The 144,179-nt window shown below is 39.3% G+C and overlaps 8 protein-coding genes and 4 pseudogenes across 8 annotated transcripts; 10 read left to right on the top strand and 2 right to left on the bottom strand.

Annotated features, from left to right (window-relative positions):
- Positions 1–4,218: 4,218 nt before the first annotated feature.
- LOC148840242 (trace amine-associated receptor 13c-like) lies at positions 4,219–5,253 on the bottom strand. The gene has a single exon (XM_088936862.1). The coding sequence runs from the start codon at positions 5,251–5,253 to the stop codon at positions 4,219–4,221; it is 1,035 nt and encodes a 344-aa protein (XP_088792988.1).
- Positions 5,254–20,864: 15,611 nt separating this feature from the next.
- LOC148840241 (trace amine-associated receptor 13c-like) lies at positions 20,865–21,884 on the bottom strand. Its single transcript, XM_088936851.1, has one exon. The coding sequence runs from the start codon at positions 21,882–21,884 to the stop codon at positions 20,865–20,867; it is 1,020 nt and encodes a 339-aa protein (XP_088792977.1).
- A 24,742-nt stretch (positions 21,885–46,626) lies between these two features.
- Positions 46,627–47,718, top strand: LOC148840240 (trace amine-associated receptor 13c-like). The gene has a single exon (XM_088936839.1). It carries the CDS (start codon positions 46,636–46,638, stop codon positions 47,716–47,718), a length of 1,083 nt encoding a protein of 360 aa, XP_088792965.1. The 5' UTR covers positions 46,627–46,635.
- Positions 47,719–53,149: 5,431 nt separating this feature from the next.
- Positions 53,150–54,178, top strand: LOC148840239 (trace amine-associated receptor 13c-like). Its single transcript, XM_088936829.1, has one exon. The coding sequence runs from the start codon at positions 53,150–53,152 to the stop codon at positions 54,176–54,178; it is 1,029 nt and encodes a 342-aa protein (XP_088792955.1).
- Positions 54,179–66,283: 12,105 nt separating this feature from the next.
- LOC148840238 (uncharacterized) lies at positions 66,284–67,630 on the top strand (annotated as a pseudogene).
- Positions 67,631–71,082: 3,452 nt separating this feature from the next.
- Positions 71,083–71,819, top strand: LOC148840237 (general transcription factor II-I repeat domain-containing protein 2A-like; annotated as a pseudogene).
- A 5,040-nt stretch (positions 71,820–76,859) lies between these two features.
- On the top strand, positions 76,860–78,353 carry LOC148840236 (trace amine-associated receptor 1-like). Its single transcript, XM_088936791.1, has 2 exons — positions 76,860–77,141; positions 78,138–78,353. The coding sequence occupies exons 1-2, from the start codon at positions 76,860–76,862 to the stop codon at positions 78,351–78,353; spliced, it is 498 nt and encodes a 165-aa protein (XP_088792917.1).
- Positions 78,354–85,219: 6,866 nt separating this feature from the next.
- LOC148840235 (trace amine-associated receptor 13c-like) lies at positions 85,220–86,242 on the top strand. The gene has a single exon (XM_088936779.1). It carries the CDS (start codon positions 85,220–85,222, stop codon positions 86,240–86,242), a length of 1,023 nt encoding a protein of 340 aa, XP_088792905.1.
- A 775-nt stretch (positions 86,243–87,017) lies between these two features.
- LOC148840234 (trace amine-associated receptor 13c-like) lies at positions 87,018–87,891 on the top strand (annotated as a pseudogene).
- A 16,898-nt stretch (positions 87,892–104,789) lies between these two features.
- Positions 104,790–105,824, top strand: LOC148840233 (trace amine-associated receptor 13c-like). The gene has a single exon (XM_088936758.1). It carries the CDS (start codon positions 104,790–104,792, stop codon positions 105,822–105,824), a length of 1,035 nt encoding a protein of 344 aa, XP_088792884.1.
- Positions 105,825–114,803: 8,979 nt separating this feature from the next.
- On the top strand, positions 114,804–115,829 carry LOC148840232 (trace amine-associated receptor 13c-like; annotated as a pseudogene).
- Positions 115,830–142,316: 26,487 nt separating this feature from the next.
- Positions 142,317–143,345, top strand: LOC148840231 (trace amine-associated receptor 13c-like). The gene has a single exon (XM_088936738.1). The coding sequence runs from the start codon at positions 142,326–142,328 to the stop codon at positions 143,343–143,345; it is 1,020 nt and encodes a 339-aa protein (XP_088792864.1). The 5' UTR covers positions 142,317–142,325.
- Positions 143,346–144,179: the final 834 nt, after the last annotated feature.

Raw genomic sequence — 144,179 nt, 5'->3', positions numbered from 1 at the left:
ATTTTACAACTAAAGGGAAATTTTCATTTTCGGCATTATTTTCAGTAGGCACTATTTTTTTCACATGAAAGCAAAGTTAGATGTTCACTTATTTCAGTCAGTTACAGATGGGGAATATCTAAAAGAGGATTTTTTTAGTTGTTCAGATGTATTTCTTAATTCGTTTGTCCAACAAAGACACAATCATCGCTGGAATCTAAGACCTACAGATGCAGCCATTCAAAGTGCGTGGTACAAACACGTACCACAGGCATTTTTCTACGTCATAACGTATCATACTGCATCATGCACATTGGTGGTGGTTGAGGGGAGTCCCCATTACCTGTAAAGAACTTTGAGTGGAGTGTCCAGAAAAGTGCTATATAAGTGTAAGCAATTATTATTATTACTAATAGTTTATGCTAACACCTAGCTTTCTTAACTCGAGAAGTACTACTGTAAGCAAAAAAAGGGGTTTTGGAGGGGGGCAGTATTTCTTGCGTTGTGAAAGTGTGTACACAGCAGTCTCCCCGGGTTCCAGTTAGTGCGTAATTATGCATCAATGAAAAACCGGAGGTTTAAAAAAAGGTAATTAGATCACTGATTTATTATTTATTTATTTTATGTAGAGGCTGTGAACATTTTCACAAGTCGTGGTCTTTAAAATGCATTTGGTTTGAAGGCTTTCTGTGTTTCCCTTCCAAAGATATGGACAGAAGAACATTTAAGCGTGGTCAAAAAGCGTGGTTTTTATGGTCTGTAGCTCAAATCCTGCTTAATTAAAAATTAGACACAAGAAGAGTATTATTGGACAATGTTGTGATGCTAAAGAAATCAATAACGATATTAATTCAAAGATCTAAATATATTTAACGCTTACGCCTGACATTAGAGGTGCTCACCTGCGCGGAGACCACTTGACAGCCGGCTGGCTGTGCCGAAAAATAAAAAACAACTCATAAGCATACTTAAGCATACTGTAATTTTTGTTAACACAAGTTTATCAGTTGAAAAGACCACGGGCATTCTCAGAGTAGAATAGGCGTACCTTCCAATCAAAGACAGTCCCCCTTCCCCCCACGGAAAGACAGACAAATGTTTTCACTGCCTATTTAGTAGCTATTCAGAGGGAAATGCAGTGACGTCACGTTTGCAGTTTATTCCTGCTGCCATCCACTCCTGCCCTCAGACTTAAAGAAGACTATTTTACATTTCTTTATGCGGTTCATAGTGCAATTAACCTTTGCTAGTATCTTTGCAGTCTTTTGAAAGCCTATCTTTGCAGTCCTTTGAAAGCAAGATGATTTCTGCTTCTTTGGCAAAACAAGGCTCGTCAGAGAATGTGAAAAAGATATATTTTTTACTTCACTTGCTGTCTTCCAATCACATTACATCAACATCCAAAAACATGATTTCTTCTCTTAACATGTCAGGCACAAAAAAACTTAATTGCACATTCTTTAATTCTTTAAGCTCGGTGACTTTGAGACCACTTATTATCTTAAGTTATTTGAATCACTATTTGAATTTGAATCATTTAAATTCAAATAGAGAAAAAAGAGCTGACTGACAAGATTTAAGATGTGGCTCCATAAAAAATGAATTAAAGAATGTGAAATTAAGTTTTTTTGTGCCTGAAAGATTTTCATCATCACCATTTCACTGATTCCCAGTTTTAGGTGCTCTGGGATATTGTGTTCACACACAATCAAGTTAGTATGTGCCAGAAACCCAAAACTATTCTCTGAAGACATGTTGGCAGTGCACAAAATGTTGTAGCTAAAAATCATTTCTAGCACTCACGAGCCGAGAAGTATAACATGAAATAGGCGAGTATTTAGATCTGCATTTGTTCTTAAAGTTAATGCTAATTGGCATTAAATAAAATGTATTCCTTTGCATTTTTAGAAGCATTTTCAGGCACATTTAGTACGGCCTCAGAAAAAAAATAAAATTAAACTGTCTGAGTAAGGCCTTGATATAACTCAAGATACAAATGTTGTTACACCTTGCCACATACCCCCAGGTTGTAACAATATTTTAGGGCTAACATGGCAGTCCCACGTACAGTCGCAAGCTTCACACAATGTTTGTTTAACCAATAAAGTAATATATATATATATCTTACCCACAGAACAATAAGTTTTACACTTTAAAATGCTTAAAACATTTTGAATGCTTCCTCACTGGCATACCGAAATTTCTATTGAATTTAACTGAGTTATAGTTCTCACTTCTCCATCTTTTCTACAGTGCAGAAAGCTTCTGGTATAGGATGTATGCCAGACATCACTTAAGTGAATGTAACTGCAGCATTTCTAGACATCAACTTCTCCATTAACTACCTCCAACTCTCTACTTCGGTCTATTACAAACCCACTGATTCACACAACTATCTCCTGTATAGCTCATTTCTCCACAAACACACTAACAACTCTCTCCATTTTTCACAGTTCCTTAGGCTACCTCATTGGGCACTCTGTCTGTCCCCTGCTCCACCTCTCTCCCAGCTTTTGTTCTCCTGCTACATTACCTTTGCTTACTGCCCTGTCTTTCTCACACCTGAAGACAGATCCACAGCCGAAATGTTTTTTCTTTCTTGTCTTTTCAGGATTGAACAGACTTATTACTTGTTCCTTTGCAGCCTACGCATAGTCCACTTGAACTTATTAATTAATTCTATAACTGTTATTGATAATTATTAATAAGTGAACAACTACTACACTCAGTGATTAATTGTTCACTTTAATGAATTAATTATGACGTGATTAATCATACGTAATAACTTAATTACACAGAATTATAGAAATAATGTGAGCTATGTGCCCCCCTTTGCTATATAAATTTAGGTACTGTAGGTGTTGTGAATCCATGGCCAGTCTTCCTTTGATTGGACACACTTGCCATGACTGATTTGCTTCCTGTGGAATGGAAAAAGGGATCATGTAATATGGATAACTGAACACTCCTCAGGAGCAGAAGTGAGAGTATATCCTGCACTCAGTGGAAAGGCTTGAAGTTGTGTCTAAGCTCCTGTAGTTCAAGGAGGGAGTTTGTAATATTAACTAATATTAACTGGCAATACTAACACCGATTAAAATTTGAAGAGTTTGAAAAACAGTTAATAAAAACATGCAAGGATTTCATTATGCATTGGATTTAGATGGACATCAGGCGAATTAAGCAATTTTAATACGTTATCCTGGATTTTTCATTCTCCAGAGTCTCTGTAGAGTGGTAAATAAGTGCCATTTATAGTTGGAATCTGGGTACCAGTGGTTAAGCTGGGTAAGTGTCATGGATAAGTGACCCCTAAATTCAGGAACTACTTTTGCGTTGTGCTGACTACACCACCTAGCCATTTATGAACGGTATTAAGACCCTGCTTCCCTTGCCACACGTTACCTTAACTTTATCTTCCAGAGCCACGAGTACAACCACAGACCCGACAAGACAATAAGTACTGATTAATAGCCCCTTTATTCTCTGGCAATTACAGCCCCTCCATCCAAAAATCATGATACAAAACTCTCTCTGGTGGCACACATTCCAAATCAGCCCCATGGATCCCCAGATACAAGAACAAATGTCCCAAAAGAATGCTGTCCAGCAGTTCCGTCCTCTGTGTGGTTCCTTTGGTAGTTTAGGTATCTTCTTCATTCCTGGGCATCCTGAGCAATGTGTCCCTGATGTTCACCGCTCGATTCTGTTTGTCTCCGATTCCAGTTAATTGCCTCCTGCCCCACTGTCTGCATTGGAAGAATTTGATTTTCAGGGATGAAACAAAAAAACAGGAGAAGGACAAACACACCGATACTAACATACCCACTGGCCACTACCTGCAAACTCAGTAAATCACAGCCCATTAGCCTTTTCCCTTCTTCAGTGTTGGCACTCTTTGACATAATGTAAGGTGCTCTGGTAGGTCTCAGAGGAAACAGGGAATGTGTATCCTCAGTGAAGGGAGCCCAGTTCAGTGTGCCAGGTGCTCCAGAGAATGAAAATGAAGAGTTAGTATTTAATGGAGAGAAAAAAGATTAAGAGAAGTTCACTCATTTAGGCCCTCCTGATGATTTAATTGAAGACTGAAATGTTGTTCTGCTGGAGATGAAGAGTATTTGAATGAACAGTGCTATAAATATCTCTGTGTGATTAACTGTTTTTTGTGACTGAGCAGGCTTCTAAGAAAGCAGACGACTGATACACCATTGGTGCCTGGCAGAGTTCTTATTATGGTTTTTAATGGTTTTCTGGAAACAGATTAATCAGAGTGGATGCTGGATCACATATCCTAAATGTAAATATTTCTCTCACTGACTTCTGAAACCAGGGATAAAACAAGGCATAGATAATTGGATTCAGGGTACAGTTCAAATATGCTAGAACAATCAGATAATTAATAACTGCTGGTGAAGAAGAAAAACTTAAGTTTCCTGCAACAATATTGGCTATATAATATGGCATCCAGCACAGGAGGAATACAGCCATTACAATCCCTAACGTTTTGGCTGCTTTTCTTTCAGACCTTTTGGAAATGTTACTGTTTTTTTCATCTCTATAAGTCAGCTGTTCAGTAACAGAAGTGATCACTTGTGCATGCCTTTTGGCAACGATAAATATTTTTATATAAAGAAATATCATAATAGAGCAAGGTAAAATGAAAGAAATGAAAATATCAAGTATCACCCAGGATGCACTCATTTCAATCAAACATTCTCCAAGGCAGGTATTTATGCCTTCAGTGCTTTTAAAATTAATATTGCAAACAACGATCATCAATGAATAAAGTATGGCAAATGACCAGCTAAGTATTATACATAAGCTTATAACATTAACTGTTATTTTATTGGAATATTGTAAAGGATCGCACACAGCAAAATAGCGATCGATACTTATGAATACAACATTAATAAGAGAAGTAACAGAAAGAATAGCAAAAACTGAGGTAAAAATATAACAGAACGTCATTCCAAAATACCAACAAGTTTCTATATACATTATCATCAAGAAAGGCATCATAATCAGCCCGCTCAGAAAGTCTGCCACAGCCAGAGAGAGCAGGAGGAGGTTGGTTGGTGTGTGGAGCTGCTTGAAGTGAGAGATAGAAATGATCACCATCAGGTTTCCACACACTGTCAGTATCGCCACAGATATAAAGAAAATATATAAGATGACATAAACAGCTGTGGATCGAGTTTCTTTTAGGCAAGATGCATTGTCAGATGAAAAACAATACTCCACTATTTCATGTGCTCCCATTTCATTTACTTCCATTACCTGAGAATAAATGAAAATGTCCATTTAAAAAATGGCAGCAAGGAATTCAGACCCCTTTCTTCTCTTTTGCCACAAAATAGTCCTACTGGTCTTTGCTGCTGCTCAGTTTATAAAGAATTTCTAGTAGCTCCTCCTGCTTATGCTGTGTGGGACTGTTTATGTGCAGGGAGGAGTTGCTGATGCTGGGAAGAGCTTAGAGATCTCAATCGAGGATAGTGGCTACTGTATATCCCTGTTACTAAAACTTCAATGTTAAAATGACCTGATATAAAAACAACTCTAAACTCTAAAGCTCATTAAAAATCTTAGTAGCATAATTTTAATATAGTTGACTTAAGGTAAGAGAGTCATACTATGCAATTGATATTGTCAGCACCCCTAAAATAAAATAAAATAAGTCAGAAGGTTACACAGGTAATGGCACTGGGTTTGGCAGAGGTGTGGTAGAATAATGCTGGAAGAAATGTTTGATGATCTGTATTTGTATGTGTCTAAATAATGACTGCTTGTTCATTTATTTAAGCAATGAGTCGGTATATTGCCCTTTTTGCAAATAATTGAAGTTGAGTTGTACTTTTATTGCATTTGATTATGGAAACATTTATTAGAACTAAACTATAGCACTATGTGTATGGCATGATTCTATGGCCATAGTTCCCAGTGACTTCTACTGGTCCGAATAATGGCCTGTGCCTCAGAATTTCAGATTAGTAAATCATGATGGAATATTTTGAGAGACTAACAAGATACCAAATGTCACATATTAACATAGCACCTGTTCCAACAGCTAATAAAAAATTGCACTAAAAATAAGTTTCTAACTGGAGAGTTTGGTCATTCTCCAACAAATCTAGTCTGGGAGTTCTACTTAATCCAAACTGAACAATTTTAGATCTCAATGACCACAGATTAGGAGCAACCTAGCCTCTTTAGAAAGGGGGCTGGTTTTTGTGGAGGGGTGAAAACCAGAAGTCAGAGGTCAAAGGTCAGAAGCCAGAGGACAGAGGTAGTTGACACCTGCCACCAAAGAGGAACTAAAATAAAACAGGGTTACAGTTCAGTTAGAAAGGTGGGAAATATCTACAGTAACCCTTACTCCGTAAAAAGACTTTTTACTTTTTTTGTAAAGTAAGTAGCTTCCTTATTATGGATATGCAGTTCAATGGACACCATCTGAAAGATGATCAACAAAGAGGGATAGTGTTTTTTCACAACAAAATCCATGGGAAGATGTCTTACCAAGTTCCTGAGACAAGCGACAACGCTCTGGGCGGAATGTGCATTGGTTGTGTTGCCTTTTTTAAGGATCTCTTTTTTTGTTGTTCGAACCCAGAAAAGGAGAAAGTTAAAGAAACAGGCGTAACATGTATTTGCTTCATGGAACACGTGTTTTATTATTTTAATGAGTGAAATTGTTATATAGTATATATCTTTTTGTTGTGGAGCAAAGTATTGAAATACATCATTTTATTTAAAAATAGAACTTGAACAAATACAGATCCAGCCATTCAAAATGCTCAAAGTACATTGCGCTAAAACGCGGTAGTCGTAGCGCACCATACCGCATGTAAATTAGATTATGATAATAGTATCCGGAAGCACCTTGTAAAACCTTGTAAAACCGCCAGGTGGAGCTAATAAAGCTTAACGTCTCATGTACAGCATTTGAGCTGTCACCAGAAAACACTGCTGAGGGACAATCTTTTTCCAATTAAGAATTTAAGTTTTATACTCTTTAGAGTTTTAATAATTTTAAACTGTGTGTTACAGCATGTTAATCATTAAACATTAAAAAGTCGGTATATTTTATATAACCAGGTGGTTATGGAGGGGGTATTTGAAATCTGACACTGAAATTGATAGCTGTCGCTTTAAGACATGCATGCATGAGTGACGTCAGCATGCCAGTAATTGTTTGAGTGGACATAGTAAAGTTGAGCGTGGTGTGTGGCTACGTGTGATGTGAATGCAGAGGTAAATGTTCAGAATTCAGTTGATTGTGTGGCTATCGAAAATGAAGTTTTGTAATCCTTGAAAGACACATATATTGCTGATATATGAGTGGAGGGTGACATATTAGTTAGACAAAATTGGTGGATGTTTAGGGATGAAGTGATCCCAACTGCCATGAGGTTCCAGTGCTGTGTGGGTGAGTTTGCGGGAATAATGTCCACAATGTTGAATGGTCATACATTTTTGTTAGATGTTTGCGTTTCTTTAACCATTGTTTGTGGAGGAAATTATTTGTTTTGTTCTTTGAGAATGACCTTATTCTGTTTAATGTGTTCAGAGCATGTTAAAGGAAGACTGTGATATTCTGTGTGTCTTGGATTAGGTGAGATCAAAAAGTGAGTAGTTTTTTTTATATTTCTGTGATGTAATGGGATCAATGAAAAATGTGGCATCAGACTAATGTGGAGTATTTTTCCTTAGGGAAATTGCCACAACCGTATTTTTTTCTTTGTCTTTGTTATTTTAGTAGCACTTTGTGCATCCTGGTGTGTGTATATCTCCATGTGTATCTATGTGAAGCTTTTGGGTTAAAGGTTATATTGCATCCAATCTAAGTTCTGTAACAGAAAATAATACAACCACTCATTTTTATGATTTCATGCAGATCCAGAATAAAAAATCCCCATTTAAATTAATTGTAGTAACGTGTGTTCTTTGCCGGGCTACATTTATAAAAGCAAGATTGCTCAGTTGGACAAAAGTACACAACCTTCCACCTTCATCATTAATCATTACTTGGTAAGTTGGTGGGTTCTGGTTTTAACATGCTTGTTCTAATATTTTTAAGCTTGTATATTCTGTACTTCATAAAAAGTTATAACATTTTATCCTTTTCTAAGAATACATAGTAAAAACACCACTTGCTGTTATTGTAAAAAGATAAATGTAGTGATTTAACATCACTTGATAGTTATATTAATATGGAATCGTGTAACTAAGCAGCTAACAAGTGTAACAAGTGGACATTTCAGAAACCTTTTGACATTTGTTTCTTTTTAAAAAACTTTTATTGTCCTTGTAGTGGTAATGGACAAAGCACTGCACCCAATGGTTCAAAGCACGATCACAGTATTACTTTTGGCTTGTTTCTTATATAGTGAATACATAAAAATAGTCCACTATTATAGCTTGTTGTTGGCTCTGGCGTGAATTTGTGTATCTCGATGAATTAAGTGATGGTATTGTGATTAAAGATTTCTTTGTGAAATTCTTTAAGTTAAACAAAGGAGGTAAGAAGGGTTATTTCTACAATTGGCACTCTGAGATTATGACTGATTTTATGAAAATGCATTCAGTGTGAGGACACTGAATGCATTCTCATTCAATAACCTCTTTTATCAAGAGGTGAGTGGAGTTGCCATGGGCACCAGAATGGGACCCACCTATGCCAATATTTTTGTCGGCTGGGTAGAAGAACGCTTCTTCGCTTCCTACACTGACTATGTCCATGACTTCTACAAGCGATACATTGACGACTACGTCGGTGCCGCCACATGCTCCAACAACCAGCTTGAGTGCTTTGTGCATCATTTCACCAACTTCCACCCGTCCCTTGAATATACGGTTAACATACCTTCCACTATTCTTCCATTTCTAGACATCAACGTCTCCATCAACTACCCCCGACTCTTCACTTCGGTTTATTACAAACCCACAGATTCACACAGCTATCTCCTGTATAGCTCATTTAACCCCAAACACACTAAAAATTCTCTTCCTTTTTCACAGTTCCTTCGGCTACGACGATTATGCAGCGCCGACATCGGTTTCCAGAACCAAGCCCTCAAAATGTACTTCTTTTTCATCAACAGATGATACCCCCAGCAGTGTTATTGACAGGGCCCTTGCCTGAGCGAAAAATACCCCTCGGACCATCAACTCAATCAGGAATTCCCACCATAACAACTGCATTCCTTTGGTGCTTCCCTACCACCCCAACACACTTCCTATCCCCAGGACTATTAACGATAAGTTTTCCATTCCTAAAGGATGATCCCTCCATTGGGGCCCTCTTTTCTGACCATCCCGTCAGCTCATATCGCCGACCACCTAATTTGCATAATCTTCTTGTTCACAGCTCCCTTGACCACCCTCAGCAACCATCCACACCAGGCACTTTCCCTTGCAACAGAGCTCGCTGTATCACCTGCAAGCACACATCTAACACCACACTCATTCAAGGCCCCTCAGGACAATTCTGGATCACCCAGATGGCATCTTGTACCTCCAGCAACCTTATTTACTGTACTGTATCTCTTTCAGTAAATGCCCAGCCATCTACATTGGAGAAACAGGAAGGAGACTCGGAGACCGCTTCAGAGAACACGGTAGGGCTGTGAAGATTAAAGATCTCTCCAAGCCCAATGTTTCTCCTTTGACGGCCATGACCACTCTAATCTCTCCGTCTGTGTTCTCAAAGACGGTTTTCCTTACTCATACATCAGAAAGACTACAGAAATTAAAATTATCCTGCAGCTAGAATCACACCTTCCCTCTTCTCTTAACAACAGACTTCTTTTCTTCTAAATTCTCCATTCATTGTAGGTTTCATTTCACACCTCTCTTCACACCTCTTGATTGGCCACTCTTTCTGTCCCCTGCTCCCACCTCTCGCTCCTCCTCTCTCCCAGCTTTTGTTCTCCCGCTACATTACCTTTGCTTACTGCCTTGTCTTTTCACACCTGAAGAAGGCTCCACGGCCGAAACGTTGTTTTCTTTCTTCTCTTTTCAGCATGGAATAAAGCTATTACTTGTTCTTTTGCAGCATACGCATGCTGACGCAGTTACCCAAATGATAAGATAATATTTTAATGTTCCCTAAGGGAAATTTTTGTGGACACCAAGCAGTCCTGTACATTTAAATAGAATGCAAACAAAAAAAAGAAAAGAAAAACATTGCACATCACTCTATTGCACATGTACAGTATAACACATAACAACATGTAACATTTATAACACATCACAAAACATATTACACTCAAGTGGGTTGTAAGAGTCAAAATTGTGTTTATCCTTGACATTTGCATTGACAGCTCTAATGGATAGTGGAACAAAGGAATGTTTGCATCTGTTTGACTTACATTTGGGAATCCTAAAACGTTTGCCAGAAGGAAGAAGTTGATATCCAGAGTTGAGGATGTGGAAAGGATTTGATATAAATTTTCCTGCCTGTTTGATTAGGGATTTTTCAAAGATTGTCTGCAGGGAGGGGTGCTGTTTCACTCCCATGACTTTCAAAGCTGTCTGGATGAGGCGGGTAATTTGTGATTTTAAATGAACTGATAGATTATCAAACCACACTGTAATACCATATCTGATAATGCTCTCAAATACAGCATGGTAAAAGAGTATTATTACTTCCTGCCGAACCCCAAACACTCTTAGTCTTTGCAGGAAATATAAGCGCTGCTGAACTCCAGAGTAAACACTCTCAATATGAGTAGGAACAAGTAATAGGTTTATTCCATGCTGAAAAAAAGAAGAAAGAGAACACAGCGTTTCGGCCGTGGAGCCTTCTTCAGTTGTGAGAGAGACAGGGCAGTAGGCAAAGGTAAAGTAGCGGGAGAACAAAGGTTGGGAGGGAGGAGGAGTGAGAGGCGGGAGTAGGGGACAGAAAGAGAGGCCAATCAAGAGGTGTGAAGTCAGAAAGGGTGCAAAGAGGTGTGAAATGAAACTTCCAATGAATGGAGAAAATTTAAAAGAACAGTAGTCTGTCGTTAAGGGAAGGGAGAATGTGTGATCCTAGCTGCAGAATAATTTTAGTTTCGGTGGTCTTTCTGATGTATGAGTTCGGAAAACCGTCTTTGAGAACACAGACGGAGAGATTAGAGTGGTCGTGGCCATCAGAGGTGAAATGAGAAACAATGGGCTTTGAGAGATCTTTAATCTTCACAGCCCTGACGTGTTCTCTGAAGCGGTCTCCGAGTCTCCTTCCTGTTTCTCCATTGTAGATGGCTGGGCATTTACTGCAAGAGATACAGTAAATAAGGTTGCTGGAGGTACAAGATGCTGTCTGGGTGATCTGGAATTGTCCTGAGGGGCCTTGAATGAGTGTGGTGGTGGCTGTGTACTTGCAGGTGATACAGCGAGCTCTGTTGCAAGGGAAAGTGCCTGGTGTGGATGGTTGCTGAGGGTGGTCAAGGGAGCTGTGAACAAGAAGATTACGCAGATTAGGTGGTCGGCGATATGAGATGATAGGGCGATCAGAAAAGAGGGCCCCAATGGAGGGATCATCCTGTAGGATGGAAAAGTTGTGGTTAATGGTCCTGGGGATAGGAAGTGTGTTAGGGTGGTAAGGAAGCACCAAAGGAATGCGGTTGTTACGGCGGGAGTTCCTGATCGGGTTGATGGTCCGGGGGGTGTTTTTGGCTCGGGCAAGGGCCCTGTCAATCACACTGCTGGGGTATCCTCTGTTGATGAAAAATGAGTACATTTCGAGGGCTTGGTTCTCGAAGTCGATGTCGTCGCTGCATAATCGTCGTAACCTAAGGAACTGTGAAAAAGGAAGAGAGTTTTTAGTGTGGTTGGGGTGAAATGAGCTGTACAGGAGGTAGCTGTGTGAATCCGTGGGTTTGTAATAAACTGAAGTGGACAGTTGGGGGTAGTTGATAGAGAAGTTGATGTCTAGAAACGGAAGAGTAGTGGAAGATATGTTAACCGTATATTTGAGGGACGGGTGGAAGTTGGTGAAATGGTGCAGGAAGAATGGTGCCTTGCAGAATTGGTCCTCACACTGAACGCATTCTCTTTCAATAATCTTTTTTACCAACAGGTCAGTGGAGTTGCCATGGGCACCAGAATGGGACCCAGCTATGCCAATATTTTTGTCGGCTGGGTAGAAGAATGCTTCTTCGCTTCCTACACTGGCTATGTCCCTGACCTCTACAAACGATTTATTGATGACTGCGTCGGTGCCGCCACATGCTCCAATGATCAGCTTGAGTTCTTCCTGCACCATTTCACCAACTTCCACCCGTCCCTCAAATATACGGTTAACATATCTTCCACTACTCTTCCGTTTCTAGACATCAACTTCTCTATCAACTACCCCCGACTGTCCACTTCAGTTTATTACAAACCCACGGATTCACACAGCTACCTCCTGTACAGCTCATTTCACCCCAACCACACTAAAAACTCTCTTCCTTTTTCACAGTTCCTTAGGTTACGACGATTATGAAGCGACGACATCGACTTCAAGAACCAAGCCCTCGAAATGTACTCATTTTTCATCAACAGAGGATACCCCAGCAGTGTGATTGACAGGGCCCTTGCCCGAGCCAAAAACACCCCCCGGACCATCAACCCGATCAGGAACTCCCGCCGTAACAACCGCATTCCTTTGGTGCTTCCTTACCACCCTAACACACTTCCTATCCCCAGGACCATTAACCACAACTTTTCCATCCTACAGGATGATCCCTCCATTGGGGCCCTCTTTTCTGATCGCCCTATCATCTCATATCGCCGACCACCTAATCTGCGTAACCTCCTTGTTCACAGCTCCCTTGACCGGCCTCAACAACCATCCACACCTGGCACTTTTCCTTGCAACAGAACTCGCTGTATCACCTGCAAGTACACAGCCACCACCACACTCATTCAAGGCCCCTCAGGACAATTCCGGATCACCCAGACAGCATCTTGTACCTCCAGCAACCTTATTTACTGTATCTCTTGCAGTAAATGCCCAGCCATCTACAATGGAGAAACAGGAAGGAGACTCGGAGACCGCTTCAGAGAACACGTCAGGGCTGTGAAGATTAAAGATCTCTCAAAGCCCATTGTTTCTCATTTCACCTCTGACGGCCACGACCACTCTAATCTCTCCGTCTGTGTTCTCAAAGACGGTTTTCCGAACTCATACATCAGAAAGACCACCGAAACTAAAATTATTCTGCAGCTAGGATCACACATTCTCCTTTCCCTTAACGACAGACTACTGTTCTTTTAAATTTTCTCCATTCATTGGAAGTTTCATTTCACACCTCTTTGCACCCTTTCTGACTTCACACCTCTTGATTGGCCTCTCTTTCTGTCCCCTACTCCCACCTCTCACGCCTCCTCCCTCCCAACCTTTGTTCTCCCGCTACTTTACCTTTGCCTACTGCCCTGTCTCTCTCACACCTGAAGAAGGCTCCACGGCCGAAACGTTGTGTTCTCTTTCTTCTTTTTTTCAGCATGGAATAAACCTATTACTTGTTCCTTTGCAGCCTACGCATGCTGACGCAGCTACCCACCTGAACTACTCAATATGAGTAGTCCAGCACAGGTTACTGTCTATTGGTACACCTAAGTACTTATATGAATCGACTTGAGTGATAAACTCATTGTGAATTACTATATGTGCGTGATCACCAACTGCTCTGGGATTAAAAGAGTCAACAGACTTCTGAAAGATGGGGCACCATGCTGGTGTTAATTCCTCTGTGCAATTGTTTAAAAGACAGGTAGTGATGCCATGTGGGCCTTGATACAGTTTGTCAAGATGCTCTTGATGGTACCTCTATAGAATGTGGATAGTATGGGGTGGGGGGGAAGGTTTACCCTTCTCAGTCACTGCAGGAAGTGAAGACGTTGTTGTGCTTTTTTAGGTAGGGAGGTGGTGTTGATGGTCCAAGTGAGGTGATCACCAAAAACTCAGTACTTCTAGCTGTCTCCACGGGGGAGCAATTGATGTGCAGTGTGGAGTGATCAGCGTGGGCCCTGATCAAGTCAAGTATCATCTCTTTTGTCCTATCGACATTCAGAGACAGATTGTTGTTGAAGCATCAGTCCGCTACTTGCTCCACCTCCTCTCTGTATGGTGCCTCATCGTTGTTGCTAATGAGGCCCACCACTGGTGTCATCAGCAAACTTGATGATGTAGTTTGCACTGTGTTTAGCAGTGCAGTCATGAGTCATCAGCGTGAACAGGAGCAGGCTGAGTACACAGCCCTGGGGGGTTCCGGTGTTCAGTATGGTGGTACTAGAGACGTTGTTTCCAATCCAGACTACCTGAGGTCTCTCGGTCAGAAAGAAGAGTAGTGTTGCAAACAGGAACTGGAAGGCTGTGAATGGGAAAACTGTAAAGTAACTCCTGGAAAACCTGAAGCACTGAACAAACACACACTCTTGTTAGCCAACTCATGTCAGAGCACAGAGGAATGGGTCCTCAGGGTTTAAATAGTGTGCAAGGTTCTTAACGATGTTGATAAGCCCAGCATGATCTCGTTAGAGATGGCCCTGATGAGCTCCTTGCATGTGTGGAATGTATCGTGGTGATTGAGGCTGCTGATGCAGGAGCACTGGAGCTCGTCAGGGTATCACAGTCTCTTTCTGAAGTTAAAAAATAAAATAATTAATGAATACTTGACATGAATTAATTAATCTCAAATGATGTGTGTATTACAACAAAACTCCCAACTGACTATATTCTAGATACTGTAAGTTTATGCAATCTTTATTACATTTATTAAAAAAAAGAATTTCTTCATCATTTGTATGTAGCATGTAAGCAGAAATAGTGCAGTGCAGGGTGGTGCTTGGGTGCTGTCTAGGTTGAAGGTGTGCAGTGGCAACATGATTGTGAATGTTGATTTTGATGCTGATGTATGTGAAGTCAACAAGGTCTGCACGTGAGGAAATTTTGTCCAGAAGCTGTGATTTGTTAGATGTGTCTGATGACAGCAAGGGTGGGGGGGCACAAGAGAGAGATGCAGTGGAGGCTGTGAGACAGCAGCGAAGCTCAGAGAGCAGGAAGGCAATAGAGGGGTTCTTGTTCTGTACAGCAGGTGCAGAATAATGGCGGGCCTCTGGCAAACTGTGAGTCTGGGCAGTCTGTGTTGAGTTGTGTGTTGGAAGTGTGAGTTGTGATTAAAGGCAGTAGTAGTTGGGAATGAGAGAGAGATGTGACAGCAGTTGCAAATGTACAACCTGGAATGCAAGGCTGAGGCACTGAAGTTTGTAAGTAATGTGAGTCTGTGGTATGAGGTTGAGACACTAGAGACGCTGAGTTGCGTGTTGAGAGTGTGAGACGTAGCAGAATGGCGTAGAGTGGAGACGTCAGTGGCTAGAGACCATGGCTGAATACCAAGTGCTGACTGGCAGAGACTGAGAGCGCCAGTAGTTGTGAGTGAGTTACGTGCACACGTGTACAGCAGGGAGCTAGAGTCTCCATGTAAGAGCAAGGGCAGGACAGTAGGCTCATTGTGAAAGTGATGCAGCACTCAGATAGCTCATCAAATCTCATTGCTGCAGCAAAATGACTTTGCTATGCTGCGTTACACTGCCCAAAGAATTTTCAATTAATTGAACTGCACCGAAGATCAATAGATGGGACTTTGGTCTTGTGGTGTGTTAGATGTTAGTGAAAACATTAATTTAATCTGGTGTCCTAGTTCTTTAGATCCACTTAATATGGAATATTAATAGGGAATAATGTAAAGGAAGGGAACTTAGAACTTAGGTATAGATGAAAATAAAAATACTTTTTTGAATTGTAATGCTGCAGAAAGTTGAGAATATGGCTATGCAGCAGGAAATATAAGCGAAGCCCAAGAGCAGGACTTGAAGTACTTTCAGAGGTTATTTAACTGATCAGGGAATGAAAAGTGATCAATAGTAGGCTTCTAAATAAGGTTGGACTGATTTAAAAGGGCTAGTGGAAAGCAAAGGAAAACAAAATTAAAAGGTACGCCTGTCTCCCAGACAAAATAAAGAAAAGAGAGGCTGGCGAGTCGATGCAAAAAAAAAAGGAAAAAATTAAAATGGAGAAAATGTTTCAGGAATGAAGAATAAGGAGAAAGATAAGAGAATAACTAAGTACTGAACTTCACTACACAAGGAATGCAATCACTAGGTTTGCAAGGTTTACCTCTAATGATGGAGCGAAGATTCAATGTTCTGAACAGACTTAAATAGGTAGCCAATTAGTGTGATTGGGAACGAATCAGGAGCCTGACTGAAAGGTTGAAGGTTTAATTAAAAGACGTCCCAACCTAGTTTGAATGACAGGTTAAGTGCTCATGGGAATATTGCTGTTGGCAGGAGCAGCAGGATGCAAGTCGGTCCCAGCTCAACTTTATTAATTTAATTATATTAATTTATTAATTTAAATATATTTAGGTAGTTGGTAGTGGAAGTGTATTCCACTCCAATGACTGAAGAAGAGAGACCCCCAGCTGGGCCACCAAGTCAGATGTGAGAACAGTGGGGAGGCACAGAGGGGGATGGTTCTGGGACACCAGAACCACTGCTGTGCCTTCTGCAGAGGTTGTGGAGGTCATCAGCGACATACTGATGATGGAAGGTGCCCACCTGGAAACTGCAAATGTCATGGAGCCTCCAAGCCCCCACCTCAAAGCTCAACATTGTGACAATTAAAGTGCTCACTAGCTCTGAAGGATTGTATTATCATGTGACATTTGCAGTGTTTATTGGAAATACACTTGGGAATTTACAGTTTACCTTTAATTTCTTCAAACAATGATTATTGTTTTATAAAAAAGGAACAAAGAAGTAAAACTTGGAAATTAAAAATTTTGGAAAAATTTTCTTACAGAGAACTGGTTAATTAAATATTAATTTCAGATGCTGTAAGACCCCAGGTGTGGTATGATGATGGCAGAGTGTCTCATTTAGAGACTGCACTTTTAAAGGCCTGCAGCTGCCAGTAGTTCATGATTTGGAAGCATTAGCTGTTGATGGTCCTTCAAGCAGCATTACAAGTAGGATTAACATGCCAGTATCCAGAGAGTGAGATAGACATGGTCAGGACAGAAAGATCGAGTGCTCACCTACAGTGCTATGCTGCAGGCCATGATTTAGTTTTAGACAGCCAGTTATTCAGCAAGGCTGGCTGCTGTGTGCAAGTGTTTTAAGTAGCCAGGTAATCAGCTAGGCTAGGTTTGTGTATGACAAGGGAAGCCAGCAGATGAAATAGTTTTTAATTAATCTTTAGGTTTCCCGCAAGGGACCGGAGTTAAAGCCACAATTCCATGGGGAATTGGGAGTTTAAAAGCTTAGCCTGTTCCAGGAACAGTGCTGGGAAGACTGCTGTTGAGATGTGTGCCTGCCTGTGGGATTACTAGATCAAGTTGTAGATTGCAGATCAGTGGCACTGGGGGGCAATGGAGCCAATACTCCAAGGTATTTGCTATGTGTTTGTGTGATGCTGGGTTGGAGTGCCAGTGGTTGCAACACAACACAAAGTTGGAGGACAGTGTGGCAAAAAAACAGGCATGCATGTGGCTGCTAAGGCAGTCTAGTTACATCATGGAGTTATGGCACCAAATAGAATCAAATAACTACACCAGGTGGCCCAAATTAACATATCACAGAGCCAAGGACACTTATTAAAGGCACTGCTGAGACGGCAGAATATATTGCAGAGCTAAGACAGAAGCACACATCCAGTGCCATAACTCTGAAATCTCAGGCAACTGAGAGCTTCCTATTCTTGTAGTAGACACAGTCATTGCCTTGTCAGGCCACTGGTAAGGTAAGGAAGGAAATAGAGATCAGACAAGATAAGATAAGATCACTTTATTAGCCATATACAATTTCTTTCATTAGGAATTTGTCTTTTCATATACCCCAGCTTGCTCTCCATGAGACACACAGGCACACAGATGGGGAGAGAGAAGCTTGGGGTCAGAGTGCAGGGTCAGCCATTTATACAGCACCCCTAGAGCAGTTAGTTTTAAGGGGTCTTGCTCAGGGTCCCAACAGAGTAGGATTCCTCTGCCAGCCACAGGATTTGAACTGGTAACCTTCTAGCCACAGGCGCAAATCTTTAATAACAGTGCCCCCGCTCCACCCCTCAGAGGTTTTGGTTTTCTAGCTGCATTCCTAGGTTCATGATGGCCAAACCAGAACAAGAGAGAAATGGAGTTCCACTGCTACTACCCATGTGGGACACAGCGGTCCATAACCCAATACCCTGAGTCTGTGAGTGAAGGACCAGATGTACGACATCAAAAAGAGTTAGTATACCTCTGTGCCAACCTCAAATATAATCCCAGAGGTGGTAAAAAATAATGCAGAGGCTTTAAAACAAGTATGGCCTGCCACTGAGGCTATGAGGGCTTACCAGCAGCCATATCACCCTGCAACTCACAACTGGCAACCCACTGAAGCTAAGCAGGTGTGAGCTTGGTCAGTACCTGGATGGAAGACCTCCAGGGAAAAACTAAGGTTGCTGCTGGAAGAGGTGTTAGTGGGGCCAGCAGGGGGCACTCAACCTGCGGTCCATGTGGGTCCTAATGCCCCAGTATAGTGACGGGGACACTATACTGTAAACAGGCGCCGTCCTTCGGATGAGATGTAAAACCGAGATCCTGACTCTCTGTGGTCATTAAAAATCCCAGGGCGTTTCTCGAAAAGAGTAGGGGTGTAACCCTGGTGTCCTGGCCAAATCTCCCATTGCCCTTTACCAATCATGGCCTCCTAATAATCCCCATCTATGAATTGACTTCATTACTCTGCTCTCCTCCCCACTGATAGCTGATATGTGGTGAGTGTTCTGGTGCACTATGGCTGCCGTCGCATCATCCAGGTGGATGCTGCGCATTGGTGGTGGTGGAAGGGGACTCCCCATTACCTGTAAAGTGCTTTGAGTGGAGTGTCCAGAAAAGCACTATATAATTGTAAGCAATTATTATTAAATTAATATTATTGTGTAGCTGACAAGTTTCTGGGCCTGGATAAAAACAAGTGAAGGACTGGGAGATCTTCAATCCAGCTATCACTCATAAGGAGCCTGACAGAAAAAAGCAGAGGCAGCCAGGTAAATAAGCGACCAGTTGCATCAAATCTAGAATATGGCCCTGGAAGGGAGCCATCTACAACACTACACTTGGAGGAGATTATGTGAAGGGGCTCAAATATCAGAGCAGAAAGTTTGCCCAGTGTTCTGGCGTGGTGACACCACTGATCCACCTGGATCAACACCCCTAAGTGTATGCCCCCCTTCGAGGCATCACAATGCATTTCTGTTAATCACTTGAAGGCAATTAAAGTAACAACTATACTACTGATGTAACTATAAATTTACCAGCTATACTGGTAGAAAAATATGTCATTACCATGTAAATATATGTCTTCATGACATGTTTTTTAGACTCTCAAAAACATATGGGCATTAATTATACTACTCTATTTATGCTCTGAACAAGGGTTCAGATAATTGGGATTGGGATTCCTTACTGATAAACTGACTGTGTGCAAAGATTAGATGCATGTCAGAAAACATGGTTATAATCAGTGCATATTACTTTTTTCTTGCACATTAAATAGTAGATCACCATTATTTTTACATATTGTGGTTAATATGAGAAATAACGTGCAGTACATTATGGGCTAAACTTAAGGTTTATGTCTTTTCTCAATTTAATGTCCTGAGTAAAATGATCAACATAATGTATGCTTAAATGGAAACTTCCTGAAAGGGTACTGAAATGTTCAGGTCCCTTACTGCTCTAGAAAATCTGGTTCAGAAGATTTAAACAAATGTCCACAACTTTATGGGTCCTAGTAAATGTAATAGGTAATTTCAAACCTTAGGTATTAATAGGATGTTAAGGTGCTTAATTTAATATTTTATCCTATACAGTTGCCGAAGTGTTAACAATGATCTCTTTCAAACCTTGTTATAAAAGTTGTCATCATTGCTATGGTAAAATATCAAAAATTGTATTCTTATAGGTAAGAATTAAATAATATAGAAGAGATCTGGAAAATGTCAAGAAATTGAAGGTATTAACTTGGAAAAATGTATAAAAACTGCATGTTTCTATATGAAAACAGAAAGAGAATATAACAAGACTGCAGTATACTGGGAAGCATACCATACATTTAATGTTAGGATAGGTTCAAACAAACTTTTATGACTAGAAATTGAAATATCTACAAGTTGGGGTGACACAGTGATGCAGTGGTTCTCATTGCTGTCCTGGGGTCCCTGGGTTTAGTTTCAGATCTGTTGTGTTATTTCTGTTGAGTTTGTATGTTCTCCCAGTGTTTGTGTGGGTTTCCTCTTACAGTCCAAAGACATACTGGTACATATTGTCTTCTGGGAATGCTCTGTGACAGGCTCTAGGTCATGAATTGGACAAAGTAGTTAGAAAAGGGATGGGTGACTAAGGGGTAAATGTTATTAATCATTCACACAAATACACAGTGATTAAAGTTGTTTGAAGATTTTTTTTAATGTTAATCTTCTCAAAGTAATTAAGATAGAGACGATATAGACAATGAATTTACAATGCATTGACAGTTTTTATTTTCAAATATTCCAAAGGTCTTGAACATTTTTATTTTTCCTTTAGAGCCTTACTAAAATAATGTACAGTAATAATGTGAAAACTGTAATAAGACAAAACCTGCAATGAAGTAACGTACATACTGTAATTCTTTTTCTCTATCTTGTCAAATGAAATTCTCCCACTCATGACTTTTCTAAATGAAACACCACATGAAAATACGCTGTTGTGGTTGATACAAATAATTTAGCTTTTATTTACTTTAAATGCAGGCATGAAGATTTCATTAGAATAAAGACAAATGCACAGCATGTTTCCACCATGACCTGTACACTCAAACGAAATAAATAGAATTTACATGGTCAGACTAATCAAAGAGGAATCTGGGTTACATATTCTTAAAGTAATGATCAATTTAACTGATTTTTGAAACCAGGGATAAAACAAAGCATAAATGATTGGATTCATGGCAGAGTTCAAATATACTATAAACCCTAGAAAGTAAAGTACCCCAGAAGATGTATGAATTTCTTCTTCTATGAGGACACATAGGTAATATGGTACCCAACAAAAAAGAAAAACAAATACTACAATTCCTAATGTTTTTGCAGCCTTTTGTTCTGATTTTTTAGAGATTTTGTCTCTCCTTTTATCTGTTGATAATATTTGTTGTGTAATAGAACTGATTAGTCTTGCTTGTCTTGTGGCAACTATAAAGATGTTTACATACAGACCTATCATAATAGAGCAAGGCAAAATCAATGTAACTATCACATCAATAATTCTCCAGTTTGCAGACATTACAAAAAAACACTGTCCAAGGCAAATACTCAGAGTATCAGGGCCATCAAAATTTCCATTAAAGTAAAGCAGAGCCAGTCTGTAGAGCGGTAACAGTAGCCAGCTGCACAGAATAAATAAACGCATAATTTTAAAATTTATTTTAGTGGAGTAAAGCAATGGGTCACACACAGCAAAATAGCGGTCAATAGCTATAAATGCCAGATTACTCAGAGATACAGAAATGAGAACAGAATCAAGTAACTTCAGGACAGAACATAGTATGTCACCAAAATACCAACAGGTTTCTATGAAAAGAATAAAAACAAAAGGCATCACCATCGTACCTACTAAAAAGTCTGCAACAGCCAGGGAGAGTAAGAGGAGGTTTGTTGGTGTGTGAAGCTGCTTGAAGTGAGAGATAGAAATGATTACCACCAGGTTTCCACACACTGTTACACTGATTGCTACAACCAGCATTGCGTAGAGAATAGCATAGACTGCTGTAGATCGAATTTCTTTAAGACAAGATGCATTGTTCGATGGAAAGCAATACTCTATAGCATGACAACAATGCAAATCACTTAATTCCATTTCAAAGGAATAGAAAACTGAAATGAAGTTCACAATTAAAATAATGGTATAACAATCAGATATCTTAAAGAAAACCTACTTCATCACTTTTGCCATAAACCAGTACGTAGATCACACCAAATATCAAAGCTCACTCAGTCGCCTGTTGTTTCTCCTTTTGAGGTTTAAACAGTCATTTGTCACTCTTTATTATAGGATGGTTGTGCTTTGATGTCACTGATTATGTTTCTGATGAGATCATGTGAACTGCCTTAATGAACATCTCTCAGCATCAGATTCGTGTGAGCAGGAAAAGCAGCAGTAAGGAGGTTAATCAGATTACCAACACTTTGTGCTGAAACTGATTAAACTGGAATGAACTATAGGACGACAGGGACAATCTAAATGAATTATTGTTACCAAAGCATTAAATTATACTCTATTGAATATATCGAGAAAGCATATTTACCTTCTTAAAAAAATAAAATCGATATTTGTTCCGCAAAGCTTGGTAACACTGCACAAACCAGACAGCAAACCTAGACAGGACAAATATTTCAATACTTTCGACAAATATGTCACACATTACATTTTCTGATGATATAATTTTATATAATTGTACATACACATGAACAATTCTGTGAATATCGGAGTCCGTTCTTTTGCGTCCCACAGTTGTAAAGATGCAGCGAGGTGAAAAAATAGCCACATCTGACTTAGAGCTCACAGACTGAGAGCAGGTCTGACTGACTGTCTTCTTACATGTGCTGTACTGCATGAGTATGTGGGACTGATCACCCAAGTTCATTCAGACATGATAACGGTTCTCTAGAAAATGCAAAATTATACTTGAAATGTAGACACAAAACACCTTAAATGGGCAATAGGGGAATCTGCAGCCTATTAAACAAATATCTTACCCAGAATTAACTCCCTGTATAAAATGGATGTGAAATGAATAGAAACATTTTTCCCTATTCTGTAATAGTGTACAACAACAAATAGGGATTCAACATACTGTATAGGTATTTTCAACACTGTAAGAACACAGACACCATTTTTAAAAATGGCTAATTGTCTTTTATTGTGATGAGAATGGCTCTCTCTGTCCCTGCCTGGTTTCTTGTGGGCTCACTATGGATGGTGACCCCACACTGGATACTTTAGACTTTTCAGCTGACTACGCCACCTGGTAATTTTAAGGGTGATTGGACCCTATTTCCTGGAGTAGAGTTTACTGAGTGGAATGATGTATTCTCCGCCCTCAATGTCTTGTCTCGAACTATCCATTACATCATCTTGGAGGCTTGTGTCGACATACAGTAGGAGCATCAGGGAACGTCCTGGACATTCAAAGAGCCCAGAATCACGGCATCCCCCTGGTTCTGTGTGAGCCATGTTTGACAGTCCAGGCACTGGACGGAAGCCCTTTAGCCAGGAACGGATCACTCAGAAGACACAGCCGGTGACCCTGATAATTGTTCCACCGCAAATGTTTTCCCAACAGACTGACGGGCATGTCAGTCACTATGGACCCACCTAGATCACGCTCTTAAAGTGATGGCCACCCGGAGTAGTGTCACAGTATCAACCAGATTTTTTTTTCTCAAAAGACTATCAGGAATGATAGCTGGGTAACATATTAAAGCAGTAATTTCCGGGCTTCCAGTTGCGCCATGTTAGCAATGGCTGCTTAATTCTTTCGCTCTCTCGGTTGTTTAAAAAACAACCCTCAACAGTCAAACAGTCAAAATCGTAATTTAAATAATTTAAAACAAACACTTAGTGTTGGGTGACAATGGAAAAATGAGGAAGAGGACGTGGAAACACTCGAAACTACCCGACAAAGGATTATGAAGAGAAACAGGGAGACCGAAATAGTCCTCCCCCCCACCCAGCGGGGCGCAAGGAGCCAGTTCGAAGAATCTGGAGACTGCGAATCCCCTGTGAGCCGCGAAAAGATCTTTAACAAACTGAAAGATTTCAGAAGGGATATTAACAAAACGTTAATTCAGGACTTTCCTGAATAAATAAACAGAATGATTGAAAGGGTAAATGACATGGAGGAACAAATTGAGCAAACCAAGGCATGGGGTGAAAAAAATAGATGGCGTGCTTTTAGACCTGCTTCAGAAAAAGAAGCAGCTGGAGGCCAAAATAATGGATTTGGAGGGCAGGTTGAGGAGACAGAAACTGAGGATCTATGGAATTCCGGAGGACAGCGAAGGAGGGTCAATAACCAGTTCGTTGAAACGTTTATTAAAGAACAACTTTAATTCCCCCCTCACAGAGCTCTGGCCCCCAAACCAGTGAACCCCCAGTCCAGACGAAGATCTATTGTCATCACGTTTCTAAGATTTAGAACCAAGGAAGAGGTTCTAATGAAAGCCTGCAGTGGGAAATAAGCTGTTCTATGAAAACAAAAGGGTATAATTCAATCACGATTATGCATCAGATGTTCTGAAATGGCTGGAGTACAAAGAAAGAAAAAAGAACATAAAATTTAAAACATCTTTTCCAGCCAAACCAAAGTTTTTTTTTCCACTCCGGTGTCCAAACGTATAACTGTGCCGCGGAAGCTATGAAGGACTTAATACGCCAAGGTCTGATGCGACTGGAGCGGTGACTGCAGCGAGCGCCGCGGATGAGTGGGTTAGACAGGGGTCATGGCAGCAAGCACACAGCCGCAGGGGGAGACGCAAGGTGGAGACACTGGCAGAGGAGCAGCACAAGACACTCCAGGCTATCCTCCGCCGAACTTCCCCAGATGACAGAGACTGTGTTACTTGCCTCAGGACTAAAGTATCTGTTTATCTATTGGGTTAATGTCATAATTATCCATAAGGTTTCAACCCCTTTATTCTGTTCAGAAAGTACTAGTTTCAATTTAATTGTGTAGTAAAATCAAGAAACGTATGGAGCTATTCGAGTTTTGTAATATAAGTTTGGTTGATGTGGATAAATTACTTGATTTTGCAAATTAACATTTATTATAAGGTCAGTTTTTTATGATAAAAATGGCCTTGTTAAATAAGGTAGAATAGGTTAGAGACGAAGTGTAGCAATTAGAAACTGTAGTATTATATTTTATTTTATTTATTTAGGGCCCTCTTGGAAAAGAAGAGGTTTAATTTGTTTTTGTTCTCTAATTCTCTGAGCCTTTTACTGTAGTACAAAGAGTGGGGGTATAGTTTGGACCCCCCACATGAAGCCCTGAACTTTAAAACTTTTTTTATAGTATTTTGTTTTTGTAGTATACTGTAGTTCAAAATGCCAGCATGTTTGAGAGATTGGGAGGTTTCAATATCAGTAAGCAGAATTACCCATTTAAATGATGTCTTCACAGGTTATTAATCTTACATGCCTTTTTGCAACAATAAATATTTTCATGTACAGAGTTGTCATAGAACAGCAAGGTAAAACAAAAAAGAATATTACATCTGTTATTTTCCTAGATTCACTGATTACAAATGAACACTGTCCAAAACATGAATTTAATGTTTCAGCATCATGTGAATTTCCATTTCGGTAAAGGAAGGCCAACATGTAACATGGCGATAACAGCCAGCTAATAGCTAAATAGTATTAATAGCTTAATAGTATTAATAAATGCATCAAATTCACTGATATTTTAGTAGAGTAAAATAACGGGTCACAAATAGCGAAATAACGATCAGTTGCTATTAAGACCAGATTACTGAGAGAAACTGAAATGAGAACGGAGTCAAGTAACAGGTAAAGAGAGCAGAGCATGTCCCCGAAGTACCAGCAGGTTTCTATCAGTGCTGTCATGGTTAAAGGCAGCACAGTCACTCCTACTAGAAAATCTGCCACAGCCAGGGACAGCAGGATCAGGTTTGTAGGTGTGTGGAGCTGCTTGAAGTGAGAGATGGAAATGATCACCAGCAGGTTCCCACACACTGTGAGCACAACAGCCGCTCCCATTCCTGTGTATAGAGCAGCATAGGCTGGCGCAGATCTCAGTTCTTTATGACAAGATGCGTTGTTAGATGGAAAACAATATTGAACAGACTGAAGTACTTCTGAATCACTGGGTTCCATTGCCTTAAATTAAATCCACGAAAGACTGGAGGAAGAAATTCCTACAACTCAAATGTGCTGAAAGGAAATAAATGCTTTCCTCCCTTTTGATCCATAACACATGTACAGTATGCAATACATATGATGAAACCATGCTACAAAAATCATAACAATCATCATAGCATTTCTGGATGCTTCTCTTCATATGAAACTGTGTATAGGGAGTTTGCTCCTTATATTATATGCATATGGGTAAGTGACTACTGGATTGGTTTATATGACATGTTGCACTGGGATTTGGTTAGGAGCCTAGAGAATTGAAAAAGCTCACAGAATGATGTGAGTTTAAAAATACTAATCAAATGTTCTCTGAAATGATATTTAGCTTTGCATTAAAAATGATAAATTAAATGAACGTAGCACTTGCAGATTGTTTTCACATATTGCATTGATTTTAAAACTGAATATTTCAAAATTATTTCAAAATTCTGTATTGATAAAGCACCTAACTGTTGATAGTGTTTTATGAGCATGTGAAAGGCATGGAGAATCTGAGATTCTCAAGACTTAATTTGTATGATTGGAAACGAATGTGTGATCGGATCAACGAAAAGCTGTGGTGTTACTTTTTGTCAATGAAAAAATAAAGTATTTTCGTTTACTAAGACGATTACAAAGAATGTGGACCAGAATAATACTTTGAGTTTGCAGCTTGTCCAAGGTCATTCATTATTAATACTATTAGTAATATTTTCAATAAAGACTTTGATGCATAAACTATTTCAGCATAATTAAAATATTTATGATAAAGGTGGTAGGTTGTGTACTTTTGTCCAACTAATCAATCTTGCTTTCATAAAATATACCAACTTTTTAATGTTTAATGATTAAAATGCTCTAATACACAGTTTAAATTCAAAAGTCTAAAGAGTATACATCTTAAATTCTTAATTGAATAAAGATCGTCCCTCAGCAGTGATCAGGATTCAAAACCGGGTGTTTTCTGGTGACAGCTCAAATGCTGTACAGGAGAGGTTAAGCTTCATTTGATCCAACTGGAGGTTTTGCAAGGTGATTCAAGATACTATTAACTTAATCTAATTTACATACGGTAGAGCACGATAAGACATGAAATGACGTGATAGACGTGTTTTGATGCGACACGCCTACCGCAGCATACCCTGCTCGTTTTGAATGGCTTCAGCTGTACGCTGAAGCCATGGAGCTTCTGAAAGTGCACTTCGTCGCCCCCCCAGAGTGTCATCTTCCGCAGGACTCTCTTCAGACAGCACAAACAGCAGCCGGGTGAGTCTGTGCTTCAGTTTGTTGTGGACTTACGCGCCCTAGCCTTCCCTTGCCAATTCGGCGCGATGCAGGATGAGTTCATAAGGGATCAGCTAGCAGAGCAAAAAAACAACGCGAAAGAAAGATTGCTTGCCAACACAAGATGATCTCACGCTGCACAAGGCTATCCAAATAGCGTTTCAAACGGAGGCCGCAGCTGCCTTGTCCTCTACACTAGCGTGCTGCCCTGCTCATTCTCCCGCACTAACTGCCGGCCATGTGGAGCAGCCGCAGCAGCCGCAGCAGCCAGGCAGCATAGACTCGCTCACACAAGATGTAGATGTGCTGCACACGCAGCAGCTGCGGAGTCTCCTCCCAGGCACTGTGGGAATTGCGGTTCACCCTCTCACGCCACCAGGACTCAGAACTGCCCTGCCTGAGGGCATCATTGTGGACGATGCAGCAAATATAACCATTTTGCGATTGTCTGCTGTTCAGCGCCTGCCCGCCAGCGGCATTCAGCTTCAGCTTCGCCATCCTCTGCTCCAACACAGTGAACGCAGTGCCCAGAGCTTTCAGAACGTGCATTGTTGAGATGAACGGCGTGTGTATTCCCCTGCTGCTGGACACTGGGGATGCTGTCTCTATCCTCAATCTCTCAACAGTGGAGCAGTTTTTCTCTCACCTGCCTCTCTCAGCACCATCCACCACCCTGTGCAGTTATGGCAGTTCTAAAATTGATATAGTGGGCTCACTCAGCTTATCAGTGCGCTATGGCTCCAGGTCTCTCTTCCCTTTCCACGTGTCCCGCCACAGCACCAACCTCCTGGGACTGGACCTTTTTGCTCTCCTTGAGTTCTCTCTGCTTGACAACTTGACAACAGCGGCTCAGCCGTTCTCACAGTTAGCTCCCGGTTAGCTCTATTGGGCAGACCCAGTGGCCTGCAGTGTCCCATGGCCTCATCCGCATCACCATTTTTAACCACAAGCCCCTGATTAACATCACTGTGCGCCCAGATATCCAGCCACTGTGTCGCATCCCACTGGCCCTCCACGATGAGGTCACTCCTGCACGCTAGAGACTCCATCATTGAACCCGTCGACGCCTCCCAATGGGTGTCCAATCTGGTGGTTGCGAAGAAGAAGTCCAGGGGCTTGCAAGTCTGCGTGGACCTGAAGGCAGTGAACAAAGCTGTCATTCCAGATAAGTACCCCCTCCCAACAGTGGAGGAGCTCACCTCACAGTTCTCTGTTTCCACTGTGTTTACGAAATTGGATCTTCGTCAGGGCTACCTCCAGATTCCTTTCCACCCTGACAGCCAGAACTTGACAGCTGTCATCACTCACATCGGTGTCTTCTGCTACACAATGGTGCCCTTCGGATTGAGCTGTTTCCAAAAAGTGATGTCCTCTATCTTTGCCAGAATCCCTGGGGTGGTCGTCTACATCAATGACATTGTGGTTCATGGCCCAACCCTTGCCAGTCATGAGGAGCACCTCCACAGGGTGTTCAAGGTGCTCAACCACAACCACCTCACCCTCAACAGAGACAAATGTGTGTTTGCCACTGACACCATTGAGTTTGTGTGTTTTCGTCTTAGAGCTGCTGGCCTCACCCCTGCTGCAGTCCAACATTTAGGCCATTCAGCACATCCCAGAGCCTACCACACCAGCTCAGGTCGCCTCCTTCCTTGGGATGACTGCCTACTATCTCTGGTTTCTGCCACACTACTCAGCCACTACAGCCCCACTACGTCAACTGCTACAGAATGATGCCCCTAGGGTTTGGACTCCTGCCTGCTCTGAAGCCATCTGCCTCCTGAAGGCTCTGCTCATCTCACTGCCTGTCCTGGCACACTTCGACCTCTCCAGCCCCACCCTCGTCACCTGCGACACCTCCAGCACTGCTGTAGTGGCTGTACTGTCCCAGCTTCATAAAGGGATGGAGCGACCTATCACCTTTGCCTCCCGGGCTCTCAGCCCTATGGGACAGAAGTACTCTGTGGGGGAGCAGGAGGCCCTGGTCTGCATTTGGGCATGTGAGAGGTGGCACGTGTATTTGCATGGTCATGCATTCACGCTACAGACGGACCACCAGGCCCTGCTTGCCACTTCAGGGACAGTGCATCGACCACGCAGGCTTCACCGCTGGTCTGAGAGGCTCCAGCAATACAATTTTGCACTGCAGTTCACTCCAGGACGTGAGAATGTAGTTGCAGATCTACTGTCCCGCTCCTTTCCTAACCCGTCCGGAGGCCCTGATTCGGACATAGTTGAGCCCGACCTCATCCAAATGCTCTACACTTCAGGCCACAGTCTCTCTCCAGGACCTACAGAGGGCCTCAGAACAGGACCCAGTGCTCTCCCAGCTCCGCACCTTTAAACACTCGGGCTGGCCCTCCAAGGTCCCTGCCAAACTGGGCCCCTTCCTTCGTGTCAAAGATGAGCTCTCTCCTGTGTTGCCCGGGGGACTTGCACAGTTGTTCTAGCCAGTCTCCGAGCACGTGTTCTTCAGATGGCACCTGGGCATTGTTAAGGTCAAGCAACGGTGCTGGGATCTGGTGTGGTGGCCAGGAATCAACTTGGACATAGAAGCACTGGTCAGAAACTGCAATGTCTGCATCCTAGCGGGAAAACAGGGGGGCCTTCTCTGCCTCCTCTTTAGCCCCAAGACTGGCTGGCTAAGCCCTGGGATCACCTCCAGCAGGACATCTGTGGGGAGCTGCATGGTGTCCTGCCCCATCGGCACTTCCTCACAATGGCCTTTGACCTCCATTCAAAATGACCAGAAGTCGCCTCCATAGGGTCGGTCACTACTCATGCTGTCACAGCAGGGTGGCTGAAAGCCAGCGTCACGTGAAAAGGCGATATGGCAGGTCGCACAGGGTGAAGCCGCCTGGGATCACTATCCAGGATTAGGTCCGGATCCGAATGGCCCAGATGGGAGCTCAAGCTCCAGTCTTTACGGTCTTCTCTTTCACAGGTCACAGAGCAGCTACCTTCCGCCTCTCTGATGGGTCACGATGGCACGCCAGCCGCCTCCGCAGAGTGACAGCGCCCACACACCCTCACGTGGAGGCCGAGGCTGCCCCTGCTGGACACCAGGCAAGGTTGATGTCCCAGTGGAGCGGTCCGTTCCTGTAGCAGAGCAACCCAGAGCTCCTTCTCCACAGCCAGCCAGGGTCCAGTCTGTCTCCCTGAATCACCAGGGCACACACACACACCAGTACCGTTGAAGTGCTCTGCTTCATTTCTAAGGGCAACTCAACATTCACTCCTACCCTGAAAAAAGAAAAGACAGTGTCCGCAGCAGCAACAGCTCAAGTCTCTGCAAAGGAGCTAAGCTGCCCCCATCTCCTCTGCTCTGCGGCTCCTGCGGAGTGGAGTCCTGCCTGGAGCCGTGTCGCAGGCGGCGGCTCCCCTCGCTCTGTCTGTGCATCGTGTCCAAGGGCTCCTGGGAGGAAGAGAGAGCCCTCCCACTCGGGGGCTTTTCCACGGTCTGTGTGAGGAGGGGCAGGTGTGTCCAGTACCTTATCGAGCGGAAGCCTGGGGCGTCGGAGAGCTGTGATCGTGCAGACCTTGAGGTGTCACCTCTTTGTCTGCTTTCCTGCCCCCCTTCCACCCAAGGTCTGGTCCAAAGTGGCCTGGCAACCCCTCACACCTCCACGTGTCACAACCTAAGGTGTGGTCATGAGACACCCGTGGGGTGTTGTACTGTTCTTGCTAATTGTTTCCTGCCCGTCGCAGGCAGGAGTCCACGCGAGGAAGATGCGCTGGACAGAGCTCAGAAGGCACAGCTGGTTTGCTTTCCTTCTGAGTGACATTTCTGCAACATTCTCCCGCTCCTCTTGGTACACTCATGCCGCAACACAGGAAGGCTGGAGCAGGTGGCTGTGTACTGTGCGCACAGCCAAAATAGCTCAGTTGGGAGAGCATTAGGCGGAAGATCTAAAGGTCCCTGGTTCGATCCTGGGTTTTGGCATTTTGTTTCATTGCACCCTTTGTTCCTCTCTCCAGCGCCCCCTGCCTAAAGTGACACTTCCCTTTCTCAGCCCGAAACGCAAGCGAGACACCAGCAGCGGCACCTACAGGTTTCTGTAATATACCGGTTATACCAGGGGTCTTGAGCGACTGGTCATTTGTTCCCAATGTATTTCCAGTGCCTTCATGCACTCTTGTACCAAACGGACGTTCCTTCTGTACGCGGAGCCGATCATTTGCAATTTAGCTGTGCTGACAGACCAAGACGAGCTCTGTCAGCTCAAAAGCAGCGCAGGGCCTGCAAGAACAACAGAAAGATTAGAATCCAGCGGGGGCCTCTTTGTGAGCCCAAGATCTCATCAAGAATCGACTCCAGCAACAGGGCTGGGCGCATTGTTCCATACTCCGACCACTCTCGGTGTAAACAGGTCCCTCCTGGTATCTGCTTGAAATGCACTTTCCTGCGTTTGCTTTGGTGTAACTGGCTTCCCCTGCATGGGCGAATGTGAAGAAGATCCTTAGTAAGTCATTGAAGAAAACAGAGAAGAGGTCGGAGTGGCCTCTGTAGTTCATCAACGATCCAGTCAGGCAGTACTCCTCTGTAAAGCGCCGTTCGTTCACATCAATTGGCTTTTTTTTGCCTTCATTCATGCAAGTAGTAAAAGCAGACGCCCCTATTCTGCTGTGACCCGGCGGCCACAACACAAAGTACTGACCACTATACGAACATGGCAAGTTACCGAGACACACGCGGCGGGGTGGAAAAGGCTGTGCTCTCTTAGTGTGACAGAGTCGGAAAAGTCCTGACGTTGCATTTCAACTGAGCCCCAGTATACATCGACCCTTCGACACTCTGAGTGCCAACTCTCTTGTGTGTTTTCTCCACCAAGCAAGTCATGAAGACAGCAATTACGGTTTGCTTGCATGACTCACAGAACAGCATGGCCATTTGCTCCTATATGGTCTAGCGGTTAGGATTCCTGGTTTTCACCCAGGCGGCCCGCGTTCGACTCCCGGTATGGGAACATGTCAGTTTTGCCTCCTGCTTTCCGCCGCCTTCCCTGCTCCGTCCATGACAGGCGTGCTGGTCTCTGGTGAGAGAGCATGGTCAATTGGCGCACTCCAATAAAGGCACTGGACGCAGCTGAGTAGAACTGGCGAAGCTCAGCGCTGGACTACTGGGTGGTGTTTTAGTACTGTAGTGGTTATCATGTTCGCCTCACACGCGAAAGGTCCCCGGTTTGAAACCAGGCGGAAACACACTGGCTTCTTTTGTCGCCACGCACACTGTTTGGGGATTTGCCTAAAAGTCTATGACATAAGACTGATAGACTGATAATTTAATCTCCATTCACTGGTAAGCTTAAATCAATTACAACATGAAACTACCATGAAAACTACCATAAAATGCTCACCGTTAAATGTTCACTCATTAGACACCAAATCAGTTCTGGTTAATGATATGGTGCTTGACACCAACTGTGACCTGTGCCTACTAACAAAAACCTAGCTTAAACCCACTGACACTCTTCCTTACTTGAAGCCTCACCTATTGGCTATACTTTTTTACAGAAAGCCCGTTGCCCATGGTGTGGAGGTGGCCAAGCAGCCATCTTAAGCGAGTCTCCAAAATTTGAATTAAAAACTATAAATTACTTTCACACATTTGAGGCAATGCTTCTTAAAATAGCATCTGAATCACCCACATATATTCTTTTAGTATACAGACCCCCAGGAGCATATGTATCATTTCTAGCTGAATTTGGTGAACTGCTCTCTGACTTAGTTATTAATTTAGACAAAGTTGTAATATTAGTCAACTTTAACATACATATCGACATAGAGACAGATGTTTTCAGTAAAAATAACTTGTCTCTCCTTGACTCCGTAGGTTGTAGTCAGCATATAACAGGACCAACACACATGTACAATCATACGTTAGATTTAATTATGATTCAGAGCTGATATTCATCATATATTAGTCCATTCCATGGATAACTCTTTTTCTGACCACTTTTTAATTATTTTTGGGATTTGACTACCCTCTGTAGTTGCCAAGGAGAAGATTATTATGACACGGAACATCAGTAGGGGTACTTCTTTCAAATTTATGAATGCGATGAATAATGCTAACTTCATGTCCAGTACTAATGTTGACGAAATCACACACAACTATAATACAGTGGTCAGACAGCCCCTTGATGAAATAGCCCCATTAAAGACTAAGGTAGTCAAAACCACTAGACACTCTCCATGGTTTAATGATCACACATGACCTCTTAAACAGGAGTGCCGCAAACTAGAGCACAAATGGAGGTCTACTGGTTTCCAGTTGGCATGGACTGATAGCCTGCAACAATATAAGAAAGCCCTATATAGAGCTTGTTCAGCTTACTACTCTGAATGTATAGAAAGCAATAAAAATAACCCTCGCTACCTATTTAGGACAATAGCTAATCTAACATATAAGGCAGGTTCAACAGTACCAGTTAACTTTAGTAGTGACATTTTCATGGACTTCCTAAACAATAAAATTAACATCATCAGACTTCAAACACAATCAAACAAGCCGCAAAGAAGTCTGGTACAAAAAAAATGTGCGCACCTTTCCAGTGTTTTTCAATTAGTTAATGAACATGAACTAAAGGAATTAATTATTAAGACAAAATCAACCACCTGTCCGCTAGATCCCATCCCCACCCATCTAGTTAAAGATTCCCTTGAAGTACTGGCGGGACGTACAGTATAATTAGTATGATGAACATATCCCTTACATCAGGCGTTGTACCTGACCAATTTAAGGTAGCGGTTGTTAGACCGCTGCTAAGCAACCAAATTTGGATCCATAAGTTCTTAACAACTACAAGCCTATCTCAAATGTTCCATTTTTATTTAAATTTCTTGAGAGAATAGTTCTCAAGTCTTATCTGGATTCAAATAATATACTTGAGAAATTCCAATCTGGTTTCTGGCCACAGCACTGAAACTGCATTAACATGAGTTGTAAATGATATTCTGTTAGCAACTGACGCAGGGGATGCAACAGTTCTTGTGCTCCTAGATCTTAGTGTTACCTTCAACACTATTTTATTTTGTTACTATTAACAATTTTATTTTGTTACACAGGCTTGAGTCTGAGGTTGGCCTATGTGAAACCATCCTTAAGTGGTTTACCTTTAATTTAACTACAGATGCAGCCATTCAAAGTGCGCGTTACAGACACGTACCGCAGGTGACGTCGCTCAGTATGACGCAAGATGATGCGTGGCACCGCAGTAAGTGATTGGTTGACCGACAGGGGCACTCGTGGTCCGTTGGTCTGTCGTAGAAAGACAGTAAACGTCTTTGCTGTGCCCGTTGTAGGTATTGAATTTTACCACTGAAGGGAAATCTTAGTAGCTGAGCATAAAAAGAATAGGAGCATACTGTAACGCGTGTGAAGGCCATAAACGATATTAATTTTGGAACATAAACATACAGTGTATAGCTGGTCTTGGTACTTTAAAGAAAAAAATACACACCAGTATTCCATTTCTCCCTAAACATTTTAAGCTTCGAAGTCTTTAACTAACGCGATACCGGAGTCAACAAGCATACTTTTAGAATTTGATTAAAAGGGAATATAATATGGAATCGCGTATCTAAAGAATTTAATAACGGTATTCGTGTGCTGCGACAGGGCTGTGTAGGGCTGTTTCGCCTGCCTGTTCATGTGAGCTGTCTTGTAGACGTGACTACCAGCTGACAGGTTGTGTTTTCGAATCCAGCTGGTGCTGGACTTTTCTTTTAACAAACATTTCTTCGAAAAAATAGAATAGCGATATTATGGACAATCAATTGACTTTTATATTTCAAAATATCGCAACATGATCGATATTTGCGATATTTTGAACATATCTTCCCTTCTGACAGCGGTGCCTGCTTCTATTGTGTGTGTGTGTGCAACAGAGTAAATTTTTAATAGCGTTTTAAGCGAATAGGTAATTAGATTGCTCGTAAACCTAATCGCTTTTTCTACATAAACACAGCATGATTACTCTCTGAAAATGCTTTTCCTTTATTTTTAAAGTAGGCTCAGATTTCAACTATAGATCGTATTATTATAAACTTTCTTGGAAAAATGTATTTTATGTAAACCATGTTTGCTATTAATTCATTTAGGGCTAAAATACGTTCATTGTCTTCCAATCGAGTCGAGTTGACATTGGAAGCCTGCCACACCCGGACTGTTAAACCAACGCATTAGCACGTCAAAGCCCATTGAGGGTATTGAGCCAGTATTGGCTTTAGTATTCCCCCCCTCTCCCCTCAATTCAATTCAATTCAAGGTGTTTTATTTGCATGACAGATGGGTACAAGCAGTGTTGGGTATGTATATTGTAACGCTTACGGCAGACAGGCACTGTGTAACAGCCGGCGCACCAGAGCAGCGCACCGAGGGAGCGTCTGCATTTATAACTTGGTTTTTAAAATTAGTCAAGCAATATGAAGCATCTTCTTTTACTTTTGAGTCCCTTAAATACATTGAACACAGCTTTCTCACCACTTAAGATTGCTCTTGATACCATCCTTACACAAAGCAGAAGGGAGATTTTAGTGCCTGAGCATAAAAAGAATAGGAGCATACTGCAACGCGTGTGAAGTCCATAAACGATATTAATTTTGGAACTTAAACATTCAGCATATGGCTGGTCTCGGTACTTTAAAGAAAACATACACACCAGTATTCCATTTCTCCCTAAACATTTTAAGCATCGAAGTCTTTAACTAACGCGATACCGGAGTCAACAAGCATACTTTTAGAATTTGATTAAAAGGGAATATAATATGGAATCGCGTATCTCAAGAAATTAATATGCAATAACTGAGTCAAGGGACTCAGAGGATCCAAGGCTAGACTGAGTATAATAGGCTTCGGGCTTCTATTGTGACATCTACTGTAAATTACAGAAATGTTAAAAGTAAACAAAATAAAGTAACTAAAATGTGGTCTGAAGTCACCCCTTTAGACACCCCTTTTACTTCACTGGTGTCGGATATGAAAGGCAATAGTCTCCCGTTCTGTCTGCTGTGTGTTGCAGCAGAGGGACTCCCTGCAACTGAAAGGGGCAGAGTAACTTGCATGCCCTCTAGTACAGTTTACACATGCACGACTTTAAAAGCTAGCAAGACAGGTTTCGATTCACATTAGCTGGCTAGCCCTGTTAAAAAAACGAATGATAATGTAACATGCCACTGTTCATGAACAAAGTTATACTGAGATTTCCTAAGATACGCGATTAAAAAATAAATAAATAAAAATTTGAATCTCCTGCGGAACACATTCCATAAGAATCAGTGGTTTTACAGTATATATCGCCTTTAAAGGTGGCTTCTCAAAACGCTTTACGGGATAAAAACAACCAGAACAGCAGCAACAACAATATTGTATTTCGTTGCACTTTGAAAACCAAGTAATAACTTAACTATACAGTACGTGCAAACGTTTCGTATGTTGCTGTCGTGAATGCCTGCGTACCCATAAGTATCTTATTTGCCTTGAGTCTGTCTACAGTATCTCTGTCCCACTACCCCCATCTCTCCCTCAATTCAATTCAAGGTGTTTTATTTACATGACAGATGGGTACAATTCTTGTTGGGAATGTATACTTTGATATTTACACCCGGCGCGGCACCGAGGGAGCGTCTGCATTTATAACTTGGTTTTTAAAATTAGTCAAGCAATATGAAGCATCTTCTTTTACTTTTGAGTCCCTTAAATACATTGAACACAGCTTTCTCACCATCCTTACACAAAGCAGAAACTGTCCGATGACTCACAGTACAAGTGGAAAGATTACAGATTTTAATCGTCTTTAATTTTGTCTTTAATTTTGCCTGTGGAGTGTATCTTAATAAGCTCTAAATTGCATTTTGAGCGCGGTTTTTTACTTTTTTTTAATTGCATTTTGGGCGCGGACAGCACATACAAGGGTTAATGAACTGCGCCAAGAAATTTAAAATAGTATTCTTTAGGTGTGAGGGTAGGAGTGGACCGCAGCAGGCATAATCAGCAAACCAGGAAAACAAAGAACAGGACAGGTGAGATGTGTATCCAGAAAGCGAGTGATCAGAAAAAGGAAATGGAAAACACAGAAAAAGAAAACGCTTTACAGGATAAAAACAATAACAACAGTAGTGGCTGGGCAAACGATTTTTTTTTATCGAAATACAAATTGAGATACTGTACTGTATAATGATGTGCATGAACAAAGGTATACTGCAATTTTCCTTAGATACGCGATTAATGCTTCGTAGGAGGAGGCGGTCTTTTCCTCTTGTCTAACAGTCTGTCCACAAACAAAACATTCCTGTTAGACAAAAGGAATTGAAAAAAAACAATTTTGTCAATGAAAACCGGTGTGTGTGTCTCTCCCTGCTGGATGTTCCTCTCACAAACTGCTGAATGAATAAAATAATTTTATTGAAAATGCGTTTGCGATTGTCTGGTATTTAATTTGGTCCCTTTTAACTGTTTTTCGATCTACTGTATTGCTTTGAGATGCCACTTTTAAAGGCGATATGTAAAATAAAGGTTTTTTTTATTATTGTTATAGAGAAACATGATCAGATTTTCCCTGGTTCAGAAAAAAGATCTAAAGTGCTACACATAACTTTCTTAATTCGATGTATTTAAAGCAGTGAACTACTGTAGGTGTCACATAACATTCAGAAATACAATCACGTATTTGACAAATAAAAACGATTATAATCTAATCCTTCCACGTTTGATCCCAAAATCCCAAGAAATATAAATCTTGACGGGTAGAAAGCTATGCTGAAAGTTTATTAAGATGCTTAGAAGACAAAGATACTGTATCAATTTATGTTGCATTAGCCTGATTATGATTAAAAAACACATATAATTAAACACGCGTTTGCGATTTAAATCAGAACACGATTTAAATCAATATCGATTCCATATTATATTAGCAGAAAAGCTTAAAACTACCACTTTTTCACACGCTATTTCACATGCTAGTTAAATACTTCGATGCTTAAAATCGTTAGGGAGAAATGGAATACCGGTGTGTATTTTTCCTTTAAAGTGCCGATTCCTGGAATCTGACTGGCTGACACCCCTCTGAAGTGGTTCCATAAAATCTGGTATACGGAAAAGAAAGCGTTGATAAATACAAGTGTCTTTTAATACACTCTTTGCTGTGCTCTTGAGGATCCTTGTGATATTTTAAGCTCTAGCTGAATGATAAGTGTCGCATTTTAAATCATTTTCGTAGTTAGAAATTATGAAACACCCTGTTAAAAGCAAGGAAGTTTTTATGCCCGTTGAAGTAAAACAAAATGCCTGACAAAGTATGGCTTGGACAGATTCCAAGTGCTTGTACAAATGTGCTAAAGAAATTATACTTTGAGTATACAGCTTGTCTAAAGTCATCCATTATTAATACTATTAGTAATATCTTCAGTAAAGGCTTTGATGCATAAATATTTCTGATAAACGTAGGTTGTGTACTTTTGTCCAACTGAGCAATCTTGCTTTCATAAAATATACCAACATTTTAATGACTGATGATTAACATGCTGTAATACACAGTTCAAAATTAAAGGCTCAAATGCTGTACATGAGAGGTTAAGCTCCCCCTGGCGGTTTTACAAGGCGACGCCGGATAGTTAACCACGTGACACCACGTTAACTGCGTCATACCGCGTGATACTGTGACACGCCCACCGGGGTATGCCGCGAAATACCTCACGCATTTTGAATGGCTGCATCTGTAACTGCTGTCACTATGTTCAAACATCTAACATTTGTACTGCTTCGTCACTGTCACCAGTCAAATTTGGGGTACCACAGGGATCGGTGCTCGGACCAGTATTGATTATACAGAAGCATAATATTAACTTTCATTTAGAATATAATATGGAATCGCTTATCTATCTAAAGAAATTAATAACAATATTAATTTAAGGATCTAAATATATGTATTTATATAGCTGGCTGTATTATTGTAATCCACTTTCTTTGTAAACACGTTTTATTTTTAATTTGACTCATTCACGCATGGTTGTGAAAACAATGAGTGACAAATCACCCAGAACAAAATACAATTTTAAAATACAAACAGTTTGAAGTTATTCGTTGTTATTAATAAATCACTTAGCTTCGAACATGTTGTGATATTTAGAAATATAAAAAATGTCAATATAGTGTCCATAATATTTGCTATTTTAGTTTTTCAAAAAAATGTTTATTTGTTAAAAGAAAGCTCAGGGCAACAGCTGGGTTGGAACCCCTGTGTTGGTGTAGGTTTAGGCATCTGATTTGCATGTGGGAGGTTGGGGGGTTTGAACCCTGCTGTTGCATTTCAAAAACTAAAATAGTAAATATTATTGACACTATATTGCATTTGTTGGTATTTCTAAATATCACAACATGTTCAAAGGTAAGTGATTAACCTTTTCTATGAATTATTGCACTCGTTATATTATATATTATATTAGATCCTTAAATTAATAGTGTACGTATCTGTACATACGATGAACAAAAGTCAAAAGATAGTGATCAGTAAAAGCAACCAACGGTAGAAGACTGAAGCCTAAATAAACCTCAAAATGCTCCTTCTGCTCATTCATATAAATTACGGTACAGTAAGCCAGACAGTTCTTTAATTCTTTAAGCAATATAATCATTTTATATCATTTATAATCCATAATTATTTGGCTTCACCAAAGCTGTTAATGCACTTTCTCACTTGGCATCTATGTCCTTGAAGTGTGGGCAGTGGGGGTAGGGAAACTGTGTTTGGGATGCACTCTCCTAAAAAGCATTTAAAGAGAATGTCTTCCATATTGTATTTGAATTGGAAATTATTTACAATTATGCATCCACCAATCCTTTCATTTCTTAACCACTTTAAGCACAGTAACCACAAACATAAAGTAAAAAATTTGCATGAGATCTGGTTAAGAATAAATACGTTAATAAATGTCTTTCTTTTGTTTTCAAGTGCCTTAATCACAAAACCTTTACTTATAATAATTTATCTAATACATTGATGATTTTTATCAAAGTGAAAATATCATGTTGTTTTAACTTCAGGAAAAGAAGTAGGTCTGAGCATGAACAGCATTTCATCACAAAAGTCACAAATGTCATATTCCATGTGACTTTGGAGATTGATATGTAATTTTTTTACACGAAACACATTGGGTCATTACGGGTTTCTCTTTGAATGAGGGTGTTTGTAACAGGTAACTGACTGACTGACTACTGTGGTTTAAAATACATCAACTGGATCAACAACATTTGACTCCTCTGTAGTCCTCATTGCCAAGCGTGACAAGCTGTCTGCATTACCATGTAGTTTGGTCCCTTTGTATTCAATGTCATACTGGTGGACACCCAAAAAGAGTGACCATCACTGTAGCCATGCCAATAAAATCACTGAGACACCTTTCCTGGAGTTGAATATTGAGACCAGGGGCTGATGGTCTGTAAACATGGTGAACCTTTTTACTGTATAGGTAGTTATGGAATTTTTTAACACCCCATACAAGACTAAGGGCTTCTCGGTGTGTTTGCGCATAGTTGCGCTCGGCAGTCGTCAGTGATCTGGAGGCGAAAGCTATTGGCCTTTCTGAGCCACCTGGTAACGTGTGACAGCACATTTCTGCTTTTTTCCAGGTCTGACTGACATTTTATTTGTTGCACATTCTGTTGCTCTTTGTTGAAACCCGAATGCATCCTTTACTGCTGTCTCCATAGATATTGCGATATTCAGAGCATGCTCTAGTGTTCTTTCTCTGTTAGCAGTCTCTTCTGTATGCTCTCACTATGCATCCCACATACAAGTCTGTCCCTTAATGCATCTGCCAGTCCAACTCCAAACTGACAATGCTCTGAAAGTCTGCGCAGCTCCGCCATATATTCTGAAATACTTTCGCCTTTATATTGGTTCCGTTTGTGAAATCTGAACCTTTTGGCCATTACTAGAGGTTTTGGGCTTAAATGTTCTTGTAAAGTGTCAACTATTTCCTTAAATGTTTTGTCTGTGGGTTTGTTATGGGTTAACAAACTATGGGACAACCCGTATGTCTTTGCACCCATCACACCCAGCAAGACAGACACTCTCTTATCATTTGCTTCGCAGTACAGTTCCACTCTTTCAATGTAAGTTGCCCACTCCTCAATGTTACTATCAAACATCAACATTTTTGCTCGTTCTACGGTCAGTTTTCCTCACACTTTAATTAGCTCACGATAGCCACTATAAATTCACTATATGCACTTCAATTAACTCACACGTTTCCTCTTTGCTAGCAGTTTGCGTGTTTCATTTCACTTTCCTCTCCTCTCCTCTGTTTTTTTTTTCCCTAGTTGTCCTGTAATCCAGAGTTGGGAATCGTGTCGGGAGATGCAGATCCATCCTCGTCATCAATTTTGTCGTTTACTGTATGTGTGATAACACAGACTACTAAAAGAAATAAAAAAACCGGGAGGCCAGGACTGTGTTGCAGGCTGCTCTTCACATTGACTGGACTGAACAGAACTACTTTCCAATTACACGTTACATAGAACATAGCCGCTAAGGAGGTATACGTTCACCAAAGGAAACAGATCCAGCAAGCAAATCTCTGTACATTACATCTGAAAAAAGGACTGTTCAACGGTACCAGATTAATTGTGAAGACACTACATCTACATGTCATTGATGCTGAGATTTTAACTGGAAGCAACACAGGAGTAAGAGTTTTCATCCCGAGAATTAATTTAGCTCCCAGTGAAACTAACTTGCCGTTTAGGCTGAAGAGAAGACAATTTCCTATAATCTTAGCTTTTGTCATCACAATCTACAAATCTCAGGGTCAGACTTTCAACAAAGTTGGCGTTTCCTACTTGAACCAGTTTTTGCTCATGGATGATTTTACGTAGTAGTTTCCAGGTCCAGAGATGAAAACAAGTTGAAAATCTTCATACAGTAGCTAATGCAGACAGTCAAGGAAAACCTCTACAAGACAACCAAACTTTTACCAAAAATTTTGCACTTAAATCTGTTGCGATAATTTTTGCAATTTTTTGCAATAATTGTAATCTTTTAAAAGACAATGTAGTCTTACATGTAAAAAATTATAAAATTGCACTTTTAGTCATTTTTAAAAATATATTTTCCCACGGACACCTTAGCTAGAAGCGAAGGGAGCCGAGGGAGAGGTTTTTGTAATTACTTCAATATTAATCTTTACTTCTTCTGTGAAGCAGTTTTGGCTAAATATTCACCACAGGTACACTGGTAATATTAATAATAAACATGAATGCTTAAATGAGCTTTAAAATAAAATTGTATAAATATTTAATAATTATATTCTAAAATAAGAAAGTGGTGCTTATAACAGGAGCCGGTCTAGGCTCCCACGAACGTAGTTCAGGACCCTATGCAGACGGTATAATCCGGAAGTAAGTGGAAAGGACATCAGGGAAAACACGATGAGGATCAGGACGGGAGGACAGACAGGGGGGCATGACGACGGTGATCCAGTGCTTGGAAGGCGTGGCGAGGGCAAACAGATCCAGACAGTCCAAAAGAGGGAATCTTGGGCGCAGTCCAAAGTCCAAAACTGGAGGATCCATCCAAGATGAGACAAACACAGTTCAAATCAAGAGCAGGATTCGGAACAGGGACAGGGAATAAAACCAGGGTAACGAGGCCAGGCTCTGAGCCCCGGACTCCGCTGGTCAGGACACCGTGGTGAAACCTGTGCCATCGGGTCTTTCCAGGCGGGCTTCTGGGCGTCAGTCTCCCAGTGCTGAGCCAGGAATAGCGGGAGCGCCTGGCTTAAATAAGGAGACAAAACAGCAGCCAGGTGCACATAATGAAACTAAAATACGAAAGGGTCGGAAAGCCCTTAAGGGATTACGATCGCGACAGCACTGAAGTGTGCGAAAAGGTCTATGTTTATTCACAGCTAAAACACAAGTTATATTTTTAAAAAATTGCCCCTTGGAGTGTTCAGTGTTTTTATTTTTGTGTAGCATAATTGCAGTGGGGGGAGGGTGTGTGGGTAAAGGTTTAGGATGCAATTAATTGGCACTCTCTTCACACATGAAGAAGGCTCCACTGCTGAAACATTATGTTTATTCTCTTTTCAGCATGGAATAGATCTTTACTTGTTCCTTTGTAACCTACTCGAACTCTCTGTTCTTGTCTGAGAAGGCTTTGGAGCAGTTTACAACTATTTTTATTTTCTTTGTGATGCAACTTTGAAGTGCAATGGTAAATGAAATTGTAAATAAAATGACACCGTCAATTGTAAATATTATGACATTTATATTGACTTTTTTTTATTAATTTTATATATCACAGTATATTAAATATTCACTTGACATGATCATGATCTTTTAAGTATCCTCGTGGCTCCACCACCCCTCGGACAGACTGACAAAGCATTTTGGTGGGGTTAACGATCCAGCAATTGCAAAGGATGCAACTACAGCAGCCACAGATAAATAAAAACAAAGTTTTTTTTTCCTCCAGAGTAGGACACTAGAGAAATTATATTCATTAAACACCATTCAAGTTTCACTCTCTTGTGTAACAATCGTTACTTTGCCAAAATATGAAGCTTCTTAATTTTTGAAGTATTCACTGCCAATAAGTTTCTTAGGAGGCTCAGGTCCTTCAATGTGTGTAGTAAGATGCTACACATGTTCTATCAGTCGGTGGTAGCGAGTGCCATTTTCTACGCAGTGGTGTGCTGGGGCTCTGGGATTAGAGCAGTAGATTCCAAAAGGCTGAACAAGCTCATCAGGAGAGCAAGCTCTGTCATTGGGTTTGACCTGGACTCCTTGGAGGTAGTGGCTGAGAGGAGAATGATGTCCAAACTAGAGGCCATCATGGACAACTTCTCCCATCCCCTCTATGACAGGCTTGCAGGAATGAAGAGCACGTTCAGCAATAGACTGATTCATCCACGGTGCGACAGGGAGCGCTACAGGAGGTCATTCTTGCCGTCTGCCATAAGACTGTACAACGCATCCACCTTGCGTCTTGGCAGAGGCAACATCGACAGCGACCTGTTTCTGGACTAAACGCATCTACACATCTACTGCTACATCTGTTCTCTTTCTTTTTCTTTTCTTTTTCCCGTTTACAACCACTTTTTGTGCAATATATGCCAGGGACCTGTGCAATACATTTATATTTATATCTATAGTTACATCTATATTTATATTCATATGTGTGAAATAAGTGTGATACCATTTTCTGTGTACTGTTCTGTTCTAGTTTGTTCTTGTGCGTCCGGACTGTGAGTAACTCTTGTATGTATTGTACTATTATTATATAATTCGTTACACTGTGGCTGTGTTGTGTGTGTTAAGCTACTGTTGCACTGCAATTTCCCTCACGGGATCAATAAAGTATGTATCTATCTATCTAAAACCATCATCATCATGCTGTATTTACTGTATATATAGTAGATTTATATAGTATACCCTCGGTTGATTGCACACTATTGGTTGAGAATATCTGTGGATATAACTTCATGTGATTCGCACATGTGTAAGGACTCCAGGATAGGAGTAATGTGATCCTGGTCAGGATTCTGGCTATTGAATTTTAGACATATTTGAGTATGTTCAATGTGGATTTAGAAACCCCAGCAAGTAGAGAGTTAGTCGATTCGGGAGAAGACAAATGTGTTGATCAGCTTTTCAGCCACAGTAATGATAACAGGACTTAGCAGGAAGACATTCCTATTGTAACTATGGTAACCAGTGTAACTTAGCCACACCCATCAACCCGTTACATGCAAACTGCAAACTGCAAGCTGCAAACTGGTGGAAAATCAGTTCCACCTTTACATTTTTAACAATCATATACCTTATTAAGTATAGAATATTGAAGTCCATTCCACATGTGATGTCTTCAATCAGTCTTGGAGAATTCTGTCTCAGGTCTTAGTGATGTAAATCTTGCTTCCTTGTATCTTTCGATTGTTTCGCTTGTCTCAACCTCATCTCTCAGATATTCCTGTCTACTGTCTCCTCATTTCTTCCCAGTTACAAATTCTGCAATATTTTGGATTACTTGTCTGGATTGTAATTACTTTTACTGCATTGCAATTGTAATTTTGCTTTGTAACTCTGCTATCTGGTTTCGAGGTCTGTTACCATCTTTGACTTCTCCTTTGGACATTGATTGCTACCTTATTTTTTGGACATCGGCATCACCCTGCATTTGTATTTTTTCAAGTCTCCAATCACTGTTCACCTTCAGGTATGAGTAGTAACCTTACTGTCTGTTCAGCAGACAACATGGGTCTGCTGATGTCATTTTCTGCAAGCAGGGAGATGTCCATCTGTGTCAATACTCCTCTACCAACACTCCTCTAGCTGCCTGTGAGAAGTTATTTGATGTTATTGGGCTGTTATTTAGCCCAAAGAAAGCAACTATTTTTTTTAAAACAAACTGCCACTGGTGTTAAATTATATGATTGGTTTTGGAACAATAATAAATGTAATGCAATATAAACCATAAAAATGTAAACAATTTGCCGTATCTGTGTTTACAGTGGTTTGCCCTAGTTGTGGAGGATGCATTTAGAGTTTATAAGAGTAATGTAAATTGACAATTAATTTCAAGACAAGATTTCACATTTTTTACATCTGATCCCACATTTTTTTATAAATTGTTTTATTTATAGAATTTTGTGACTATAATCTAAAGCTCTGGTGTGATATTTAAATATAATTATAGGTGTGTGTGTGTGCTGTTCATTAATGTAACTGGTGTGAAATTCAGAGTAATGACATATTTCCTTAGGTAGAATGTCTACTTTTTACTTTTGAATGCCTGAGTAATGTTAAGATGAGATACTTTTGTACTTTTAATAAAGTAGATTTTGAGAAGGAAACTTTTACTGAGTTACTGTACATGTTTTTGAAAGTAACAGTACTTTTACTGAAGTAACACATTTCAATACCTTTTACATCCTGTTTTATACATTTGCTTTTATTGCTCATAGGGTCCTAGGTAGTAAACTAACATGTTTCCTTTCACACTTCTAAAAACTTAGAAAATATCAGATCCTTTAGGGTGGTTTCATTAATGGAGATAGCACAAATATATCCAGTCCTCAAGATAATATCTGAGTAAAACAGATGAGCTCTGCTGAGCCCTTTTCACAGCTTCCCTAATTAACCAACACAAAGATTTACACACACCAACACAGAAGCGCAATAGCAGCAGGAGGGGCTACTAAAAACTCCTTATAAATGGAGGAGAAACAAAGACGAGAGTTGTCATGTTTCAATCTCTGAATTTACTGCATTTTACGTTTAAATAGGGCTAAGAGCATTTTTTAAAGTTAGAGAGTGGAACACCGAATGTCTTTCTTTCTGCAGTTTTTGGTGTTTCTGGTGTTTTTGATTCAACATTTTTTTTCTTATAAAATAGAATGCAATAAAATGGAAGGACATCAAATACTGCAATACTGTTTTCCATCTGATAATACATCTTGCCGAAAAGAAACTCGATCTGCAGTTGTTAATGTCATTTTATATGTTTTCTTTATATCAGTGGTGATACTGACAGTGTGTGGAAACCTGATGGTGATCATCTCTATCTCTCACTTCAAGCAGCTCCACACACCAACCAACCTCCTCCTGCTTTCTCTGGCTGTGGCAGACTTTCTAATTGGTCTGATTGTAATGCCATTTGAAATGATTAGATATATAGAAACCTGCTGGTATTTTGGGTGGACATTTTGTACTATTTTCTACTCAATTCTCTCCATTCTTACGGTCGTTTCTCTTATTAATGTTGTATTCATAAGTATTGTTCGATATTTTGCCATGTGTGACCCACTTCGATATTCTAATAAAATAACAAGTAATGTAATGTATTCATGTATAATATTAATTTGGTCATTCTCTATTCTTTATGTGTTGATGGTAGTTATTTTTAATATTAATTTTAGAAATACTGAAGAGGTGAATGCCTGTCATGGAGAATGTGTTTTTGAAATGAGTGCACCCTGGGTGATAGTTGACATTCTAGTTTCTTTTATTTTGCCCTGCACTGTTATGATAGCGCTATATATAAAAATATTCATTGTTGCTAAAAGGCATGCACAATTGATCTGTTCTGTTACTGAACACAAAACCTGTAAACACAGAAACAGAAGTAAAGTTTCCAAAAGATCTGAAAGAAAAGCAGCCAAAACATTAGGAATTGTGGTGGCCGTATTCCTTCTGTGTTTCGTACCATATTATATTGGCTGTCTAGTGGAAGAAAAACTTAGTGTTTCTTCTTCAGCTGCAGTAACTAATTCCTTAATTTTTGTTGCAAATATAAACTCTGCAATAAATCCTATTATTTATGCTTTGTTTTATCCCTGGTTTCAGAAGTCAGTGAAAGAAATATTAAAATTCAGGATCTGTGATGCAGCATCTGCTCTAATTTGTTTCCTGAAAATCATTGAATTTAACATGCAGATTTTATGTAAATGTGTTTCTTTGTTTATGATCATTATTCGGAATGAAAAATGAAGTAAACAAATGCAGGAAGTTGACACAGGATATTGCAAATACCTGCATTTGTTCATTAGTTGAATGATGTTACCTTATAATGTCATGTTCTTCACATTTTTTGTTTCATTAACCATTTATATGAACATTATAAATTATCATTTGGCTTTATAATGTTAATGAGAGGCTAATGAAAACATAAAATAAACCAATTCCCATACTGTTCACATTACTGAGCATTACTGAAACCATGACACCACAAATGACTAAGCCTAATTTGCTCTACTTACTGTATTTCATCCAGACACCCCTGATGTAAAGAAATGTCTCCTGTTCAGAATTCACTTTCCCTGGTTCTCTACTTCACTACTCTGAGTGGTGATTCTGAAGATGTTTGTAGGTTTCATTTTTTCAGCAATTTTGATTTGAAGGGTTCTGATACATTCAAATCAATCAGATCTATTTATAGTATATTTTGTTCAACAATAAAAAATGATTAAATTAATTTAACCTGTCATTGAATGATTTTTTGAACCCACGAATATACAGTGCCCTCTGGATGAATTAATTTAAATGAATTAACTCATAGTGAATTAGAATAAGACATTGAATTACAGAATCAGTTATAGAGTATTTACGTAATGTGTCTTGCTTAAACAATTTTAAAAATGTTATACTGTAATCTAATAAGAATCGCACTGCATAGAGCCAAGTCACATTTGTTATAAATAACACAAGAAAACACAAAGGTCCAATTTATTTATAGCCTTCTATTAGTATTTTGTAAAAATTTTTGTATTTTGTAGAGATCAAACTGACTTGACATTTCATGTAATGTTCTATGGGGGTTTGAAAATTCAGGGAGAGAAGTTATCAATATTTTTTCATGTGGAATAGTTATTCTTCAGATTATTTCATTTTCATTAGTGAACAATAATATTGAGTTAGAATTACATGTTCAATTCAATTAAATGTAATATATTCTGCACCGTAATGATCTACCCAATATTTCACTCCCTGCAAAAGGGAACACATGATTATGCTTGTTAGAAAACCTGCAAATACCTGGTTTCAAATGAGACACCCCTTTTAATGCATTAACTTCGCAGGAGGTCAATACAGCAATACGTACAGAACCAAGTCTAATATCGATGAGGCATTTAGGTCTAAAATAAATAAACAACAATCACAGCTTCTAATTGATTGTGGAAGATACCAACAGTTTCAACAAGGATCTAGGGATCATTGGTGTAAAACTAATTAGCAGGTGATTGAGATAACAATGCATCGCCCACTGAGTGAAATGTTTTTTTACAAGTGTAAAAAGAGCTAAATGTGTCTCTTCAGTTTACAGAGAAATCCACCAGACCCTCACAACATTGTCCAATAATACTATAATGCATACAGCCGACATTACAGGTTACGCGAGCTGGCTTATTTCCCTGTGAATAGCAGGGACCGCAGCCACAAGGCTGATGGGTGATTTCCCTTTAGCTCAACTGGCTGGGTCCCTGTTGAGTGACGCTGGAGGCCCGGGTTGAAGTCCCCAGCGGTGGGGGGCTGACCTGAAGCGGCAGCGGCGAGGGTGCATACCCACGTGAACCTGAGAGCACTACAATACTCTTCTTGTGTCTAATTTTTAGTTTAGCAGGATTTGTGCAATAAGCACATTGTTTAATGGGGATTACCCACATCTATTATCACTGTACAACACTACTTCAGGTGGCGTAGCCACGTCAGTCTGGGTAGTCTGCAAAGGAACAAGTAATAGGTTTATTCCATGCTGAAAAGAGAAGAGAGAAAACACAACATTTCGGCTGTGAAGCCTTCTTCAGGTGTGAGGGTCTTCAGCTCAAAATGAAACACTTGGAGTTTGTAATGTAGGGCGCTCTGAACGAGTTAAACTTTGATGAGGGCTTGCCAGTGCGGTGACGTCATTGCCTTTCATATGAATAGGAGGGACCTGGTCCGTCAGGGTTGAAGGCAGATCTCACTGTAGCTCTACTGGCTGCTTCCCTGTTAAGTGACGCTGGAGGCCCAGGTTTGATTCCCCAGCTGGTAGGGCTTGAGCCCGAAAGCACTACATTATTAATTCTATCTTCCGTGTCGCATTAACTAACTCTTCAGTTTATTCCGCCAGACAGTACATGAATATAATTATATTGTTATTAATTTCTTTAGATACGCGATTCCATATTATATTCCCCGTTAATCAAATTCTAAAAGTATGCTTTTGTTACGCCGATAACGAGCAAATTCACAGAAAAGGTTAAAACACTATTACTTTTCACAAAGTATATAAACTTAATATGGTCAGAAGGAGCACATAAAAATGTTTCCAAAATAACCACATGTAAGACTTTGATGCTTAAAATGTTTAAGGAGAAAGTGGAATACTAGTGTGTATTTTTTCTTTAAAATACCAATACCAGCCATATACAGTTTACATAATATGTTTATGTTCCTAAATTAATATCATTTATGAGCATGTGAAAGGCATGGTGAATCGGAGATTCTCAAAACTTACTTTGTATGATTGGAAACAAATGCGTGATCGGATCAACGAAATGCTGTGGTGTTACTTTTTGCCAATGAAAAAACAAAGTATTTTCATTTACAAAGACAGTTACAAAGAAAGTGGACCAGGGTAATACTTTGAGTTTACAGCTTTTCCAAGGTCATTCATTATTAATATTATTGGTAATATGTTTGGTAAAGACTTTGTTGCATAAAATATTTGTGCATAATTAAAATATTTTTGATAAAGGTGGTAGGTTGTGTACTTTTATCCAACTGAGCAATCTTGCTTTTATAAAATATACGAACTTTTTAATGTTTAATGTTTAACATGCTGTAATACACAGTTTAAAATTAAAAGTCTAAAGAGTATACAACTTAAATTCTTAATTGGATAAAGATTGTTCCTCAGCAGTGATCAGGATTCGAAACCGGATGTTTTCTGGTGACAGCTCAAAAGCTGTTCATGAGAGTTTAAGCTTTATTAGCTCCACCTGGCGGTTTTACAAGGTGATTCCGAATACTATTAACTTAATATTTGCATGCGGTAAAATGTGGTATGACATGATAGAACGCATTATGATGCGACATGCCCACCACGTTGTACCGCAGCGTACCTCGCTCCTTTTGAATGGCTGCATCTGTAGCCCTTTCCTGAATCTCGCTTACACTTCGGGCAATTTTAGTTCCAAGTATCATTGTAGTCTCCACTGAATGATCTTGAGTAGTATCTTGCTGGCGTGTGAGATCAAAGCAATTGTGCAATCATTTCCACAGTCAGTCAGATAACCTTTCTTCAGGATTGGGATTAAAACAGATCTTTTCCAGTCAGTCGGCAATGATGTTGTCTTCCACATTCCCTGGCAAAAACTTGTAAGTATTGTAACAGCTGCCTCTGATTGCTGTAATACTTTAATGGAAATGCCATCAATGCCTGGTGCTTTGTTCTTTGATAAGGCTTTCAATGCTGCTTCTACTTCTTCTTTCATCACCAACAATGATCATAAGGTACAGGTTGAAACGGCTGTTGATCTACTTAATCTTTATGGTATAATGACTCGATATATTCTTTCCACCTTTTCTTGATCTTCTCAGCATCATTAATCCTTGAACGTCTTTTAACATTCCATTTAACATTCCAGTTCGAGACTGGAATTTTCTCTTTAGCTCTCATTATTTTAGGAAAGCCAATCTTGTTCTTCCTCTAATATTTTCTAATTGTATTTCCTTACACACAACGCTGTAATACTTCTCTTTGTCACGTCTTACGGCACATTGGAAATTTCTACTAAGTTCCACAGCTGCCTCTCTTTCTCCTCTGGCTCTAGCTTCTCTACGTTTCTGGGCAATTTTCAAGGTCTTGCCAGTCATCCATTTTGGCCGATTTTCTTTGAGCACAACTTTCTTGATGTCTTCTCATAGATGGTAGTGGTAACTAAATATAAAAAAGTACACAACAGGATTCCACCTTATTCATGAACAGTTTATGCATCAAAATCTTTATCTCGGTAACTTACGGTGGGTATTTTGGAAAAGTTTTAACGTGCCTGTTCAAACTATATAAAGTTTATATACTGTTCTTCATAAAAAGCTAGAATGTTTTAGTCTTTTCTTAGAACACGTAATAAGAACACATACTTGTTGTTATTGTAAAAAAAGTACTGATTTAATACCACTTGATAGGGAATAATATTATGGAATCACGTATCTAAACAGTAAAAAATATTAATTGTGGATCCTTTGGAAACATTTTGACATGCTCATTCAAATCCCAAAGAGAACATTGCTTTGATTTTCTTTTACACAGCCAGATATATAAAATAGTTTATTATTATAGCTTGTTGTGAATGTGATGTGCCTCTTTCAGGTTTATATCCGGGTTGAGAATATCTACATTTTGAATAAATGCAAATTTCAGTAATGAGTAATCAGGAAACAATTTAACTTTAAATTTTGATTATAAAAATATATTTCACACATATTGGAAAGTAGTGTAGTGGCTTTAAAACCATACAGTTAAATCTTGTATTTACAGTGTATAATATTGGTATATGTATGTACCAATTATATTATACTATAGTTGATTAATGCACAGTACAATATAATGAGACAACTTTTAGCATGGAACTGCACAACGAGCAATGAAGAAGTGTGCAAGAGACTATAAATTCAGCCCAATCCCCCAAGAAAAACTGCCTATTCAAAATAACAAACGCAGCAGGAGATACAGTATTACCCCCACCCTTTGTTACAAACAATGTTTGTTGAAAGGAGTAGGGAGCTGTTTTACATGCATAGGCTGTAAAGGAGTAAGTGAAGTTTAACAAAAGGCAATCAACAATCAAATGGCCTGTTTTATAAAAACACTCATTTTTCCTGTACTGTAGTTTTAAATGTGAGCTACATATCAACTACTAGGAAGAAAAAAGGGCAGCAAAAAAATTAGATTTTAAAATTTATAATTTAAAAATATGCACAGTGGCATTAAAATCCACTTTCTTTGTAAACATTTTATGCATCAAAGTCTTTAACTTGGTCACTTACTGTGTTTTTTTTTGGAAAAGGTTTGACCCTTACTGATGTTAAACTTTTATGGATGGCTGTTTTTGATAAAAAAATATCACAACTATAGCTACTACCCAAGTAAGGTAGGACAGAAGATTAATGAGATCTCTGATGAGGTCTCTTCACTCTTCACAACATCTTAATTAATCAAAACAAATACACTCATACCCACAGGCAAGCACAGTAACAGCCGGAGGGGCTACTAGAAATACTTTATAAATCGAGGAGAAGCAAAGAAGATACTAGCAATACAATAGCTTTTTATCTTTGAGTAGAACTAGTAGCATTTTTAAGGATACCGCAAGGCAGAATTCCTTGCTGCAATTTCCAGTGTAGTTTTTGAGTGAACATTTTCTTTTTTTCTCATATAATGGAGTTAAATGAAGTGGAAGGACATCAAATAGTGCAGTACTGTTTTTCTTCTGACAATACATCTTGCCAAAAAGAAACTCGATCCACAGCTGTTTACGTAATTTTATATGTTTTCTTTATATCAGAGGTGATGCTGACAGTGTGTGGAAACCTGTTGGTGATCATCTCTGTATATCACTTCAAGCAGCTCCACACACCAACCAACCTCCTCCTGCTCTCTCTGGCTGTGGCAGACTTTCTAATTGGGCTGATTGTGATGCCTTTTGCAATGATCAGATATATAGAAACTTGCTGGTATTTTGGGAGGATATTTTGTATAATTTTCTACTCAGTTTTCTTAATTCTTACAGTTGCTTCTCTTATTAATGTTGTATTCATAAGTATTGATCGATATGTTGCTGTGTGTGATCCACTGCGATATTCTAACAAAATAACAGTTAATGTCATGTGCCAATGTATAATATTTATGTGGTCATTCTCTGTACTTTACATGTTGATCATTATTATTGGTAATATTAATTTTGTAAAGTCTGTAGGTGAAAATGTCTGTCTAGGAGAATGTGTTTTTGAAATTAGTGCATCCTGGGTGATAGTTGACATGATAGCTACTTTTATTTTGCCTTGCTCTGTTATGATAGCTCTCTATATGAAAATATTTATTGTTGCCAAAAGGCACGCACAATTGATCAAAATGATAACTGAGCAACTGACCTATCAAAATGGAAGCAATGGTAAAGTTTCCAGAAGATCTGAAATTAAAGCAGCCAAAACATTAGGAATCGTAATGGCTATATTCCTCACGTGTTACTTGCCATATTACATTGGCAGTCTAGTTCAAGGAGATTTTAGTGACTCTTCTTCAGTTACTAATTCATTAATATTTGTTATCAATGTAAGCTCTGCAATTAACCCTATTATTTATGCTTTGTTTTATCCGTGGTTTCAAAAGTCAGTGAAAGAAATATTAAAGTTCAGGATATGTGATGGAGCATCTGATCTAATTAATTTGCTCCCCGAAAATCACTGAAGTTTGCATAGTAAACGATAGCATGTCTTATGCAAAAGTATTTGTTTATGTCCATTGTTCAGACATACTAATGAAGGTAAAAATATATAGAAGTGGAAAGAGCATTTTGCAAATGTGTATGTGGTTTTTAGTGGAAAAATGTTTCTTTCTAATGGTATGTATTCATTTTCATTTCACTAAATATCTACATTAACATGGGTAAATTTTCATTAATTTAGAATGTTAATGGAAGGGAGATGAATACATAAAATAATTCATTTGCCACACTGCTCACATTTTATTATTTTGTAATATTCTATATTTTGTATACTGATGCAGCCATTCAAAATTCATGGTACCGCATGTAGTTACCCACAGATCACAACATTGTACTGTGGTATGTGATTGGCTGGCCAACATGATCAAGAGGGTGGTGGTGCATTGGTTGTTAGTGAAAAGAGTTAATCATTTAATCTCTTTACTGTGCATGTTTTAATCTGCTTAGTATTAAATATTTATAAAGAATTTTACAACTAAAGGGAAACTTTAGTAGCTGAGCATAAAAAGAAGAGAAGCACAACGCATCTGATGATCATAAACAATATTAATTTAGGAACATAAACATATTATGTAAACTGTATATGGCTGGTATTGGTTGTTTAAATAAAAATTACACACCAGTATTCCACTTTCTTCCTAAACATTTTAAGCATCAAAGTCTTTCATTCAGTTACATGTGGTTATTTTGGAAACATTTTTACGTTCTCCTTCTGACTATATTAAGTTTATCTACAGTGGTGTGAAAAAGTGTTTGCCCCCTTCCTGATTTCTTATTTTTTTGCATGTTTGTCACACTGAAATGTTTCAGATCATCAAACAAATTGAAATATTAGACAAAGATAACACAAGTAAACACAAAATGCAGTTTTTAAATGAAGGTTTTTATTATTAAGGGAAAAAAAATCCAAACCTACATGGCCCTGTGTGAAAAAGTGATTGCCCCCCCTGTTAAAACATAAATCAACTGTGGTTTATCACATCTTTGGAAAGCTGAGTTCAATTTCTCTAGCCACACCCAGGCCTGATTACTGCCACACCTGTTCTCAATCAAGAAATCACTTAAATAGGACCTGCCTGACAAAGTGAAGTAGACCAAAAGATCCTCAAAAGCTAGACATCATGCTGCGATCCAAAGAAATTCAGGAACAAATGAGAAACAGAGTAATTGAGATTTATCAGTCTGGAAAAGGTTATAAAGCCATTTCTAAAGCTTTGGGACTCCAGCGAACCACAGTGAGAGCCATTATCCACAAATGGCGAAAACATGGAACAGTGGTGAACCTTCCCAGGAGTGGCCGGCCGACCAAAATTACCCCAAGAGCGCAGCGATGACTCATCCAAGAGGTCACAAAAAACTCCACAACAACATCCAAAGAACTGCAGGCTTCACTTGCCTCAGTTAAGGTCACTGTTCATGACTCCACCATAAGAAAGAGACTGGGCAAAAATGGCCTGCATGGCAGAGTTCCAAGACGAAAACCACTGCTGAGCAAAAAGAACATAAAGGCTCATCTCAGTTTTGCCAGAAAACATCTTGATGATCCCCAAGACTTTTGGGAAAATACTCTGTGGACTGACGAGACAAAAGTTGAACTTTTTGGAAGTATGTCCCATTACATCTGGCATAAAAATAACACAGCATTTCAGAAAAGGAACATCATACCAACAGTAAAATATGGTGGTGGTAGTGTGATGGTCTAGGGCTGTTTTGCTGCTTCAGGACCTGGAAGACTTGCTGTGGTAAATGGAACCATGAATTCTGCTGTCTACCAAAAAATCCTGAAGGAGAATGTCCGGCCATCTGTTCGTGACCTCAAGCTGAAGTGCACTTCTGCAGCAGGACAATGATCCAAAACACACCAGCAAGTCCACCTCTGAATGGCTTAAGAAAAACAAAATGAAGACTTTGGAGTGGCCTAGTCAAAGTCCTGACCTGAATCCGATTGAGATGTTGTGGCATGACCTTAAAAAAGCGGTTAAGGCTCGAAAACCCTCCAATGTGGCTGAATTACAACAATTCTGCAAAGATGAGTGGGCCAAAATTTCCTCCACAGCGCTGTAAAAGACTCATTGCCAGTTATCGCAAACGCTTGATTACAGTTGTTGCTGCTAAGGGTGGCCCAACCAGTTATTAGGTTTAGGGGGCAATCACTTTTTCACACAGGGCCATGTAGGTTTGGATTTTTTTTTCCCTTAATAATAAAAACCTTCATTTAAAAACTGCATTTTGTGTTTACTTGTGTTATCTTTGTCTAATATGTCAATTTGTTTGATGATCTGAAACATTTCAGTGTGACAAACATGCAAAAAAAATAGGAAATCAGGAAGGAGGCAAGCACTTTTTCACACCACTGTACTTTGTAAAAAGTTATAATGTTTGAACCCTTTTTGCGAATACGTTAACGAATCGTTATCGCAGTAAACAAAAGCATGCTTTTTAGAATTTGATTAATATGGAATATAATATGTAATTGCATATCTAACGAAATTAATAATGATATAATTATATTCATATACTGTAGCTCAAAATCTGCTAAACATCTGACACAAGAAGAGTATTATTGGACAATGTTGTGAGGCTCTAGCGGAATTTCTCTGTAAACTGAAGAGTTTATAGAGGAGACCCTTTGGGTATTGCCTCTTTTAACACTTGTAAAAAAGAACTTTCCACTCAGTGGGCGATGCATTGTCATTCTCAATCACCTAATAATTCGTTTCACACCACGGGAAGACGTGGTGGGAAGACGTTTCACACCACGGGAAGGAGAATGTGATTGCACTGTATCTGTACGAAATATGTGTTGTGTTTAAAATGTTTAATTTAAAAGTTTAAAAAATTACATCTTACACAAAGATTCTAAGATGATCACAAGTAAGTTTATGTCTAATGGTCTAATCCCATTATACCCATTTTGATTAAAATTGCAAACCTGTGTTTAATTAAATGCCTTTATTGATTCACAATCTGACAATGCAATTGAAATCGTTATCTTTGTCTAAGTCCCTTAATTAACTTTAAGCATAGCTTTCGCCATTTAGATTTATTTTTCATACCATCGCTAAACAAAGCAGGAGCGTATTGTACTTCCTCATGGGATCACATGTGGAAAGATTAGATTGTAATTGTTTTTACTTTTTAAATACATTTTAGAAAAGTGTCATCTATACAAAAAAGTTGTATTTATTTAATACCACTTGATAGTTATATTAATAGAGATAGGAATTCAAGTTATATACTGTTTAGACTTTTAATCATTTTAAACTGTATTACAGCATATTAAACATTAAACATGAAAATGTCGGTATATTTTATAAAAGTACACAACCTTCCACCTTCATCATAAATATTTTAATTATGCATGAATACTGAGATAGATAGTTTTAGTAAATATGTTGACAACTATCTGAATTTTTGCAAGATAAAATTGTATCCAGCTGTGAATTGGCTACGTGACCTTGCCCTTCGTGAAATAGTGGAAAAGAGGTTTAGTGGGCAGCATTACTCACAGTGTAGTGACCATAGAGTGTTTTAATACACTGTACAGTATAACAGTATAAAGCAAGTATGTTTTTTATGTTTGTAATTGCTATTCTTGCAAGTACATTTTGTATTCAGTTTGCTTCTGTGTGTTAGCTGGTGGGCAAATGTTCGAGGTGTATTATATAGCTGGTAGTATTACTCCATTTTAAAAACATTTTAAAAGGTTTCAACTGGTTTAATTCAAAACACTTTATTCTGTTGGGCAATTTAACAGACACCTCAAGCATTAAAATGAAATTGTATATGTTGTAATTAGAATCGAGAATAACAAAGCGGTATTAAAAATACTACTGAAACAATAATAATGTGTCTGGTCATTATCAACAGTATTCATTTCATAATAATAATTTCAAGCTTCTTGTAACTTTTTCATAGTCATTTTTTTTCTTCGGTTTTCAACCATGGTTGACTCTCCCTCTTGCTCTCTCTGGCGCTCGCTCATTCTCACTTTACTGCTGTCTTCCGTGTCACAATAACATTGGAATGTTCTTTTTTGCAATAGTAAAAAGAGGCGATAGTTGGGCATTTGGGTAGATTGCCAGGTGAAAGGATTTTTGCTCTCTCTCTCTCTGGCGCTCGCTCATTAGCATGACCAATAGGTACAATCAGTGTTGCCAAGGCAAATAAAAATAATAAAATTAACATGAAACAAAAAATATAAATAAAATAAAATCTACAGACATATTATAGACATTTACAACAAAGATATATAATAAAATATTTACATATTCTGTAAACATATTGACCATTATTGGGAGACAGTTTCACTGTTCCTCAGGCTATGACATTGTAGCAATAGACAAAATGAAAAGCTTGGAGTTTGTGACGTAGGGATTTCTATATTTGTCTTTATCTAGTGGTTTCATTAGTGACAAAGGCTAAACTTTGAGCTTCAGTAACGCATATGCCGTATGGCTGACATTACAGCTATTGTGCGAGCCAGCATGCCAGCGTGGTGACGTCACTGCCTTTCATATGAATAGCAGGGACCTAGTCCGCTGGAAGTGTGGGCAGATCTCACTGTAGCTCGACTGGCTGCTTTCCTGTTGAGTGATGCCGGAGGCCTGGGTTTGATTTCCCAGCTGGTAGGGTGCATACCCACATGAGCCTGAAAGTGCTACATTATTAATAGTATCTTCTGTGTTGCATTAACATTGGAATGTTCTTTTTCACAAGTGTAAAAAGAGGTGATACACAAAGTGTCTCCTCTATAACTCTTCAGTTTGCAGGGAAACTCTGTCAGATCTTCACAACATTGTCCAATAATACATTGTCAAATTTTTAGCAGGATTTGAGCTATAGCATTGCTGCCTTGCAGAACTGGGGTCCTGGGTTCAATTCTGCACTTGGGGTGCTATAGTATATGAATATAATTATATAGTTATTAATTTCTTTAGAGACACAATTCCATATTATATTCCGTATGAATCAAATTCTAAAAATGTCAATATAGTGTCCATAATATTTGCTATTTTAGTTTTTCAAATAAATTTTTATTTGTTAAAAGAAAACTCATGGCAACAGCTGGGTTTAAATGCTGGACCTCAGCCTTATAAGACACACGCTTAAGCCATCACACCACAGACGTAATAACATGGGAAGGAATGAAACTGAAGCAGACATTTCCAAGGAAAGTGGACTACTGTGATAATTTGAGCTACAGTATATGAATATAATTATATCATTATTCATTTCTTTAGATACGCGATTCCATATTATATTCCCTATTAATCAAATTCTAAAAAGCATTCTTTTGTTTACTGTGATAACGAGTGTATTCACGGAAAAGGTTAAAACATTATAACTTTTTACGAAGTATATAAACTTAATATAGTCAGAAGAAGCACGTAAAAAAATGTTTCCAAAATAACCACAGTATGTAATCGAATGCAAGACCTTGATGCTTAAAAGGTTTAGGAAGAAAGTGGAATACTGGTGTGTATTTTTTATTTAAACTACTAATACCAGCCATATACAGTTTACATAATATGTTTATGTTCCTAAATTAATATAGTTTATAAGCATGTGAAAGGCATGGTGAATCAGAGATTCTCAAAACTTTACTTTGTATGATTGGAAACGCATACGTGATTGGATCAATGAAATGCTGTGGTGTTACTTTTTGTCGATGAAAAAATAAAGCCTTTTCGTGTTGCAACAGTTAAACTAATGCAGACTGTTACAAAGAATAAAGTAAAACTTTGAGCTTATAGCCTGTCCAAGGTCATTCATTATTAATACTTTTAGTAATATCTTCCGTATAGACTTTGATGCATAAAATATTTCTGCATAATTAAAATATTTATGATAAAGGTGGTTGGTTGTGTACTTTTGTCCAACTGAGCAATCTTACTTTAATAAAATATCCCAACGTCTTAATGTTTAATGATTAACATGCTGTAATACACAGTTTAAAATTATTAAAAGTCTAAAGAGTATACAACTTCAATTCTTAATTGGAAAAAGATTGTCTCTCGGCAGTGATCGGGATTCGAAACCGGGTGTTTTCTGGTGACAGCTCAAATGCTGTACATGAGAGGTTAAGCTTTATTAGCTCTACCTGGTGGTTTTACAAGGCGATTCCGGATACTTTTATCATTATTGCGGTATGACACGGTATGACGCGTTTTACCGCAGTGTACTCTGTGCATTTTGAATGGCTGCATCTGCATATTAATGTTTCTAGTAAAAATACTCATCTGACTGTAAGTTAATTAAATATATAGTTCATGCCTAACCATGAAGCACATGTGACTTTGACTATTGAAGTACTAAATCAGTGTGGAATTATTAAATCTAGATCTGATAGGTAATGGTGACTGTTGAATGTGAAGCCTGTGTAACTTAAGAAGGAAAAGTACCTTCATATATAAATATATAAAAAAATATTTTCCCCACCTATCCACACAGAACAAAGCCATTCACTATGTTGGAGGCTGCAGTGTTGCATTGCACTACTTTTATACATACAATAAATGGTCATTTACTTTCTGGTCATACTGTAGTTCATCTTGGTACGTCCTGTTGTAAGGAAAGGCCATCCTTTCTCAATTTTAAATTAACCTCTAAAGAGATTACATTTCTCTCTTACATCCCGAAAATACAATGCATTGTATCTTGGAAACCAGTGCAGCACAAAACCCTTATTTCAGTGGCACAAATATTGCACAAATACATGAAACAGAAGTTGATTGATGTCACACCCCTGAAAAAGACACTTCACAAACAAATGTGATGGTTATCATTGTTTGTGCTGTTTGTGAGGGGCAACATCACTGAGGTTTTTCCATCAGTAGTATAGAGCTGTTACTGTGGGGCTGGTGACTTCCTTGAACAGTGAGCTGCTATGTGCAGTCTTTTGTACACTGGGAGGGTCCAATTCTGCAATTTGAACACTAGTAGAGACCAGGGGTTTTGCCTTTCCAGTGTTACCCACAAGTAAAATTTGTGGACTGATTAGTGAGCTGCTATGTGCAGTCTTTTGTACACTGGGAGGGTCCAATTCTGCAATTTGAACACTAGTAGAGACCAGGGGTTTTGCCTTTCCAGTGTTACCCACAAGTAAAATTTGTGGACTGATTACAAAACATGTTACTATAAAATTTCAGTCCCTTTAGTCATCCCTTTTGGCCATTCTGGATCCCGAGGACCATGGACAATCTGTAAGACTCCTTATCTGGGGTTTGGCCAGTCTTCTACTAAGGAGGTGGTGCCTCATCCATCCCCAGTCATTCCAGTTCTTCAAGGCAGAAAAATCCCACTGATCTTGCTAGTCCAAAAGGGGTGTGTCACACCAATTTATGCTTTTCGGATTTTGTGATGCTTGGCATCACATCTGTACCGGGCTGAGGCAATCACAGGAGGACCCAACAGTATGTGATGTTTGGTCCACTTGAAATAAAGACACATACAGAGATATGAGGGAAAAAAAAAACTCTGGCTAATCTTACTGTGGTCATTGTCATCATGTCCCATCACCCCCAATGGTGTAATCCCATACTATTTCCATCTGACTGGAATGCTATCTCTGTATTTTCAATATAATCAGCTTGTAACCATATGTCTTTAGCTTGTTGCTTGAGCTTTTGCATATAGGTAATAGCCCTGGATATGGTCTGCTGCTGGTTGTCTCTAGCTCTCTTGATGGTAGCGTTGTCTTTGAACATTTGGGTACATCTTTAGTCCACTGAAAACCATCCAGACAGGTGCAATTCCCCTAGAGATTCAACTACCTTGAGAAATTGCATGGTTGAGTAAGAGAAGCATAATGAGAAACATGTTCATTTGGGATAAAACACCACTGTGTGGTGATACTTGAACAGACGTTCAATCTTCTTCCCCCATCTTGACAATGAGTGTCAGGTTAGTCTGCGGGGTTGTGACTGGGTGCGTACAGATGATGTAGGAAACAGTTTACATACGACGCAAAGAAGACATGAGAAGCCATGAGAGATTTCAAACATGAGAAACCACAGCTAATGGAAATACAAAGAAAATAGCGAGAGTGTCTGGTGCTTAAAGTGAGGAAAGGGCATGGATCAATTGAGCCAAAATGTTCACCAACTTAGACAACTGTGTTGGCTGCACTTGTCTGATCAGATTAGATTGAAGAGTTCCTCCCTTAGGGTGTAACCAGATCTCTCATCATCATGTCAAAGAAATTCAGACGTCATTGACAACCTCATTGTATTTCTCAGGTGCACTAATTGCTAGCTCTGCAATGGCAGCTGTTGAAACAACTGTGTTCCTGTCCACATTCATTGTCTGAAATGCTTTATTCATAGTCCCCTTTCTTCTGAATAATTTCAGCACCTTCTTGCATCGTAACACAACACTGGAAGGAGCATTTACTACAACACAAAGTTGGAAGATGAGGTATTTACTAAGTAGGATAGAGAAATCTTACATAGAGAAAAACAATTCATTCATTAAGGAATTATATCTTCAGTAGGTTTCTGTCATGACAGAGGCAACACTGTTACTGCAACCAAAAACAAATTTTCCTTCTTTCCATAACTTTCACTCATATTCAAAATGATCCTGAAATCACTTATCTTTTAATAATTTTGACTGGTTTAATTGAAGACTGTTTTACAGGCCCTGACAGAATAATCCTGTAACAGGTGCTGCGGATAACAGAAAGTCCCTCTAGAGGTCCTAGTTGAGGTTTTTTAATTATGCCTAATAACATGGCTACAGGTGTTTTGTAATCCACCATAAATGAAAAAAAAACACAAATACAGTGAAAAAAGTAAAATATAACGGCTAGAAAAAAATAGAAAAGGACACATTAGCCAGCAAAGCCCTGTCTGTTTTAGTGTCTATGTGTTTCTGTTAGGAGGTTGGGAGCCCAAGATATCATTAGATAGGTGTGGTGTGAGGAGTCAACTGAAATATTGCCATTTCAGTGTGAAGATAATAAGCTGCCACCTCCACATGTTGGTCAATGTTTCCATCATCCTTGCCCAGGAAAATGTCACTTACACTACTAGTAAAAAATATTTAAAGTCATGTACAAAACAAACTCATTTTTTATATACAGCAGCCACATTAGTATTTAGCTCTCTTACTGCCTCTATGAACTTCACTCTTCTTCCTTTTCTTCCTAGTTCTCTTTTTCTCGTGAGAGGAATCAGAAGAGGATTCAGATGATAGCGAAGAACTTGATGTGTCTTCATCTTTTGATAAAGATGACTCAGTTGAAAGAGCAGACTTTCTTTTTCTTGTTGTAAAAAGCAACCAAAATAACAAATGTTATTTAAAGATATTAAATATACAAAACCTAATAAATATACAATAAATAATATAGATAAATAATAAATATACAAAAGACAAATGCTGATAGAAATTCAAATTAAATCTAATTTGTGATGCATTTATTGAAACAGACTTTACAATGCAATTGCACATTGTTTACATTTGTTGTACAACTGTATTAAATAGGTTTTTTTGGTAAAGCCTTGTCCTCATTAACTACTGGCATGGTACGGTAATAACAACCTTACCTACATGACATAGAAAAAAGCATACATACATTCCGTCAACCGCCTCTTAGAAAATCACGTTCAGCGATCAGCTCTTTGTTCTTTTCTTCTTGCCACTGCAGTTTAAGCCAGTTGTGCTTTCATATCTTTCAACTACCAATAGTGTCATGGGAGAATCACAACCCTTTCCCACTAAATAAATTAGAGAAAATGATTAACTGAGCATGTTTTCCGAATTAGTATATACTGCATACATGCCACATAAGTCTGCTATTAACCTTTATCAATGGCCCATCAACGTGCTGTTATCTACACCATACAGTATAATACAGTATAATTTACTTTGTCTTTTTAAGTAGTAATGTTATTAATTTCACCTGAATAACGTTTCGTTTGTCAATTAGTAAAACAGTTGTTAAGATTTCATATGTGAAAATTAGATCTTTGTTAACAATTCTTATCTATATATACTATATTAATGAAAATTACAGGTGTCTTTTAATTGTAATATGGATGGGGAATGATATTGTACCAGTTGTTTAGTTGTACGCTGGACTTTTACCATTGTGGGAATTCCTCTCAAGTTGTGTGATAACTAGACCATGTGAAGATTAGGACCACGAAAGGTCAGATTTTGGAATTGTGCAACAGAGAGGGTTTGACCAGAGATACCAAGTTGTCCACCGTATCTGGGTAAGGTTATACATTTATATTGCTTATTTATATTTTGCAAAGTTTATGAACCAATTATACAAAAATTATGGAAAAACATGTCTCTTTTTAGTCAATGTACTGTATAATAGGATACTACAGGTTTAACACTTGGATTAAAATTAAATGATATTCCTCTGTCAATACAGTCTTTGATGTGGGTATTTGATGGTTTTTCACTTTAAGTACCCTGAAAAAGCTATTAACTGTAACTAAAATCGATACATCAATAACGTAAGCACTAATATAAGTGTAAGAAAATAAGTGAAAAATGTATTTTTCATCCTTCTGTATACATCTCGTTATTGTATTGGTACAGATGCAGCCATTCAAAACGAGCAGGGTACGCTGCGGTACAACGCGGTGGGCGTGTCGCATCAAAACACGTCATAACACGTCATCTCGCATCATACACAAATTTACCACATGCAAATTCGATTATGTTAATAGTATCCGGAATCACCTTGTAAAGCCACAAGGTTTAAGTTGTATACTCTTGAGACTTTTAAATTTAAACTGTGTACTACAGCATGTTAATCATTAAGCATGAAAAAATTGGTATATTTTATAAAAGCAAGATTGCTTATTTGGACAAAAGTACACAACCTACCAACTTTATCATAAATATTTTAATTATGCAGAAATATTTTATGCATCAAAGTCTTTACGAAGATATTACTAATAGTATTAATAATGAATGACCTTGGACAAGCTGTAAACTCAAAGTATTACTCTGGTCCACTGAATCTCCAATTCACCATGCCTTTCACATGCTCAAGAAGGATATTAATTTAGGAACATAAACAAATTATGTAAACTGTACTGTATATGGCTGGTATTGGTAAATAAAAAATACACACCAGAATTCCATTTCTCCCTAAACATTTTAAGCATCAAAGTCTTACATGTGGTAATTTCAGAAACATTTTTAAGTGCTCCTTCTGACCATATTACTGTAAGTTTATATACTTTGCGAGAAAAGTGATAGTTTTAACCTTTTCTGCGAATACGCTCATTATCTGAATAAACAAAAGCATACTTTTAGAATTTGATTAATAGGGAATATAATATGGAATCACGTATCTAAAGAAATTAATAATGATATAATTATATTCATGTAGTGTAACACAAACAGTAGTATAAGACTTTTTATTGATATGTGAACAGTTGTTTCACTACTTGATATGTCGATGGCGTGATGGCTTAAGTAACTGACTTATAAGGCTGAGGGTGGGTGTTCAAATCCAGCTATCGTTGTGAGTTTTCTTTTAACAAATAAACTTTTCTTTAAAAAACTAAAATAGCAAATGTTCTGGACACTATATTGACATTTTTTATATTTCTAAATATCACAACATGTTTGTACTGTATGTACACAGTGGTACCGCAGGGTGTAGGGCGCAAACCCACGTGAGTGAAAGCCCTACATTAATGTAGCGGTAAGGGGCAGGGCGGGGATCAGGAAAGCCGCTGACCAGTGCAGCTGACCCACTGTGAAACAGACATACAGTCTGGGGAGATCGTCCATTTTCGTGTAAATACTTCCCTGGGACAGTCTCCAAATCTTTTTCTAGATCTCTTTGTCATACCTTTTCATCCTCCCTTGGCCACTTTCCCGCTTCTCTCACTAAACCAGCGTTCCGTCTCTTCACAGCGATCTGTTCCAAGACCAGGCTTTCTAACCACCTTCTATTCCTTTACAGATGTCGTCGACATAATATCATCCCTAAAGGATTTTGCCTGAAATTTAATACCTTTTCTTTTGACTCTGATACCACCCAGAGTAACACTCAGAGACTTCTAAAACAAAACAATTTTCTAGAAAAACTAATGCTTTATACCATTTTCTCCCTCAAAAAACAGATTATCCTTTCCGACAACAACATCAAAGAGGCTAAGGAATTTCTACGGCAGACAGCTCCACATCATCTTCCCTTTATAACTAACCTCATTAGATCATCTCAACTCTACCAGTTTCTCACTACAGAGAAGGACAAATAACTCAGTCATCTTCTACAGAAGAAAACCATCAACACCCCAAACACCTTCACCAATCCTAACCTTGTTGTCACTATACCTTCTGACCTTTCCCTTTCACAGGACGAGCGATCCCTCCTCAGCAAAGGCCTCAGTTTTGTACCAGTTCCCAGGAAGCTGGACATCCCCCAGACCAATGTCAACTTTAACCGCTTTTACCGCAGGATCCGTCTCAGAGCACATTTTGCTGATGATTCCTCCTCACAGGCAGCTGACAACAATCCGGTTATTGATGTCATTAACAATATGAATCCTAAGCAGAGCTGCTGGACTCCCCCCTCCGGCCGTTTTCCACCAGTTGATTATTTCATTAACCAATGCACAAATCAAGCTCCCAAGACACTCTCTATACCCAGTAAACACAGGTCCAACCTCACCCAAGGAGAAATTCAGGCGCTCCAGTCTCTCTGCAACAGAGATGATATTGTCATCAAACCAGCGGACAAAGGAGGCGCTGTTGTGGTGTGGCATAAGGACCTATATATATTTGAAGCCTCTAGATGACTAAATGACATTTCTGCCTACCTCCCTCTCCATCAGGACTCTACCACTGGCTACATTTTTACCGTAGACATCACATCTCTTTACACCGTCATTCCCCATAATGACGGCCTTAATGCCCTCAAGCACACGCTGGACAAACGCACAGTGCTTGATCCACACACCCACACCCTGGTACGCCTTGCAGAATTGGTCCTCACACTGAATGCATTCTCATTCAATAACCTTTTTTACCAACAGGTGAGTGGAGTTGCCATGGGCACCAGAATGGGACCCAGCTATGCCAATTTTTTTGTCGGCTGGGTAGAAGAACGCTTCTTCGCTTCCTACACTGGCTATGTCCCTGACCTTTACAAGCGATACATTGATGACTGTGTCGGTGCTGCCACATGTTTCAACGACCAGCTTGAGTGGTTTCTGCATCATTTCACCAACTTCCACCCGTCCCTCAAATATACAGTTAACATATCTTCCCCTACTCTTCCGTTTCTAGACATCAGCTTCTCCATCTACTACCCCCGACTCTCCACTTTGGTTTATTACAAACACACGGATTCACACAGCTATCTCCTGTATAGCTCATTTCACCCCAAACACACTAAAAACTCTCTCCCTTTTTCACAGTTCCTTCAGCTATGACTATTATGAAACGACGATGAACCAAGCCCTCAAAATATATTCCTTTTTCATCAACAGAGGATACCCCATCAGTGTTATTGACAGGGCTCTTGCCCGAGCCAAAAACACCCCTTGGACCATCAACTCAATCAGGAACTCCTGCCGTAACAACCGCATTCCATCCCCAGGACTATTAACGACAACTTTTCTATCCTACATGATGATCCCTCCATTGGGGCCCTCTTTTCTGACCGCCCCATCATCTCATATTGCCGATCACCTAATCTGCGCAACCTTCTTGTTCACAGCTCCCTTGACCGCCCTCAGCAACCATCCACACCAGGCACTTTCCCTTGCAACAGAGCTCGTTGTATCACCTGCTAGTACACATCTAACACCACACTCATTCAAGGCCCCTCAGGACAATTCCGGATCACCCAGATGGTATCTTGTACCTCCAGCAACCTTATTTACTGTATCTCTTCCAGTAAATGCCCAGCCATCTACATTGGAGAAACAGGAAGAAGACTCGGAGACCACTTCAGAGAACATGTCAGGGCTGTGAAGATTAAAGATCTGAATCACACTACTCTCACCATCTGTGTTCTCAAAGACGGTTTTCCGAACTCATACATCAGAAAGACAACAGAAACCAAAATTATCCTGCAGCTAGGATCACACCCCCCCCCCCTTCTCTTAACGACAGACTACTTTTCTTCTAAATTCTCTCTATTCATTGAAGGTTTCATTTCACACCTCTCTACACCTATCCTGACTTCACACCTCTTGAATGGCCTCTCTGTCTGTCCCCTGCTCCCGCCTCTCGCTCCTCCTCTCTCCCAGCCCTTGTTCTCCCGCTACATTACCTTTGCTTACTGCCTTGTCTTTCTCACACCTGAAGAAGGCTCCACGGCCGAAACGTTGTGTTTTCTTTCTTCAATTTTCAGCATAGAATAAACCTATTAGTTGTAATTTGATTTACAACTAAGTTTATTACAACTATAAAAAAGTAATAAAGTTGTTCTCCAATCTGGGGAGTGGTGGAGGGAAAAAATAAAAAAAAAACAAAAGAATCCATCAAATCCTATAACAAAGGTTCTAGAGTTACCCTGTACAATTATCAAATTACTAATTACAAATTACAAATTGTCTTTGAGTCACATAATCCTGTAAGTGTATTTATTACAGTTAGTGTATTTACTACTCCGTGAGTACAGGACATGATTTTGACTATCTGAATATCTCCCCTCCCCCTCGCCTCGCTGATGTCGCACTTTGGTTGTGAGAAGAAGTTGAAGATCAGAACCACATCAATTGAATCCTGGATCTTATATTAGTAAGTAAATAGACCCTTGGGTCTTAGACATTTTTGGTTGAGTATCTCCAGGTGCTTTCGATGAAGGGAAGTAATATCCTATCCCTATGGGGAAAAATCTCTGTAGTGTTGCTCTTGTGGGTCATTAAGTTTAGTTCCCGTTCCTACTCTAAGGGATCACCATTAAGATTAACTACTCTCTTCATTCTGCTTGAGGCAATATTGAATACTGGCCTATCTTAAGACAGGTGTCATGTCTCATGGGCTCCAAGATAGGGTCCCACCCTTTAGTTGGAATAGATAAACAACACAACATGCATAAGACTTGGACTGGACAAAGACTCCAACCTCTGCAAAACAAAGAAACTGCAGTATAGTGTTCATTAATCCAGCAGGCCAAAATGAGCAATTATAGAATCCTGTAGCTTGGCCGGGCTGATCTGTGTGGGTGCACTTAATGAAGAATGTCTACGTCTCCATCACCCTCTTGATCCTCCTGCTTAGGATCTATTTTAGTTCTTTTGATTTGACCCCAGAGTCTCCTCCTAGGCCCCCCTTTGCTGTCTCTGACACAATCTGAAGTGTTAATAGTCAAGAGGACCAAGAAGGGCCCATTATATTTGGGTTCCATAGCCCCTCTAATGTGCTATTGGCCATCACCCACTCCCCTACCTCACTGATTCTTCATGGAGTTTGTAACGAAAGTTCGAGAAGGATGAAACCAACAAAGTACAACCAGAATCGTCCGTCAGTAATTCACAATCACTCCTGATGTCATCCCCTCTCCTAAGACACTATGAACACGCTGTGTGTTCCCCTTCTCTTCCTTGCCTACGTCTTTTGCATCCCACCTCCACCTCTACAGCTGCTCCTTGGCCACTCCTCACTCTGCATGGGGGTCCTGGCCTCCTTGTCCTTTAGTCTTAGGTGTTGTTATTCTTAGTGAAATCCTGAAATAAAATTCAGCATTTCTGGGTCCTTTCTGTCACTCTCTCCCTGCTCTTGTCTCATGACTTTAGGTTGTCTTTCACATTTTTGTCTGGCATAGCAAAGTTTGCATGAGTCGCTCATGAAACAAGTTAGTGTCTCCCATACTCTGTGGTGGAGCATCATAGATTTTCCAGTCATCCGCTCAAAGGGTGTGAATTCTGTCGTTTGGTTCTGATGGACCAGAGTATTGCGGGAAGCATCAGGTTACATCTTTTCTAAGTCCTAAGGGCCTCATCTTTTAATCTCGCTGTACACTCATGGGTCTCAACTTCTTCAATCACCAGGCTAGCTGTATTAAATTTATGTTCTTCACTTCTTCCAGGTGCACACCTTTGTCCAGCAGGTGGCCTCCCATCTTGCTAATCATGCAGTCTGTTGTCTTTTTAAAGGGATGGTTTGAGCAAAGCACAGATATTGCCATTCAGAATGCACGTTAAAACCCCATAAGAGGGCTGCACTTTACCGTGACATGGGATTCGCCAAGGATGGTTGACAGGTGGCACTTGTGGTGCATTAGATGTTAGTGAAACAATTGCTTCTTTTAATCTCTCTACCGTGCATATTTAAATCTGCTTAATAAGAAATATTAATATGGAATTTTACAACTAAAGAGAAATTATGGTAGCAAAAATAAAAATAACAGGAGCACAACGTCTCTGAACATCATTAACAATTACAAAATCTCAGTCGGCATTACTCTACCAAACATGCTAACCATACTAGCAATCTGTCATGCGAGGAGCGGGCTAATAGAGTTTCCAAACTAGCCGCTAGTTTACAGGCTCAGGAAAATGTATTTGTCCACCCGTCTACCATCCAAGAGGCCAGCACAAAGGCAAGCTACCTGCTTGCATATAAAATTGTTAAAGAAAGCAAGCTGTTCTCTTAAAAGGGAGTTTTAAAGGAGTGTGTGATAGAAACCGCAGATATTCTTTGTCCAAAGAGCAAGAGCAAGTTTGAGAAAATAAGTTTATCATGCAGAACAGTTACCCGTCGGGTCGAGGTAATCAGTGAAGACTTGGCTTGTGAGTTGAACAAGAAAATGGGGAACTTCAAGTTTTATTCAATTGCATTGGATGAAAGTACAGATATAAATGACAGTTCACAGCTTCTAATTTTTGTCAGGGGAATTAATGGCAGTTTCAAAATTACGGAGGAACTTTTAGCAATGGAGTCTATTAAAGGAACAACCTCATATGACAAGGTGTCTGGTTGTATTGACCGAATGAAGCTACCATGGAGCAAATTAGTAAATGGTACTACAGACAGCTCTCCGAATCTAACTGGGAAAAATGCTGGACTACTGAAGAGAATACAGGACAAAGTGAAAGAAAATTACCCTGAAGCGGAGGTAATATTTCTCCACTGCGTCATTCATCAGGAAGCCCTGTGCAAAAACGTGTTGGGCCTCAATCATGTCATGAAACCTGTTGTGAAACTTGTGAACTTCGTACGTCGGAGGGGACTTAATCATCGTCAGTTCATTCAGTTTCTTGGAGTTATTGGCGCAGATCACCACGACTTACTGTATAATGTTCATTGGCTTAGCTTGGAAAAAGTATTCAAGCGAGTGTGGGAGCTGAGAGTGGAAAGCCGGAAAGCCGGAAAGCCGCGGATTTCCCCGAACTCAGAGATTCAGACTGGCTCTGCGACTTTGTGTTCACTGTGGACATTTTCGCTCACTTTAATGAGCTTAACATGAAACTGCAAGGAAAAGGTGTCTTTGTTCCAGAACTGTACTCGAATGTGAATGCATTCAGAGCTAAGCTCACCCTGTTCTCAAAACAGATGATCAGCCACTTGTTCTCACATTTCCCCACTCTTAGGACACTAGACGTGTCACACGCTCAAGCATTAAGGTACAACAAGTCCCTCACAGACTTGCATGGAGAATTTTCCCATTGATTTTCTGACTTTGATCGAATTGAGAGGTCTCTAACATTGGTGTCATGTCCTCTGACTTTCAACTGCGAGATGGCAGCACAAGAATTGCAGCTGGAACTGATCGATCTGCAGTGTGACGTAACTCTGAAGGAAAAGTTTCATTCCGTTAAGCTGGATGAATTATATGCATCACTGAACAAGGCCACTTTTCCCCATATTCGACAAGCAGCACAAAAGATACTGGTGTTATTTGGATCTACGTATATGTGTGAACAAACATTCAGCTTGATGTAAATCAACAAATAACATTACAGATCGCAGCTGAGTGACTACCACTTGAGCTTAGCATTATAGATTGCCACAACACAGCTATCAATGTATTTTGCTCTCGCAAAAAGATATGATCAGCTGCACAGCTCTCATTAATCAAGGAGCCTCTTGGTTGAGTTTATTTATCTCAGGTTATCGTTAATATTGAACTAATAAGACTATGTTGGATTTTAAACTTACTTAGGGCATACGCTATCTGTAACAGCAGCCTGAAGTGGCCCGCTATAGCGTTTCAAAATTTAATGTGGCCCTTGGGCCAAAAAAGTTTGTTTATATATATACAGTATAAATATACCATATGGTATGGTATACACAGTATGATACTGTATGGTTTTAAAGCCACTACAAAACAATATGTGAAACATATTTTTAGAATCAAAATGTAATAATTGGTGAAATATATATTATCTAAATGCAGAAGTAAACTTGAATGAAGCACATTCTGTTCACAAGAAGCCACAGTATAATAATAAACTTTTTTATATATCAAACTGGGTAATTTTGTTTTTGTAAATAAAAGCAAAATAAATTTAAAATTGTATATACTGTAATATACAGTTTAAAATTAATAAATGTCAAAACAGTATACAACTTAAATTCTATAATTGGGAAAAGATTGTCCCTCAGCATTTATCTGGTCTCAAAACCAAGCGTTTTCTGGTGACAGCCCAAATGCTTCCACACAGCACCTTAACCTTTCACTGCTACGCCTGGCGGTTTTACAAAGTAGTGCAGTCCAACAACTGAGTATTTTTAAAAATGTGCGATAACTCACAGCATGGGCATTGCAATGTACTGCATTATCCGGCATGCATTCTGAAGGGCAAGATCTGTAGGTGAATTCAGGTTTCCCCACCTGGGTTTTAACTGGTTTAATTCTGAATCTTCCATTGTAAATTGCAATGAGCAGTCTTTTCCACGCCCTGGCATGTGTCATGGCATCTGGGGTAGTGAGCAATAGGTAATCGGTATACTTTAAAATCACAGACTGCCCCAAGTCTGCATGTGAGACTGATTCCTGTGCTGTGTGAAACAGGGTAGGTGAGATGTGAAATCCTTGTGGCAGATGAGTTCAGGTGTGTTGTTTCCCTCAATGAGTAAAAGCTAATTTGTCTTGTAAATTAGCTGTAATCTGTAATCTGTAAAGACCAATAACTATTTGCAATGCCCAGGGCAGTGAAGACCTCCACATTCGCCCCCAGGCCTTTGAACACTATAACAGGATTTGATATGATAACATGGATCTTGGGTATACAGCTGTTCAGGTGAGTTTAATCCAGAGTTTATCTCCAGGATCCATCTGCTTTGTTTACTCCTGCTGCTTGTAAGTCCTTAACAGTTTCACCCACAGCTGCTAAATCTTCAAAACGGATAGGATATTTACAATGAGGAAAATTCACTGAATCTGGGATAACTAAGGACTCAGTATTTTCTTTGTCACAGTCCAGTTTGTATTGAGCCCAGGCCTCAGGCACAAAGGTGCACACATGACCCCATAGCCCTTCTGAAGTCTTCAGTGTAAAATAATGGACAACCACACAAATCTCCCACAAAACCTAAAGTACGCACAGAGAGAAAAGAAAACCACAACTGGTATGTAACTGCACAAAATAAAAAAAAATGGAAACAGCCTAAAATTCAATAATTGAAAACCTGAATTTAAAGACCGCCAAAGCAGAGAACCAAGCACAAAAATATTTTTTATCAGAACTGGAGGGAGCCAAAAGAAGAAAATATCTCAGGCTGTAAGAGAAGGGAATTAAGGTCCTGGAGCTGGATTTTGTAGAAGGGATGGAAACAGTGAATTGGCAGAACAAACTGCCAATCCTAAATAAAAAACTGACGCAATGGAAGGACCAGGCCATCACCATGACAGGGAAGGTGCTGGTTATTAATGCCAAGCTCTTGCCCATCTTGAATTTTCTCTCTTCTACCTTCTCAATCCCACACCATTTTGTGGCGGTGCTGAAGAGACTGATGTTTCAATTTCTACAGGGTGGAAAGCAGGAAAGACTCAGCAGGGAAATAATATACAGGCTGCTACAATAGGGGTGGGAGTCTGTCCCATATATTTCTAAGAAGCTGCTGTGTATTTTCCTGGCCTCTGTGCTGAGGCCATTCTCTGACACATGCCCTGCAATTTATGGGACAGTTAAAAGTTTTTTAAAATCTCATCCAATTGGCAATATTTCCCTCCGAGAAAACTGGAAGATGGTGTTGTGCCTCAGAACAATCGGCAGACACCTCTGGGTGTAAACATCAGCACAAAAAAGGTGTGGAAACACATATTCTCCAGGTTTCTGTGCAACGTTAACATAGTTAGTGTGGAGTGTCATCCACCAGTGCTTACCAGTACAAACCTTCTTGTACTGCAAGGGCCTCACTCCCAGCCCTCGCTGTGTTAGACTGGGCTGCGGTGAGGAGGAGACCCATCTCCTGTGGTCCTGCCATTTTGCTAAGGCTTTAGCATGTTATGGGGGGTAGTGTTTGGAGAGCTGGGCAAGTTTTTGTTTTGCTGAAACGTCATGCATTAAACACATGGAGATTATTGGTCTGATCTGGCTGGTAGAACTGTGTTGTACTCCCCCCATTGTTAGTATTCACACGTTTGCTCATTCACACTGAAGAAGGCTCCACAGCCTCTTTTCCTTTTAGCAGGAAATATGCCTCTTCCTTTGCAGCCTATGTACTGTATGCTGATATAACTCCCTATTTATTTTTTCCTCTACTCTTTCATGTTTATGTATTATTACCATGTATTATTAATATTATTTTCATACTTGCATATAATATTGTGATATATTTATATAAAAAAAATTTAAAAAATACTATACACAAATTGTTTGATTTTAAAATTACAGAAAGTCTCTATTTCTGAAAAGTACAACTAACACATTGGCCAGGACCTTATAGTTCACAGGCAATAATGTTACCACTGAACCAAACCATCACTCAGTTTGAAGGACTTGTTTGGACAAGCTTTTTATTTTGCATTGCAACAATCATGATAGACAATGTACAGTAGTTAAAATAAGCTCATCAAAATATTCCAAAATAACCACAAGTGACCAAGTTAAATTAGATGCAGAAGAAAGTGAAATACCCTGCCACAACCAGCTAAATAAATATATATTCAAAAATTGAGAGTCAATGAGGTTTAGAAACTTATTTTTATTTTCAGCTATTTTCAAAATATCAATTTTGTTACATTATTCCAAATTTATATTCCGTATTAAGTGGATTTAAAAAAAGTATTACATTTTTGTTGTAGGAAGCTAATATTTTCACTAACATCTAACGCACTACAAGTGCCACCTATTGATCGTCTTTGGCCAGTGAATCACAAGGACAAAGTGTGCCGCGGTACAGCAAAGCAAAGAGTAGCCCCTGTAACGCGTTAACGGGTTTTAACATCCATTCTGAAGAGCTACAGCTGTATATAGGAGGAGTGTCTTGCCCGGTCCGTGGGTTCACTGGCGGTTTTAAGACATAAAAAGAGACTGTGGCAAAAGGGAAATGGTTCTAGTACTTTTTTTTTATAATTGCTAGGTGATGTAGTTGACTAAAAAACTTTTGACTAAAAAAATTACATGGACAAATTAAAGTTTTTGAAACTGTTCTTCAAAGGATGGGAGTAATCTTCAATTATATGTGTTGTCCTTCTATGCACTGCATGATCAAAAATGTCCCCCAGCTGTTTTTGTGGCTTGCTAATCGCCTTCCCTGCAATATATTCAGGGAACAGGGAAACATAATAGGATTACATATGTTCTATTGATTCTGCATGTTCATACAAAATGAATACAGTAGATACAACAAAATTATTCCACACATCACATATACTTGAAAATACTGCTGCTGAAAAATGGTATACTCCAAGTTCAACAGGGCTTAGTGGTACTGAACAGAAGGTTGCTGCATGGTACCCTCTTCGAACCGAGATAGTTTGAAGAATTCTGCAGTGCTGAAAACACGGTCAGTTGAGAAGAAAATAAACACAATGTTTCGGCTGTGGAGCCTTCTTCAGCTGTGAGAAAGAGAGACCCGGGGCGAGGGCAAACTGGAGCAGGAGCAGTAAGGGCGGAAACCCCCATGAACCCGAATTCGCTACATTGGTGTTTGGAGCAGGATGGAATAGCCCTTCGCCGAGGACGGCAAAAATTAAGCGGGGGAGACCCTCTCTTTCTCACACCTGACGAAAGCTCCACGTTGTGTTTCCTTTCTTCTTTGGTCAGCAGGGAATAAACCTTTACTTGTTCCTTTGCAGCCTATGCTTGCTGACACAGCTACCCACCTGAACTACTATGAGTTTTTTTGGATAAAAATAAGTAAGGTAGGACAGCAGAGACACATCAACAACTGACAGCTAACAACTGACAACGACATAGCGACAGCTGACATAAAGAAAACATTTCAAGTTAGGTAGGACAGCAGATTAATGAGATCTCTAATGAGATCTCTTGGTTCTTCACAACATCTGAATTAATCAAAGGAAATACACTCATTCCCACAGGAAAGAACAGTAACAGCAGGAGGGGCTACTAGAAATACTTTAAAAATGGAAGAGAAGGACAGAAGATTCTATCGATACTTGAAAGATAATACTTACAGGCTTTTATTTATTTTTTAGTAGAACTAGTGGCATTTCTAAGGATACAGACTGGAAGTCAGAATTCCGTCTTGCAATTTCCAAGGCAGTTTTTGATTAAACATTTTCTTTTTTCTCATGTAATGGAGTTAAATGAAAGGGAAGGACATCAAATAGTACAGTACTGTTTTTCTTCTGACAATACATCCTGCCAAAAACAAACTCGATCCACAGCTGTTTATGTAATCTTATATGCTTTATTTATATTGTTGGTGTTGTTGACTGTCTGTGGAAACCTGATGGTGATCATTTCTATCTCTCACTTCAAGCAGCTCCACACGCCAACCAACCTCCTCCTGCTCTCTCTGGCTGTGGCAGACTTTCTAATAGGGCTGATTGTGATGCCTTTTGCAATGATCAGAAAGGTGAAGAAACAATAGGGAAAAATAACATGCAGGAGTCGGTCAGGAGACAGGGGGGCGTGTCCATGCAGTGCCAGTGTCCAGGGGGAGTGAATCCAGGCGAACAATCCAAGGGTAAATCCAGAAGGGGAATCCAAGACAGGCAGTATAGTCCAAAACCAGGGGATCCATCCGTAGTTAAAACCAGAACCGGGTCGGGACCGGCGGGGCAGGGAATCAGGAACAGGAAACTAAAACCATAACGGAGCCAGACGCGGCAGGACCCCGGGCTCTCACGACACGGAAATCAGTGAGAAGCCCCGAGCAATCGCCTGCGTCTGGCTTTAAGGTGGAACTAAAGAGGGGCTGGAATAAGGAACAGGTGTGGGGAATGGGACAGAACGAGGAAGGGCTGGAGCGCCCTTAAGAGGAGGAGTAACGATCGTGACAGTACCCCCCTCCTTTCCAGGGCGGCTCCGAAGCCCTAAACAAAACAAAAAATAAAAAGGATGGAGTCCATGTTGCCAATGTGCCGTCCGCGGGGCCCGAGTGTTGGCTTCTCATTCTGTCAGGAACAGTTCTTTCCGGGCCCTATGCGGACGACACGATCCGAAAGGTGAAGAAACAATAGGGAAAAATAACATACAGGAGTCGGTCAGGAGACAGGGGGGCGTGTCCATGCAGTGCCAGTGTCCAGGGGGAGTGAATCCAGGCGAACAATCCAAGGGTAAATCCAGAGGGGGAATCCAAGACAGGCAGTATAGTCCAAAACCAGGGGATCCATCCGTAGTTAAAACCAGAACCGGGTCGGGACCGGCGGGGCAGGGAATCAGGAACAGGAAACTAAAACCATAACGGAGCCAGACGCGGCAGGACCCCGGGCTCTCACGACACGGAAATCAGTGAGAAGCCCCGAGCAATCGCCTGCGTCTGGCTTTAAGGTGGAACTAAAGAGGGGCTGGAATAAGGAACAGGTGTGGGGAATGGGACAGAACGAGGAAGGGCTGGAGCGCCCTTAAGAGGAGGAGTAACGATCGTGACAATATAGAAACCTGTTGGTATTTTGGGAGGACATCTTGTATTATTTTCTGCTCTGTCCTCTTCATTCTTACAGTTGTTTCTCTTATTAATGTTGTATTCATAAGTATTGATCGATATGTTGCTGTGTGTGATCCACTGCGATATTCTAACAAAATAACAGTTAATTTCATGTTGCCAAAAGACATGCACATGTGATCAAAACTGAACAACTGACTTATCAAAATGGAAGCAACAGTAAAGTTTCCAAAAGATCTGAAATAAAAGCAGCCAAAACATTAGGAACTGTAGTGGCTGTATTCCTTCTGTGTTTCCTGCCATATTACATTGGAAGTCTAGTTGAAGAAAATCGTAGTGATTTTTCTTCAGTAACAAATTCTTTAGTTTTTGTTATAAATATAAGCTCTGCAATGAATCCTATTATTTATGCTTTGTTTTATCCGTGGTTTCAAAGGTCAGTGAAAGAAATATTACATTTCAGGATATGTGATGGAGAATCAGGTCTAACTTATTTGTTCCCTGAAAATCACTGAATTTTGCATAATACATGTTAGCATGTCTTATGTAAATGTATTTGTTTAAGGCCATTATACAGACATACTACTGAGGGTAAAAATAAATAGGAAGTGAAAAAAGTGTTTTCCAAATGTGCATGTGGTATTTAGTGGAATACATTTTCTAATAGTAAGTTCTTTCATTTTCATTTAATTAAATATCTACATTAACATGATAAATTAATTTGCATTTGGTCTTAGAATGTTAATGAAGGGCAGATGAATACATAAAATAATTCATTTGCCACATTTTTCATCCTTTTAATGGGTCATATTCTCTGTAAACTGTTAATCTTATAATTAATTATTATAAATTCATTTATTTTATAAGGAATATAATGTTTAATTGTAAAGTCAATCTTGCTTAGTCTTTATAATCGATCTCATCACTATGTATATATTAATGTTTGTAGTAAATATGCAGTATTCATCTGACTATATACAGTATTTAGATTTTAATAAACTTATCATCCATTCCTAACCATGAAGCATATGTGACACTGATTTTTGAAGTACTAAATTAATGTACTAAATCTCATCAGTGCTGACAGGTGATTTAAATGTCAAGCCTTGTGTAACTTAAGAAAGAAAAATACCTTAATACAGATCCAGCCTTCAAAATTCGCTGTTCAGGGGCTGTTTTTTTTTAAAGTTTTTTGAAGACTAGGTCTCTGTGATCGTTGCACAGAAACCTAGAGAACGTGTGTTTCCACACCTTTCTGGGCTGATGTTAAAATGCCCACAGTGGTCTGGCGATTGTTATGGGGCACAATGACATCTTCCAGTTTTTGCAGTTTACAATGGAAGATTCAGAATTAATCCAGTTAAAACCCAGGTGGGGAAACCTGAATTCACCTACAGATCTTGCCGTTCAGAATGCATGCCGGATAATGCAGTACATTGCAGTGCCCAGTGCTGTGAGTTATTGCAAATTTTTAAAGATACTCAGTTGTTGGACTATACTACTTTGTAAAACCGCCAGGCATAGCAGTGAAAGGTTAACATGGCGTGTGGAAGCATTTGGGCTGTCACCAGAAAACGCCTGGTTTTGAAACCCGGTCAGTCATTGCTGACGGACAATCTTTTTCCAATTACAGAATTTAAGTTGTATACTGTTTAGACTTTTAATATTTTTAAACTGTGTATTACAGCATGTTAAATATTAAACTGATTAAAAAGTAGGTATATTTTATAAAAGCAGGATTGCTCGGTTGGATATATAAAAAAGCTTTGTGAATGTGATGTGCTTCTTTCAGGTTAACATCCACATACAGAAAATCTAAACTTAAAGGTAAGTTTTGGTAGCTGAAAATAAAAACAGTACTATAACAAAATAAATACCTAATGTACACACAGTAGATGGTAGTTAAATATAAAAAGTACACCTTCTTCATAAATATTTATGCATCAAAGTCTTTAACTTGGTGACTTACAGTGGGTTATGGTTTTAACATGCTTGTTCTAACACTATACAGTTTATATACTGTACTTCAGGGTGGAGAGGTGGCACTGTGGCTTAGGATCTGTAGCTGTTACTGGAAGGTTGCCGGTTCAGATACTACTGCTGGCAGAGGAATTCTACTCCACTGGGTCCCTGGGCACAAGGGCCTTAACCCCAACTGCTCCAGGGGCATTGTATAAATGGCTAACCCTGCGCTCTGACCCAAACGTCTCTCTCCCTGTCTTTGTGTCTCATGGAGAGCAAGCTAGGGTATGCGAAAAGACAAATTCCTAATGCAAGAAATTGTATATGGCTAATAAAGTGATCTTATCTTTATAAAAAGTTATAATGTTTTATCCTTTTCTAAGAATAAGTAGTAAGAACTGGATCTGACTTCATGGGATTAGCATATGTGAAACAGTAGGATGTGAGAGCCGGCTGGATCTATATATGGTCAAAATATATTTTACTATTTTACTATGAGTTCATGAGGCATATCGTCCAAGTTTCAGAATTACATAAAATAAACCATTGGTGAGTTTGCATGACAGAAAAAGGTTGTGTACGGCGCAAAGTAGGCGAATTTGACAAACAGCTAATCTTAAATAATTTAAAATCTATCTGAATGTACTGTAGATCTCATGTAATTGAGCAGAAAGTCACTTTGCTCTCATAAGCGACTCTGTTAGAGTTTGTGTTAACACACTGCACACTTTTGAATGGGTTTTTATCACCTTTATCACCTTTGTCTGTCTGGAGCGTTGGGGTGTATCCTTTCTTCAGTTTAACACCTGATACGGCCCCAGTTAACCGAGAGACTAAAACCCACCATTGATAAAACATCTACTTTGTGACATTTGTCAGATGCCGAGTAAAATCCTCTAAATCCCCTAAACTGACACCACAATTACCCAATAAAAACTGCAGTACTGTAATACATGTAACACAAATGACCTCTACAAACTAAAACAAATCAAAGATACACAACAAATCACATTCGTCTCTTACCAGGAATTACTTGGCTAAAGCAGCATCAGTGACTATTGGAAATGGAGAGTGAAATTAAAGCCCACTTCCCTTCCCCTACTCCAAGGTGATAATGCGCTAGCTGGCTGGCGCGAAACAATCCTTCCTTTCCGAGTATCCTGGAGATGGTCTGGAGGTTCATTCATTCATCTTATTACTAAAAGACATGCTGATCTGCTTCACACCACAGGGAGAGGGGAGAATGTAATTTTCTGTGTACGAAGTGCATGTTGCGTTAACAAAACTCAAGTGTTTTAAATGTTTAATTAAATGGTAAACAAAAATGTACAGCTTACACAAAGATTCTAAACTATGGAAGCCCATTTCTGCCAGGGAGTACAAATAAACGCGCTTTGGTATCTCGCAATTGCGACTTAAAAACTCAGAATTACGTCTTGAAAACTTAGAATTGCGACTTCATATCTCAGAATTACGACTTAAAAACTCATAATTACGACTTTATGTCTTGCAATTGCGACTCAAAATAGCCCACATTTCATTGCCTGTCCTTTTGTTATTGTAACAGATTTGGGTTCTAGGGCTTCTGCCCTCGCCGCTTCCACCCTAGTTCGTGCCTCACTGCATTGGCTCAAACCCAGGTCTTGCCAGCTGAGCTAAAGAAGACCTTCTTTTTTAAGTAAAAAAGGACATACAATGGAAATATGTAAAAAGTATAAGTTTCAGCTTTTATAACTTTGAATTCCTCTGGATGTGAAGTGTCTATTTCTGTATCTTTTTTCATATTGTAGCGTTTGCAGGTTCTTTTTCAGAACAAGGACGAGTGGAGACGTGATTAACAAACAAACATTAGCTTTATTCGTTTACAACCACACAAAACAAAACACAGGATCTACACACACATGAGGAGACTGACGGAACACGTACACATATTTAGGGTGGTAATTACCTAACAACACACTATACTTTTACAGGACTACACAGGGAACTAGAATTACTAGGACATTATTTACACAGGTAGGGTCAGCCGCTGGTCATCGTGCTGACCCTCAGACTCTCCCCGGCTACCACTCCCAGCATGCCCAGCGGTACTACGAGCGCCTAGGGGCGCTTCCTCCTCACCACCAGGCGAGGGCGTTACAATATTCTGTCTCTGTTTTTGTATTTCTGGTGTTTAAATAAAAATGTTTTTAAAAAGCCCACTGTCCACTATTCCATCCAGGTACTATGGAAGCCTCACTGGCAGAAATGGGATTCCATAAAAATTACTGTAATTAATTAGATTTTTATCGGGGCACTGTACAAGACAAGTCTTCAGGATCCTATGATCCTGTACTATTTATGAATATAGTGTAACGGAACGGCCAACATACAGGTTGTACGATCTGGTTGAAGTGTGGTGACAGCACCACCCTCCCCTGCGCATAACAGGGGTGCTGGCCGCCAGGGCTAAAGAAAGTGTTCTTTAGCTCAGCTGGCAAGACCTGGGTTCAAGCCAATGCAGTGAGGCACAAGTATCACGGATGTCAGAAGGGACAAACCATGGAGTGGCAGGAGAGCGTAAAAGACCCTATGCGTAGCGGCGAGATGGGGGTTAGTCCTGGCTCAGCTGTTTAGGAAATGCCGTATAGAAACCTATGCCCTCAGGTAGCGGACGTGGGGCGACCTGGTGCTAGACGGGTTTCAGGACATCCGAACATCAATGCTGACCCAGTAGCAGAGCAAGAAATAAATAGGCTACACAACAAGACACACCAGAAAGACAAGAATAATCACAGGGAACTAGGAACAGGAGGAAAGTAGAGCGCCTTCTAGGTGTACTGGGCATGACAACAAGGCCTAGAACCCAAATCCGTTACAATAACAAAAGGACAGACAATGAAATGTCTGCAAGTCGCAAATGTGAGATAAAAAGTCACAATTGCGAGATATAAAGTCAGAATTCAGAGTTTTTAAGTCGGAATTCTGAGATACTAAGTCGCAATTGTGAGATACCATAGTGCGTTTTTTTTTACTCCCTGGCGGAAATGGGCTTCCATACTAAACTGATCACAAGGAAGAAAAATCACCCATTTGTCATACATAAAAAGTGTTTTGAACTATCTAAACCTGTTTTTTATGGCTTTTAAAATCATGCAATGTCTAATTAAGGTAGGGACACGCTATTGTTTCTTATTTTGGATTTTCTTTAAAAATTAAAAGAATCAGTTGCCCATTGTGCCATACAATATTATGTTACATTTTGTTATTCTGCACCAGCTGACCACTCAGAAACATGACTGAAACAAACAGTTTAAAATGTTTTGAAACTAATCATGAGTGAATGAATCCAAGAAAAAAGAAAACATGTTCACAAAGAAAGTAGACTACAGTAATACTTCAAGCTACAGTATACAAATATATTACATTTAGATCCTTAAATTAATATCGTAATTAATTTCTTTAGATATGTGATTCCATATTATATTCCCTATTAAACGGATTCTCAAAAGTATACATTTTTTACATTTTTTAACGAGTGCAAGTTTTCATAGAAAAGGTTAAATCATTATAGTTTTTTATAAAGTATATAAACTTAATATTGTAAGAGCATGCATGTCTTTTCCAAAATAACCACAGTGAGAGATGGAGTGAAAGACTTTGATGCATAAAATGTTTCTAAAAAAATAGATACTGTTGGGTATTGTTTTATTTAAACTACCACTACCAGCCATATACAGTATGTATAATATATTTATATTCCTAAATTTATATCATTTATGACGTTCAGAGATGTTATGCTCCTGTTAGTTTTATGCTCAGCTGCCAAACTTTCCCATTAGTTGTAAATTTCCATGTGAAAATATCATATTAACCGGATTTAAACATGCACAGTAGAGAGATTAAAAGAAGAAATCGTTTCACTAACGACTAATGCACCACAAGTGCCACTTATCGGTCATTTTGGCCATCCAATCACATACTGCAGTAGTGTGCAGATGATTTGCCAGGGTATGGGGTTTTACCACGCATTTTGAATGGCTACATCTGTATAACTTTTAGAAATTATGTCAGGAATGAACATAATTTAGAACAGCTGGACTGAAAGTGGCTTGGTTGTTGTCATTCCTCTCGATGTTTGGCTAAATACTTCAATTCCAGGACCAAAAAAGGGATGCTACAATGAAGTTGATTTATTATCTCTCAATCGGCAGCATAAGAATACATCAGCTAGAATGTACCACTTGGTATAACTGTTGAATTCAATGCTTGCCCTTTAGTTGTATTTAACTATCCCTCCTGGTTTTTAAGCAAGAGTTGCCCTTAGAAAATTAAGTGACATTTAGAGAAATTGATTAATAGTGTTTTTTTTAAAACCAAACTGTCTAAAATAATTTTTATGCAGGATAATGAGGGTGTATGTAGTTAAAGCATATGAATCTTATTTATATGAGCCGTTATTCATTATTTACATTTTACTGATTATTCCCATTTTTCCATGAAACATGAATGCCAATTTATTGTGGCATTGCTGACCAATAGTGATGCCACCACAGAAGCTTATTTTCACAGTACAAAGACATAAATGTATAATGTTTTGTCAAATGCTATCAACAGTTAGGTGCTTTATCAATACAAAATATTGAAATAATTTTGAAATATTCAGTTTTAAAATCAATGCAATATGTGGAAACAATCTGCAAGTGCTACGTTCATTTAATTTATCATTTTTAATGCAAAGCTAAATATTATTTCAGGGAACATTTGATTAGTATTTTTAAACTCACATCATTCTGTGAGCTTTTTCAATTCTCTAGGCTCCTCACGAAATCCCAGTGCAACATGTCATATAAACCAATCCAGTAGTCACTTACCCATATGTATATAATATAAGGAGCAAACTCACTATACACAGTTTCATATGAAGAGAAGCATCCAGAAATGCTATGATGATTGTTATGATTTTTGTAGCATGGTTTCATCATATGCATTGCATACTGAACATGTGTTATGGATCAAAAGGCAGGAAAGCATTTATTTCCTTTTAGCACATTTAAGTTGTAGGAATCTCTTCCTCCAGTCTGCCGTGGATTTAATTTAAAGCAATGGAACCCAGTGATTCAGAAGTACTTCAGTCTGTTCAATATTGTTTTCCATCTAACAATGCATCTTGTCGTAAAGAACTGAGATCTGCGCCAGCCTATGCTGTTCTATACACAGGAATGGGAGCGGCTGTTGTGCTCACAGTGTGTGGGAACCTGCTGGTGATCATTTCCATCTCTCACTTCAAGCAGCTCCACACACCTACAAACCTGATCCTGCTGTCCCTGGCTGTGGCAGATTTTCTAGTAGGAGTGACTGTGCTGCCTTTAACCATGACAGCACTGATAGAAACCTGTTGGTACTTCGGGGACATGCTCTGCTCTCTTTACCTGTTACTTGACTCTGTTCTCATTTCAGTTTCTCTTAGTAATCTGGTCTTAATAGCAATTGATCGTTATTTCGCTATTTGTGACCCGTTATTTTACTCTACTAAAATATCAGTGAATTTAATGCATTTATTAATACTATTTAGCTGGTTGTTATCGCCATGTTACATGTTGGCCTTCCTTTACCTAAATGGAAATTCACATAATGCTGAAGCATTAAATGTATGTTTTGGACAGTGTTCATTTGTAATCAGTGAATCTAGGAAAATAACAGATGTAATATTCTTTTTAGTTTTACCTTGCTGTTCTATGATAACTCTGTACATGAAAATATTTATTGTTGTAAAAAGGCATGTACGATTAATCAGTTCATTTAAAGACATAAATAAAGAAACCACATATAAAATATCAAAAATATCAGAAAGGAAAGCTGCAAAAACGTTAGGAATTGTAGTGTTTGTTTTTTTCTTTTGTTGGTTACCTTATTATATCTGGACATTTACTACAACAAATGTTAACATGTCTCTGATAACATTCTATTTTTCCCCAGTTGTGATAGTTTATCTTAATTCTTGCATCAATCCGATTATTTATGCCTTGTTTTACCCTTGGTTTCAAAAATCTATGAAACTCATATTAACATTCAAGTTATGTTACAGAGAATCCTCTTTCATTAATCTCTTTCCAGACCATAACTGAATCGTTTGTTATGAATTAAAAATGTGTTTTTCAAGTTTATAAGTCACATAGAATCATTCATTCATATAGTGCTTTAGTTAGGAAGTTCATTTCATCAAGAGATTCAACAATGTGATCCAGGATGCTTCAAGAATTGATAGAGAAGCTCAGATCAGGAGTAGTACAGTATATAAAAAATCAGAAACATTTTATCCATTTTATTTTTTTAAGAAGGTAAATATGCTTTCTTGATTTGCTCAACAGAGTATAGTTTTATTGCTTTCGTAATAATAATTCATTTAAATTGTCCTTGTCGTCCTATAGTTCATTCCAGTTTAATCAGTTTCAGCACAGAGTGTTGATAATCTGATTAACCTCCTTACTGCTGCTTTTTCTGCTCACACGAATCTGATGCTGGGAGCTGTTCACTAGGCAATTCACATGATCTCATCTGAAACATAATCAGTGACGTCAAAGCACAACCATCCTATAATAAAGAGTGACAAATTACTCTTTATACCTCAAATGGAGAAACAACTGGCGACTGAGTGCGCTTTGATATTTGGTGTGATCTACGTACTGGTTTATGGCAAAAGTGATGAAGTAGGTTTTCTTTAAGATATCTGATTGTTATACTATTATTTTAATTGTGACCTTCATTTCAGTTTTCTATTCCTTTGAAATGGAATTAAGTGATTTGCATTGTTGTCATGCTATAGAGTATTGCTTTCTATCGAACAATGCATCTTGTCTTAAAGAAATTCGATCTACAGCAGTCTATGCTATTCTCTACACAATGCTGGTTGTAGCAATTAGTGTAACACTGTGTGGAAACCTGGTGGTAATCATTTCTATCTCTCACTTCAAGCAGCTTCACACACCAACAAACCTCCTCTTACTCTCCCTGGCTGTTGCAGACTTTTTAGTAGGTACGATGGTGATGCCTCTTTTTTTATTTATTTCATAGAAACTTGTTGGTATTTTGGTGACATACCATGTTCTGTCCTGAAGTTACTTGATTCTGTTCTAATTTCTGTATCTCTGAGTAATCTGGCATTTATAGCTATTGACCGCTATTTTGCTGTGTGTGACCCATTGCTTTACTCCACTAAAATCAGTTTTAAAATTATGCACTTATTCTGTGCAGCTGGCTACTGTTACCACTCTACAGACTGGCTCTGCTTTACTTTAATGGAAATTTTGATGGCCCTGATACTCTGAGTATTTGTCTTCGACAGTGTTTTTTTGTAATGTCTGCAAACTGGAGAATTATTGATGTGATAGTTACATTGATTTTGCCTTGCTCTATTATGATAGGTCTGTATGTAAACATCTTTATAGTTGTCACAAGACAAGCAAGAGTAATCAGTTCTATTACACAACAAATATTATCAACAGATAAAAGGAGAGACAAAATCTCTAAAAAATCAGAACAAAAGGCTGCAAAAACATTAGGAATTGTAGTATTTGTTTTTCTTTTTTGCTGGGTACCATATTACCTATGTGTCCTCATAGAAGAAGAAATTCATACATCTTCTGGGGTACTTTACTTTCTAGGGTTTATAGTATATTTGAACTCTGTCATGAATCCAATCATTTATGCTTTGTTTTATCCCTGGTTTCAAAAATCAGTTAAATTGATCATTACTTTAAGAATTACTTTACTTTAACCCAGATTCCTCTTTTATTAGTCTGACCATGTAAATTCTATTTATTTCATTTGAGTGTACAGGTCATGGTGGAAACATGCTGTGCATTTGTCTTATTCTAATGAAATCTTCATGCCTGCATTTAAAGGAAATAAAAACTAAATTATTTGTATCAACCACAACAGCTCATTTTCATGTGGTGTTTCATTTAGAAAAGTCATGAGTGAAAGAATTTTATTTGACAAGATAGAGAAAAGGAATTACAGTATGTATGTTACTTCATTGCAGGTTTTGTCTTATGATAGTTTTCACATTATTACGTTATTTTAGTAAGGCTTTAAAGGAAAAATAAAAATGTTCAAGATCTTTGGAATATTTGAAAATAAAAATTGTCAATGCATTGTAAATTCATTGTCTATATCATCTCTATCTTAATTACTGTGAGAAGATTAACATTAAAAAAATCTTTAAACAACTTTAATCACTGTGTATTCGTGTGAATGATGAATAATATTTACCCCTCAGTCACCCATCCCTTTTCTAACTACTTTGTCCAATTCAGGACTTAGAGCCTGTCACAGAGCATTCCCAGAAGACATTTAATGTACCAGTATGTCTGTGGACTGTAAGAGGAAACCCACACAAACACTGGGAGAACATACAAACTCAACAGAAATAACACAACAGATCTGAAACTAAACCCAGGGACCCCAGGACAGCAATGAGGCAGCAACGCTAACCACTGCATCACTGTGTCACCCCAACCTGTAGATATTTCAGTTTCTAGTCATAAAAGTCTGTTTGAACCTATCCTAACATTGCTTCCCAGTATACTGCAGTCTCGTTATATTCTTCTCTTTCTGTTTTCATATAGAAACATGCAGTTTTTATACATTTTTCCAAGTTAATACTTTCAATTTTTTGGCATTTTCCAGATCTTTTCTATATTATTTAATTCCTACCTATAAGAATACAATTTTTGAGATTTTACTATAGCAATGACAAAATCTCCAACAAGGTTTGAAAGAGATCATTGTTAACACTTCGGTAACTGTATAGGATAAAATATTAAATTAAGCACCTTAACATCCTATTAATACCTAAGGTTTGAAATTACCTATTACATTTACTAGGACCCATAAAGTTGTGGACATTTGTTTAAATCTTCTGAACCAGATGTTTCTCGAGCAGTAAGGGACATGAAAATTTCAGTACCCTTTCAGGAAGTTTCCATTTAAGCATACATTATGTTGATCATTTACTCAGGACATTAAATTGAGAAAACACATAAACCTTAAGTGTAGCCCATAATGTACTGCATGTAATTTCTCATATTAACCACAATATGTAAAAATAATGATTATCTACTATTTAATGTGCACACAAGAAAAAAGTAATATGCACTGATTATAACCGTGTTTTCTGCCATGCATCTAATCTATGCACACAGTCAATTTATCAGTAAGGAATCCCAATCCCAATTATCTGAACCCTTGTTCAGAGCGTAAATAGAGTAATATAATTAATGCCCATACTGTATATTTTTGAGAGTGTAAAAAAACATGTCATGAAGACATATATTTACATAGTAATGACATATTCTGCTACCAGTATAGCTGGTAAATTTATAGTTGCATCGGTAGTATAGTTGTTACTTTAATTGCCTTCAAGTGATTAACAGAAATGCATTGTGATGCCTCGAAGGGGGGCATACACTTAGGGGTGTTGATCCAGGTGGATCAGTGGTGTCGCCACGCCAAAACACTGGGGAAACTTTCTGCTCTGATATTTGAGCCCCTTCACATACTCTCCTCCAAGTGTAGTGTTGTAGATGGCTCCCTTCCAGGGCCATATACTAGATTTGATGCAACTGGTCTCTTCTTAACCTGACTGCCTCTGCTTTTTTCTGTCAGGCTTCTTATGAGTGATAGCTGGATTGAAGATCTCCCAGTCCTTCACTTGTTTTTATCCAGGCCCAGACATTTGTCAGCTACATAGCCCTCAGTGGCAGGCCATACTTGTTTTAAGGCCTCTGCATTATTTTTTACTACCTCTGGGATTATGTTTGAGGTTAGCACAGAGGTACACTAACTCTTTTTGCTGTTGTACATCTGGTCCTTCACTCATAGACTCAGGGTATTGGGTTATGGACAGCTGTGTCCCACATGGGTAGTAGCAGTGGAACTCCATTTCTCTCTTGTTCTAGTTTGGCCATCATAAATCTAGGAATGCAGCTAGAAAACCAAAACCCCATAGAGGCGGAGTGGTGGAGCGGTGGCACTGTTGTTAAGGATCTGCGCCTGTGGCTGGAAGGTTTCTGGTTCAAATCCTGCAGCTAGCAGAGGAATCCTACTCTGTTGGGACCCTGAGCAAGACCCCTTAACACTAACTGCTCTAGGGGTGCTGCATAAACGGCTGACCCTGCACTCTAACCCCAATCTTCTCTCTCCCCCCCTGTGTGTCTCATGGAGAGCAAGCTAGGGTATGTGAAAAGACAAATTCCTAATGCAAGAAATAGTATATGGCTAATAAAGTGATCTTATCTTATCTGTACTTCCTTCTTACCTTACCAGTGGCCTGACAAGGCAATGACTGAGTCTACTACAAGAAAAGGAAGCTCTCAGCTGCCTGAGATTTTAGAGTTATGGCACTGGATGTGTGCTTCTGTCTTAGCAGTGCCTTTGTTTGGAGCCTCAGCTCTGGGATATATTCTGGCATCTTAGCAGTGCCTTTAATCAGTGTCCTTAGCTCTGTGAAAGGTTAATTTGGGCCACCTGGTGTAGTTATTTGATTCTATTTGGCGCCATAGCTCCATGATGTAAGTAGACTGCCTTAGCAGCCACATGCATGCCTGTTTTTTTGCCACACTGTCCTCCAACGTTGTGTTGTGTTGGCTCTCCAACCCAGCATCACACATAAACACATAAGAAATACCTTGGAGTATTGGCTCCATGATGTCTTTATGTCTTTACACATTTAACACTTAGAACCATACTCCCTAATGTGCTCTGTGCTTGGTCAGTCTGCCCTTTGACCTGAGGCAGCACACAGCTGCTAGTGTCCTTCTTCTTTGTCACAAGGCCCCCAGTGCCACTGATCTGCAATCTACAACTAGATCTAGTAATCCCACAGGCAGGTACACATCTCAACAGCAGTCTTTCCTGCACTGTTCCTTCAGCACACCACTGGAACAGGCTAGGCTTTTAAACTCACAGTTCCCCATGGAATTGTGGCTTTAACTCCGGTCCCTTGCGGGAAACCTAAAGAGTAATTAAAATCTTTTTCATCTGCTGGCTTCCCTTACCACACACACACCTAGCCTAGCTGATTACCTGGCTACTTAAAATACTTGCACACAGCAGCCAGCCTTTTTGATTACTGCCAACCTCTTAAACACATGCAACAGCAAGCCTTGCTGAATAACTGGCTGTCTAAAACTAAATCACGGCCTGCAGCATAGCACTGTAGGTGCGCACTCAATCTTTCTGTCATAATCACGTCTATCTCACTCTCTGGATACTGGCATGTGAATCCTACTTGTAATGCTGCTTGTAGGACCATCAACAGCTAACGCTTCTCAAATCATGAGCTGCTGGCAGCTGCAGGCCTTTAAAGGTGCAGTCTCTAAATGAATTGCTCTGCCATCATCATACCACACCTGGGGTCTTACAGCATCTGAAATTAAAGAATCATCAATGTTTCATTAACCAGTTCTCTGTAAGAAAACACTCGGCTATGTTTCCCAAATATTTAATTTCCAAGTTTTATTTCTTTGTTCCTATTTTATAAGACAATAATTATTAAGGTAAATGGAATTAAGGAAATTAAAGGTAAAATGTAAATCCCCAAATGCATTTCCAAAAAACACTGCAAATGTAATGATAATACAATCCCTCAGAGCTAGTGAGCACTGTAATTGTCACAATGTTGAGCTTTGAGGTGGGGGCTTGGAGGCTCCATGACATTTGTAGTTTTCAAGTGGGCACCTTCCATCATCAGTATATCGCTGATGACCTCCACAACCTCTGCAGAAGGCACAGCAGTGGTTCTGGTGTCCCAGAACCATCCCCCTCTATGCCTCCCCACTGTTCTCACATCTGACTTGGTGGCCCAGCTGGGGGGTTTCTCTTCTTCAGTCATTGGACTAGAATACACTTCCACTACCAACTACCTAAATATATTTTATTTAAATTAATACATTAATATAATTAAATTAATAAATTGGGCTGGGACTGACTTGCATCCCGCTGCTCCTGCCAACAGCAATATTCCCATGAGCACTCAACCTGTCATTCAAACTAGGTTGAGACGTCTTTTAATTAAACCTTCAATCTTTCAGTCAGGCTCCTGACCTTGTTCCCAATCACAGTAATTGGCTACCGATTTTCACGAGGAATGACAGCAGCCGAAAGCTTGGGAGAAATTAGAATTGTTTATTGTGATGTGGAGATTTGGCGTAACCCGCTTGGCTGAGGGCCAACCTCCCGGCCGTTGGTCGGGGAGGATAGGACCCCCATGCGACCAATTGGGCAGCTGCAAAGGTGGAGAGGGGGTGGAGGAGGGATTTAGAAAACGAACAAGGAAGAGGAGAGGGTGACGTTTGATATTTATGGAGACCGGTTGCTTACGTCAGGATTAGTGAGAATTGCAGCAGCTGTGTCGAATGAGCGCTGCTGCCTTCATTCCTCCCGAACTTTCATTAAAAACTCCATTTCACGAGGAATGACAGCAGCCGAAAGCTTGGGAGAAATTAGAATCGTTTATTGTGATGTGGAGATTTGGCGTAACCCGCTTGGCTGAGGGCCGACCTCCCGGCTGTTGGACGGGGAGGATAGGACCCCCAAAAGAACCAAGCGGGACCCCCAGTCACCAGTGCAGAAAAACAAAAACAAAAGATTATTGGGCCAATTCAGCCGAGGAGTGAAAGTGCCTGCTTGAGGATACCGGGGTTAGTTTTAATGTATGCATGGTAAGCCTCGGAGGATCAACGGCCGAGTTGCTTGATGAGATACTTGGGTATGCCTTGGCAAGCGGCAGAGGATGCGGCCCCTGATCTAAAGGAGTGCCCGGAGAATTGTTTAGGAGGGTATCACGATACGGCCCTTCTCATTTACGAACAGAGGGGCAGTAGGCGAAGCTCCGGCAGAGGTGCGAAGATGTGCGTAATGGGATAGAGGCTCGTAAGGGCTTATGTAGGAACAGAGTTTGAAATAATAGATGAGAGTGGCGGATCTGAGTTGGTCGGTTTTGCTTTTCTTGAGATAGAAGGTCAGTGTCGCGAAAGATAAGATGGAGATGCCAGATAAGCAGGGTTGAGAAGAAGGATCGAAGGATGTGGAATTAGCGGTAATTTCGGAGCACCTTAGGAAGATAAAGAAGGCTAACAAGAATAAAGATTCAAGAGGGCGGACGACCCAGGGTGAGTGGTAACCCGACCTGACAACGTAGATGCAGGATTCAAGGATGTCTGAGGTAAGTGGTGCGCGTTGGTTCGGAAGTGGTTTTTCAAGCTGCTGAAAGCCTTTAAGGAGAGTAATTTGAGGGTGGATAAGGGATGGACAGATCATGCAGAAAAGGAGTTTACGGAAGGAGTGGATGCCGCACAGGTATACTTTGGTGGTGGATTCTCGTACCTTGAGTGAGTTTCTACGATAACAAACGAAGGATGATACGGTGAGAATGTAGAAAGAAGGGAATTTTATGTTCGCGGAGAGGTGGAAGGATTGGAAGCCCTTCCAGCCAGTGCAGTAAGAATTGAGAGATCGAGGGGCGATCCCTAAGAGGATAGTTTGCTGGGCCAGCTGGAGATAGCGATGGAAAGGATGATTCAGAGGAATGTGAGTTCCGAATAGGGAGGTACTGTGCATGGGTTCGGTCTTGCATCTGGTGCCAAGTTCCTGAATTGAAAACGAGAGAGAGAGTCAGCTATCTCATTAAGGTGGCCTGGAATGTGAGCAGCTACGCGGATGAATTGATGTGTGAGAGAAATCCATTTAAGGCGGCAGAGGAATTTCATGATGGATTGGGATGAAGACCTTCCTTTGTTGATTATATGAACTACTGCATGGATAGCCGAATGGATGAGGATGGTTTTTGTTTCCAATTGTGGCCCCAAAGAGAAGCAGCAACGACAATTGGAAATATTTCTAACAAGGCCGATGACTGGTTGGCGAAAGGGATTGGAGAGAAATCAGGAGGCCAAGGGGCCGCAAACCATTGGCCTTTGTAATAGCCTCCGAAACCGACTGAGGGGGCTGTGTCTGTGAAAAGCTGGATATCCTCGGTGTCAGAGAGGAGGTCATCATAGAAGAGAGATATGCCATTCCAGTTGGCCAAGAGAAGCTGCCAAAGCCTGAGCTCGGATTTGCAGTCGGCTGAAGGGCTTACGTGGTGGTAAAGAAAGGGCATGGAAGAGGCGAGGTCGAGAAGGTAGACCGTCCTTGAGGAATGATACGCATGGCGTAATTGAGGTGGCCGAGCGGAGAGAGAAGTTCCCTCTTTGTGCAAAATTTGGCAGAAGAATAGATAGAGATATACATCTGGATCCTGTCGATTTTGTCGCGAGGCAGGGAAGCAGAGAAATTGATGGAATTGAGGGTGATCCCGAGGAATTGGATTATATGAGAGGGGCCGGTTGTTTTGTCCATGGCAAGGGGTATCCCTAGTTTCCTAAAAACGGAAATAAGTGTGGAGGAGGCTCTTGCAGGTGGGGTGTGAGGAAAGTCTATGGTAAGGAAATCGTCTAGAAGGTGGACGAGAAAAGGAAGCTTATAGTTATTCAAGGGGATCCAGCCGAGAGCTTCGGCTAAGGTACTGAAAATTTTTTGGGCTACTCCTATGTCCGAAGGCAAGGCGGACTGCGAAGAACTTGTTCCGCCAATGAATTCCGAAGAGGTGCCAGAGGTCTGGGTCAGGAGGCATAACTTTAACGGCACTGGAGATGTCGGCCTTAGCGAGCCAGGCGCCCGGACGGACCGCTATACCAATGGGATTGATGTGGTATGCAGGGCATGGGGGAGAGTCAAGTGGGCCGATCATGAAACCATTCTCGACTTTGGATGCTAGCAAGGAATCAACGGACTGGGGATCGGCGGTGGCAGATTGCAATTTTTTGCAAAAGACGGAGGAAGAAGGAAGTGTGCACGGGCCTGGTGAGAATCCGAAGGAAAGGCCGTCGAGCAAGATGTGGGTGGAAGAGGGGTCGGGGTGACGGAGCAGGCCGGAAGCAAGAGCGGGGATGTCGATTGGGGTAGACGGAAAAGCCAGTAGTCTTTTGGGAACGCTGAAGGTGGAGCGAGCATGGAAGAGCCGGCGGGGGCAGGCAGAGCGAGCATGAGCTTCGCCGCAGAAGCTGCAAATGTGAAGGAAGCGACAAGGGGAGAGGTACGTGTCGAGGAATTGAAGATGTTGGAAATTTGTTGGCCTCTGATCATCACGATGGGGCGACCGCGAACGTCTTTGGACCGGGAAGGTTTAAAGAAGACCTGGCGGGAGAATAGATGCTGTGGGGGAGAAGGGGCGGAGTCAGGGTTGGGCTTGCGGATGGTATCTGGGCAAAGATTTGATGAATGTGTCCAAGAGGAACAGAAGTCGCAGGAAAGAGCTTGGATGCTGGTGAAAGTGCGGCAGTAAAGCTCAATGTCGAGGGCTCCCCAGTAGGTGCGCTGGTTCCGTTGGAGTAGGCAGGCAGCGGCCTCGGCCAAAAACTGCTTATGGTAATCGTAGAACAGGGAGCCCTCGAAAAGGACAGATAGATTGGGGATGCTGTGCATGTAATCGTCGAGTTCCTGACGACGTTGGGGAAAGGCAGAGCACGTGATGTCGCGGAAAATGCTGAAAGCCAAGCAGAAGTCGGAAATTCGAAGGACTGAAGCAGAGTGAGGGTCAGAAGATTTGAGAGTAACGGAAATCGAGCCGCAGTCGACTGTTCTAGAATCGGAGTTGTAAGTGGAGGAAGAGAGAAGGTGAGCTAGATTGACGTCCACACCTCAGAATTCGCTGCTGGAGTGAAAAGGGAATGGGAGGAGGACTAAACTTTAGTGTGTTAGGAGGAGCTGGGAGAGGAACGGCTGTTCGGAGAGAAAAATCCTTAGTAAAGGGGAGATTGGAATCCAGGGCCGAAGGCATGGGATGACGGATGCCGTGTTGGACACCGGGGAAGGGAGAAGATGAGGATGGAAGAAGAGCGGAAAGCAGATTGTGGTAGGAGGGGTTTGACGGATCTGGGGCCTGAAGCTCGGTGGCTTGGGATATGGAAGCTGAAGACTGTTGAGGAATTGAAGCAGGGGCGAAGGCTGCGTGAAGGACTGAGGAGGCTGCCGAGTCATCTTGGACGCCAGGGGGTGGGGGAGGGTAAGGGCCGCCTGCTGGCTGAGCTGGGGGTTGTTTACTAGCTGGCCTTCGGGCCGTGGAGACAGCAGCAGGGGCCGAAAGAAAAGAAACCGGGGCCGAAGGCACCAAGCTGGCGGAGTTTGAGCCGTGTTGGACCCTGGAGGTAGAGACAGAGGAGAGTGCAGAAATTTGATTAAGCGGAGAAGGGGGGGGGAGGGGCGTGAGCCTGGGGCCTTAGACTCGGCAGCAAGGAGTTTAGGGCAGGAGGCTGGGTGGAAGAGGCTAGGTGCAGTTGTTCAGCAGAGGAATGGATTGCTTGGGGGAAGAGACACAGACACGGATATATCAGGACAAGACAAGACAGAAGACGGGACAGGCAGAGGCGCGGGCGGCCTCGGGGTCCTCACGTTGGGATGAGTGGCGGCGGCGCGGATGATGTCATCAGAGGGCACCGGGGGAAGCTGGGGAGCTGATGTTTCCTTGTGTAGACTGCGGTTAAGTACAGGGAAAACAGAGCTTTTTTTTTTTTGGAAGCGTTTCTTTTAAAATGGACGCCATGTTTTCGAAGTATCCTCTGGAGGCTTGCTACGGTCCGGTTGGAAATCGCGAGAGATGATCCAGGAGAAGGGGGAGCCGGTGTGCGTGAAGCGCGGCGGCAGGGACATCCTCGAGAGAAGCGGGGTTTATTTGGAGACTTTGCCGTGGAGGAACGGGAAGGCTGGGTTTGTAATGAGAGAGGGACTATGACAGCGGAACGCAGTCTTCGGCGAGGAGTTGGATCTTGTGAGGACTGGCTGGGAGATGAGCGGCACTGATGCGGCACGGCGGCTGAAGGAGGCGATGAGACGGAGGTGAGGGGAGCTGTGGGGGGAGGACTGGACGAGAAGGGTAGGAGAGTCTCCTGCGCTGCAGAAAAGGTCTTCATCGGAGCGGCGGATTTGTAGATCCATGAGAAGGGAGCACGGATTCAAGCTAGACGAAAACAAACCATGCAGAAAACGAACGAGGAAGAGGAGAGGGTGACGTTTGATATTTATGGAGACCGGTTGCTTACGTCAGGATTAGTGAGAATTGCAGCAGCTGTGTGGAATGAGCGCGGCTGCCTTCATTCCTCCCGAACTTTCATTAAAAACTCCATTAAGTCTGTTCAGAACATTGAATGTTCACTCCGTCATCAGAGGTAAACCTTGCAAACCTAGTGATCGCATTCCTTGTGTAGTGAAGTTCATTACTTAGTTATTCTCTTATCTTTCTCCTTATTCTTCATTCCTGAAACATTTTCTCCATTTTATTTTTTTCCTTTTTTTTTTGCATCTACTCACCAGCCTCTCTTTTCTTTATTGTCTGGGAGCCAGGCGTACCTTTTAATTTTGTTTTCCTTTTCTTTCCACTAGCCCTTTTAAATCAGTCCAACCTTATTTAGAAGCCTACTATTGATCCATCTTCATTCCCTGATCAGTTAAATAGCCTCTGAAATTACTTCAAATCCTGCTCTTGGGCTTCGCCTATATCTCCTGCTGCATAGCCATATTCTCAACTTTCTGCAGCATTACAATTCAGAAAAGTATTTTTATTTTCATTTACCAAAAGTTCCCTTCCTTTACATTATTCCCTATTTATATTAAGTGGATCTAAAAGGGTAGGGGTGTATCCCGGCATCCTGGGCAAATTTCCCATTGGCCCTTACCAATCATGGCCTCCTAAAATCCCCATCTATGAATTGGCTTCATTACTCTGCTCTCCTCCCCACTGATAGCTGGTGTGTGGTGAGCTGCCAGTGCACTTCACTGTGCCCGGCCAACACTGCGTCACACCACCCAGCTGCCAGCGCACCTCACCGTGCCCGACCATCACTGCGTCACACAGATGCCAGCGCACCTCACCGTGCCCGGCCACCACTGCGTCACACCACACAGCTGCTAGCGCACCTCACCGTGCCAGGCCACCACGGCGTCACACAGCTGCAAGCACACTGCTCCGTGCCCAGCCACCACTATGTCACACACCTGCAAACACACTGCACCATGCCCAGCCACCACTGCGTCACACAGCTGCTAGCGCACCTCACTGAGCCCAGCCACCACTGTGTCAAACTGTGTCAAACTACTCAGCTGCCAGGACACTGCACCGTGCCCGGCCACCACTGCGTCACACCACACAGCTGCCAGTGCACCTCACCGTGCCAGGCCACCACTGAGTCACACAGCTGCAAGCACACCTCACTGTGCCCGGCCACCACTGCGTCACACAGCTGCAAGCACACTGCACCGTGCCCAGCCACCACTGCGTCACGCAGCTGCCAGCGCACCTCACCGTGCCCGACCACCACTGCGTCACACAGCTGCCAGCGCACCTCACCGTGCCCGGCCACCACTGCGTCACACCACGCAGCTGCCAGCTCACCTCACCGTGGCCAGCTACCACTGTGTCACACCACACAGCTGCCAGGACACTGCACAGTGCCAGGCCACCACTGCGTCACACAGCTGCCAGCGCACCTCACCGTGCCCGGCCACCACTGCGTCACACAGCTGCAAGCACACTGCACTGTGCCCGACCACCACTGCGTCACACAGCTGCCAGCGCACCTCACCGTGCCCGGCCACCACTATGTCACACCACACAGCTGCCAGGACACTGCACAGTGCCCGGCCACCACTGTGTCACACAGCTGCCAGCGCACCTCACCATCCCCGGCCACCACTACGTCACACAGCTGCAAGCACACTGCACCGTGCCTGGCCACCACTGCGTCACACAGCTGCCAGCGCACCTCACCATGCCCGACCACCACTGCATCACACAGCTGCCAGTGCACCTCACCATGCCCGGCCACCACTGCGTCACACCACACAGCTGCCAGCGCACCTCACCGTGCCCGGCCACCACTATGTCACACCTCACAGCTGCCAGGACACTGCACAGTGCCCGGCCACCACTGCGTCACACAGCTGCCAGCGCACCTCACCATGCCCGGCCACCACAATGTCACACCACACAGCTGCCAGGACACTGCACAGTGCCCGGCCACCACTGCGTCACACCACACAGCTGCCAGCACACCGCACCGTGCCTGGCCGCCACTGCGTCACACCACACAGCTGCCAGCTCACCTCACCGTGGCCAGCCACCACTGCGTCACACAGCTGCCAGCGCACCTCACTGTGCCCGGCCACCACTGCGTCACACCACACAGCTGCCAGCACACTGCACCATGCCCGGCAGCTGTAGCTATATATACTATACTATATACAATATATACAATACTAATACAATATTGTATTGCAGTAAATGTTTATATTGTAACGCATACGGCTTCCACTGCTTTTTTTTTTGCCTCCATTGCTTGTGAGAGCCGGCTTACCAGTGCAGTGACGTCACCGCCCTTCCCTGTGTCTAGCAGGGACTGCAACCGCTGGGCTGATACTCCCCTTTGGCTCAAGAGGCTGGGTCCCTCTTGAGTGGTGGTGGAGGCCTGGGTTTGAATCCCTGATGGTTAAGGGCTGACCTGATGTGGCAGCAGTGATGGTGCCCATGTGAACCTTGTAGTGTTACAGTATCATTATATCTAATTTTTTATTTCGTTTTTAAAAATTAAAAAAATGTTTTGCCCAACCTAAGAGGGGGGGTCTGCTCTCATTGACAGCTGACACTCCTCCATAAACTCAAGTGAAAAGTTAATAACGCCAATGTAAATGTCGTATTTACAATTTGTTGATAAAAAATGTTAAGTTCTCTAAAGCTTTCTCAGTCAAGTATGATAGTTTACCCAGGGAGCTGTGTAAGTATGCAGCAAAAGATCAGCTAAAGTGGGAAGATGCGACACCAAAGATATTAGTAATCTCTCTCATCCTAGCGTTAATCCCACATCAGCAGGGTCTGCTTGTCGGCACGCCCTTCTTCATTTGGTGGTTTGAACCAAATCTTTGAGCTGACTTTGCCATTAAATGCTACCGAGAATACTCCAACTGGCGCGTCGCTCCGCCTGCCATCGGAGGGGTGGGGGGGGAGGAGAACAAAGTAATATAGCCAATTCATAGAGGGGGATTATTAGGAGGCATGGGAAATTTCACCAGGACACCAGGGTTACACCCCTACTCATTTCAAGAAACACCCTGGGATTTTTAATGACCACAGAGAGTCGGGACCTCAGTTTTACATCTCATCCAAGAGACAGCACTTGTTTTACAGTATAGTGTCCCCGTCACTATACTGGGGCATTAGGACCCACATGGACCGCAGGGTGAGCGCCCCCTGCTGGCGTTACTAACAGCTCTTCCAACAACAACCTTAGTTTTTCCCCATGAGGTCTCCCATCCAGGTACTGACCAGGCTCACACCTGCAGAGCTTCAGAGGGTTGCCAATTGTAAGTTGCGAGGTAACATGGCTGCTCTGAAAAGATTAGTAATACTGTAACCTTTTAAATCTGAATGGAGATCTAAAGGGATCTTAATACCCTTAAAACCCTTTATTAATAGGGATCACATGAATTTGCACCCTACCACTATGTACATACAGTGCAAACATGTTGTGATATTTAGAAATATAAAAAATGTCAATATAATGCCAATAATATTAGCTATTTTAGTTTTTCAAACATTGTTTTATTTGTTAAAAGAAAACAGAAGGTAACAGCTGGGTTTGAACACACAACCTCAGGACTACAAGTCCATCACTTATGCAATCACACCACCAAGGCAGTCATATGCCAAGTATATCGCAATGGAAAGTTTTATACTACTGTTTGTGTTACAGTACATGAATATAATTATATCGTTATTAATTTCTTTAGATACACGATTCCATATTATATTCCCTACTAATCAAATTCGAAAATGCTGGTTTACTCCGATATCGAGCGTATTTGCAGAAAAGCTTAAAACTATCACTTTTCTCACAGAAAACTGTACTGTATACTGTATAAACGTCCAGTACAGTAACATGGTCAGAGGGAGCAAGGAGCACGTAAAAACGTTTCCGAAATAACCACATGTAAGACTTTGATGCTTAAAATGTTTAGGGAGAAATGGAATACTAGTGTGTATTTTTTCTTTAAAATAGCAAGACTAGCCATATACAGTACAGTTTACATACAGTAATAGTTCAGGTGGGTAGCTGCGTCAGCATGCGTAGGCTGCAAAGGAACAAGTAATAGGTTTATTCCATGTTGGAAAAAAAGAAGAAAGAGAACACAACGTTTCGGCCGTGGAGCCTTCTTCAGGTGTGAGGTGTCAGGTGTGCTATGTATATGGAATGCCAATGGGAGAACTGTTAAATAACAGGAAATAGCTTTGAAAAAAATTGCATATTACTACAACCAAATTGTTCAGTCTTTCCCCATTGTTTTATCAAAGTAAATTGTAGGACACATTCACAGCACAGAACAGTGAATTTTTTTAAAGCAGGTTTATTCTTATGAAAAGGCTCCTTCTGTGAAAATAAAGGGAATACCTAAAAATGTATCTTTTTCTGCTATGCTAAAAAAACAATCAATCTCAAAGGCCTTTTATAATGCTTGCGTATCCACAGTTAATCTCTTCTCTTACGTTACCATAATCATCCTGGATGGGACATCAGTCCATCACAGGGGACCTACAGATAAACTCATATACAGTAGTATACATGCACAACAGGGACACCAGGGACAATTTTTCCAGAAGCCAGTTAACCTACCAGTAGATTTCTGTGTGAGGAAACTAGAGCACCCAAGGAAACCCAGATGAGCATAAGGAGAACATTGAAACTCCAAGCAGATAACACCTCAAGACTTTAACCCAGGGCCCGTGCAGCATAAGGCTGCAGTGCTAATCACTATACCAGCCTGCTGCCCGAAGCGGATCCTTTATGTTCTTCTCTACAGTGAGTGCAAATCTGAGATCAGTCACTGAGAAATGTATCGAGAAATGTAATGTAATGTCATAATGTTGTATTTGCAGCATACAGTACATAAATTCCATATTTTGAGTAATCCTTTAGATTTTCTCAGGGAAAAGGAACCAGATACAATAAAGACAAAAATATAATAACAATGAAACACTGGAGAATGCCAAAACATGGACATGGATTGCTTATCCCCCTAGTATTCCCAAGAGCTGGTTAGTATCCTACTCCCTAATAAAGATCATCTGATGCACAGTGTGAAACTGAAGTTAGTTTCTGAGACTCCACCTCTATAACTCATGAATTAAGATAAACATGGCAAAGGCCAAGGAGAGAGAGTCCATCTGGGATACAGTTCCAGCAACACTGGCTGCAGTTTTTGGCCCGTTAATACAGCAGGCTTTGGGCCATCTTCATAACATTTATGAGGGAATCTCATCAAAAACATTTGAACCAAAGCTGCTTCAATCAAAAGGTCTGTGCTTGTCAGCAACAAGCTAATCTAATAGATTAATAGATCAGGCTAAAACAGAGTCACTGTCTACCTGATCAAGAAAACTCAAGTCTTTCTGATACCTGCTTCACTTAATTCTCTACCTGCGGTCTGTGAAATACTGAACATATACAAACAAACAAGCTCAAGCCTGCATCACATGTGATTCTCATTCATCGCAAGGTCTGCATGTTCTGTTTGGTTCCTATAAAACTGCAGCCAAACCACTGCAGTGACTGAGCTCTTAGCTCCATGTGACAGCCCCGATTTTCAACACCAGAGACAGAGTCTACAACTACCATTTCCTCAGTTAAGCAAATTAATAGCAATGTATTAAGTATACTATCTCTTTATATTATATATAAATAATATCTTCTCCTTCTGCTTCCTCTGCGCATCTCAGCTGCCTGACCTTCTCCTTCTGCTTCGTCTGTGTGGCTTAACAGAGACAATTTTATTTGGAAATCATTGTTTCATTTCATGGAAAGCTAGGATATTCAATAAATATGAAAGTTAATGTGAACCATATGAAGAAAGTTTGAGTATTTGCCATTGTAAAGTGAGCTGACCTGGTAACTTCTCTCCAAGTCAGCTTCCAGCAAATAAGAACATCAGGGCAAGCCGGGTTGTGAATTACTTTCATGAGTTTGTTGGGTTTTTTAGAAATGTAAACAGACATTTTATGGGAAAGTGATATTTTTTCAAATTCTATTTTTCAAATTCTATTTTTAAATAAAATTATGTATTTCAATACTTTGCTCAACAACCAAACGATATATACTGTATAACAATGTCAAACACTTATTAACATAATCAAACAAGTGTTCCATGAAACAAATACGAGGGATGCCCTCATAGTACACTGCCTGGAATTGAACCTGGCCCATCAGCGTCATTCAACAGGGAACCAGCTGAAAGAATTATTATATGTGATGGTTTTGTGTTTAAGGATTTCTTCACGGAAATCTTTAAATTAATAGGGGGAGGGAGGAAGGATTATTTCTTACAATTGCCAGTAATCGGGGAACAGATTATCAACACGGTGGGCAAATGATTTTTTCATTTTTAAAAAACGAAATAAAAAATAAGATACAATGGCGTGTTCCTGCCTAACTCAAACATTGCATGACTGTAAAAGCTGTAAATAACTGGTTTAAATAGTTAAAAAGTTTTTTTATGCATAACAAACAGGTGATTTTTTTTTCTCGTGATCAGCTTAGAATCTTTGTGTACGCTGTAAGATATGTACTTTTTAATTAAAGGTTTGAAATACTTGAATTTCATAAAAGTTGAACTGATTTAATACCTTATGATATTAATATTTATATGGAGTTGAACAACTAAGGAGCTAAAATATCAGAAGGGGATATTTTGGAAACATTTGGACATTTGTTTCTTTTTTAAAAAAAAATATTATTGTCCTTATAGTGGTAATAGGCAATGGACAGTACCGGGTCAGGCAATGGACCCGGTACTGTCCATTGCCTATTACCACTATAAGGACAATAAAGTTAGCTTGAAGTTTGAAAATTACTTTGGCATGTCTGTAGCGTTTTCACGAAACCTCCTAGAGTTACAAAAACACTTGCTTTGTGTACAAAGTACATTGTAATGTTTTCACAGCCTTCACTATGTCGTTTTTACGCCATTTTTTGACCACAAACGGATATTCTTATGTCCATATCTTTGCAAGGGAAACACAGAAAGCCTTCAACCCAAACGCATTTTAAAGACCTTGACTTGTGAAAATTCTCACAGCCTCTACATAAAACTATGAATAACTGTAGGGAAAATAAACAGTTAAAGTTAAAGATTTCAATGCTTATTAAACTTATTGTTATAAATCTTTTTTGGACTAACTTTTCAGGACTATTAATGAAGAACTTACAACAATATCTATAACTCTAGATAATAGTATAGAAGGGTAGCATACTGTATGTGATGAGGTCTAATGAGATCCCTAGGCTCTTCATAAATCCCCAATTTAATTAAATCAAATACATTCATAAACACACACAAGCACAGTAGCAGGAGGAGCTCAGAGAAACAAGTTATAAACCAAGGAGAAGCAAAGAGGAGAGTTGCAATACCTTAATCTTTAACTGGCCTTTTTAAGTAGGACTATTGCATTTTTAAGGGTACAGAGTGGAATTTTGAATTCCTCATCTCAACTTCAAAATCAGTTTTTGGATTAATAATATTCTTTCTGGGACAATGGACTTAACTGAGATGGAAGGACATCAAATAGTGCAGTACTGTTTTTCTTCTGACAATACATCATGCCTAAAAGAAACTCGATCCACAGCTGTTTATGTAATCCTGTATGTTTTCTGTATATCATTGGTGACACTGACAGTGTGTGGAAACCTGATGGTGATCATCTCTATCTCTCACTTCAAGCAGCTCCACACACCAACCAACCTCCTCCTGCTCTCTCTGGCTGTGGCAGACTTTCTAATTGGCCTGATTGTGATGCCTCTTGCAATGATCAGATATATAGAAACCTGCTGGTATTTTGGGAAGATATTTTGTACTATTTTCTGCTCAGTTCTCTTAATTCTTACAGTTGCTTCACTTTTTAATGTTGTATTCGTAAGTATTGATCGATATGTTGCTGTGTGTGATCCACTGCAATATTCTAATAAAATAACAGTTAATGTCATGTGCCAATGTATAATATTTATATGGTCATTCTCTGTACTTTACATGTTGATGATTATTATTGGTAATATTAATTTTGTAAACTCTGAAGGTGTAAAGTCCTGTCTAGGAGAATGTGTTTTTGAAATGAGTGTACCCTGGGTGATTGTTGACATGTTTGCTACTTTTATTTTGCCTTGTTCTGTTATGATAGTTCTATATATAAAAATATTTATTGTTGCCAAAAGGCATGCACAAGTCATCAGTTCTGTTACTGAGCAACTGAAGTTTAAGGATAAAAGCAACAGTAAACTTTCTAAAAGATCTGAAAGAAAAGCAGCCAAAACTTTAGGAATTATAATGGGCGTATACCTTCTGTGTTGGTTACCATATTATCTTTTCAGCCTGGTTGTAGGAAATATTAATGTGCCTTCATCTTCTGTAGTAATGGATTTTCTGCTTTTTCTAGTTTATGTTAACTCTGCTCTGAATCCCATTATGTATGCCTTCTTTTACCCCTGGTTTCAGAAGTCAGCAAAAGAAATATTAACATTTAGGATATGTGATCCAGCATCCAAACTTATTACTTTGTTTCCAGGAAATCATTAAATTTTAAATTGAGATAAAATTCAACACTTGTTATATTAATTTATGCTTATTAATGTCAATTATTCATGATTAAAATACATTCCAAATAGTTCATTTGTGGAGTAATGGTTCATTATTTCTCCATTCTTTTTTCTTTCACTTTGATACACAATCTCAATTTAGAGTCAAAGTAGGTTTAGTCTCACACCTGAAGAAGGCTCCACGGCCAAAACTTTGTGTTTCCTTTCTTCTCTTTTCAGCATGGAATAAATCTTAACTTGTTCCTTTGCAGCCTATGCAAGCATGGATAATATAGGAGAGAAGAAAAAATATACTGTACCATTAGTGACTCAAGAGACCAATTTTCAGGTTTAGCTAAAGAACTATTTCCTTAATTGATGAAATATGTATTTCCTACTTGTGATCCATCAGGTTAAAGAAACCTCAGTTGTACTGGGATGTGCTATTAGGTTTCCATTTTTTTAGCAAATGTTTAGTAAATCATTTATTCATCCATAGAGCATGAATTTGATACAGGCTTCCCCTTTTTACATTCTGCATTGTTGCTTTACATTTGTAGGCTTGAGTTCTGTTTTGCTGTTCTGTAAAAAGCTGGGCTCAGGTACCAGCTTGTAAATAAATGTAAAGAATGCGAATAAACCTTGTATGTTTGTCCACAAGCATGTCCATGTGATGAATTATGTTACTGAACAACTTTCTGAAGCTTAAGAGAATATCCAGTACTGAGAGTTGAATATACTGAACAACTAGTCTGGAAAAGAATTTGTGGTCTTTAGTCTGGAATAAAAAGACTACAACGGGACCTGATAGAACTATTCACAATGCCCAAATGCATTGACACATTTAAAGCAATGAACCTTTCAGAATCAGCAATGAAACAGTGATGAGAGGACACTGCATAAAAATCCATTTAAATCCAAAAACAGGAGGCCCTTCCTTACGCAAAGGGTTTGGCAGATTTGAATGAGCTAACCAGACATATTGTTAAAGCTCATACCCTGGCTTATTTCAAGAAATGGGTGAATTTTGTTAACTAGCATAAAGTCTTGATGGACCAAGTTGCCTCCTTCCATTTGTAATGTTTCTTTCTCTACTTATTCTAAAAAATATCCATTAATGTCACATACATACAGTATGTATAATAGTAATACATAACTATTTTCTGTACTTTATGTATTGCTGGTTGTTATTTGTAATAACATTTTTAAAAACAATAAATTTGACAATGAAATGAGTGTATTCTGGGTGATTCTTGAAGTTAATTTATTTTACTGTGTTTTGTTCTGTTATGATAGTTCTCAACATGGATTTTTTTCCCACCAAGCATGTCCATGTGATCTGTTGTTACTGAACAACTGTCTTATAGGGATGGAAGCAACAGAAACAGATCCAAACAGCAGCCAGAACTTTAAGAATTGTAATGTCCTTATACCTTCTCTTTTGGATGCCATATTACAGAATATTGCCAATATTGTTGTAAGAAGCATTAGTTACCCATCTTCACCACCTGCTTCCCATCAGACATAAAATCTAAGATCCAATGGCACAGAGACTGAGCAATGTCCACCCCCTGAAGTCGATCAAACAGCTTTAGAGGCACAATTGTATTAAATATGTAGCTGTTGTCGATAAACAGGACCTTTGCATAGGTAGCAGGAGGCCTCATGGTACTACAAGAGGGAATGAAGCCAAAAAGAACAGCATTCTCTACAGACCTATTGGCCCTGTATAAGGAACAGGTCAGAGTCCAGCTCAACACTAGACAGATGGTTACAAACCAGTCTCTCAAAAATATTCATAATAACTGAATTCATAGGCCTATAATCATTGAGAATCATTGTGAAATTTTTTTATCAGAATTAATTAATAATGACATTATCCAAACAAGGGAACTGAACATTCTATTCTCAGCTGGAATCATGTAATTGGTTTTTAAACTTTCAAAATAATAATAGTTTTAAACATAGTAAAAGTGCGTTTACTGCATAATGTAAATTACAACTTATGGTGTACAGTAATACGTTAATTAGTTGGTCAGCATTGACGTTGACATAATGAGGTGACACAAATATACCTACTACTTAAGATAATATCAAAGAGTTGGGAGAGTGTTAGACTGAAGATCTAAAGGTCCCTGGTTTGATCTCTGGTTTCGGCATTTTGTTTCATCGCACCCTTTGTTCGTCTCTTCAGCGCCCCCTGCCTAAAGTGACGCTTCCCCTTCTCAGCCCAAAACGCAAGCTAGACACCAGCAGCACCCCCTGCAGGTTTCCGTAGTGTAGTGGTTATCACATTTGCCAAACACACGAGGGTCTCCGATTTGAGACCGGGCTGAAACAGCCTCTTTCTGCACGCTCCTATACTTCACAAAGGTCTTGAGTGACCGGTCATTTCTTCCCAATGTATTTCCAGTGCCTTCATGCACTCTTGTACCAAACAAACGTTCCTTCTGTACACGGAGCCGATCATTTGCAATTTGGCTGTGCTGACAGACCAAGACGAGCTCTGTCGGCTCAAAAGCAGCGCAGGGCCTGCAAGAACAACAGAAAGATTAGCATCCAGCGGGGGCCTCTTAGTGAGCCCAGGATCTCATCAGGAATTGACTCCAACAACAGGGCTGGGCGCATTGTTCCATACTCCGCCCACTCTAGGTGTAAACAGGTCCCTCCTGGTCTGTGCTTGAAATGCACTTTCCTGCGTTTGCTTTGGTGTAACTGGCTTCCCCTGCATGGGCAAATGTGAAAAAGATCCTTAGTAAGTCATTGAAGAAAACAGAGAAGAGGTCGGAGTGGCCTCTGTAGTTCATCAACGATCCAGTCAGGCAGTACTCCTCTGTAAAGCGCTTCACATCGACTGGCTTTTTTTTGCCTTCGTTAATGCAAGAAGTAAAAGCAGATGCACCTATTCTGCCGTGACCCGGATTCAATCCGGGGTTGTTGCGGCCACAACGCAAAGTACTGACCACTATACAATCATGGCGAGTTACTGAGACACACGTGGTGGGGCGGAAAAGGCTGTGCTCTCTTCGTGTGACAGGAGTCGGAAAAGTCTTGATGCTGCATTTCAACTGAGCCCCAGTATACATCGACCCTTCGACACTCTGAGTGACAACTCTCTTATGTGTTTTCTCCACCAAGCAGGTCATGAAGACAGCAATTACAGTTTGCTTGCATGACGCACGGAACAGCATGGCCATATGGTCTAGCGGTTAGGATTCCTGGTTTTCACCCAGGCGGCCCGGGTTCGACCCCCGGTATGGGAATGTGTCAGCTTTGCCTCCTGCTTTCCAAAAGATCAACACCATGTACGAAGGAGCCACATTAAAACCACTCGAGCATGTGAGAAGAGGGGGTGCTTGTTTCCAACTGAGGACCTCTCGCGTGTGAGCTGAACTGATCATTGCTGCACCTCGGAAACCTGCAGGAGGTGGGAAGGGTGACTTTGGTAGATAGTGTTGACCTTCGGCAATAGGATTTATACTCTCCAAGATGATATTTGCACTTTCTGGAGAGGAGATTTTCTCCACTTCAGTGGCACGATTTCGGCTATTGCGTGGAGAGGGCTGTAGAATGTGGCGCCGCCTTTCCTGCTCCGTCCATGACAGGTGTGCTGGTCCCTGGTGAGCATAGTCAATCAGAGCACTCCAATAAAGGCACTGGAAGCAGCTGAATAGCATTGGCGAAGCTCAGCGCTGGGCCACTGGGCACGGTTTCCCATCGTTTCCGTAGTGTAGTGGTTATCACGTTCGCCTCACACTGGAAAGGTCCCGGTTTCATAATTAAAGATGTCAATTATATTGGTCAATAGTTGTTTAGCTAAAGAAAAAAAAGATGTGCATATCTTCTTAGTGATCTGATGTAGGCTGATGCCTCCTACACCCGCACTTATTGCAGTTATGTACAGGAGATCCATGGATATTACAGACCATGTGTTACACTTGGTGTCCTGCAGCATCTCTCAGCCCGTGATTGCCCTAAGATACCAGAACATTCTCATGAGGGCTCATGGTTTTACAGTTTGCTGGATCTCCTTTTTAATTATTAATCAGGACTTTCACACTTTCACAGAAGTCAGGAGTGTGATATAATAATATATTATATATTTATAATATATAATATTGGCTTTTTCACACCACTGTAAATAAAAAACCTCAAAGGTCAGATGTGATGTCCAAAGGGATTCCCTTGATTTCAAGACCCTAACCAGGGCAGTACTGTGTATATGTAACAGAGTAAAGTTGTGATCTTCCGCTGAATTACGGGAAGCGCTTGTAAATAGTTTGTTGTGGAGAGCATCCCTTGCAGGGCAGGAACAGTACCACTGTAGGTTTCCCAGTGGGAGTGGGAAGGAAATATAATGTAGATTAATTAGTGTATCATAAGTTAACTTTGGGGTTGGGTGTTCATTTTAATATCTTTAGTTACATTCCTGTTAGAGAAGTTAGTGGGTAAAATCTTTAAAAAAAGCTGTAGCAGTAATTGGACATGTCGCCAAATTAGTGGTATATGCGGGAAAGTTGTTTCCAACTAATCATTCTCCATACCAACTAGAAGACCTCCCTTGGTAAGATCACCGTCTCTGTTGTGTGCTGATTTTTGCTGTATTCATATGAGACAGGAGTAGTAATTTGTTAGTTTTAAAATAAGCTCTGTTCTTGTTCTATATAATCCATTTTTTTGTGGATCTTCAGGTCCATGTTGAAAGGACCACAGAGGGAGCTGTCTCATATGAGCTTAATGTGTTTTTTAATGTAGGTATTTTTGTTTACATTGTTTTGATTTTTTTTATAAGCAGTGCACAGGAGGACGGCTGTGATCAGCTTGTATTGGTACATTTGTGTTACTGGAATTATTCTGTGTTTGTGATTGATTCTCACAAAATTTCTGTGCTTAGTGTTTATACTATGTATGTATGCTCTCTGTTGTGCCTGGGAGCGCTCTCCTGATCCAGGTTGGTCAGAAGGACCACAGAGGAAGCTGTCTCCATGTCTTTCCTGCGATATCCTGCTGATCCGAGTCATTTATTCAACATCACGAACACAACACAGAGGAAGGGCAGCAATTGTGGCTCGTCTGACAATGCTACATACTGTACAATTTCCAACATAATTCAACATTATTAAAGGGTACATTCCAGGAGGACATTGACCTTGGGTTCCATTCAGGAGACTGGGTTCATTTGAGTAAAGAACAAATCTCTGATTTTTTTTAATTACTTAAGTAAAACATTACTTAAGTAGTGTAGCAAAGTAGTTCTTCATTACTTAACATCCTTGGGCGGGTTTATGGACTATGCCCTATGGACTCTTCCTACTAACCTTTTCAACAGCTTTGAGATAATGCCTGCTCATCCTACCATTGTGTTTCTGAAGCATTCCTTCTCTGATTTCCTGTGATTTATCTTGTGTACCTTGAACTTTTCTCTGGGCCTGCATCTGGGATCTGGGCTGTGTTGTACATCCCAAGTACCTCAGGTGTTAAGGGGGGGAGGGTGTGGCTTTTACTATCTAGAGTGCATGGCTATATTCCTACCCTCAGGCTGGAAATGTCAAGCTGCTCCTACATCGTGGAATGAACACCAGTGCATTGCTACTCATACCTGTGGCTGCTGCGTTGTCTAAGGAATCCTTTTTTACATAAACATTCCATTGAATTTGTGCTCGTAAACCACCCACTCTCCAAATGGAAAGACTGAAACTAAACATGTTGATATCCTCCACTTAATCGAGACCTGGCAACAACCAAATAAGTTTGTTTTATTAAATTAAACTTTCCCTTCAGGTTTTATTAATATTCAATTCAATTCAATTTATTTTTATATAGTGCCTTTCACAACAAGTTTGCCCCAAGACGCTTAATACAGATGCAGCCATTCAAAGTGCGCGGCACAGACACGTACCGGAGGTAATTGGCTACGGCCTCGCGCATCATGACGCGCGATGACTAAAAATACCGCGGTACGTGATTGGTTGACCGACAGGGGCACTCGTGGTCTGTTGGTCGGTCGTAGAAAGATTTAAATGTCTTTACTGTGCCCGTTTTAGTACTGAATATTTATATGGAATTTTACCACTGAAGGGAAATCTTAGTAGCTGAGCATAAAAAGAATAGGAGCATACTGTAACGCGTGTGAAGGCCATAAACAATATTAATTTTGGAACATAAACATACAGTTTATGGCTGGTCTTGGTACTTTAAAGAAAAAATACACACCAGTATTCCATTTCTCCCTAAACATTTTAAGCATCGAAGTCTTTAACTAACGTGATACCGGAGTCAACAAGCATACTTTTAGAATTTGATTAAAAGGGAATATAATATGGAATCGCGTATCTAAAGAAATTAATAACGATATAATTATATTCATGTACCGCAACACAAGAATAGTACACGCCGTACATTGTCTGTTGATAATGTTTCTATAGGGCTTTTTCAACACTCCCCATGTGGCGTTGTGGGTTAGCTTCCTGACTCACCCATCACACGTTGGGTGTTCGAATCCAGCCGGAGCCATGACTTTTTTTTTTAACAAACATTTCTTTGAAAAAATAAAACTTTTCCCTTGGTCAGAGATTAAATAAAACTTCACTCGCACCAAACAAATTTATGTTTCTAAATATCTCAACATGATCAAATTTAAGTCATTTTAATAACAATGAATAGTCACCTATGCGTTACAATATAAACATTTATATTGATTTAAATCGTGTTTTGATTTAAATCGCAAACGCGTGTTTAAATATATGTGTTTTTTGATTCACAATCAGACAAATGCAACATAAATTGATATCTCTGTCTTCTAAGTATCTTAATAAACGTCCAGCATAGGTTTCTCCCCGTTTAGATTTATTTTTCTTGGGATCTTGGGATCAAACGTGGAAAGATTAGATTTTAATCGTTTTTATTTTTTAAATACATTTTAGAAAAGTGTAATCTATACCACAGATTACAAAGTAAATACCCAGCACTGATTGTACCCATCTGTCATGCTAATAAAGCACCTTGAATTGAATTGAATTGAATTGAGAGGGGGAGCGAGAGAGCACAGCCAGGACAGGCAAATAAGAAACACTCCACAGACATTCACAATAGCGACATATCATAAAACGTTTGCACATATTGTTAAATTATTATTTGTTTTTCAGGAAGTTAAAAAAAACACTTGAATTACTTATCCAGTCTCTCGAAATAAAATTATTTTTCAAGCAATGCAACTAACATCGGCAACGTGTTTTTTTTAATCCAACATTGACAGCCACATCTTAAATCTTGTCAGTCAGCTCTTTTTTCTCTATTTGAATTGTGGCGATTCAAACAACCTGGGATAACAAGTGGTCTCAAAGTCACCGAGCTCACAGAGCTTCAACAACAGATGACAACTTCCTTAGTCCTTCCTTAGTCTTCCTGAAATTGTCAGATTATGAGTGAATAAAAGCATTTTATTAAAAACATGTTTGCGTTTGTTTGGGAGCTATATTATGTATTTTTCATATGTAAGATATAATGATGTGTTCCTGCTTACACATCGCACGACTTTAAAAGCTAGAAAAACAGGTTTCAATTCACATAATCTGGCGAGCCTTGTTTTGTCAAGGGACAGCACATACTTTGAAAAGACCTCAAATGTATTAGCAAGGTGTGATTTGGGGTTTTTTGACAGAGGGCAAAAAATTCTCTCTCTCGCTCGCCCACCCCCCTCTATCTCTCTCTCTCTCGCCCTAAACAGACAATACACAGGGGGGAGGGAACGGAAACAGACCCTGACAAAGTACAGGCTCAGTGACCACAGCCTAGCCATAGAAACTGGGCGACACAGGCAGACCTGGCTGCCCAGAGAGGACAGGCTGTGCTCCCACTGCCAGCGGGGAGAAATAGAGACAGAGGTGCACTTCCTACTGCACTGTGACAGATACTCTGGGATTAGAGAAACATTCTTCCCAAAATTCAGAAATCTAATCCTAGAGTTCCCACAACTGCCAGAATCACAACAGGTACCAATCCTACTGGGAGAGGGAGGAGGGAACTCAGTTGTCGGTATAGAAACCCATGCACTCAGGCAGTGGACGTGGGGTGACCTGGTGCTAGGCGGGTCTCATGACATCCGAACGTCAATGCTGAGCGAAGAGGAATGAGTGACCTGGAATTATATAACTCCAGATAGAGACAGCAAAGCACAGGAAACTAGGGACAGGACAGAGTAGGAGCGCCCTTTGGCTGCAGAGGGCATGACAGTAATAAGCCATGCTAAGTCACCTGCCAGATTTGGTTTTAGAGAGCAGCAAGGCTGGACTGCTCATATGGGACATTAGGTTCTGGTAACTGGAGTCTATGGGGTTCTTGTAGTGCTCTACCTTAAAGCTGAACCATGGGTTCTCTAAATTTAGTGGGCAGTCACAGCTGTGTTATGGGGATACTATTAAGTGAATTGAAGGTTGAATTATTGTAAATAAATGTAATATTATGCAGCAAACTGCCTTGCCTGGTCTGCGGGTACACTGGTGGTTGTGACAGATAAAAAATTACCTGTGGTAAAGGAATAATGCTCCTGGCACTTTTTTCATTTCTGCAATGGTAAATCCTGCATATCCAGTAAGGGGCTATCTGTGAAAATTTCTATAGGGGATTCTCAACCTTACTGATGTAAACCATTTCTGAATATTTTTTATAAAAATGTCACAAATACAGTATACCCACCGCTCAAGATAATATCCAAGTAAGATGGGAGGGAAAATTAATTAGATCTCTTGGGTCATCACAAACTCCTAGTTTTAACCAAAACAAATACACTCATACTCACGTGCAAACTAAACTAAATTAAGAGCAGGAGGAGTTAACAGAAACACTAAAAAACACTAAATAAAGCAAGTAGTAAAGACACAAGCAATAGTTGAAAGATAGCATAATGCTGAATTCCTTTCTGCAATTTCCATGGCATTCTATTTCCATTTTAATTGAACATTTTCTTTTTTTTTCTCATATAATGGAATTAAATGAAATGGGAGGACGTCAAGTAGTGCAGTACTGTTTTTCTTCTGACAATGCATCTTGCCCAAAAGAAACTCGATCCACAGCTGTTTATGTAATTTTATATTTTTTCTTTATATCGGTGATGATGCTGACAGTGTGTGGAAACCTGATGGTGATCATCTCTGTCTCTCACTTTAAGCAGCTCCACACACCAACCAATTTCCTCCTGCTCTCTCTGGCTGTGGCAGACTTTCTAATAGGGCTGATTGTGATGCCTCTTGCAATGATCAGATATATAGAAACCTGTTGGTATTTTGGGAAGATATTTTGTATTATTTTCTACTCAATTCTCTCCATTCTAACTGTTGTTTCTCTTAATAATGTTGTATTCATAAGTATTGATCAATATGTTGCTGTGTGTGAACCATTACAATATTCTAATAAAATAACACTTAATGTAATGTGCCTATGTATAATATTCATATGGTCATTCTCTGTATTTTATGTGTTGATGATTATTATTGGTAATATTAATTTGATAAATTCTGAAGGTGTAAAGTCTTGTCTAGGAGAATGTATTTTTACAATTAGTGCACCCTGGGTGATAGCTGACATTTAAGTTGCTTTTATTTTGCCTTGCTCTGTTATGATATGTATCTACATAAAAATATTTTCTGTTGCCAAAAGACATGCACAAATGATCAAAACTGCTACTGAGCAACTGACTTATAATAGAAGCAGCAGTAAATTTTCCAAAAGATCTGAAATAAAAGCAGCCAAAACCTTAGGAATCGTAATGGCTGTATTCCTTATGTGTTTCTTGCCATATTACATTGGTAGTCTATTTGAAGGAGAACTTAGTATCACTTCTTCAGTAACTAATTCTTTAGTTTTTGTTATAAATATAAGCTCTGCAATGAATCCTATTATTTATGCTTTGTTTTATCCATGGTATCAAAAATCAGTGAAAGAAATATTAAAATTCAGGATATGTAATGGAGCATCTGATCTTATTAATTTGTTCCCTGAAAATTATTGAATTTTTCATGCATACAAAATGTTATCATGTTTTATGTAAATGTTTTTCTTTATTTATGGACATTATTCATACATGCTAAATAAAGTAAAAATAGCACAAGAACCAGAAAAAGTGTTTTGCAAATTTACATGGGGTCTTAAGTGGAAAAATGTTTTTGGTATGTTCTTTCATTTTCATTTAATTAAATATCTTACAGTACATATCAACATAAATGTTCATTTGGTTTTAGAATTAATAATTAATTTGCCAAACTGTCCACACTTTATTATTGAGTAATATTTTCTGTAAATTGTTAATTGTACTATTAATTCATATATCAGTCTTGCTCAGTTTTTAGCATTTATGCCCAACTATGAAGCACATGTAATATTGACTATTGAAGTACTAAATTAATTCGGAAGTACTACATCTCATCAGTGCTGACAGGTAATTTAAACTGTAGAATGTCAAGCCCAGTGTTACTGAAGAAAGAAAAATACCTAAATAAATAAATATTAAATATTTTCTCACCTATCAGCACAGAACAATGTGATTTAGTATGTTGGGGGCTGCAGTGTCGCTAGCTGACTGGGGTCTTCACAGCCAGCAACTTCAAGGTAAATGGAGGCTGTCAAGACAGAACAACATCTGGGTGACTATGAGTTTCTCCCATCAGAAAGGAGAGATGTAAGTGTAAAAGCTTGTAGTACAGGGTCTTTTTGTTGCAGCATTTCACTTGTAGTGATCAGTGACAAGCAGTGCAATGCACCACTTTTATACATACAGCAAATAGCTCCTTACATGCCAGTCATACTGTAGGTCATCTTGACAGGCCCTGTTGTAAAGAGATGCCCCATGTTCTCAATTTTAAATTCACTTCTCAAGATGTTACACTTTCCTGTTACATCCTGGAGAAAGATATAAGATGTGAAAAAAATAGGTTAACTGATTTTCTTCTGCACAAAGACTTATTGTGACACAAGACATTCCATGCTTACGCACTTTTGAGTTATAGCTTTGATGGGAGTTAACCGAAAGAGATTCCAAGTGCAAGATTGAGACCCCCTAAATAAGGAAAGATAAAACCAGCCATTCAAAGTGGTCAAGGTTGGGAATGTCCAAAAACAGGTGACCTCCCCCCATTACCATGGTAACAATTTGCATCAGAAACAGCTGAAGTTTGCTATATAAACTGGACGTTTTGTACCTGTATTCATAACAATACTTTGATCTTATTGTTCCTTGCATGCAATAAACTCAGTTGTTTAAACTTCATCTTTGGATCCAGAACTTATTTGTCTATTACTACAATCCCCAAAATACAAAGCATTATATCTTTGAAACTAATGCACAAAATCCTCATCTCAATGGCGCAAATGTTCACAAATTCATGAAACGGAAGCTGAAGGATGCCACACCCCTAAAAAAGAATGTGTTTTACCCCTGAAATGAAAGGAGCACAAAATATACTTTGACAGTAACTACGAAGCAGCACAAATGCAGCACAGCAGACATTGGCTTTGTTTTCCTGCCCCTGGGCCGATGTCTTGAACAAAGAAAGGTAAAGTCCTGATATTTGTTATCACTGCCATGCGACAGTGGTAGAGACAAATGTTATGAATTTTTTCAATATTTCTTTCTGGAGTGCTTTAATTCGCATTGATTTTGGGATAGTACCACCAGTTTACATTAATTTGTAAACTATTGGTCCAGTTTAATTAATTAATTTGTTGGACTTTGACCAAATGTTTTGCTACAGTCTGGTAAACGGTACCTAAGCATTCATTCAAAGTCCAACAGATTACGGAATAGCTTCTAACTCCAGGCCATAAGACTGCTAAATAGGCAAGCTGCACCTCCTTCAGTAAATCACCCGTAATGGCTACATGGACATACAGGTTTTACGATATTCTGCATACTGCACTACTTGGACATAATATATTGCATACACCATAGACACATAGCAATTCTATTTATATTGAGTTTCGTCTGAGTTTATTTTATTCAATTTCTAGTACATTATTATCTATCATTATGTAAGCTTAATTTTGTGATTTTTGTCCCCACCCCACCCCAGTAAGCTCATAGAAAAGACTTTTCATTGTCAGCAACTACTGCTGCATGCATTTGATAAATAAACTTTGATTGATTGATTGATTGATTTAAAAACTATGCATATGTATACAAAATTATATACAGTATATACATATTGTGATGACATGACAGCCTCTTTTGACTGAGAGCTCACAAGCAGCTCTCAGGCAGTGGTGAGGTGGGACACACCACAGCAAAAGAAAAAGGGGAGTCCAAAAAGAAAAGAAAGGCACAAAAAATATACCAAAAATATTCATATCAGCGGAAGTGTTCCAGAGGATGTTTTTGATTTGGGAGATGAATGGCCCAGTCATCCTGGATGGAGGAGACGGGACACCTCAGGGACTTTTCCAGGTGTTGGTTTGCTCTCTCAGTTTGACCATTTGTCTCAGGATGACACCCTGAAGACAGGTCATTCTGAATGTCCAGTTTATTGCTAAAGGCTCACCAGAACCTAGGAATGAATTGGAGGCCCTGATCAGAAACTATGGATGCAGGATGCTGTGGAGTCTAAATACCTCACGGGTGCAAAATATTCAGGTGTGACACACCCGAAGAAGGCTCCACAGCCGAAACGTTGTGTTTCTGTTCTTCTGTTTTCAGCATGGAATAAACCTTTACTCGTTCCTTTGCAGTCTACACATGCTGACGCCGCTCCCTACTAGAAGTAAATATAATGTTTAATTGCAGTGTCATGGAAAATGAACTTCATATAAAATGGATCTTAAGATGGCGCAGATGTCTTGCATTTAGCTCTTAAATGAATCCATTATTAACTGCTTTAGCAGTTTTAGTACTTAGTAGTTTAGTACTAAGCGCCCCATCAAAACATATAATCCAATTTCATGGTACTTTTCCATGTTTATGTACTAGTGTTACACAAAAGTACAACACCGTTCTTTTAAAGAAAGAAGATGCTCATGCTAATCGTTTTAAATATATAACTCAAAACACGCTATGTGAGTTAAAGTTTTGAAACTTTAAACGTCTTTGCAATTAAATATTTATTTAAAAGGACACAGAAATTCCTTACATTGTTTCTTAAATTTTAAAACTTTTAACACAGCCACAAACTATTATGGCATGTTAGTTAAATCTTCTTTAAAAAAATGCAATTATTTCATAATACTTTCTTTTTAAGGCTAAAATGGCAAGTCTTGTGATTGCATATACTGTACACCCCCTCTCCCTAATGGAAGCCAAGGTCAATGTCATCCTGGAATGGATGTACCCTTTAATATCTTGAATTATCTTCTAAAGTATACAAAGTACAGGCCTGGATAGGGTCTTGAATTAAAAAGAACCTCTTGGACATCATGACAGATTTTTAATATGTGTTACTCAGTATACAAGTTAGGAGGAAATATCGATAACTGAAAAAAACAGAAAAAATAACAAGCACATTTTATTGCTTTTCTCAGAAGTCAATTTCTCAGGTTGTGACATACATAGGATGTAAATTTCTTTTTCTAGATCTATAAAATGTCTACTACAGTACCTTGATAAAAAAAAACATAAAAGTGATAAAAAATAAAATAATATGCATGAATTTACATGAAGGTGGGCCTGGAATGGCTTTCTCATCCTTCCAAAAAATGTAAATCAAATAATAAAATAATACAAATAATTAAAAAAATAAGTTATTTACTATTTCTGTGCTATATTTCACTACTGCTGACCCTAGAGAGGCCTTTTATTATGCTTACAGTTAAAAAGTGTTTTTACAGTTTCTTTACTTTTTTAACAGATTTACAAAATGCAGCATGCATATGTATATTTATTTATTTTGAGAGTGGAGGGTTTAAGTCTCTGAATGGTCAGAATTCACTGAATGACAGCTATTTATACTTATTATTTGAGCTTTTTTCTATAGCCTATCGATTTGAAAGTATGAGGGAGCTTCAGCAGCCATTTTGGCTGCAATGTGTATTGTTTACACTGAAATGTGACATTAATATTGAAAAAAAGATTTTACAAATACATCTATTTCCAAACACGAGATGACAAGGTAGGGTAATTTATCTAGCCATCTATTTGTCTTTTTTAAAATCTTAGATTTTTAGCCCTTTTACAGTTCATAGAAATGTAGGCTGAATTACAGATACCATTAACTAAAAGTTGCTAGCTAAAACCTACAATATATGCAAGGTTTGATTAAAGTAGCGTGAAATGTAATGCCTGAAAGTTTATTACTGCAGAAGGAAACCTCTCACCTTGAGCCCTTCGTGATGTAGCTAGCTATCTCTTAACCTGAGCCACCATAACAGTTGACAATAAAAAGGTAACTACTCTGCCAAATAAGGTACACTTTGCGAGTTTAAAATCTTTACAGATGCAGCCATTCAAAATGCGCGGGCGATACCGCATTATTTTCCGGTACGCTGTACGCAGTCTACCCCGAGTTACCGGTAAATACCACTAGCAAAATAATAGTATCCGGAATTTCCGCAAGGTGGAGCTAATAAAGCTCAACCTCCCATGTTTGAGCTGTAGCCATCAAAGTCTTTAACGAAGATATTACTAATAGTATTAATAATGAATGACCTTGGACAAGCTGTAAGTGTAAACTCAAAGTATTGCCCTGGTCCACATTCTTTTTTTCATTGACTGTCTTTGTAAAAGTAACACCACAGCATTTCACAATCACGCATTTGTTTCCAATCATGCAAAGTACAGTAATTTTTGAGAATCGATTCACCATGCCTTTCACATGGTCATAAAAGAGATTGATTTAGGAACATAAACATATTACCGTATGCAAACAATACTGTATACAGTATGTATATGTATATTAAATGTCTTAACTGTGCCCGTTTAAGTATTGAATATTTATATGGAATTTTACCACTGAAGGGAAATCTTAGTGCCTGAGCATAAAAAGAATAGGAGCATACTGCAACGCGTGTGAAGGCCATAAACGATATTAATTTTGGAACATAAAAATACAGTATATGGCTGGTCTCGGTACTTTAAAGAAAACATACACGAAACATGGTTTCATTATGACCAGAATCGGTCTTGAGATATTTTTAACTTGATTTTCAGTATTTGAGAGGTATGTCTTGACACCGATACTATGTAAATACTGCTCACGTATATGTTTCTAGGTTTATATTATGCATTTCATACGGTCAAATTACTTTTGAGCAACTGATAAGAAGCACGAAACGGTATGCCCAGGGCGTTTTAGTTTCGTTTTGTGCGGGGACTGCTTTAACTATATCGCCGTGGATTGATTAGAGATATCAAGTATATACAAGTCATTTTTTAAATGTTGTAGTTCGTCTTGTAAAAATGTTACGAGTACATCATCTGTCAACAATTACACAGGTTCTGTTTCCATATTGCAGATTTTGGTTACGTAATCTTATTTTCTAATTTAACGTTGTGAATATATGATTTGGGCAAACAGAGCCGCAAAGAAGTACATTATGGGTTGTTGTTTTCTTTTTGCAGTTTTATCTAGAACAAGCGATGCTTAAACCTTTGTCTGATTCTTGTGAAACTATCCACACGACAGTTACAGTACCTAGGAGTTGACTTCAGTGATGTCACTGATGGGATGTTTCTAAAAATCCATCCTCTGTAAAACGTCTTCTCTAGTTGTCCTGCATATGTATTCGCTAATGAAGCTGTGTGTTCTGAGCCTGGTTCTCTACATTTCTGTATGAACCAGCTTAGAGGGCTAAAGACAGCTTGTGTTTAAATTGAGTGTAAGGTAATTTATGCTTCTAAAGTCATGGTCAGCATTTATTATTGTACTGTGCTGTAAACTTGTTCTGTGCCTAATTACATTATTTTATAGCTTTATCAAATCTGTACATTGTCTGTCGATAATGTTTCTGTAGTGCTTTTTCAGCACTCTGCATGTGACTGCGCCGGTGGTGCTGTGGGTTAGGTTCCTGACTCCCATATCCCACGGTCTGTGATTGAATTCCGTGTAACTATGACTTTATTTTTTAACAAACATTTCTTTGAAAAAATGAAACATTTCCCTTGGTCAGAGATTAAATAAAACCTCACTCAATGAATAGTCACCTATGCGTTACAAAATAAACATTTATATTGATTTGAATTGCGTTTTGATTTAAATCATAAACGCGTGTTTAAATATATGTGTAAGGCGATATACTGTATAAAAGCACTGATTCTTATGAAATGTGTTCCGCCGGGGATTCAAAAATTTTATTTTTTTTAATCGCGTATCTAAGGAAAATTGCAGTATAAGTTTGTTCATGCACAAACAGTGGCATGTTACATTATTAATTTGGGTGTCTCCTCTTGCCAGAAAGCTCTAAATTGCATTTTGAGTGCAGTTTTTGACTTTTTCTAAATTGCAACCCATAAATAAAGCTGATACAGTTTAGACTTACTGTATTCTAAACTGTATTACAGCAGCACATTGGACAATGCAACGTAAATTGCAAAAATGCACTTGGAATCTGTCCAAGCCCTACTACGAAAATTATTTAAACTGCGACACTTATCATTCATCTTTAAATAAACTTTATTTTATATAGCGTTTTAAGCGAATAGGTAATTAGATTGCTCATAAACCTAATCGCTTTTTCTACATAAACACAGCGTGATTGCTCTCTGAAAATGCTTTTTCTTTATATTTAGGCGCAGATTTCAACTATAGATCGTAGTATTATAAACTTTCGTGGAATAATGTCTTTTATGTAAACCATGTTTGCTATTAATTCATTTAGGGCTAGAATACTGTACGTTCATTGTCTTCCAATCGAGTCGAGTTGACATTGGAAGCTTGCCACGCCCGGACTGTTACACCAACGCATTAGCATGTTAAAGCGATTTCATTGAGGAGCCTAGCTACTAGTTAACACTGTACTTCCTACTTTGAAAATACCTGTGAAACCGGTTTAATTAGTCACAGCCAGCACTCCCGCAGAGAGGGGGGTTGTACTCGTTAATGTCCGATGACATACAAGTGGAAAGATTACAGATTTTAATTGTCTTTTTTCTGAACCAGGGAAAATCTGAATGCTGAATGAATAAAAGCATTTTATTAAAAATGCGTTTGCGTTTGTCTGGTATTTACTTTGGTCCCTTTTAACTGTTTTTTGAAAATAAATCTAAACGGGTAGAAAGCTATGCTGAAAGTTTATTAAGATACTTAGAAGACAAAGATACTGTATCAATTTATGTTGCATTAGTCTGATTATGATTAAAAAAACACATATAATTAAACACGTGTTTGCGATTTAAATCAAAACACGATTTAAATCAATATAAATGTTTATATTGTAACGCATACTGTCCAGCCTCCATTTCTCTATAAAAATGTACTCTATTACACACACACACACACAATAGAAGCAGGAAGCAGAAGCAGGGACCGTTGTCAGAAGGGAAGAAGGTGACTATTCATTGTTATCAAAAATGACTTCGAATCGATCATGTTGTGATATTTTGAAATATAAAACTCAATTGATTGTCCATAATATCGCTATTCTATTTTTTCGAAGAAATGTTTGTTAAAAGAAAAGTCCAGCACCAGCTGGCTTTGAACACACAACCCATGCGTTGGTAATCGGGCACGTAGACCAGTGGGCTACAAGGGAAGTCGCATGAAGAGAGAGGCGAAACAGCCCTACACAGCCCTGTCGCAGTACACAAATATAATCATATCGTTATTAAATTCTTTAGATACGCGATTCCATATTATATTAGCAGAAAAGCTTAAAACTACCACTTTTTCACACGCTATTTCACATGTTAGTTAAATACTTCGATGCTTGAAATGTTTAGGGAGAAATGGAATACCGGTGTGTATTTTTCCTTTAAAGTACCGATTCCTGGAATCTGACTGGCTGACACCCTTCTGAAGTGGTTCCATAAGATCTGGTATACGGAAAAGAAAGCGTTGATAAAAAAGCCTGGATTCCCATGTATCTCAGAGAGCGAGTGATCAGAGAAAGGAACAGCTGTTACACCCAGGTTTTACGCTCTTTCTCTGTTGAATGAATGAAAGCATTTTATTAAAAACGCGTTTGCGTTTGTCTGGGTATTTACCTTGTAATCTGTGGTTTACATCTACTGTATTGTTTTGAGATGCCACTTTTAAAGGTGATATGTAAAATAAAGTTTTTTATTATTGTTATAGAGAAACATGATCAGATTTTCCCTGGTTCAGAAAAAAGACGATTAAAATCTGTAATCTTTGCACTATATGTCATCGGAAAATACAATCAGTTTCTGTTTTGTGTAAGGATTGTGTCAAAAAGTAATCTAAGTGGTGAGAAAGCTTTGCTCCTCAAAGCGCTTTACAGGATAAAAACAATAACAACAATAGTGGCTGGGCAAACGATTTTTTTATAGAAATACAAAATGAGATACTGTATAATGATGTGCATGAACAAAGTTATAACATACTGTGATTATTTTGGAAAGGTTCTTGACATTCTTGTTCTGACTATATTACGTCTATATACTTTATAAAAGTTATAATGTTTTAACCTCTTCTTTTGAAAATCCACGTAATAGGGAATATTATTATGGATTTGTGTAACTAAAGACATTTTGGCAGTTGAAATTAAAATCTATGGATCTAAATACTGTGTAATATATTTATGTAGTCGGTAGTAGTGCTGTATTCCACTTTCTTCGTAAACATCTGCATCAACTTCTTTGACTTGTTCACTTGTGGTTATTTTGGAAACATTTTGACCTGTCTGTTTTAGCTATGTTACTGAACAGTATACAAGAGATGACTGAAACCTAGGTATAATAACATTAATTTATTAATAAATAATATTTTAAACTGCTTGTATTTTGTTCAGGGTGATTTGTCACTCTTTTCACAACCTTCTCTCGCCCATCACAATGACTCTTTTTGAGACAAAATGATTGTCAATAACTCTGTGAGCAAAACACACACAGCCTTCAAGCCACTAGCATTTTAAAGATGAAGTTTAGGGAAAATTTTCACATCTTTTATTTAAACAACATCTAGTACCTGGTTGCATTATTAGAAACCTTAGACTTTTTTTTAGTTTTTAGTTTATGCCAATTACATACAAGCTTGAATAAAGCAGATCCCTGGTGTAAGTTCATAACACAAGAATTACTATCCAAAAGCATATATGTGAGACACCTACACATATAAAGCAGACTAACACAAACTTACAATACTGTACAATTATGCATCTTGTGTATTAGATTTAACCTCTCTTTAATTTGTGAAACACTTTGCGTATTTTCTGTTTTTAATCAGATAAGAATAAACTACATATGTAATTCTTTTGACAGGAGGAAAGATGTTCTGTGCTCAATAGCTTTTTTACCACAGTACGCATTATTACATTTTTTAACGCATCAGTCAAAGCGTTCTGAAGACTGAAGACTGAAATCCGTAGAAAATGTAACATAATGTTGTAGGTCGTACCCCTATCCTAACAAAGCCAATAATAAAATGAGACTGTAAATACACAGTATGTAGTGGCATGGATGGATCTGTATACAGTTAAAAAAAAAAAATAAGGTACACATTATTTGATCATGTATTTCACTTTCTTCATGAACATTTTCCATATCAACATATTTAAATAGGTCACCTGCTGCGATTATTTTGGGAAAATGGTGACATTTTCCTCTAAATGCATTAGTGGCTCAGTGGTAGGATTCTGTGCTATCATGCGAATGGGTCAGGTTTTTAGCAAATTGCTCCTTGGACATAATAAAAACTTCTAACAGTAAAATAATTTGTACAATATAGTCACATTTCTGAATATTAAGTAATACGTGAGAGAACCTCCAGACCAACAATCTTGAGGTTCCTTAGAAACACAAAGAGAATTTAAAGATGCTTTTAAAAAGAAATGGTTTTGAGTTTTCTACAAGTATACAGCATTTAGTTTTAAAGACAAATATAAAATCTGTCCTTCTTAGTAGATGATAAATTTAAATCAGTTATATATTGTATTATTATATTAGTAGTTTTAATAATCAGTATTGTTAGAAATAGTTATTAGAAATATGTGAGAACAACAAAATTGCACTTGTGGGGAATGGCACCTATTTCAGTTTCACTTTTCTGATTTAGCACTGGAGGGTGCGTTCCGTACCTTGGGGGTGTCCCCTTGCAGTAGTGGGAGGGGGCAGGGAGTGTGGGCTTTTATTTTCACTCTTTGTATTCACTATGCATTCCCAGTAGCCACTGATGCATCAGTCGAGGAACAAACAGTGGGGTGTAAAACCTCCATCCTTTGTAACAAACAAAATGTTTGTTAAGGAACTTCCGAGTATGGAGCTGCATTGCATAAGCTGGCTGCAATGGAAAACGTAAAGGTTAGTTCCGTGCTGAAAGGGAACTTTCTTTTCAGCATTTTAGGAACTACGCCAGTTGTTCCTACTGTTTTTTAAAATGAATTAGGCAGGTCACAAGATAACCCCTCTGTAACTCTTCAAATTACAGAAAAGTCCCCAGAGCTACAATGTTCTCTATGTCTTTCATGTGTCTAATTTCCAGGGAGAAACCCAATAACATAAGGGAACAGCACATCAGTCATTGATTATGGTTATAAGTATAATGTCTGATGGTAGATGTTTTCGCCTATGGATTTCCCTCCAGTATTTCTGCCTGAGTCCTCCTGTTTCTACAGATGCAGCCATAATTAATTATTAATTTTAATTATATTAGTGTACTGCAACACAGTAATACACGCTGTACAATGTCTGTTGATTCTGTATTTGTAGGGCTGTTTCACCATTGATCATGTGACCTTCCCGCTAGCCTGCTGGTCTACATGCTCGATTAGTAACCCACAGGTTGTGTGTTCAAATCTAGCCGGCGCTGCAACTTTTTTTTTAACTAACATTTATTTGAAAGTTCAATTCAAGATGCTTTATTAGCAGGGCTCGTCGTGTGTCTCTCTCTGGTCGGGGCGCAGGAGAGCTCGCTGGCAGGTGGTGACGAAGAAGAAAATAAAGGCAGTTTTTAACTCCGCAAGTCACACACAAGTACACCATTTCTCCCTAAACATTTTAAGCACCAAAGTCTTTCATGTGTTTTTCATCACTCTCTGCGGGAGTGCTGGCTGTGATGAATTAAACCGGTTTCACGGGTATTTTCAAGTGGTGGAGTCTTCAGCGGGAGGGGGGAACAAGCTGCCCAGCCGTGTGGAATGCCACAGAACCCCAAACAGACAATACACACTAGCCGAATATTTGACCAAGATATCCAGACACAGCTTGTATGAGCTCCACCAGTAAAACTCAAAGTATTACACTGGTCCAAACTATTTGCTAACCGTCATTTTAAATGAAAAGACTTTATTTTTTCATTGACAAAAAGTAACACCCAGCACAGCATTTCGTTGATCTAACTAACAAGGATGGGAAATTAGCTAGTCAATATGATAAAGGAATATTTTTTTTGTTTATTTCTTTAGCACATTTATTTGAACATTTCCATCGATTGTACAAGCACTGAAAAACTGTTCAATCCCTAGTTCGTCGGGCATTTTCTTTTACTATAACAGATAAAAAAACTCACTTGCTTTTAACAGAACATTTCAAACAACGAAAATTATTTAAACTGCGACACTTTTATCATTCAACGAGACCTCAAACTATCACAAGGATCCTCAAGAGATCAACAAAGACAACAGAAAAAGATATGTGTATAAGATACTGTCCATGGGAATCCAAGCTTTTTTATCTACGCTAAGTAGTCTTTAAAATTTCTTCATTACACAGTGAACTCAAAATTCCGGGATGTGCCTATGTATGCTGGGCAAACGTTCCGAGGTAAAATTCTTCCAGCACAGGGGTACCTTTAAAGTGGAGACGATGGCACCTACATTTTTTGGCATGCATAAAAAACAGCTATTCTGTCAGTAAGCCCTAAATGAATTAATAGCAAACATGGTTTACATAAAATACATTTTTCCAAGAAAGTTTAGCCTTTGTCACTAATGAAACCACTAAATAAAGACGTAAATATAGAAATCTTAAGATTTTTAAAATACATGACTTTGCTAAAATGTATTTAAAAATAAAAACGATTACAAACGCCAGCGGAGAGAGAGTGCTTACTTTGTCAGCACCCAGACAAAAATACAATGCTTTTATTCATTCTTAATCAGATGGTGAGAGTGAAGGGGGAGCGATAAGGTTGAAGGTGAGGAAAAAGAAGCAAAAGAAGGGGAAGATTAATTGACTAGAACAGGAGAGGGATGTTGGTTTTGCATAAGGGGCGGGACTATGGAAATGAGGTCTATTTGGAAATGTGGAGTTACATGTTCTGGCTGTTTGTGAATTATCGTTGTTGAATATGGAGTGTTGAGGTATTGATTTTGTGTAATGCTTTATGTTGAAAATTGAGATGGATTTTGTTTATGATAAAGAGGATAAACTGGGATGGTAGGAGGGTTTGGTTTTGCATAAGGAGCGGGATTATGATAATTGGAAGAATTTGAGAGAGTTTGCGGGCTGTTTTTGGTTTGTATTTCGAATAATTCGTACAAGATATTGAGATTTGTTGATAATTGGAGGACAGTTTTGCTTTAATGGTTTGATATATTTGATTTTGTATTGTGGTTCTATGTTTTTGGTTGGTATTATATTTATATGGTTGTTTTTTTTGGTTGTTCGTTATTATGGTTATTATGGCTATTGTGTCATTTTTGATTATTGGATGTAATCGAATCTCGCGCCAGCAGAGAGAGAGAGAGACACACACACATTTGGGAAAGTGAGTCTGATTAAGAATGAATAAAAGCATTTTTACACCACCTGCCAGCCGACTCTCCCGCGCCCCGACCAGACAGAGACACACGACTAGCCCCCCGAGAGAGAGAGAATGGACGGATGGACGACCGACTGAGCTTCTTTTTAGTTTTGTAGCCAAAGGGCCTTGCAGATCAGATCAGATTCCCTTCCCCCCACGGAAAGACAGACACAGGTTTTCACAGTTTAGAATTCCCCTAGATAAAACATCAACTTTATTTAAACTCCAACAAAAGTATTAATGGTTTTTAATTACTGTACTCTTATGGAACATGCCACCAGCCATCTGCGTTGAACGATTAAAAATAAAAACGATTACGATTGGCACTCCTGTAGCTTTTTCATGAAATCTCCAACAGAGCTGTTCAACCGGTTTTTGTCGGGCACCTCAAGTGTCAGGCGTAAGCGATAAATATATAGTATTTAGCTAAAAAGCTGTACAACGCAAGACATTTCGTTACTCATTACTTTCGTGAAAAAGCACATTGTGCTGCTGTAATAGTTTAAAATAATTAAAAGTCTAAACAGTATCAGCTTATTTATGGGTTGTAATTTAAAAAAAAGTCCAAAACCGCACTCAAAATGCAATTTAGCACTTTCTGGCAAGAGGAGACACTCAAATTAATAATGTAACATGCTACTGTTTGTGCATGGATATAGTTATACTGCTATTTCCTTAGACACACGATTCCATGTTTAATTTTGAATCCCCGGCGGAACCGGGCATCCATAAGAATCAAGTAATAGGTTTATTCCATGCTAAAAAAAAGAAGAAACAAAACACATTCCATAAGAATCAGTGCCTTTATATAGCGCCTTTAAAGGTGGCTTCTCAAAACGCTTTACAGGATAAAAACAACAATCACAACAACAACAATATTGTATTTCATTGAACTTTGACAGATCGTCTTAAAATCAACTATTGATTTAAAGTTTGACAGTAAATGTTTATATTGTAACGCATACAGCCTCCATTTCTTAATAAAAATGTAAAAAATCGTTTGCGCAGCCTAAGAGGGGGGGTCTGCTCTCACAATCCTCCATACACTCAAGTGAAAAATTAATAACGCCAATGTAAACGTTGTATTTACAAATTGTTGATAATAAAAATGTTAAGTTCTCTAAAGCTTTGTGATAGTTTACCCAGTTTACGCATTGATATTAAAAATGACTTGGATTCGAACATGTTGTGATATTTAGAACTATAAAAGTCAATTAATTGTCCATTTCTATATATATGTCTTTATTTAGTGGTTTCATTAGTGACAAAGGCTAAACTTTCTTGGAAAAATGTCTTTGCTGTCTTGCTGATAGGTTAAGCTTTCGAAACTCAGCCCCAAAGTCATGTGACTGATTTATCGCCCTGTTTCTTTGGTTAAACACAATGATTACAAGCACCACCATGGTAACTGGGATGTGTAGTTTTTAATTCAGTTTGAATTATAACTGTACGTACTGTCTTCATATTTGGCCGGGGCTTTAAAGAGAGGGCGCACCAAAAATTTTCAGTGCCATCGTCTCCGCTTTAAAGGTACCCCCCGTGCTGGAAGAATTTTACCTCGGAATGTTTCCCCAGCGTACTAATATAGGCACATCCTGGAATTTTGACTTCACTATGTAATGAAGAAATTTTAAAGACTACTTAGCGTGGATAAAAAAGCTTGGATTCCCATGGACAGTATCTTATATAGTACATGTATCTTTTTCTGTTGTCTTTGTTGATCTCTTGAGGATCCTGCTTCTGCACTCCTGGGTGTTACTCCCTCTCTCTCGGGCGCACGGGCGGTGTGTTGGCTCGCGCTGTTGGCGGGCAGGGGCTGTCTGTCTCTGGTCGGGGGCGCGGGAGAGCCAGGCTGGCAGGTGGTGAGGGAGAAGAAAAAGAAAGGCAGCTTTAACTCCGCAAGTCTGAGTTCTTGTGTCCGTCCTATCTGAACCCAAAAGTATTACAATATGTATTTATATAGCAGGTGGTGTACAGCTTTTTAGTGTAGATTACACTTTTCTAAAATGTATTTTAAAAATAAAAACGATTACAATCTAATCTTTCCACGTTTGATCCCAAAATCCCAAGAAAAATAAATCTAAATGGGGAGAAAGCTATGCTGAAAGTTCATTAAGATATTTAGAAGACAAAGATAACAATTTATGTTGCATTTGTCTGTGAATAAAAAAATACATATAATTAAACACGCGTTTGCGATTTAAATCAAAACGCAATTAAAATCAAAACGCGATTTAAACCAATATAAATGTTTATATTGTAACGCATACTGTACAGCCTCCATTTCTCTAGAAAAATCTAAAAGATCGTTTGCGCAGCCTAAGAGGGGGTGTCTGCTCTCACAATCCTCCATACACTCAAGTGAAAAATTAATAATGCCAATGTAAACGTCGTATTTACAATTTGTTGATAATAGAAATGTTAAGTTCTCTAAAGCTTTGTGATAGTTTACCCAGGCAGCAAAAAATCAGTTACACAGGGAAGATGCAACACCGAAGATATGATTAATAACCTTTTAAATCTGAAGGGAGATCTAAAGGGATCTCACACACACACACACACACACACACACACACACACACACGATAGAAGCAGGGACAGTTGTCAGAAGGAAAGAAGGTGACTATTCGTTGTTATTAAAAATGACTTAAATTCGATCATGTTGTGATATTTAGAAATATAAAAAGTCAATTAATTGTCCATAATATTGCTATTCTATTTTTTCAAAGAAATCTTTGTTAAAAGAAAAGTCACAGCGCCGGCTGGATTTGAACACGCAACCCATGAGTTACTAGTGCGGCACGTAGACCAGCAGATTACTGGGGAAGTCACATAAGCAGAGGCAAAACAGCCCTACACAGCCCTGTCGCAGTACACGAATATAATTATATCGTTATTAATTTCTTTAGATCCGCGATTTCATATTATATTAGCAGAAAAGCTTAAAACTACCACTTTTTTACACGCTATCTCACATGTTAGTTAAAGACTTCTATGCTTAAAATGTTTAGGGAGAAATGGAATACTGGTGTGTACTTTTTCTTGAAAGTACCGATTCCTGGAATCTGACTGGCTGACACCCTTCTGAAGTGGTTCCATAATATCTGGTATACGGAAAAGAAAGCATAGATAAAAAAGCTTGGATTCTTATGTATCTTATACAAGTATCTTTTAATACAGTCTTTGCTGTGCTCTTGAGGATCCTTGCGATATTTTGAGCTCTGTCGCAGTTTAAATAATTTTCGTAGTTAGAAATTATGAAACGCTCTGTTAAAAGCAAGAGAGTTTTATGTCCATTACAGTAAAAGAAAATGCCTGACAAAGTAGGGCTTGGACAGATTCCAAGTGCTTGTACAAATGTGCTAAAGAAATTAGCAAAAAAAGTCATTCCTTTATCTTATTGGCTAGCTAATCTCCTGTCCTCGTTAGTTAGATCAACGAAATGCTGTGGTGTTTGTCAAAGAAAAAAAATAAAAGTATTTTCGTTTAAAATGACGGTTAGAAAGAATGTGGACCAGCGTAATACTTTGAGTTTACAGCTTGTCCAAAGTCATTCATTATTAATACTATTAGTAATATCTTCGGGAAAGGCTTTGATGCATAAAATATTTCTGCATAATTAAAATATTTATGATAAAGGTAGGTTGTGTACTTTTGTCCAACTGAGCAATCTTGCTTTCATAAAATATACCAACTTTTTAATGACTGATGATTAACATGCTGTAATACACAGTTTAAATTTAAAAGCTCAAATGCTGTACATGAGAGGTTAAGCTTTATTGGCTCCTCCTGGTGGTTTTACAAGGTGATTCCGGATACTTTCCGGCATGACGTCAAATGACGCGATGCACCGCGTGATACTGCGTCACGCCCACCGCGGTGTACCGCGAAATACTCCACGCGTTTTGAATGGCTGCATCTGTATGTGTTCTCTGCTTTCAGATTAGGTTTCTGGCTGTTTTTTTTTTGCTTTCATCTGCATCCCACCTTATTGCTGCAATCCACTGGCTGCTGCATGTTTCCCATACAGCTGACTGCTTCCTTTGCGCAACACCTGAAACCATCAAGCCATGATAACTACTACATGATAACCAAGCTTCAAGCAGATGTCCTGAATCAAGATATTTACATTTGCTGGGGCTTCTAAGGCAATGGCTGAAATCATCTAATATAATAGAAACAGGGCCTTCATTATATGAGCGCTTAGCTATCACACCACCTGTAATGAGATAAGTTAAAAAGTAGATGCTAGCCCTCCTGTTGTAAGGAACAAAATATAGTTGAGAAGGCTGTCAAGAAAACATGAGGAAAGTGACAAACAAAAGGAGCTATTTGACCCATATAGACTTTTGGCAGTTAGTAGTTAGATGACCCAAACATCTTGTTCAGAAGCCCTGAATTCGCTTCAGCATCATTGGCTGGGTAGCTTGTTCCTCACTGCCGCATGTTCGTAGCTTTAAATGTACATCCATCTGTGTCCCCCATCTGCTGATACTGATGTCCATTGGGTTGGACCTGTTAAGCTCTTTGAGGATTGTGAAATCTATATGAGATCTGTTATACTGTAGGCGCTGCAGAGCAGCTGTTACACATGAAGAGGCCAAAACCCAAGTGCAGGACTTCATGTGTCTCTGGAAGATTCTGGAGAGCCAAGAAGGCAGTAACTGAGGTCGCTAATGAAGAGAGATGAGTGGGTAAGCAGACTGACGATGAGAGAGTTGGTAAAGAGGCTGAGAGACCAAAAAAGGTTATGTCAGGAGTGAGGATAGTGAGGTAGTGTGTTGAGCTGGTGGATTGCTGTCAGAAAAGAAAATTATTAAGCCCATTTCTGCTAGTTAGATACAGTAGTAGCCAATTCTTGCGGTTGGAAGAAGAGCACAGAGCTAGTGACCTCACGGCTCTAGGAAGCTTATTGTCGGACAATCAGTATAGCAAAGAATTAAGCCTTAAATTGGTAGATCAATCAGTCAATTGATTATTACATTGGCTGCCTGAATGAATGATTGATTGAGGAAGATTGACAGCTCAAGCGCCTTTTCATAGGGCCAAAAAATATGACAATGACCTCACTTCCTCTTTATGAACTTAATAACGAACTTCATTATATGAATGAGAAAGTTCATTAGAAATTTGACTAACAAGGGAAGAAAATTTTATCATCTTGTACAGATGCAGCCATTCAAAATGGGTGAGTTATTTTGCGGCATACCCCGGTGGGCGTGTCGCGGTATAACGCGGTGTCACGCAGTGTTACATGGTTAATCGCGCGTCATTTGACGTCATGCCGGAAACTATCCGGCGTCACCTTGTAAAACCGCCAGGGGGAGCTTAACCTCTCATGTACAGCATTTGAGCCTTTAATTTTGAACAGTGTATTACAGCATGTTAATCTTCAGTCATTAAAATGTTGGTATATTTTATGAAAGCAAGATTGCTCAGTTGGACAAAAGTACACAACCTACCTTTATCAGAAATATTTATGCATCAAAGCCTTTACCGAAGATATTACTAATAGTATTAATAATGGATGACTTTGGACAAGCTGTATACTCAAAGTATAATTTCTTTAGCACATTTGTACAAGCACTTGGAATCTGTCCAAGCCATACTTTGTCAGGCATTTTGTTTTACTTCAACGGGCATAAAAACTTCCTTGCTTTTAACAGGGCGTTTCATAATTTCTAACTACGAAAATGATTTAAAATGCGACACCTATCATTCAACTAGAGCTTAAAATATCACAAGGAAAAATACACACCGGTATTCCATTTCTCCCTAAACATTGTAAGCTTCGAAGTCTTTAACTAACGTGATACCGGAGTCAACAAGCATACTTTTAGAATTTGATTAAAAGGGAATATAATATGGAATCGCGTATCTCAAGAATTTAATAACGGTATGATTATATCCGTGTACTGCGGCAGGGCTGTGTAGGGCTGTTTCGCCTGCCTGCTCATGCGAGCTGTCTTGTAGCCTACTGGTCTAGGTGCGTGCCTGCCAACGGGCAGGTTGTGTGTTCAAATCCAGCTGGTGTTGGACCTTCCAGTTTTATTTATTTATTTTTTAATCGCGTAACATAAACATATTACCGTATGCAAACTGTACTGTATACAATATGTATATGTATATTTAATGTCTTAACTGTGCCCGTTTAAGTATTGAATATTCATATCTAACTTTACCACTGAAGGGAAATCTTAACATAAACATACAGTATATGGCTGGTCTCGGTACTTTAAAGAAAACATACACACCAGTATTCCATTTCTCCCTAAACATTGTAAGCTTCGAAGTCTTTAACTAACGTGATACCGGAGTCAACAAGCATACTTTTAGAATTTGATTAAAAAGGAATATAATATGGAATCGCGTATCTCAAGAAATTAATAACGATATAATTATATTCATGTTGCAAAAGAACTGCAACGGACATAAAAACTCCCTTGCTTTTAACAGAGCGTTCCATAATTTCTAACTACGAAAATGCCAGGTGAAAGGATTTGTAAACATATTTTGTTAAAGCAAGTCAGTTTTTTCTGCAACACATAAAATACATTTTTCCAAGAAAGTTTAGCCTTTGTCACTGATGAAACCACTAAATAAAGACATAAATATAGAAATCTTAAGATTTGTTTTATTTAATGTTGGTAGCAGGATGAACTGTCAGAGTGTATATTTTGTTCACAAAGTTGCTGCAAGATGTTAACAGTGAAAAAGGTATTTAGAAATGAGTTATTTCAAGATGAAAAAGAAAACATACACGAAACATGGTTTCATTACGACCAGAATCGGTCTTGAGATATTTTTAACTTGATTTACAGTATTTGAGAGGTATGTCTTAACACCGATACTACAGTGCTTAAGTACTGCTCACGTATATGTTTCTAGGTTTATATTATGCATTTCATACGGTCAAATTACTTTTGAGCAACTAATAAGAAGCGCGAAACGGTATGCATTTTACTTTCGTTTTGTGCTGGGACCCGTGGATTGATTAGAGATATCAAGTACATACAAGTCATTTTTTAAATGTTGTAGTTCGTCTTGAAAAAATGTTACGAGTACATCATCTATCAACAATCACACAGGTTCTGTTTCCATATTGCGGATTTTGGTTAGGTATTATCAAATCCAGTGGCGCTGTTAGTTTACTGAGTCCCATGTCACATGGTCTGTGATTGAAGCCTGTAAAACCGGTTTAATTCGTCACAGCCAGCACTCTTCAGGTGTGAGGGTCTTCTGCTCAGAATGAAACGCTAAAATGTTTGTGTATATTCTAATGGTAGTGGGGGCAGGGTGTGTGGGAACAGGTTTGGTTGAAATTGCATTAGAGATCTATGTTCTTCACACCTGAAACATTTTCTCTGAAAGCATTTTCTTCGCAGTTTAACCGATCTTGTTACAGCATGTTACAGTTTACTTTTATTAACCATATTAATTTTAAGTGCTTAATGTAAAATCTTGTAAAAATATATTTTCATTGTTCAAATATACATTAAGTCTGACTATCATATAATAAGTTAAATACAAAACTAAAGAAAAAATAGGGTTAAATATAATTCAAAATATTTTGCTAACAATGTTAACTGTTTATGAATAATAAAATGTATTAACTAAGGAGTAGGATGGCACAGTTGTTAGTATGTTTTTTGTTTTGTTTCTTTTTCATAAATACAACAGTAGTACCTGATGTCTCAGTGGCTTTCAAAATTAAATTATGCAATAAATAACCACATGTAAGACTCTGATGCTTAAAATGTTTAGGGAGAAAGTGGAATACTGGTGTGTATTTTTTCTTTAAACTACCAATACCAGCCATATACAGTCTGTAACGTAGGGATTTCTATATGTCTTTATTTAGTGGTTACATTAGTGACAAAGGCTAAACTTTTAGCTTCAGTAACGTGTACATATCTCCCCTTTTTATAAAACGACATGGTTGAAAACTGTTCCAGAGCCACTGTTGTTATAACAGTGAAAAGTACATCATGAAATGCCTCTCCCTGTTCAATCCACTGGAAAAAAGAAAAGGAGCATAAAGCTTCTGATGGTCATAAACGATATTCATTTAGGAGCAGCATCAGAGGTATGTTTTTAACTGCACTGCATTGGAGAGAATACCATAGTGTGTTTTTTTTTTACTCCCTGGCGGAAACTGGCTTCCAGAAGAATCAGTATGGCTCAGAGATTAAATAAAACTTCACTCGCACCAAACAAATGTATATTTCTAAATATCACAACATGATCGAATTTAAGTCATTTTAATAACAATGAATAGTCACCTATGCGTTACAATATAAACATTTATATTGATTTAAATCGCGTTTAAATCACCTTTATTTAAAACCCATAAATAAAGCTGATACTGTTTAGACTTTCAATTATTTAAAACTGTATTAAAGCAGCACGATACACAATGCAACGTAAATCGCTATCTTTGTCTTCTGTGTAATAATGTTCACCTCTCTGTCCAGCAAATTTACAGGTTAAAAACAATACTGTTAGGCTGGGAAAACGATTTTTTTTTAAGAAATACAAAATGAGATATAATGATATGTTCCGGCTTAGACATTAACGAAGAGCATAACGCGTATACTGCATACACTGCAAGTACAACCCCCCTCTCTGCAGGAGTGCTGGCTGTGACGAATTGAACCGGTTTCACGGGTATTTTCAAAGTAGGAGGCGAGATTTCCAGCGAAAGACACTCCCCCCACCCTCAAAAACCCAGTAAGTACAGTACTTACTAGTTAAAGACTAGGCTCCCGACTACGGCGAAAGGAACCCTTGTTTCATTAGAATACAATGAACATATTTTAGCCCTGAATGAATTAATAGCAAACATGGTTTACATAAAAGACATTTTTCCAAGAAAGTTTAGCCTTTGTCACTAATGAAACCACTAAATAAAGACATAAATATAAAAATCCTAAGATTTTTAAAATACATGACTTTGCTAAAATTTATTTGAAAATAAAAACAATTACAACCGCCAGGGGAGAGAGAGAACAGGGGAGGGATGTTGGTTTTGCATAAGGGGCGGGGCTATGGAAATTAGGTCTGTTTGGGAATGTGTAGTTACATGTTCTGGCTGTTTGTGAATTATCGTTGTTGAGTATGGAGTGTTGAGGTATTGATTTTGTGTAATGCTTTATGTTGAAAATTGAGGTGGATTTTGTTTATGATAAACAGGATAAACTGGGATGGGAGGAAGGTTTGGTTTTGCATAAGGGGCGGGATTATGATAATTGGAGGACTTTGCGAGAGTAAAATGGTTTGATATATTTGATTTTGTATTGTGGTTGTTATCTATGTTTTTGGTTGGTATTATGTTTATATGGTTGTTTTTGTTGGTTGGTTGTTATTATGGTTATTAATAATACGATCTATAGTTGAAATCTGAGCCTAAATAAAAAGAAAAAGCAAGTGATTAGGTTTATGAGCAATCTAATTACTTATTCGTTTAAAACGCTATATAAAATAAAGTTTATTATTAATTTGCTGGACAGAGCGGTGAATATTATTATGCATAAGACAAAGATAACGATCCTGATCAGTTTAGAAATCTGTGTACGCTGTAAGGTTTTTACTTTTTGAATACACGTTTTGAATAGAAAGAAATCCTCTTCCTGGTACAGTATGTATAGCAAACCAGCAAGTCTTTTTTCTCCAATCAGAGGGGTGTCAGATGGTGTCAGCCAATCACCATTCTGCGTTGGGTAGCAACGGGTGACTGTTCTCAGGCGGAAGATGTAAACAGCTTAATGTTCGTGTTAAATAATTTTTTTACATTCAATTAAATGGGCACAGTTAAGACATTAAATATACATACACATAGTGTATACAGTACAGTTTGCATACGGTAATATGTTTATGTTACGCGATTAAAAAATAAATAAATAAAACTGGAAGGTCCAGCACCAGCTGGATTTGAACACACAACCTGCCCGTTGGCAGGCACGCACCTAGACCAGTAGGCTACAAGACAGCTCGCATGAGCAGGCAGGCGAAACAGCCCTACACAGCCCTGCCGCAGTACACGGCTATAATCATACCGTTATTAAATTCTTGAGATACGCGATTCCATATTATATTCCCTTTTAATCAAATTCTAAAAGTATGCTTGTTGACTCCGGTATCACGTTAAAGACTTCGAAGCTTACAATGTTTAGGGAGAAATGGAATACTGGTGTGTATTTTTTTCTTTAAAGTACCAAGACCAGCTATATACTGTATGTTTATGTTCCAAAATTAATATCGTTTATGGCTTTCACACACGTTACAGTATGCTCCTATTCTTTTTATGCTCAGCTACTAAGATTTCCCTTCAGTGGTAAAATTCAATATCTACAACGGGCACAGCAAAGACGTTTACTGTAAGTCTTTCTACGACAGACCAACGGACCACGAGTGCCCCTGTCGGTCAACCAATCACGTACTGCGGTGCCGCGCGTCATCTTGCGTCATACTGAGCGACGTCACCTGCGGTACGTGTCTGTAACGCGCACTTTGAATGGCTGCATCTGTAGTGTTAAATTAATCTAAATTAATTTAAAATGTTGATAACTTATTTTTCATAAGAAATTTAGAAATGCCTTTTCAAGAAATACCTTTTCCAGATACACATATTGATTTGTGAAGAAGTATTTCCCATTTCAACCTCGGGGCTACAGAGAGGTAAGGAAAAGCATGGAAATAATAAGCAAATGCAAAAAGGTAGAGACAAAAGAAAAACTGGCATAAAGAAACTACATAGTAGTAAATGTACAATTGCTCAGCTAAGGACAGAGCCCTGATTGAAGGGCGAGGGAAGTATTTAAAGGAAAATGGAACTAATAGAGAAATAATAATTAAATAATAGATTAATTGGCTACCTGCTATAAAAGTCTGCCTGAGCATGTTCTCACAGCACCAGGAGGTGTGCTGTCCCATGTGTGTCTGCGGGACCGATCAACAGCGCTCGCTCGGGCATGACACTTTTACTTTCCAAACTAAGGAGTCAGGGTTCATGCTACGTAGTGCATTCTGGATTTTATGTCTAGAATATACTTGAAGTTTTCATCTGTTCATATATGACGAATGCTCTGATACCAGGAGCCATTATTAAAATGGAACAAGTAAATGTTTATTCCATGCTGTAAAGAGAAGAAAAGAAACACAACGTTTCAGCTATGAAGCTGCCTTCAGGTGTGAGAGAGAGGAAAATCGGCAGTTTCTAAAGTATGGGCGAACAACAGCTGGGAGTGGAGAGGAGGCGGGAGTAGAAAGGAAGCAGAGCTGACACTTAGGTGGTGTGAAGTTGGGAGAGGTGAAGAGAGGTATAAAGTCAAAACCTGCAAATGAGTAATGGCATTGATAATCGTGTTATTGTCAGCTGCTGGTGAAGAGGAGCCATCAGCAAAATGTCATTATAAATTGCTCTTCTTTGAACTATTCCTCAGGCTATTGGTATACAGTATATACAGTACTTATTAAGAGTTTCTTGTCCAAACTGAATAGGTCAATTGCCTTTGGCCTAAATCAATGTCCTGATGGAAAGAGCTCAAATATACTGTGCAAGGGTTGGTCATGACAGTCAAAGACCATTTTGCCCCTCAGCAATAATTGTTTGGTTTAGATGTCTGCCGCCAGCAGTGGCTGTTGTGCTCCATTGGTGGCTACCTTCATTATCCTGCTCTGTCTGTATGTATTCCAGTTACTGAACCAGGCTACCAGAGTAATGGTAAAACAGATTCAACAAAAGTTCAATAGAATAAAGGAATCATTGTACCACACACAAAAGAGAAGCATTTTCTGAAGAAGAAAAATTGGTGTTGGCTCTTCTTACATATGGCATTTTTACATACATACATATATCCATATTTCACTCAAAGGTTAGCTTGTAATCCACAATAGTGCCAAGATATTTGTAACTGTAGACAATTTCAAATTCTTGCTCCTCAATGAGGAGCAATTGCATTTGCTGGTTGCTTTCTATAATCAATGATCATATCTTTGGTTTTGACATATTTACATTTAAGTCTAAAAAAAAAGGAGAATATAAAGCAGCCTAGGGGCTTATACAAACCTTTTCTCTGCACTGTAATATCACTAGTTAATTATTTAATGGATCTGTAACCCATTAACGATTTGTCAACAAGGGACAAAACTGCAGTTTGTTCAAAGTAGATTTAGATACCCCAGCGAGTAGAGCATTACAGTAGTCAATTCGAGAGAACACAAATGTGTTGATCAGCTTTTCAGCCACAGTTAATGATAGCATAGGGTGTAGTCTAGCGATATTTCTGAGGTGAAAAAAATATGTTTTGACAATATGTTGCACATGTGGGTTGAATGTTAAGCCAGAATCGAATATAACCCCAAGGTTTTTCAATTTAGACTGAGCCTCAAGTACAGAACCATCTACAGATAGGGTTACAGGATAGACTTTACGAAGTTGATGGGGGGTGCCAATAAGCATGACTTCAGTCTTGTCACAGTTAAGATGAAGGAAATTTTGAGTCATCCAAGTTTTTATGTCAGAGATGCAATTAGATAGAATAGAGACAGCCACATCAGTGTCAGGTTTGGTATGGATGTATATTTGAGTATCATCAGTGTAGAAGTGATAGCTGAGGCCATGTGATCTTAAAAGCTGACCAAGTAGAAACATGTAAATGCTAAAGAGCAAGGGGCCCAGTATTGAGCCCTGAGGAACACCAGACTTAACAAGACCAATGGTGACCAAGTTAAAGTAGATGTACTTATTTATGAAGAAAGTGGAATACCCTACCATTACCAGCTAAATAAATATATGTTTTTAATGTTTGACATACAGAATCTTATTTTTATGAGTTCATAATTTATACGTTTATTCAGCTTTTTCAAAATTTCCCTTTAGTTATATGATATGGTTCCATATTAGTATTCCATATTAAATAAATAAAAAAGTATAAAAAAGTATTACATTTTTGTTGTAGGAAGCGCATGTTTTCACTAACATCCAATGCACCACAAGTGCCACCTACTGTATCTATTATCTTTGGCCAGTGAATCACAACAACAAAGTACTGTATGTCACAGTACAGTGAAGCAGCCCCTGTAACATGCCTTAACACACATCCTAAATGGATACATATTTAAGTTCACATTTTTTATTATAAATTACTGTAAACATGAATGTAGAGGGTAATTTTGGTTTTAAAAACTGTAATGATCAAACTGAAGAGTTATTCATCACCACAATGAATAACTGCAGGGAAAATAAACAGCTAAAGTTACAGATTTCGATGCTTATTAACCTTATTATTATAAATCTTTTTGGACTGACTTTTCTGAACTTTTAATGAAGACTTGACAACAATACCTATAACTCAGGATTATAGTAAAGAAGGGTAGCACATGTGATGAGGTCTAATGAGATCCCTAGCCTCTTCACAAATTCCCAATTTAACCAAATCAAATACATTCATAAACACACAGAAGCAAAGTAGCAGGAGGAGCTCAGAGAAACAAGTTATAAAACCAAGGAGAAGCAAAGAGGAGAGATGCAATACTTGAATTTTTGAATCTTTAAACAGCCTTTTTAAGTAGGACAACTGCATTTTTAAGGGTACAGAGTGGAATTTTAAATTGCTCATCTCAACTTCAAAAATCAGTTTTGGATGAATAATTTTCTTTCTGGGACTGAGATGGGAGGACATCAAATAGTGCAGTACTGTTTTTCTTCTGACAATACATCATGCCCAAAAGAAACTCGATCCACAGTTGTTTATGTAATCCTGTATGTTTTCTTTACATCAGTGGTGATGCTGACAGTGTGTGGAAACCTGATGGTGATCATTTCTATCTCTCACTTCAAGCAGCTCCACACACCAACCAACCTCCTCCTGCTCTCTCTGGCTGTGGCAGACTTTCTAATAGGGCTGATGGTGATGCCTTTTGCACTGATCAGATATATAGAAACTTGCTGGTATTTTGGGAGGATATTTTGTATTATTTTCTATTTAGTTCTCGGCATTCTTACATTTGTTTCTCTTATTAATGTTGTATTCATAAGTATTGATCGTTATTTTGCAGTGTGTGACCCACTGCGGTATTCTAATAAAATAACAGTTAATGTCGTGTGCTTATGTATAATATTTATTTGGTTATTCTCTGTACTTTATTTGTTGATGATTATTATTGGTAATATTAATTTTATAAACTCTGAAGGTGTAAAGTCCTGTCTAGGAGAATGTGTTTTTGAAATGAGTGCACCCTGGGCGATTGTTGACATGTTAGCTGCTTTTATTTTGCCATGCTCTGTTATGATAGTTCTATATATAAAAATATTTATTGTTGCCAAAAGGCATGCACAAGTAATCAGTTCTGTTACTGAGCAACTGAAGTTTAAGGATAAAAGCAACAGTAAACTTTCTAAAAGATCTGAAAGAAAAGCAGGCAAAACTTTAGGAACTGTAGTGGCTGTATTCCTTCTATGTTGGATGCCATATTACATTGGCAGTATAGTTGAAGGAAGCCCTAACGCCTCTTCTTCAGCTGCAGTAATTAATGGTCTAATTTTTCTTGCAAATTTAAACTCCGCAGTGAATCCTGTTATATATGCCTTGTTTTACCCCTGGTTTCAGAAGTCAATTAAAGCAATATTAACATTCAGGATATGTGATCCATCATCGGTTCTAAATAATTTGTTTCCTGAAAATCATTAAATATTGTTTACATTATGAACTTCAGCATGGTTTAACTGAATGAACTTTCAGATGATCAATGTTCAAAATTTAAAAATGAAATAAAATTTACAGGATGTGGAAACATTTTATTATAAATATTGTATGCTTTCATAAGTGGAATAATGTTTCCTTCTAACAGCATGTTGTTTTTACACTTACATTTCATTAAATGTTGACATGGACATGATTCATTCACTATAATTTGCTTTTAGAATGTTAATGACAGGCTACTGAAAACACAAAATAAAACAATTGTCACATTCCCTATATTTTACATTTTATCTATCACTATATATATATGTTTCAAGATTTTTGTTTCCAATTGTGCAATTAGATTAGATTAATCTATTAGATTAGTTGGCCATAGGTGAGAGTGTTTGTGTATCTATATTTGTGTGTGTGTCTATCCTGTGAATGTCTTGTATCTCATCCAACCTGATAACTCTTGTCCCAGTCAGCATACAGCAAAATAGAATATTGAGTTAAGTAAGTTTCTGCCATATATTCTCACGTTAGTTAGTCTGGAAAAGATACAGATGCAGTCTCTCAGAACTTGCATTATGTCTTTGAAACATGGTACCTGTAATCCCATGATTCACTGGCCAAAGATGATCAATAGATGGCACTTGTGCTCCTTTGGATGTTAGTGAAACGTTAGCCTCATTTAATCTGTTTTCTTACTTTTTATTATCTTTAAATCCACATTATATGGAATATTAATAAGTAAGTTTGTAACTAAAAGGAAATTTTGGTATCTGACAATAAAAGTAACGCATAATATCTCTGAACATCATAAATAATATTGATTTAGGA

The sequence above is a fragment of the Atractosteus spatula genome, chromosome 2 (genome assembly GCF_055471065.1).
Source record: "Atractosteus spatula isolate fAtrSpa1 chromosome 2, fAtrSpa1.hap1, whole genome shotgun sequence".
Taxonomy (NCBI): Eukaryota; Metazoa; Chordata; class Actinopteri; order Semionotiformes; family Lepisosteidae; genus Atractosteus; species Atractosteus spatula.
The sequence above is the reverse complement of the archived record's forward strand: the minus strand, read 5'-3'. Positions and strand labels throughout refer to the sequence as shown.

Excerpts from the sequence above, each read along its gene's own strand:
- LOC148840242 (XM_088936862.1), bottom strand. The coding sequence starts at position 5,253 with ATGGAAGTAAATGAAATGGGAGCACATGAAATAGTGGAGTATTGTTTT.
- LOC148840241 (XM_088936851.1), bottom strand. The coding sequence starts at position 21,884 with ATGGAATTAAGTGATTTGCATTGTTGTCATGCTATAGAGTATTGCTTT.
- LOC148840240 (XM_088936839.1), top strand. The coding sequence starts at position 46,636 with ATGGAAGGACATCAAATACTGCAATACTGTTTTCCATCTGATAATACA.
- LOC148840239 (XM_088936829.1), top strand. The coding sequence starts at position 53,150 with ATGGAGTTAAATGAAGTGGAAGGACATCAAATAGTGCAGTACTGTTTT.
- LOC148840236 (XM_088936791.1), top strand. The coding sequence starts at position 76,860 with ATGGAGTTAAATGAAAGGGAAGGACATCAAATAGTACAGTACTGTTTT. Across the intron at positions 77,142-78,137 it reads CTTTTGCAATGATCAGAAAG|AGGAGGAGTAACGATCGTGA; the intron begins GTGAAGAAACAA and ends AGCGCCCTTAAG.
- LOC148840235 (XM_088936779.1), top strand. The coding sequence starts at position 85,220 with ATGGAACCCAGTGATTCAGAAGTACTTCAGTCTGTTCAATATTGTTTT.
- LOC148840233 (XM_088936758.1), top strand. The coding sequence starts at position 104,790 with ATGGACTTAACTGAGATGGAAGGACATCAAATAGTGCAGTACTGTTTT.
- LOC148840231 (XM_088936738.1), top strand. The coding sequence starts at position 142,326 with ATGGGAGGACATCAAATAGTGCAGTACTGTTTTTCTTCTGACAATACA.